This window comes from Talpa occidentalis, unplaced genomic scaffold (genome assembly GCF_014898055.3).
Source record: "Talpa occidentalis isolate TD23 unplaced genomic scaffold, MPIMG_talOcc4v2.1 talOcc4.5, whole genome shotgun sequence".
In the NCBI taxonomy this organism is placed as follows: Eukaryota; Metazoa; Chordata; class Mammalia; order Eulipotyphla; family Talpidae; genus Talpa; species Talpa occidentalis.
In genome coordinates, this window is record NW_023604861.1 from 129,882,505 (window position 1) to 130,000,377 (window position 117,873).

The 117,873-nt window shown below is 44.8% G+C and overlaps 3 protein-coding genes across 4 annotated transcripts; 1 reads left to right on the forward strand and 2 right to left on the reverse strand.

Moving 5' to 3' along the window:
- Positions 1 to 3,627: 3,627 nt before the first annotated feature.
- On the reverse strand, positions 3,628 to 3,781 carry LOC119258726 (thymosin beta-4-like). The gene has a single exon (XM_037526954.2). The coding sequence runs from the start codon at positions 3,764 to 3,766 to the stop codon at positions 3,632 to 3,634; it is 135 nt and encodes a 44-aa protein (XP_037382851.1). The 5' UTR covers positions 3,767 to 3,781; the 3' UTR covers positions 3,628 to 3,631.
- A 7,643-nt stretch (positions 3,782 to 11,424) lies between these two features.
- On the forward strand, positions 11,425 to 92,091 carry LDAH (lipid droplet associated hydrolase). Of its 2 annotated transcripts, XM_037528455.2 has the most exons (7): positions 11,425 to 11,472; positions 25,750 to 25,905; positions 28,041 to 28,184; positions 40,347 to 40,516; positions 70,212 to 70,446; positions 79,784 to 79,866; positions 89,605 to 92,091. In XM_037528455.2, exons 2-7 carry the CDS (start codon positions 25,752 to 25,754, stop codon positions 89,794 to 89,796), a joined length of 978 nt encoding a protein of 325 aa, XP_037384352.1. In that variant the 5' UTR covers positions 11,425 to 11,472; positions 25,750 to 25,751; the 3' UTR covers positions 89,797 to 92,091. The 2 variants fall into 2 exon arrangements, with proteins under 2 accessions (XP_037384352.1, XP_037384353.1); XM_037528456.1 differs by lacking the exon at positions 89,605 to 92,091 and having other exon boundaries at positions 70,212 to 70,303; positions 79,784 to 79,821.
- Positions 92,092 to 103,432: 11,341 nt separating this feature from the next.
- Positions 103,433 to 107,389, reverse strand: GDF7 (growth differentiation factor 7). Its single transcript, XM_037526956.1, has 2 exons — positions 107,047 to 107,389; positions 103,433 to 104,406 (listed from the first exon to the last, which is right to left on the reverse strand). Exons 1-2 carry the CDS (start codon positions 107,387 to 107,389, stop codon positions 103,433 to 103,435), a joined length of 1,317 nt encoding a protein of 438 aa, XP_037382853.1.
- Between the last annotated feature and the right edge of the window lie 10,484 nt (positions 107,390 to 117,873).

Sequence of the window (117,873 nt, forward strand, 5' to 3'; positions counted from 1 at the left end):
TTAAAGTTTAGGCTTGAGAGAGAAAGAACAAGTTATTTACTTCATTTAACAACTGATTTCCTCTTTACAGTTCTTCTGATCTTATCTGAAGACTTGATTCTTCTCTAGATAGAGACCAAGAAAGATCCTCTAGGAAACCCCAACCTTAGTCCCATCACCAGATCAAAAATTGTATCCTGACAGGATAAAGTATTACATTCACATTATATTAGAATACAACAAAGTAACCCCAATTCCCCTACTGAGAAATAGTATAGTGGAAAAGATATATATGGAAATAGAACAATATTATACACATTGGTAATTGCAAAAATGCAGAAGTATTAGTCAAGTTTACAGTTGGAGCACCTAAGAGAAAATCTAAATAAGAGATGGTTAACTATAATAAATAAACCTCTGTCTCTCATAAAAGAAACTCAGAGGTATATATCCAAGGCTGCTAAGGCAGCCTGAGTGCCAGTCTCAGAATTTTCCATCTTTGTGCCCCACCATCTCCAATATGTGGTATTCAACCTCAAGGGAACTTCATGGTCCAAGGTGGATGCTAGGGCTCCAGTCATTATGTCCATATTCCAGCAATATGTAAAGACAAAAAGACTAACATCAGCTTTCTGTTCTCTTTCCAAAATGATTTCTTGGAAATCTCACCCAGATCTATTTGTATTTCATTGATCAGAGATAGGTCGTTTGGCACAAGAATTTTGGGAATTGGGCAAACTACCACTGCAAATAAACTCAAGAAAACTTTCATGAGGAAAGAAGAGGAAAATAGACATTGGACTGGCAGAAAATTATCCGTCTCCGCCTCAGTCGGCTTCTACAAAGATCAGTGGGAGCTGTGGAGGATGTTTGGGGCTGGTAGGAAAAGTTTTTCCTGACAAGGTAGCGTTTGCACTAAAACAAAAGGAACTAAAGGAATTAATTTGCCTCCCCATTGGTGAAGAATATCCAGGCCACACACAGAGGATGTACAATGACAGATGGATCAGAATAAAGCTTGTATGGAAACTCTAGGTAGTTCAGACTCCTAGGGGAGGAAGATGAGGCCAGACAGAAGTTTAGGATCAGATCATTTTAAGCATGAGAGTGATACAATCTGATTTTCACAACCAAAAATCACTCATCACTATCATAGGATATGTCCATCAGTAAGTGCTGCAAAGGGAATTGTTACCCCAAATGTTTCACCCCAATGGAGAGTCGCTGACTGATGCTAAGAACATCTTTGGTGATGGAGAAAAAGGAAGGAAAAGCAAGGCAAATAACTGAGCTAAAAAAACCTTTCCAAGTCTTCCTTATAAAGACAAATGCACTCACACAATGTAGATTATAGATAAACCCAGTGTAAACACATTCTAAATCTGTGGAAGTTTACAGGGAATCTTGGGGCTCAGATAAAGATAAAGGAGGGGAATAAATTAAAGAATGGATAAAAAAAGTAACAGATTTAATTCTGATGTATTCTTTTGTTCTTTTACAAATAAGTCTCTCCTACCACCACTTAAATCCCATCTCACTCTTAACATAATGGAAAATCAATTTTTTAATCAAAAGCCATTTGGAGGATCAAAGAGAAACCTATTTCTAGGCGAGCAGTATGTTAGCTCTATCTTGTAACATTATCTGGGGAGGGCACTCAACTAAAATTACATATGATCTTCACTGAAATTCTCAAAAAATCAAATGCCTCCAAATCCGGGGGCGGGGGTGGGATTGAATGTTTTTTTCTTTCAAGATATTTTTCTCAAGTACTAGCGGAAGTGCTAATGAGAGACAGGCCTCCCTGCCATTCAGTGACAAATGTAATAGGTTACATGAAACCGCAGAAAATGAGTCTATTTAAAAATGTCAGATACAACACTAAAGGAAAACTCAGTCTTGTATTTTTTCCTCTTGATCATGGTCTAATAGAGACAATTCAGAAATGATTTCTTCTGAACTTGGTGATATTCATGATTGAAGTAGTGTTGCTAATGATAACAATGTGTAGAGTCATTACATGGAAAGTACTAATAATGCAAATCGTATGGCCTGTCATTGCGGTTCCCCTTCAGATTATTTTTTCCTAAGCATATTTGATTACTCAGAGATTAGCATACTAAAACTCAGATTTGTACTAACATGCAGAGCTTTGGAGTTTATAAGAACAAAATTAGACAATTTACTAAACGTTCACTTGGCCAGCTTTGCTTTGACAATGTAAGGCAGGCAATATTGAGCAAAAAATACTATTTTTCAAATATTTATGGGAAGCTTATATTTTTGCTTATCTCTTCCAAGAAATAGTATTCTAGAAGACATAAGATTAAAATAATCACTAAATTATATGAGCATTTGCTAAATCAAAGATACAAAATTCTTGACCTGTGGTTTCAAAATAAGATGCAAAGTTTGGAAACTTTAAATAATACCGCAGTTCTTGACTATACTTTCAAAGAAAAAATAGAATATTTTCTTGTCCTATTTTAGAAGAAATTTTATTAACTATTTCATATGTCACACTGTCTGTAAATCTATTGATTATAGGAGGTTTATATATATTTATATATATAATTATATATATTCATATATATATAATTATATATATAATATTTATATATAATTATATATATTTATATATTTAATTATATATATAAATATTTATATATAATTTTATATATTTATATATTTTTTTCTACTGTGATAACATTTATAAAGATAAATCGTGTCACAACAAATAATTTTGGCTGGTCTTAAGAATAAATAAATCAGAAATTACAAAAGTACAAGCACGAAGAGGAAGTGTCATTTTTCCATATTAGTGAATTTCTAGGACCACATCCCAAAGCTGATGGGTACAGAACAATGGCATTTTCTCAAAATAACAAATTTATAATGGGGGAATTTTTTGACTGAAGACTTGGCACTAAATAAATCATGACTATGACCACAAATGTGTCATAAATGGAAAGATACAATCATAATTTTGTATAATATTTTAATTAGTAAAGATTGCACTATATGTATTCATACATTATATATTATTTGTTCAAAAGATGTTACTGTGTAATACTTAGATGCACATTCTATATGCTTTATAGTTATATATTATATGTATTATCACATATAAATATACAAAAGAATATAGAATCTATACATGTGTATATAACAGAAACACCTATATATTCATATAAGCATTGAAATATAACACCTATGTATTCTACACATGTATCAAACAGTTTTGCTATTTTTTTTTCAGGTTTTAAAACTTTTTATTTGCATGTTAAAAAATTGTGCATTCCAATAATTAAAATCATTTGAACAAAAAAAATGGCACTCTGATTAAACTGCATTTGACAGCCTGCAGGACACCGTGGACCAACGGGGTGTTTACTCTAGATTTCACTGTCGTCCCACGAGCTTCTTCCTTTGCCAACATGCCAGCTCCTTCCCTTCCCCGCAGCCTGCCTGGCAGATGGGAGAGGCAGGCGCGCCTTCCTTGTCAGTAGTTCTCTTCGACGTGAAAAGGGGCAGCACAGTCATTCAAACTTGATCCAACTGCTTTCATGTTACAAAGTTAAACAGCTAAAAGAAGTAAAATAAGAGGCAATACCTGTGGAATGTACAGTGCACATTGGCTGCCCAGGCCTCACTACGATACGCCTGCTTGCTTCTCCTGTTCAATCGTTTCTTTCGAAGGCAGTGGGTTTTTCTCTTGCGTTTCTGTCTTCTTCAATTTCGACATGTCGAATTTCTTAATATTGGCCATATCGGGTTTGTCAGACATGGTTGCAGAGGAAGTGAGCGAGGCGCAGTCTGCGAGGAGCATCGGAGCCGAGGTCGCCGCGGAGTACAGTTTTGTTATTTTAAATGTGATAACAAACAATGCATAAATCTCAGTAATTTACCACAACAAAGATTTATTTCTAGTTCCTATCACATGTCCTTTTCTAGTTAGTTGTGTCTCTATTCCATGTTGCCTTTATTCTGGGACCCTGGACAAGGAACAGCCCCCATCTGGGACAAGCTAACATTGAGGCAAAGAGAGAAGAGAAGACAGAATTCCACAATGGCATGCTCCCACAGTGTTAACATTTAATCTTCCAGAACAAGCCAGATGGTCAAAGGTAATGTCAATGGGGTACAAGATACAATCTCTCATTGAGAAGAGAAGAAAATTAGTGAGAATAACTTTATTGTTTACAAGACTTCCTGAAAACATTTATCCAAATAATAGATCATTCAGCCATCTCCTTCATAGAAAAATAAATTATTCACTGGGAAAATCTGTTTGTTTATCAAATGATGTTACTCATAAGTACATCAAAAACATGGAATACAAGCAGAGCATAGCTCAGAAGAATCGTAGTTGGAAAAGTTATGTTTAAAGTAAGACTCAGCTTAGGAGAAAAGAATCCAAGGGAAACAGAAGGAATGAATCATAGATTTTAAAAACTTCAGTAGTGAATTTTAAAATACAAGCATGTAAAATTAAATAAGTTCAAGAACTACTTCTTTAAAAAAAATAAAACCATTAGATCATTTGATCAAGTGGAAAATTGGGAGATACCACAAACATTGAAAAGCTGAAAATGATAGTGGAGTAAACCATAAATACAGATGAAATTGGAAGATTCTTTAGTGACTCCGTTGTATAACCTTAAGCAAACAAATTTGAGAGCATGAATTAAAAGGCTAATCTTTATGAAAATATAATTTATCAATAGTTTAAATACTATTTAAATTGTTCAGAGCATGGAATATAAAATCAGGAAAACTTCGAATTCATTTTTATGAAGCTGGAGTAATACTGGTAATAAAAATCCTAAAAGAAAGCCACTAATGAATCCTACTTGTGAATATCAACATTTAATCTCATGTAAAATATTAGCTAATAGAATATAATATGACAACCTATTAGCATAATAGTTTATGATTGTTTGTATCTTTGAGGAGACCCCCAAAGTGGTACCCTTCATCCACATCTGGGTTCTGAAAAAATTGAGTGTGGTGAGGCTTACTTGTAAATCGAGGTATAGAGCTGTTTCCTGAAATTTTTATAGTCTTGTAAACTAGTAATACGTCAATAAAAAATATAAGCATGATAATATGATTCTAAAATTCACTTTTAAGTGTTCAAGCAAATTAAGCCAAACAAAAGTCAGTCATGTGTAGTCACTGTAGATGTAGCAAGTGTTAGGCTATAATAGATGTGGTAACTGCAGATGTAGTAAGTGTTAGGATATAGCTATGTTCAAGGTATTTTAAAAGCCCAGGAGCCTAATTCTGCCTGAGAAAGTTAGGGCCATACTGTTTCACTATTGAAAGTTGTTTAGGAATTTTCTGAGCTAAAAATTAATTCCCTGAGGTTGCCAGGAAAATGAACAGTATGTGAGGCAGAGGCATGGGAGACATAAGGGTATAGAATTCAGAAAAGGATGTTGAAGTAGACACGAAGGCTCTGGGGGCAATCCTCCAGAAGATGCTAGTACAAAACTAATGATGTTCCTGAGAACACTGTGCTAAGTCTTGATTGTGCAGAGTGGAGACCAGAGCCAACATTTTTCCACTGGAGTTTGCCATTTCAGACCACTTTGCATTTTTTGTTATATTAATCTTCTCATCCAGAATTCCATTTTCTCTCTCCTTTCTGCTAATATTAACCATCTCTCAAGGCAGCACTCAAGAAGTCCCACCAGTCAACAGCTCACCTTCCCTCATGCAGTTCAGTGGGTTCCCCCACCTTGCACAAGAGCACATTATTCAGTGTAGCTCCTAGTGATGAGCCCTGTCTATTGGATGAGAACAATGTGTGGGACTGCCTCTCCGAGACTAGAAGTGCTCTCACACCAGTCTCACCCAATGCTTAGGATGTCACAGCACCTACCACAGGCCATTATTCCCAACATAGGGAGAAGCCAGAGGCAGGCAGTCACAAGTCCACGCATCCACTCAGTCCCCACAGATGCTCTTTGGGATCAGTATTTCAGCTTTATCATCTGAGAGGAGTAGTCAAAAAAATAAAAAGGAAAAGAGAAAAAGGAACGTGTTTCTCTGAAATGTTGCAAAAAAGGATGATGCCAGAACTCAATGTTGAGATGCTGTAGATAGTAACATTGGAAATTCAACATTTCTTATAAATTTTGGTTGAACTCTGTTGATTTTAGTCAAACTTTCTTAAGAAAATGAATAAAAATGGATTTTAACTCTATTCTAGTGGGGAGACTACACTTTCACTTTCAGAAACCACACTACGAAAAGACAGTCAAGTGTGAGGCTCTTTTAAAGGTATCTAAATCCAAGAAAGCAAAAGTTTAACAGAGCATAGGAAACCAGAGAATAGTCTACAGTTTAGTTCTTCTGTTGTGTGTGGTGCCAGAATTGTGGAAAGCAATGTTGCTAATGAATAATTCAGGGAGAGCTAAATCATAAGCCTGGGCCTCATTAACCCTGCTAATGAGAATGCAAAACAAATGTTCCCCTGGTGGGTTTGAATTGAGAATGGGACACCTTTGCAAATTTATAAGGTCATAACATAATGCATTTTTAAACTATAAACTTTAAAAACTAACACACATGGCTAAGACCAAAGGAAGGTAAGCATTACAGGAAAACAAAAATTCATTGAGTCAATTAGCTTTCTCTCTGTCAAGACTAAATGTTTGTCAAAAGTCACGTTAAACAGGAATGTTCAGCCAACAGCAAAACAGAGATGCAATGAAGGGGAAACAAGCTTCTATTATGTTTGGTAAAAGCAAGAAAAGTTAGTGTTTGGTAACAGCTAGTGTACTCTGAAACTTGAAATCTACCTAGCTAATACTACCCTCTGGTTTACAAAACAGAATAATTTAAGTCCTTACTCAGTTGAAATATTATTTTCCTATTGTGACTGTAGCAAGTAACTACAAACTTAGGCATGAAACAAAACACACAATTCTAGAGGTCAGAATTTTAAAATTAGCTACTCTGGGCTAAAATCAAAGTGGTGGCAGGCCTCTGTTTCTTATGGAAGGTCTGGGGGGAAATATATTCCAAGGAAATATATTTCCTTGCTTTTTCCAATAGCAGGCTGCGTGCGTTCCTTGGCTGGTGACCCCTTCCTCCATCTTGAAACCAACAGCACAGCATCTTCTGAGTTCTCTCTCTGACTCTGACTGTTGCCTGCACCACATTCTCTCCCTGTTTCCATGATCACATATTTTCTCTGACTCTGCCCATCCTGCTTCCCTCATACATGGGACATTGGGCCCACCTAGAAAAGTCAGGATAATCTTCCCATCTCAAGATCCTTAACACATCTTAATCATCACATCTGCAAAGTCATCTTCACCATGTAATGGAGCACATCCAAATGTTTCAGGGATTAGGCCATGGAAGTCTTTGTAGGGACAGTATTCAGTCTTTTACAGATAGGTAAATGGATGATATGGAAAGACGTTTTCATTTATGAAAAATTCCAATCTTGTTTTACTGGGGAATAGAAAGTCTCCATTAAAAAAGTAAAAAAAAAAAAAAAGTAAAAAGGAATTATTTGTAAAAGTTCATTGCAGTATAATTAGCCTACAAAAACTTTGTTGAACAAAGCAAATAGTTTCCAAGGAATCCAATAAAATGGGGACATATTGTACTCTAAAGGGATAGTCATCTGTAGCTAGTCCCAATTCCTATTTTGTTTTTAATTTCTAAAGATAGTTGTTGACCTCTATCTGCCATATTTTCCTTATCCTCACAGATCCCTGGCCTGCCACTAAAATCTTTTTTGTGGGGGGTGAGAGGCAAGTCTACCCTGAATGCTTTTATGATGAGTTCCCAGATGCCCCTATAATAGGCCAGAAGGTATCCATTTGGAGGTTGTCTGATGAAAATAGTAAACCACAAATGAAACTGACTTAGACAACCATAGAATTTTCTTGGAACATGCAACTGGGAAGCTCAGAGTTTAATTGACTTCTCCATAGTGGATCAGGAATCTGCCCCCATTTCTCGGTGACCCTCTCAATGCCAGATGTTCATCATGGAGGCCAACATGTGCAGCAATCCTAGGCATCCTATTCACACATTGTCTGCAAGGACAAAAAGCACAGGTCCCCACAGCTTTCCAGACTTCACCCTGACAGAAGAAGTTCAGTTCACAGACCCATCCTGGAATCAATGTCTAAGGTCAGGCAAAGGCCTTGATTGAGCCCATCAGGGTCCATCTAGAAATCTCCTATAGACACATGAGCTTCTTGGGGAAGGAGAAATACTGTTTGAAAGGGAGGAGATAGTAACTAGACAACAGAAAAAATGCCATCCACTGGTTTTAACTTTTCATATCCAAAAACCATACTATCATCTAAAATTTTACTTCTATTCCATTTCTTAGATGGAACTACACTCAGTTTGTTATCCAACCAAATACGCCACAATAAAGTTTTACACATTCCTCTATATGCCTTCCACTAATAACTACATCCAATTTCAATAATCAGAGCTATTTACTATTGGAAAAGAAAATTATAAGCCAGTATTTTAAGTTGGATACAAATCAATTACTTGAAATGTCTTACTTTACCCCTAAAACTAGAAATATTTACTAAAATTTATAGTTTTAGAGATAAAAGTTAAAAGTTTTAAAATTCCCCTATAGGAATAAAATAACAGTTCAAAATAACACCACAGAGAGTATGTCAGGGAGCATATGATTGTTTTATGGCTGGTCAGAAAATGAGTTGGATTGGAGTCTTCTGCCAGAACTTTCTCATTAACATCATCCTGCATTTATTTCTTCTCTTCATGAAGATCTCTTCACAAATTTGTCTCCTAAGAGAGGATTGTTGCTGGTTTCATGATACAAAACAGTGCACCACTGTGGGTGGTTGCCAGTTTCCAAAACGGTCCCCAATAGCCCCTGCCTTCTAACACTGGACCCTCATGTGGCCTATGGACATTGCACAGCACACACAAGTGATAAAGCACACAGAGGTTGTTGGTACAACAGTCTTGAGACTCGACTGTAAAATACTGTGATGTCCTTCTTGAGTGTACCCCCTTGTCCTCCTCTCGCTCTCTCTCTGCTCCTCTGCTTTGCTTCCTGTTGCCAAGTCTCAGGAAGCTCTAGGGAGAGGCCACAGGGGGAGGAACTGAAGCCTCTGGCCAACAGCCAGTGAGGACCGTGGCCAGCCAACAATCACGTCAGTCCAGCTCCGTGGAACTTTGAGATATCTACACCACCCAGAAGCTTGACTACAACCTCACCAGTGAGCTAGAGCCTTCCAGCAAGGCTACTCTGGGATTCCTGACCTTAGAAACAGTATGAGGTAATAGATGTTCACTGTTTTAAGCTGCTGTGTTTTGGGATGATGTGTTAAACAAGAGTAGGTAACTGATGCTTCACCACCTTTCGGTTCCTCTTCCATTATTATCACATGTTAAAGTACTTAATTTTTTGTTTCTGTGGGAGGAAGGGTTTTTCTCTTTGGATTGCTTTTGTATCCTCAGTGTCTGGAAGAGTGTTTATTATGTAGTAGGTAGGTAGTCCATAAACATGGAATGAGTAATAAGTCTAAAAGTTTTATGTGAAAAGTAAAATGTTTCATTTTTATATACTGCTTTTAAATTATTGTGAGTGGTCTAATTTTACAGCCATACGTGCTTATAGTAGGCACTTTTGTGGGACATTTGCTTGCTCACTGTGACCCCCTTAAATGTAGCAGAGGGCCCTACTGTACAGGTACAATATGATTCCTAGCTCTTGTCACTGATAATTGAACCATTGCTAGAAAACAAATCCAAGCTGAGCCTGGGTAATTAGAATTGAAATCAAGAGAGTGAGAGGAAAGGGTCTCCCTGTATGTCACTCTGGAGAGGCTACACTGTACTGCAGTAACACCACCAAAAACTATCACAGAGGCTTATTTCTTTCTCTCAGGATGGTGGCAGGATGGTCAATAAGCTGATGTTAGCTCTACACATCTTATAGCAAGAGATGGAGAAAGAATTCTCTCTGGATTCACAACTAATTTTCAGATCCTATTTCCACTTTTATCTGGATGAATTCTTGCACTTGGAGGGGGATATCAATCCATGTGGGCTATGAATAGTGTATGCACAAGTTTGAAAGCTTTACTGAAGCAATCATGGCCATCGTGGGAACAGCAAGGATAGAGGGAAGGAATGGAAAACAATTAGGAGACTACTGGAAGTGTCTGGGTGTACAAGAATAAGTACTTCAACCACAGCAGTAGTGGTAACTCATCCAAGCAGAATGCAATCTATAGGGTAGCAAAGACTTGCTCTGCCAAGTGATCTTGAGCAAGTTCATTTCTCTGTTTCATTTTACCTGTGGGCAACATGGGGATAATAATCCAGAGTAGATAAATCTGGAAGATAGCTTTTTTTTTAAAGATTGGAACCCCTTGGTTAATATTTCTGACACAGGCTTATTTAATGAAATCAGAGACATAAATCATTTGACCAAGGCTCCAGAAGTGCACTTGCAAGGATTGAAAGTAATGCTGCATTAGTGGACCATACTGACTGGAATTTTGCACACACAATGAGCTGTGCATAAGTAATGAGGAACAACACCTTGACTATATCATGTAATGCCATTGTAGTGTAATCACTCATTAATCTTGTGTGTTTGTGTTTCCAGATTTTATGATCATATGTCAATACTGATTTAGTTGGGTTCCTGTGAGGATTAAACATGAGTTAATTCATGAAAGCTCTTAGTGCAGTGAGTTGCTTTTCTTAAACTCTTGTTAACATTTCATATTTAGGAAATAAAACTGCAAATCTGGAAAGTAATGAAGAACATGTATTAGTCTAATTTCCACAACTCATTGGATACTGACCACTGAGATGCTGCATACAAACAATCAAGGTTTCATTTCCCTGCAAGGGTGATTCACCAGTCTAGCCCCCCCCCCCACCCGGCTAAAAAACCATATCATATTCACTATTGCATTTTTGCAGTATACTAATATGAACTGAGCACTACTACGTGCCATTCGCTAAGGATCGACAATTCACAAGATGATTACTACCTTGGTCTTCATGGGGTTACGGTGGGGTCAGTTCGCAACAGTAAATATGTTCGTTATTTTGCTAGGTGCAGAGTAACAGAGGCTGGCCATCCTAATGCCAATAACCACCACCACTTGAAAAGCGACCTTTCTGTGTATACGGGGAATAGAAGAAAGAAGATGTATAACAGCGGAAGGGAAAATAGGAATAACGTGGGATAAACGGAGAAAGGAAAATCAGAAGTCTACCAAGGCGGACTTCACAGACGAAAGGGGAGAGAAAGTTCCAGAACAGCTACCCCCCGGGGTTTCACCTTGACCCGCTGGTCCCAGGCCAAGGTCAGGCACCTCCCAAGCCCGGGCGCCCGGAACCACCTTTGGGCGCCGGATCCCCGGCGCGGCGCTGTGACGTCAGGGGGCGGGACTTCCTGCCGGGGGCGCCTTTCTTGACCGTCACGAGATCCAGCTGCTTCGGGGCTGACAGGTGAGCGGGGCAGGCGAGTCCCGGCGACTTGGCGCGGGAGCCGGAGTCCTTCGCCCTGCGGGGCCTCGCGGGGCCGAGTCCCGGCTGCCCTGGGCCGGACGCCCGCGCGCGGCGACCGCTGGGCGTTCGGAGCCGCCGCCCGGAATCCCTGTGACGGTGCGGGCGGTCGGGGTCGGTCCCCGAGGCCGGGCTTCCGGGTCCAGCCGCCCGGGCGCGCGGGGGGCGTGCCGCTGCCGTGGGGCGCCGGGCCCAGGTCTTGGGGCGCCTTGCCCGGACGACGTGAGCAGGCGCCCCGACGGGCTCGCCAGAGATCGCCGTTCCTGCACCTGCTGAGCCGTCCGTGGCCGCGGGCGAGCCGTTTCCCACCCCCGAACCCCCGCACCCCCGAGCGGCCACCCGCGGGCCCCCAGAAGCCCGTCTGGGTGGGACTCAGTTTCTCTGCAGGATCAGCCGCTCCCAGGTGTGTCAGGACACGCAGGTCCTTCTGAGAATCGACTCCTAGCCCAGTCTCTAAATTCGACACTTCATCAACTTGATTCAATAGTTCTCTGCGGCCCCCAAGTGAAAACGGAATTTATTCCCCTGAATTTAGACGGAATACTTGTGGGGAAACCAGTGAGGTTTTCTGTTTTATCACTTGGCTTCGATTGTCCAGAAGCTAAATTTCTAACACATTTTAAAATTTGGGGTGTATTATTACAATAAAATGTGATGTAGTTGTTGGTATAAAAATAGTAAAGGAGTTATAAAAAAAAATCGAGGGCTTTTCAAATGAGAGCAATTCTGCAAGTTCATCATGAGTATGGAACATGTTTTGGTTTTGATGTTTCTAAAGAAGTGGCGATGGGTTTTTATGGTGATCATATAAGCTTGTTCTTCTGACCCAGTTGTGCACGCTAGAGAAGAATCTTACTGGATAGCATGGAGTCATTAAAACAACTATTAGGCAAAATGTAGAAGTCATTTAAAAAATTGTAAAATTGTACTTTCATGACCATTTATCAAGTAGGAGCAAGAGAGTCCTCCCAGGTGTAGACGGATGGTGCATCACACGCAGCCCCACTGCAACTTTCTCCTGCAATTGTATACTAGTTGTTGGTCATATTCTATATTATCACATAAAAATTGGGAGTAATAATGTGACTGGAAAATAGGAAGTAGGAGTCAGAGATAGAATTAATTTTATCACTTAAAAGCCCCATAATCTTTACAAATAACAAAGAATCTCCGGCTGTCAATTTCTTATTCCATTAATTCTGCTGCCTGCTTTGCAGAGGAGAGGATGAAAATGTACTTGGCAAATGAACCATCAAAAAAAAAAAGTGGTTTTTATTGCAGTTGGTGAGATTATTGTCAATTCAAGATACAAAAAAATGATTACTTCCTCTGATATTCTGGAGAAAGATGCAGTAGACATAAATCTTATAGCAGACTGTAAGGAAGATTTTGTCTGTGCATCTATATTTATGTTGATTCACACCTGTATGTTTTGAAGCTTAAGTGGGGTTATGAGGCAAGCTTCCTAGTCTTTTTCCTTTCACTCCACTCTACCACTTACAAGTAAAGACCTCGCTAACATTTTTTAAAATTGATACAAGTATATATTCACATGAAGTTGCAAAATAATGTACATCTCCACTCTTGCCCTCTTTTCTTGCTTAGCTTATTTTGATAATTTCCAAGATCACAAATCTTGTGGGGTTTTTGTCTTTCACAATTTCCCTAAAAGAACTACTTTAATCAAATCCCCAAAATCCCTTTAAAAACTGTCAGACTCTATGCCTCCAATATTTTCCCAAACTGTCCTGCAAAAGAAGAAAGGTTAATGCAATCATCTCTGACAAATTGGTTGAATCAGTTTTTTAAAGACTCTTTGTCCCTCTCTGAAAGGTTCAAAATACTTATCAGTGCTACTTGAAATATTCTGTAAAACTAAAACTTATGTACCTTTAACCTAATTTGACAAATTGTTTTCCAAAGTTGGCCACAACAATAACTCCCATAGCATGTCACTCTTCTTATAACGTGACTTTGACACTCCTATTGAATGAGGTCCATTTTTAATCCCCTTGAATATGAGTAGGCTTGTGGCTAACCTGGAAGTGATGCTTTGTGACTTCTGGGGCTAGCTCTTACAAGTGATACAGCTTCTGATCCTCTTATGACAATTGCTCTTGGAACCCATGTGTGGAAACCTGTATTCTGAACAATTCCAAAATAGTCCATGTGGAAAGAACACAGAGAGCATGCATTTCTGGGCAGCAACCTTTCTGAGAACAATGTCAATCATCAGACCTAAATAAGAACACTTCCAGGTGACTCCTGCCCTAGTGAATGTGTCACATTCGGCTAAAATTCAGCACTTTGTAGATTAGAAATAGAGCAACTTTTGGGCCTCCCCAGTGGCGCAGCAGTTGAGCGCTGGGTCGTGAAGCTGCCCACAGCCTCTGCAGCACCGCTTCGATCCCCAGCTGATTCCCTGCTGCTCCCCGACCACCGGAGGAGGGTCCCGCATGGAGCACAGACCTCTCCTGCCGCCCGCTGCTCCCCTCAGCAGTGTACTTCGGTCCTTCTGCCTGCTCTGCTCCCCGCTCTGGCTCTGGTGAATTCTCTCACCCTCCCGCACTTCTGACTGTACCCAGTGCTTGTATAAATAAATAAATAAATCTTTAAAAAAAAAAAGAAATAGATCAACTTTTCTCTGCCCTTTTCAATTCCTGACCCACAGAATCCATAAGTATAACAAAATGTCATAAAAGGATCAGACTTTTTTTCTTTTATCTAGTTAGCATAGTCTATTTTTAACTTGTCACTGATATAGTTGTGTTTAAATATATTCTTTTGCTTTTTGGAAGTTATACCTACTCCATATTCTCTGTTCATTTATATTTTCTATTTCTTTTCCATTTTATTTTTATTACACATTTTTGCACAGTTATCTTAGTGGCTGCTGGCATTTTTAGCAAAAGGCTTTTTTCTCTATATTTCCTCAGCTGAACTAATTGTTTTCACTGGAAAGTTGTTTAGAGACAAGTTAGTCTTTCCTTGTTAGAACACAAGCAAACATAATTGTAATGTACATTTTAAAATTTTAAAAAATCCCCTAACTTAAAATAACTCCTTGGCTCACCTCTGTTATGTACCAAACATTTACTGTAGAGAGATCACCACCAACATGTTAATATTTCTTATAAGCCTAATTTAAAATAATAGAACCTAAAGCTTCTGCTGTTTGTACTTATATTTTGATACCACTTACAAATTTTGTATCTCTTCTATGGGCCTTAAAAAATTTCACCACCACTTGTCCAGGCACTAAATATTTTATAAAGTGGTTTATTCCTAGTGACCAGAAATAGCACTAATTCATTGTCAGTCAAGACTCAGACTCATATCCAGCATATGCTCTACTCTGGGTATTTGTAGGACAATAACACACCCCACAGCTTCTATTTGATAATATGTACTTTTGTCGTTTTAGTTTTTGTCATTTGAGGAAGTTTCAAAGCTTCTATATAAATGATAAATAATACTAGTTATTGTTAGATATTTTTAATGCTTTAACTTTGAAAGGAAATTATCTCACTGCTTCCCTTTCAAGTATAATATAATTTAATTGAAGACCACCTGGATGTTGCAACAGCAGTTGCAAAGACAAAACTTGTCACTTGCAGTTCTTACCTGGATAAATAAAGCAAAATACTGAGTAGACAAAGTACAGACATTATTTGCATGCTATAACTACTTTCAAGTGGTTTTGTTCTACCTCATTGTTCTCATTGACTGATTTTATAATAAATAAATAAATCTGAATCTCTAAAAATTCATGCTGATCATATGTTCCCTTTCTGTCATATATATATTGTCTAGGTTTGTGTAAAATTTTATTAGAAAAAAATTTTCTTATTAAATAAAATATAATCTCACTAATATAAGCAGATGACTATCTCTATCTAGAAGTAAAACTTGCCTAAGTTGTATAGATTGTATCCACATTTGATTTTCTTCCAGCATAAATCTTGCAGCCTATCAAAACATTTAAGATTGCGTATAGCCTATGACTGTAGGTGGGGCTATATAATCTTACAACACATTGTTCCTCCTTAATCTGACAGTTGTTTGCAGATGAGAACTACCTTGGATTCTTAGGTAAGGAAGATTTTGAATGTGCATACCTTAAATTTTCCATTGCTTTTCTTACATAACTATGGGATTTCTAAATAAGTTTGAAGTAAAAGAAAAAGATGCTTTAGAAACACATATACTAAAACTCTGTTTCTCAATTGCATTTTGTCTGAAGTGCTTTAGAGTTGGAATTTTTTTTGTTTGATTTCCAGTTTTTACAGACTATGCTTGAGTTTCATATCTACTTGAATTGTCATTAATTACTGGCTAATCAAACTTCCAAGATGTCATTTACTTGACATTGGTGGTGTTTATGAATTGAATAAAGTTAATAACTTTGGTATCTTTTCTGATGAAAGTATTAAGTTTAGCCAGTGTCTGTCAGTGTTCTAATTTCATGTTGTGTATAATGTAATTATAATACATAAATGTAATATTCCTAACACCCTATTAATGTCATAAGGCCTTTATAAATATACTGCGTTTTGTGACAGTTTTGGAGATTGGGCTATGGTGACAATTATTAGTGAACTAAATATCCATAAGCATAGGTGGGATGGCACTTTTATTTATTTAGCCAACAAGTATATTTTGAATGGAGAGGAGTCTTTACCTGTTAAGTGAGAATTTTTCAGTTTTCACGGGGTTTTTATTTAAGAAAATTAGTTTTAGACTTTCAGTTACATGTAGAGTTTGGAATGTATATTTATATCTCCTCCCTTCTAAAATTCACTAAATGACAATAAAATCATAATGAAGAAAATGGAAGAGGCAACATAACATCAGATAAGAGAAGTAAAGTTTTAGAAATCTTAGAAAGTAGATGGATAAAGCATAGCCAGCTTGGCAGAGTTAAGCAGTTTCAGTGGGACATAACGGTCGTAAGAGTGAACGCCAGTTTATTTTATCATTACCATCATGTTGAGTGTGTGTGTGTGTATACATTTTTAATGGTTCAATAATTATATAATTTACTTAACCATTCTTAGGTCCCACATCTCTGCAGTTTTATAATTGGAGTTCTAAGTATTTTTTTAAAAATTTTAGAATTGATTCCTGAAAATTACCCAAAGTATATGCCTTATGAATATTGACTCATGCTGCCAGATTGCTTTCTACAGACATTTTTTTTTTTTTTTTTTTTTTTATAAATTTTATTGTTATATTCCCCATACAATTGCCGCCCCCCATTCTGACCCCAATCCCTCCCCTCCCGCCCCCGCCCCCCTAAAAGTGTCTCTGGTTCATAGTTTTTTGTTGATTTTGATTTTCACTTTCTTATAGTTTTTCATTTTCCTGGTCCCTTATTTAAGTTTTCTAGATTCCTGCTATGAGTGAGACCATCCGGTATTTTTCTTTTTCTTTTTGGCTTATTTCGCTGAGCATGATCCCTTCCAGCGCCATCCATGTTGCAGCAAATTGCATGTGTTTATCTTTTTTGAATGCTGAGTAATATTCCATGGTATATATGTACCACATCTTCTTGATCCAGTCATCTATTTTTGGGCATTTGGGTTGTTTCCAAAGCTTAGCTATTGTAAACAGTGCTGCTATAAACATAGGGGTGCAGGTGTTCTTTGGAATTGATGTTTCTGTGTCCTTTGGGTAAATACCTAGGAGTGGAATTGCTGGGTCATATGGAAGCTCTATGTTTAGTAGGTCCAGAAATCTCCACACAGCTTTCCACAGTGGTTGGACCAGTTTGCACTCCCACCAACAGTGCAGAAGAGTTCCTTTTTCTCCACACCCTCGCCAACATTTGTTGTTGCTAGTTTTTTAATATGTGCCATTCTCACTGGTGTAAGATGGTATCTCATGGTAGTTTTGATTTGCATTTCCCTGATGACAAGTGATGTTGAACATTTTTTCATATGCCTGTTGGCCATTTGCATTTCCTCTTCAGAGAAGTTTCTTTTAAGCTCTTCTGCCCATTTTTTGACTGGATTATTTTCTTTGTTGTTGTTGAGTCTCATCAGCTCTTTGCAGATTTTTGTGATCAATCAGTCCTTTATCATTAGTGTTGGGTGCAAAAATGTTCTCCCAGTTGGTGGGGTTTCTCTTTGTTTTTGTTATTGTCTCTTTTGCTGTGCAAAAGCTCTTTAATTTGATATAGTCCCAGCTGTTTATCTTTGCCTTCACTATCACTGCTTTGGGTGATGTGTCTGTAAAGATGTCTTTGATGTGCAAATCACGTAGTGTTTTGCCTATATTTCCTTCTATATATTTTATGGTTTCAGGTCTTATGTCTAGTTCTTTAATCCATTTTGAGTTGATTTTTGTGTATGGTGTGAGGTGGTGGTCAAGCTTCATTCTTTTGCATGTAGCGACCCAGTTTCCCAGCACCATTTATTGAACAAACTTTCTTTGCTCCAATGCATAGTCTTTGCTCCTTTGTCAAGGATTAGTTGACCATAAATCTGTGGGTTTATTTCTGGATTTTCTATTCGATTCCATTGGTCTGTATGTCTGTTCTTGTTCCAATACCATGCAGTTTTGATGATTATGGCTTTGTAGTATAGTTTGAAGTCTGGGAGTCTGATGCCTCCATTCCCTTCTTTTTTTTTCAGGAGAGCTTTGGCTATTCGGGGTTTTTGTGATTCCATATGAATTTCATCAATAATTTTTCTATTTCTTTGAAGAATGACATTGAAATTTGATTGGAATAGCATTGAATCTGTATATTGCTTTTGGAAGGATGGCCATTTTAATAATGTTTATTCTTCCAATCCATGAGCAGGGGATGTCTCTCCATTTCTTTGTGTCTTCTTCTATTTCTTTTAACAGTGTTTTATAGTTTTCTTTGTATAGGTCCTTTACCTCTTTTGTTAGATTTATTCCCAAATATTTGATTTTTTTTTTTTCAATAACAAAAGGGATGGTCTTTTCGATTTCTTCTTCTTCAGATTTATTGTTTGTGTATAGGAAGGCTACTGACTTTTGCGTGTTGATTTTGTATCCTGCCACTTTACTGAACTGATTGATGAGTTGAATTAGCTTTTCTGTGGAGTTTTTGGGGTTCTCTATGTATAATATCATATCGTCTGCAAATAGTGATAGTTTGACTTCTTCTTTTCCTATTTGGATTCCTTGGATGTCTTTCTCTTGTCTTATTGCCCTGGCTAGGACTTCCAGTATTATTTGAAAAGCAATGGTGAGAGTGGACATCCTTGTCTTGTTCCAGATCTTAATGGAATTGCTTTCAGCTTTTCACCATTGAGAATGATACTGGCTGTTGGCTTGTCATAGATGGCCTTTATGATGTTGAGGTATGTTCCTTGTATCCCAAGAACTTCAAGGGCTTTTATCATGAATGGGTGTTGTACTTTGTCGAAAGCTTTCTCAGCATCTATTGATATTATCATATGGTTTTTATATTTCTTTTTGTTGATGTGTTGGATAACGTTGATTGATTTTCGGATGTTAAACCATCCTTGTGCCCCTGGAATGAATCCAACTTGGTCGTGGTGAATTATCTTATGGATACATTGTTGGATTCTGATAGCTAAAATTTTATTGAGGATTTTTGCATCAGTGTTCATTAGGGAGATTGGCCTGTAGTTTTCCTTTTTTGTGTTGTCCTTGTTCGGTTTTGGTATTAGTGTAATGTTGGCTTCATAGAACGTGTTTGGTATTGTCCCTTCCTTCTCAATTTTTGGAAGAGTTTGTGAAGGATAGGCACTAATTCGTCTCTGAATGTTTGGTAGAATTCATTTGTAAATCCATCAGGTCCTGGGCTTTTGTTTTTGGGGAGGTTTTTGATTACCATTTCAATTTCGCTAATTGTAATTGGTCTGTTTAGGTGTTCTATTTCTTCTTTATCTAGCTTTGGGTGATTGTAGAGTTGTAGGAATTTGTCCATCTCCTCTAGATTGTTAAACTTGTTTCATATAACTGTTCATAGTAGTTACTGATTATTCTTTTTGATTTCTGCTGTGTCCGTTGTGATTTCTCCTCTTTCATTGATGATCCTGTTTATTTGTGCTTTCTCCCTTTTTTCCTTTGTGAGCCTGGCTAGGGGTTTGTCTATTTTATTGATTTTTTCAAAGAACCAGCTCTTGGTTTCATTGATCTTTTGGATTGTTTTTTTAGTTTCAATTTCATTTATTTCTGCTTTGGTTTTTATTATTTCTTTTCTTCTACTGGTTTTGGGGTTTTCTTGTTGTTTTTTTCTAGATCTTTGAGCTTCGAGATTAGGTTGTTTCTTTGCGTTCTTTCTTGTTTCTTGATGTGAGCTTCTATTGCTATATATTTTCCTCTTATTACTGCTTTTGCTGCATCCCATACATTTAGGATATTGGTGTCCTCCTTGTCGTTCAATTAAAAAAATTTTTTAATTTCTTCTTTGATCTCCTCATTAGTCCAATGGTCTTCCAGTAGTGTGGTTTTTAATCTCCATGAGGTAGGAAAGTTCCTTGCCTTCTTTTTATGGTTTATTTCTAGTTTGATGCCTTCATGGTCAGAAAAGATGGTTGATATGATTTCAATCTTGGTGTATCTGTTGATGTTTGTCTTGTGCCCCAGTATGTGATCGATCCTGGAGAATGATCCGTGTGCGCTTGAGAAAAATGTGTACTCCGTTTTTTTGGGGTTTAGTGTTCTATAGATGTCTGTTAAGCCCAATTGCTCTAGGTCTTTATTTAGAGCTTTGGTTTCTTTACTTATTTTTTGTCTTGTTGATCTATCCATTGTTGATAGTGGTGTGTTGAAGTCTCCCACTACGTATGTGTTTTCTCTGATGTCTGTTTTCAGAGAGGACAACAGTTGTCTGATATATTTTGGTGCTCCTTCGTTTGGTGAGTATATGTAATGAGTGTTATTTCTTCTTGAAGTATTGTCCCCTTGATCATAATGTAGTGACCATTGGGGTCTCTTTTTATCTTTTTGAGTTTGAAATCTGTTTTATCTGATATAAGTATAGCTGTTCCTGCTTTCTTTTTTGGTCCATTTGCTTGTAGGATTGTTTTCCATCCTTTAACTTTGAGCCTATTTTTATCTTTTGTAGCTAAATGTGTTTCCTGGAGACAGCAAAGGTTGGGTTTTGTTTCTTAATCCAGGCTGCAACTCTGTGTCTTTTTATTGAAGAGTTTAGTCCATTTACATTTAGAGTTAATATTGATATGTTAACATCTGTATTTGCCATTGTGTTTGTCTTTCCTTTGATTTTATTTATTTATTCTTTTAATAACTTTTTTTTTTTTTTTTGGCCTTCTTTCATTGTTATTCGTCGCTCTGAGGTTCTGGCTTTAGAACTCCTTGTAGTATTTTTTGGAGTGGGGGTTTAGTTGCAATGAAATTCCGGAGTTTCTGTTTGTCTGGGAGGTCCATATTCTTTCTTCAAAGAGGAAGGAGAGCTTTGCGGGATAGAGTATTCTTGGTTGGCATCTGTTTTCTTGGAGTCTGTTGACTATGTCCCTCCACTCTCTCCTTGCCCGTAGTGTTTCTTCGGAGAAGTCTGATGTCAGCCTGATTGGTTTTCCTTTGAATGTTATCTGTTTCTTCCCTCTTGCCAGCTTCATTATTTTTTCCTTGTCCTGGATTCTTGGGAGCTTTACTATTATGTGTCTTGCTGTATTTTTCCTTTCGTCGTGGAAGTTTGGTGTTCTTCTTGCTTCTTGTATATCAATTTCAGCTCCTTCTTCACATTTGGGAAGTTCTCTTCAATTATCTCTTTGAATATTTTCTCTGTTCCTACATCTCTCTCCTCTCCTTCTGGTATTCCTATAACTCTTATATTTCCTTTCCTCATGGAGTCCGATAGTTCCCGAAGTCTTTCTTCGTTCTTTTTCCTTCATACTTCTCTTTCCTTCTCTGTTTTGGTTCTTTTTATTCTGTGTCTTCAAGATTACTTATTCGTTCTTCCATTCATCTATTCTGCTTTCATTGCTTTTCCCAGAATTCTTTAGTTCTTCCATTAATTCTTTGATCTCCTGCATTTCTTTTACTTCCCTCTTTAGGGACTCAATTTCTTTCTTCTGACCATTGTTTTCCCTCTCTAGGGACTCAATTGCATTCTTCTGATCGTTGATTATTTTTCCCTTATCATTGTTTTCCTTTATGACTTCTGTCAGTTTTTTAATCACGGCAATTTTAAATTCTCTTTCTGGAAGGCTCAGAAATTCTTCCAAGTTATTGTCGTTGCAATCTGGGGGCTGGCTTTCTTTTTGTGGTGTGCTTTTTTCTGGAGAGTTGCTAGGTTGCGTGTGGTTCTTCTCCTCCCTACTGTCTGTTTTCTAATTTGCCGTATGCGTTGGGACACTGTGTTGTTGGGACTTGCCGGCATCTTGGGTGGGCTTCTCTGTTCCCCTCTGGTTCTTCCAGGAGTCATCTGTCAGTTTCAAGCAGCCTTTACTGGAGAAAGGTCCCTGTTCTAAAATGCCGATGTGGGGACACACTCCCCTGTGCGCCTGGTCTGCCCCGGCGGTGGGTTCCTGCTCCCCTCTGGGCTTGGACTGCAGGCCAGAGGGGGTCTGGCGTGGGCGAACTTCCCCCGCTCACCTCTGGCTCCTGAGGAAGCCTTCTGCAGGTAGTCTTTACTGAAGAAATGTCCCTGTTCTAAAATGGTGATGTGGGACACACTCCCTGCGCTTCTGGTCTCAGGCACACTATTCTGCGCGCCTGGTCTGCCCCGGCTGTGGGTGCTCACTCTCCCTGTGGGCTCAGACTACTTGTTCAGAAGGGGCCCGGTGTGGGCTAACTCCCCAGCTGGCCACTAGCTCCTTCAGTAGCCTGTGCTGGGGTCAAGTCGCTAGGTGGCACCAGAGATCTCTCCTAGAGCCCTTGGGGAGCTGATTTTCCACCCCGTGGGACAGGGAGCAGAGCGGGGATGGTAGGGTACACCTCAACGGCTTTGGGGTGCTGTGTCTGCCTTGTGCCCCACCGTCGTGGGGAACCCACGCCCCTAATTTCGTGCCCCGGGTCTCAGTTCCAAAGCCCTCAGTTCCAGGACGCGGGCTGTAGCCCAGATCAGTGGCGCGGGAATGGCGCCTTTTGAATCCCGCTCCCCTGCCTGGGCGCCTTGTTCCTGCTCACTCAGGGAGGGCCTCCGCCCGGGTCTCAGTTCCAAAGCCCTCAGTTCCAGGACGCGGGCTGTAGCCCAGATCAGTGGCGCGGGAATGGCGCCTTTGAATCCCGCTCCCCTGCCTGGCCGCCTTGTTCCTGCTCACTCAGGGAGGGCCTCCGCCCGGGTCTCAGTTCCAAAGCCCTCAGTTCCAGGACGCGGGCTATAGCCCAGATCAGTGGCGCGGGAATGGCGCCTTTTGAATCCCGCTCCCCTGCCTGGGCACCTTGTTCCTGCTCACTCAGGGAGGGCCTCCGCCGTCTCCCCGCAAGCCTAGGTCGCAGGCGCAGGGCCCTGGGCAGCTGCAATCCGAGCGCCACTTTCGCGCAAGCTTACCGGGCGGCGGGGCTGGGGCTGTGTGCTGGTGCTGGGCTCCTCCTGGTGGGCGGGGCTCTCTTTACTGGCGCCTGGAGCTCACCTCCGCGGCGGATCCTGCAGGGTTCGCCTCAGCTCCCGTTCACGGGGTGTGTGGTGGCTGAAATAGTTCCTTTCCACTCACAGTCCCACTTGCTGCATCCGTTTTTCTTGTTGGGCGTTTTGGTGTGTTGTTTCCTCCTCTCTGCCGGTCGGAGAGTGCCGCCTCTGTGGGCGGGGGGGGCAGGGTTCTGCGCTTCCCTCCCTTCTCGTCCTCTTTTATGGCAACTTTCTTCTTCGGGCAGTTTGCTGGAGTCGTCCGTTTATCTTCCCTGTCTCAGTTCTCACTGGGACCTGCCGCTTTTCCTCCCTATTAACTTTTTTTAATGGGAGATCTTACTCGCAGCGTCTCCTCGCCGCCATGTTGCTCCGCCTCTACAGACATTTTCATTATTACCATCAATGTGTGGAGTCTCCCATTCCTGTCCATCCAAGCCAGCATTACCTTTACCTCATGTTCACTTGGCATGGGGCAGGTGGTGTTTGCATTGAATTTCTTACTACTGTGGTGCTGTGAGAGAGTGTGATATGACACGAACAGTAGGCAAACAGGACTGGATGAGGTATACCTGGCTACCTATGCCATTGCAGGCTTACAATAACGACAGGTGCTATGGATTTAGAAGACGAGATTTCCCTTACTTGGACACTTGGGAAGGTCTCAAGTAGGACATAGGATTTGAGCTGAGTCTAAGGTAGAAAAGATTAGAAGAGAAAGTTGGATTGACACAGGAGGGATGTTATCAGTCCAGATCCAATCAGGAGACAGAAACCACCTGAGTGTAAATGGTTATTTTTAACAACAAAAAATTATTAAGGTATGGTAAGAGAGAAACTTTACATTACTGTATAAAAAGAACTCCAAACAGTGCCCTAGGGCAGAGGGAAAGTGCCCTAGGGAGGGCAAACTGGGAACAGAGTTTAGATCTCAGTGAAGAAGGGGTGGTCCAGTCCTTTCGGTGGTACAGGAATTTGCTGGGTTGCCTGGACTAAAGGTGGCCAGTAGTCACTGTCTCAACAGGTGAGCTAAGACTGTTGGGAGGGTCTGTAGGGCTAGTTGGGGTGCTGCCACAGACAGGAGGTATCAGTGTTGGGAGGGCCACAGTCACAACCCTCAGGACACAGGTGAGTTGAGGCTGGTGGGTACAGAGGAAGTCTGGGCACTGCTGAAATGGGGAGTTGGTGAGGCCTCCCTCAGCAAGCTTAAAGCTCCAGTGGGCAGGGTAGTTCCAGGCTGTTGTATGGGACAAAGGTCTGCTGCTGTTGACAGTGGCTCCACCCTGTGCATGGGCTGAGGAGGGCATTCAGGGAGCAGCTGCCTGATCTGGGGCACAAGTCTGTGTGCTCTAGGACTCTTGCTACATTGCTGCTTTGCCTGAATGGGCACCTGGAGAAAGTGAGCCCATGGCAGCCAGCCAAATGGTGTAGAGAGTAGACTCTGATGGCACCCAGAGCCAGAGCAGTTTTTCCACCTTAGCACTATTGACACACTAGTAGTACCCCCTCCCCCAACTGAGACTGTGAAAAGTCTCCAGTTAGTGACATATGTCTTCTGGGGATAGAATTGTCTCCAACTGGAATTCACTGCACTAGAGGGACCTTATGATTACCTGATAGCAGAGGAAAGAGGGAAAAAAGCATTCAAGGAACCTGCTGACAGAGTATATTGAAACCAGGAAAGAAAATCCTTTTCCTGCAGTGTCTCTTCAGAGCGCTCTGCTAAAGCTTACCATTAAGTCAACTGGCAGAGGAAAAATATTTCTCCAGAGGAGAAAATGAAGGATGGAATTTGGAGCTGAGGGGCTGAAAGTGGATGCGAATAAACATGCACAAAGGCCTGGTAGCAGAAAAGCCTCAGGACATTGGGGACATGGATAGATAAGACAGACTAGAGTGCTGGCCCTTACAAAGCAGGAGGAGGAGAAAGAGCTGTAAGGGTGCTGAGTATTTGGGCCCTGGAGGACTCTGAATGCATGGAGGACAGCAGAGAGGAGGACAAAGAGGCTCCAGAAGTCTGACATGGGCTTGTTGAGGGGCCTAAGGAAGGCAGAGACAGAGATGAGAGGGATAAAAATAATTTGGGACTGCATGTTTGCATATATCATGATTATTATCTCATATCCTTTCTCCCCTCCTGCCCATTTCATAATTTAATAGCATATAATCTGCAATGGCATACTGCTTTTATAATGTGTTAAATATCCTTGCAGAGTTTTGGATAAGCGGACTAATAAGAGGAAAAACATAGACCATAATGGAGCTCTTGTCCTTGCAGTTCTGCGTGGGAGAGGACAAGGGCAAGCCATGAACTTGGCACTCTCGCCACTCTCCACCAGGTGAAGGGAGACGCACTTGTCTCACCGGGAAAGCAGAAATTGGTTACTTCAGTTTAGACTAGAGAGAAGGGTTGTAGGAAAGGTTGGCCTGATCTTGATTCAGGCCCCTTTTCCAGTCTTTTATTTTGCCAAAGATGTGTGTCTGTTTCTCCTTACTCTTGTGGCTTGTTTTATTTTTGCAATCCTATAATTCAGAACAGCTAAATAGCCTCCTATCACCTGTATCTCCTTGTTGGTATTTCTGCATAGGTATATTAAATTTGCCCTTTTTTATTCTTGAATATTGTAATATTCTCAAGGTTTTACATTTTATTGACTCTCTATGTTGTTTTTCCCTATAATTAGAAATGGACTCAGAAGTAAAGGAAGAAATTCCTCTGCATGAAGAATTCATTCTATGTTGTGGAGTTGAAACCCAGGTTTTAAAATGTGGGCCCTGGACTGACCTCATCAATGACCAAAGTGCCACCAGGCCTAAGTTGCTGATTTTCATTATTACTGGTAAGTTCAAAAGTCAGGATAAGGAAACCACATACTTACAGCTATTTCTGATTTCAAAGTGCTATTATTATTGTGCTATTCAGTCTTGCTAAATTCATGTATAAGTGAGATGAAATTTCAACCAGAATTCCAAAGGGATTTTTAAGAAGTGAAACTGGTAAAAATAATTCTGATGGTTATGAAACCAGCCTAGAAAATTTAGTGGGGAAAAAAAGGGATTTGCCCTACCAGTGATTGAAGCATTAAAAAAAAAAAAAAAACCTAATATAATACAATATAGTAACAAAGATAATAAATACAGTGCTGGCAGAGGGTAAAAGGGAAAAATAAAGAATTATCTGTAATCAAAAGTAGCAGGCAAATGTCAGAATTTAGTATTAGAGGGAAGACATTTCAAATCAATGCAGAAAGAATGAATTGTATAATAAATCTTGGGACAGTTGACTAATAACTTGGAAAGTTAGATTGCTACTTTATACTCAATACTCAAAAATATTCCAAATTTATTGAAAATATACATATAAAATACAAAGCAGTGTCACCCACAGCTGCCACAGATGTTCTAACCCGGTGCTGATTCATTCCTCCTCCCTTGTCTCTAGTTGCACAGTGGCCAGTCCGCTGACCAAAGTACATCATACCACATTTGAGGACATTTTAATCCTATCAGCAAAATTAACACTAGCACCAGCACAAAAAGGAATTGGAACTTGCATCACTAAGTCATAAGACAACAGAAGCAAAAACACAGTGTGGAAGAAAGAAGGCTACCACATATTACCATCAGGGCTAGACATTGACGACAGGTTCCAATAGCTAACATTTATATGGCAGTGTTTAAGTACTTTATATAAATTAATTCACTTAGTTCTCAGGTACTATGTATTATCCCCATTTTATGGACAAGGAAGCCAAGGTCCAGGTAGGTTCACTAACTTCCAGAAATTACACACTTGATAAGTGACAAAGCCAAGATTCCAATCCAGGCAGTCTGGTTCCCTAACCACTTTGCTACATTACCTCTGTAGCAAATGGAGGGGTGAAGGAAAAGAAGAAAGCTGTGAAATTTGGCAAGGATGGCAGAGATGATATCAGTGCAACAAAACCATGTCATGTAATTGCAAAGAGGAGAAACGTTCCTAGCATGAAAAAATAGATAAATTGATTGGAGAAATAGCTGGAGGTGGAGAGAAACTGGTAGTTTTGAAGGCATGATCTGAGAATCCATTTCACTGTCTTTTCCCCTTAAAGACATATCAGATTGATTCTTTGAAAAAGAATTATGCATCCATTCTGCTTCTCTTCAGCAAACCCATGTCTACAATATTTTTTGTATATTAAGGATTGTGCATTCCTCAAATACGTAAGAAAAATCTCCATATAATAGTTGATGGTCTTTTCTCCAAAAGATCGAACTATACATGTTTATATAAATACTTGTGATAAATGATAAAGGCACTCTTAGTAGACTCCAGAAAGTTCTTTTTGTGAATGAGTCTCACACTGCTTCACTTTTGTGCAGCTTCATAATTGAGAGTCGTCAAATTTGGAGGGCCTTAAAAAAGCAGTTTTAAAGATTTTAGACTATTTGGATGAAAGTGGAAGCCCCCAAAGGAGTTTACAAAGGTGCTGCTATGATTTGATCTGAGGCATGAAGACATCTCTGGGTTCTCTGAAGAGTGGCTTCCAAGGGAACAAGAAAAGGTAGAAGGCTGTGGCAGAAAGTGGGAAGAGACAAACTAGTGAAGAATAGAGAACAGAACTGAAATGGATTTTGGGAGCGAAGTTAACAAGTTATTGGTGAATTGAACGTGAAGAACAGGGAGAATGCTCAAGAGAGACTTGAGTATTTGGTTTATGATTGGTGCTTCTATTCACTAAGTTGAGGGACAGACAAGAAGAATTTACTGGAAACAGCTGGAGAACAAAGCAAGAGCAGAGATTTTCTGCACATTCCTAGACTTAAAGTATGAAGGATATTAAAATTGACATATACCTGAAAATGTTACTAGATTTTTGGAGGAAAGTGTGAGGAGAAGGAGGCCCTTCTTTACCAGTCTACACATTGTCTTGGCTGATTTTATAGTCTTGGGTCTTTGTTTCTTTTAACCTTGGGTCTTTGTTTCTTTTCTTAGGTAACCCAGGTTTTTGTGCCTTCTATGTGCCATTCATCAAGGCCTTGTACTCTGTAACAAATAAACGCTTTCCAATTTGGGCCATCAGTCATGCTGGGCATGCCATGTTACCCAAAGACAAGAAGATTCTTCCAACCTCAGAGGGTATGTGTTTATTAACATCTGCTTTCCTTCAGAATGGTAGGTTTCTGGAAGGCCTAAGAGCTACAGCAGTGGAAATCTCTGCTTGTGACATTGGGCTAGCCCGTGGTGCCACAATTTGGTAATTTACGAACTTATAGAATCACTCAACTCTTCTGCAAGTAATTTTCTGTAAGTTTTGGGCAGACTGAACAATCTGTCTAGGACTTGTCTTCTCTGTTTACCAATGAGTAATCAACATCGATGTATTGATCATGTTCTGTATGTCCAGGATTGTACTAAGAGGAATGGTGGGGGGACGCATTGTAAGTCATGGTCCTTACGCTGGAGAATTTTCACTCATATTTACAGATTTAGTGAGTAACTCTGATCTACTGACCATGTGGCTACCTAGGAGTAAGGGGAGTGTGGGTTTGAAAAATTTTGTGGAGTAAATGGGTTTTGACAGTTGAGTAGATTTTGGTGGTATTTAGGGCTGTAGGGGAGCTGCAGAGTTGAGAATAGTCAGCAAGTATGCTACTGGTAGGCAGGGCCAGGTTGGGAGGAACCTTGAAAGCTGGAGAGGAAGTCAGGACTCCGTGTGGTGCCCTGCCAGAAGGAAGGCTTTTAGTGGAGAGAGTCGAACCATAGAAATACAGAATACCTGCTTTTAACTTATGGGTATTCTAGCATGTCCATTCTTCTAAGAAATGAAAAATGAGAGGAAACAGAAAAATATAGCTTAACTACTTCTGTAGACATCCCATTGAAGGGTCATTTGTACTGGAGGAAGGGGTTGCCCATTAGTTAATTTGCAGTTGGAAAGAAGTAGCTGCGGCTTCATTCCTAGTTTACTCCTGATTCTAGTGTGCCTCCTCCATGGCCTGAGCTTCCAAGGCTAGGGAAAACTATATGCAGGTAGGGAGGGAGAAAGGAGCAGATGATAGGGGAACTCTCTCTACTAATCTGTTCAAATTTTCTGTAAATCTATAACCATTCTAAACAATAAAAAATAAAAAGCAAATATTGATCTTTTTTAAAAATTAATATTTATATTTTACTTTTTATCATTGTATTAATAAAACATTACAAAAACAATAGACCAGGTGGCTTAAGTAACAAGAACTTATTTTCTCATGGTCTGGAGGCTCTGCCCAATATCAGGGGTTCACTAAGTCAGGAGGTAGGGAGAATCCTTTTCCTGGCTTGCAGACAGCCACCTTCTCTTTATGTCCTCACATGACAGAGAAAACAAGTCATTAAGCTTCCTGGTGTCTCTTCTTTAGAAGGGCTCTTATCTTGTCGTGAGGGGCCCTACCCTTGTGATTTCATCTAACCATAATTATCTGCCAAAGGCTTTGAAACAGTGTAAACCCAGGGGAACCAACGTTGACTCAGTTGGTGGGTGCTGGATCCTTGTCCACTCGCTATTGATTGCAGGACACTACCCAAAAACACACAGTGTGAAACAACAATAACAAGATCTGTTTGCACAGGAAGAGAGAGTCAGAGAGAGACAGCATTCACAGGCTGGCACATGGCCAGATGCACCCAGATGGCATCTGCTGTGCAGAGACCAAGGTCCAAACTGAACCTGCATGTGGCAAGCCAGCAGCTTCTCCACAGACACCCCCCCTTACCAGCAGTTTAACTCCCAAATGCCCTCACTGTACAGTGGCCCAAGTGCCAGCAGTTCAACTGCCGAAAGCCCGTTTCCTATCAGTCCCCACTCAGGGTGGAGTTTGAAAAGCTCTACCTTCTACGATCAGTTGTCTGGCTTGGAAGTTGCTCCTCACTGCTGCTCTGACAGCTCTGTCTCCACATACCATCACAGTGGGGGAAGGGAGGTGGGGTGGAGCTGGAGCTTCAACGTAAGCATTTTAGGGAACACAAACATTCAGTCCACAGCAATCGTGCTTTGAATTTTTTATTTGCAGAAATGTGTGTACTGACATTCCAAACTGATCACGAGTGTGGGTCAGCATGTGCACTTGGCATTGCACCTGAGCAATAGTGAAACATACAAGTTCAAAACATTTTTACTACATTTTGTTCCAATTTCAGTAGCTGCCTTTGGTCCATCCTCAGAATTGTTACCTGATGATTTTTAGACGGTATTCCTTTGAAGCCTTAATCCTATTGAATAGTGAAGGAGGGAGAGTTTCCATTGTGAGTAGAATTTCTTCCCATATTCATGAATATCCGTGGCTGTGTTAAATTTTTTATTCGAAGGAATAATTGATAGTTCAGAAGTGATGCCTATTTTTATCTATACCCTATTTTTCGTTGCTAACTGAAACATATGTTCAAGACACAATAAAGTTATTACAAAATTTCGGAAATAAATCACCTTCATGCACACACACACCAGGTACTCTTTGGCTGTCTAGTTAGTATGGAATTTGGTTCTCTTTGCTTTTCCCTCCTGAAGCCATAGCTCCAACTCTTTATATATCAACTCGCTGTGAACACATCCCTGGCTCTTGACCTCTTGTCTTAATTCTCACATACGGTCTGTAGATCAGCTTCTCAAAACTGTTCTGGTTCTAGTTCGAGAATCTTGTGTTATTTTAAATCGACTTTAACATCAGAGACCAACCTTAATGGAACTTGAGCCATTTTTCCCAATTTCACTTATTCAGTGATTTTTGAGGACTTGCTATGAATTGTCTCTTTGCCAGCACTTAGGTGAAAACACATCTGTGCTTGAAACGAATCTGTTGCACTTACATTGTTTATTGTTAGGTAATGTCGTCGTCATCAGACTTCCTATGTCTCCCTTTTTAAGACAGACACGTGTAAGATTGCCCTTGTCCCAGCAAACTCTCGAATTTGCTAAATAGTTTCCACTCTTAAGTACACAGGCGGTGGTAGTGAGCGAGTCCAGACCTTATTTCAGCCTTCAGTCACGCAGATTTCTTCTTCTTCCACTTCAATCTACCTTACGGTTTTTAACTTCTGTAATTATCTTCTATTTAGAATTATAGCTGTTGGATTCAGTGTAATCCCTATGCAAATCCTTAGTAAAATTCCAATGGCATCTTTTATAGAAATAGAAAAATCTAAAATTCATAGGGAACCACAAAAAATCCCAAAGACTATGTTGACTAGGAAGAATATCACACTTCCATTTCAAACTATATTATAATCAAAACAGTATGGTGCTGACATAAGAATAAACCAGTGGAACAAAATGGAGAGCCCCAAAATAAACCCATTTGTATATCGTCAACTGATATTTGACAAGGGTGTCAGAAATACACAGTGGGGAAAACATAATCTCTTCAATAAATGATGTCAGGAAAGCTGAGTATCCACATGCAAAAGAATGAAACTGGACCCTTATCCTAAACATTACACAAAAAATTAACTTGAAATGGTTTAAATACTTACATTTAAGACATGAAATCATAGAACCTTCAGAAGAAAACACAGGGAAAATCTTGACATTGGTCTTGGCAATGACTTTGGATATGACATCAAAACCACAGGTAACAAAAGCAAAAATAAACAGATGCAACTTGATCAGACTGAAAAGCTCTGCCCAGCAAAGGAGACAATAAAGAAGATCAATGGGAGAAAACATTGGCAAACCATTTGTCTGCTAAGGGGGTATTTTCTAAAATATACAAGGGACTCAGACAACTGAATAGCAAAAAGAGCCTTATTAAAAAAATGGGCAAAGCAGCTGAAAGGACATTTTTCCAAATAAGACCTAGAAATGGCCAACAGGATGTAAAAAGATACTCAACAGTACTAATCGTCAAGGAAGTGCATAGCAGTACTGCAATGAGATTCACCTCACACCTGTGAGGATGACTATTAGTAAAAAGGCAAGAGGTAACAAGTAGGTGAAGGTATGGAGAAAAGAGAACCCTTGTGCACTGTTGGTGGAAACATAACTGGGCACAACCATTATGAAAACATATGGAAGTTCCTAATAATGTTCAGAATAGAACTACCAATTCATCCAGCAACCCCATTTCTGGGTATATAGCTAAAAGCAGTAAAATCAATATGATGAAGAGATTTGCATCTGTGTTCACTGTGGCATTATTCAAAATATATGCTTAATTCTAAGAGAGAGGGGGGAAAAAAAAGTATTCATGAACAGATGAATAAAGAAAATGTGAGGATCTATATTAAGAGATTTAAGCCTGACACAGAAAGACAGATACTGTGTGATCTCACTTATATGTGGAATATTTAAAAAGTCAAACTTACAGAAGCAGAAAGCCGAACTGTTGTTGCCAGAAGTTCAAAGGTATGGGAATTGGGACGAAGTTGGTAAAAGGACACATTTTCAGCAGAAAGTTTGATTAAGTTCTGGGGATCTAATGTACAGCATAATGATTATAGTTAACAGTACTGTGTTGTGTGATAATGCTGTGTTGTATAATTGGAGTTTGCTAAAAGAGTAGATATAAAGTGTTTCCACCAGGTAACAAACAGGTAACTGTGTTTTCCCCAGGTCCCAAACCTGTTGATGGCAGTGTGCCCAGTTAGGAATGGGTACACATCACTAGTCGCAAGTTCCACACATATTTCCCCCCACAAGGGCCCCCATTTATGGCAGGGTTGGCTCTTGTGGTTCTTAATATGATTGCAAAATGCACTTGTGCAAGAAACCATCAGAGAGATGTGCAAGCACCCCTGGGGGTGACAGAGTTGAGGGGGCAGGAAAGAATAAGAACAGGTATCAAGTTTCAAGGGTTTACCTTCTATTGGCTAATTTAAAGCATATGAGCTGGAAGTAGGGCTTGGGAAAAGATAAACAGGGTCACTCAGGCAGGCAGTTATGTAGGTTACCCAAGTTTCTGAAAGTGACCTTCTTGGGTGGGTGGAGACGGCCTAGTTCCTTATCTGGTTGTCTTCCTACTGCCTGTGTCATGCAGCTGGCATGTTTACTCAGGATGGGTGGCTTGGAAATAGATGCTTGTCAGTCAAAAGCGTCATGCCAGGAACTTACATTCTACTGTGAGGTGACAGATGTCACCTGAAGTTAATTAAAACTTGATTGTGAAAATCATTTCGCAGTGTGTACATATATTAAATCATCACATTGCACTCCGTTTAAAAATCACATAGTGCAACCTAAATAGATACCATTTTTATTTGTCAATTCTGCTTCAGTAAAACTAGGGAGGAGACCTGAAGAAAAATAATGGGCACATGGGGTTTTATTATACTACTCTCTGTATTTTTGTGTATGTTTGAAAGTTTCTACCATTGAATAAAGAAGGTTTTAAAGAAAGAAAACAATTTGAGAATTTTAGAGGAAAAATGTATTCATCAAGTTCCATCTTGAACCCTTAATTTTCAAGGAAGGAAAGAAAGTGCAGTCCAGCTGGGCTCGGTGACCTCTGCTGGGGGCAGCAGGCCCTAGGTAGGAAGCCTGCATTCGGTGCTTTGGGAAGTCATCCCAGAAGGCGGGTAAAAATGCTAATGAAGCCTTGTTGTCAGGCTAACTTTAGCTACTAGATAAGCTGATTCTCAGATGAGCCCTTCCATGGTCACAGCTTAAACCCAGACTCTTTCCCTATTGTGACTTGTAAGGGAGCAGGATACATGGAATGTGGATGAAACGGGAACTCATGGCAAGTCCTTTCGTAAATACTCAGAGTCCCCATCCATTGTGTGGGGGTTGTGTGTGTGTGTGTGAGTGTGTGTGCATACAAACATGAGCACACATCCCTTTCTGACTGCAATTCACTGTGTACACTTGACCCTTGAACAGCACAAGGGTGAAGGGTGCCAACCCCACTGCAGTTGCAAATCCAACTGTAACTTCTGAAACAACTGAGAGCCTGCTGTTGACCAGAAGCCTCACCAGTAACATAAACAGTTAACCTGCAGTTTGTATGTTATACACATTCTTAGAATAAAGTAAGCTACAAAGGAGAAAGTGTTATTAAAATCATAAGGAAGAGGAAATGCACTTCTCGTACTGTAGTTTGTGTGGACCCGCACAGTTCTGGCCTGTGTTCAAGCTGGTCCTGGGATCACATTTTCAGAACCATAGCCATTGATCTTCACCATTAAACACTGGTCAGGAAGACCAGTAGAAGCTAACTGTTGTGTCTGAATTGCTAGAGAATGTCTTTAATTCTTGTTTCAAATTGACACCTTATGAGTTATAACTTTATCTTGAGAATGCTTATTGCTTAGTCTCTGTGTGTACTGTTGAGTTAATAACTTAGTAATTAGAGTCTGGGTCCTTTGCTCCCTAATGAGAACAGTGCCACCTAGAGGCATCAGTCCACAGGCCTGCCACAGGGCTGAAGGAAGCTGTGCTTTCAGAGGGGTGGAAGGGCAACTCATCCTCATCAAGGATTTATGACAGCCTCCTAGATTGTTAATGTGTGGTGCCGAAGGTTTACAAAGAAATGGAAATTCTAGTCTCCACCTTTGAAGTTAGCAACTTCCCATGTGTTTTCTGAGTAGCCCAAAAGTTTTGTGAAGGGTAGTAGTGCTCTGGGCCCACTATCCTGCCTCCCCACCCCATTCAACCAAAGAGTTCTGCTTTCATCTGTTTTACATATTGGAGGTTATGTTTGCAAACACATGCTACAGTAGATTGCTTTGGGTAGGCAGGATGGATATATTTTTCATCATCCAAGATTATTGTTCTGCAGTACAGGTTTTCTGACATGGAAAATACGGTGTGAGAAATATGTAATCACTGAGAGAAAGGATATAAGCTATAACCACACGTCAAATGTTAAAAGTATGTTTTGCTTCATATTAGCACATGTTAAAATTATGAACAGTTGGAAATAATATTCTAGTTGCACCACATTATCACAATCATAAATTGAGTATAATTGGGAGAACAGATGTCACCAGTGTCAGAAGGGAGTTACTCAAGGGGGGAAAGTGTGAAAAGAAAATTTGAGGAATTAGAAGTATAAACTCTCTCTGGCTTTAATTTACCAGAGTCAGCTTGCTTGATGGCAGATTCATTATCAACTGTTTCAAGTCATTTGTTCTAGAAGTAGAACATAAAAGCTAGAAATCACAGTGGTTTAGTTTCAGCTGATAAAACATTACCTTAAAAATTTACATGGTCTTTTAACTAATGATGCATTTGGGTCATGCTTACCCAAAGAAACAAGAAGCCACTTCTGTTATAAAACTGAAAGACAGAAAAACCAGGAGTGCTTTCTTGCCAGGTCTGTGACTAACAAGGAACACGGTGGTAAAATGGAAAGACTGGGAGAGTGGAGGGCAGGGACAATCAGAAAATCAAGTCTTCAGCTCACAGCCACTGGAAATAAACAATCAAGTCTCTAAGTAGGCGGGCAGAAGCAGAAAAGCAAAGGGCAGAGCAGAATAGAAGTTGGGATTCAAGCACGTTGTTAAGTGTCTCAGAGAAGACAGAAGTAAGAAGCCCAGCAGGATGATGGAGCACAGCTCTGTCGTTAACACCTTCTAGACAGGCTGATATCCCCCCTCCTGGCCTTGGCTAGCTTCTCCCTGCTCGCACATGGAGACCAGACTCCCTGAAGATGTTTAGCATCCTAACGATCTAGCATCAACCTTCCTTTCTAAACTTGTTCCGCCTCCCCTTATAACCACAAATAGCCACATAACTCCCAGCTGTGTCCAAAAAAACACCTCGCACTTTCATGCCTTTTGTTTTTGTCATTTGCTGTAACATTATGTTCTCCTTGTTGACCCCACCCCTCCTTCCCCTCCACCTCACTTCCCATGCTTCTCCCATTGAAATCCTTCATAGATTATTGGTTTTAGTCAAGTAGAAAGAATAACTTGACAGCTTTGGTTTTCACCATCTGTTTGGAGAAAAATCATTAAGAATTACTTTATAAAGCGTATGTTTAGGTTTATAGTTTTGTATTTAAGGAAGATGGAAGTTTTAAATAGAATCATAGAGTGCCCGCCTCCTGTCCCCTCACTGTTGGTTGCATACCTTGAAGGTTGCCAGAACTGCACCAGTGTTTAGCAAGAGGGAGTGTACAGAAATGCTCAGGGAGCTGAGGACAGGTGAGGCCTAAATTGAGTGTGCTTTCTCATCAGCTTAGTAAACCTGGACAGTTGTGAAAGGAAGTCCTTTGGATCGGTGACGTGGGTCTCATCTGCTGCTTTACTAATGTGTAACGTGAACCTGGCCAGAGTCCTTTGGGACTTTTGTATTCCGTGGGAGTAATGAAGAGGTGAATGGTGGTTGCCCCTGAAATATTGATTCTAGGAGCAGCATCTCAAAGCATTCCTCATTTTGAAAAAAAATATTTTAAAAAATGTTTCTAAATATGGCAAAGTTTGAACAATTGTGTAATAGTTCAAGATTCTCTGCATCCTCACAATGGGTAGTTAACACTTTGCCATAATGTGTTCAGTGTTTTTGTAAAATAAAACTATACAAAAAAAATTTCCATGTTCTTTGTATTCCCATCTTCAGTTCTGCTATCATGAATTAGAGGAAAGACTTTGTTTATGAAGTATTCTTATGTTTTTGGTTACATATTTAATGATGAAAAACATGATATTGTTTTGTATATTTTTAAATCTTAAGGAGTATACTGTATATTCATCTTGTTCAGAGCATTTTTTAAAATATGAAGTGCTGTTTTTAGCCTTTTAATCTCCACATGTAAGTTGTTTAATTGAAGTTATTAAGCTGTAGCTTTGAAGTAATGATAGGGACAGGATGGAAGAGTTTACTAGTTAAGAAACTTCTGATATGAGATTTCATTACTTTGTCAACTCACTGCTAGCAGAAGGCTTATGTGGCACTGTCCTCCAGCCTTTTTAGTTTGTGGTCATAGATGACTCATCAACTCTGCTTGTGTGAAAATATATGCTTAGATGTATTCCTTTATATTCAGCGTGTCACTGGTTAGACCCAGACATGTATGTGTTAGACTGTTACGCTTACGTTCAAATCCATTGTTACATTTATGCATTTATAGTAATGTCGTGAAGAATATTTTTCTAGATTACTAAGGTTACTTAGAGATGAGCACAGTTCTTTTATGAATCCAAAGGGACTTTACCTTTCTGTTGTAATCCATTAAACTCTTGTTCTTTTCTCAAAGAAATATTTGAAATATATTTTTGTGTTTTATAATTGTGGGTTTTTAAAAAATACGTTTCCTGTTTTTAGACTGAACAACTTGAAGACAAAGGGAGCAAATTGTATTTGCATCTATATTTTCACTGTCACGAGATAGTCACTGTTTTCTGTCAGAGTGCTGTCAACTTAGTTCTTATGAAATAGAAGAAAATTATAGTTCTCAGACTCACCCGTGTATTGAAGTTGTAAGGGCTACATAATATTTCAGTCCAAAAGTGTCAAAGTTCTAGTAAATGAATTGATCAATTTAAACAACTAGATAAAAAGTAAATGTGGAGCTCTGACATTATGCTTCCTCTGTGAGCTACTTAGGAGCAGATTATATGTACCTTTTGAAATCAACTAGAATCAATAAACGAGCTACAGTGTGTATTCCATAGTGACGGGTTTTTCTTTTTTGCCTTTTTTAAATTCCACAGAGATGGATCGAAGGAATAGGACAGTTTCTAAAGACATGTCAGTGTCATGTGCAGGACCATATATATTGGTAAAAATATGGTGATTTGGATTGCGATCTATCAACTCAGCAGTTCATAATTGAAAAACAGATCATGTCTAAATGCACTTAGTTAATTATAACTTGTAGAACATTTTTCCTGTAGAGAGAATGCTGGAAATCATTTCCATTTTATCATTCTTCTGATTTGGATACAATTGAATGCAATTTTTGCTATATCTTATGGATAGTAAGTTAATGATTCCTGGCATTATTTCAAAGTATATTTTTTTAAATAGCAATAAAAATATAGAGTCAAGTATATATAGTCTCTTATCCTCTAGGTTTTGCTGGTAAAATGTCCAAATAGACATGTAAATTTTCTCTATCATTGATTATTTATTTATGGAGGTACTTTACCCATTAATCTCATACTTCACTAAACTCTTAACATGTTGAGCATTGATCTTGAAAATCATCTGAGCAATTCCCAGAGGTTTAAAGCCAGATTTATCTCAAATATCCTTTTGGATATTCATTTGAATTACAATGGTCATTAAAGTTCATCTGAAACATAATGTTTTATTACCTTATTTCTAATGTTTTAAAAATGTTCATTACATCTAGCTATTTTTCTTTCTCTTTGCTCTCACTATTTAAATGTCCTTGGTATGTATGTATTTGTGAGGGCTTAAAAGACAGGAATTGAAATGGTACCAGTCATAGCTTTCATTTCTCAAACAGATCACACAAAACACTTTGTGCTGTGTTCTCTGAAGTGCTGCACAAACAACATCCCTAGGAGGCTAGCATTGTTATCTCTGTGTTATCTGAAGAAACTGAAGCCAGGTTAAAGGTCTTGCCCGAGTTACAAAGTGAGGTGCTAAGCTGAGATTTATACCCAGACGGATCTGTGTCCAACACCCAGGATCTTTGTACAATGCCACATTGTTTCGTGAACAGAGGAGTTCAACATTTTCACGTGTGTTTTGAGAAATAAAGAGCTTGGGTTGCAAATATTACAGATGGTTGTTTTTGAGTACCACAGAGCAATAGGAGCTCTTTAAGGTGGCGACATCAGAGAAGATATGTTGAGAGTTGCAGGATATAAACTGCACACACTTAACTATACTATTAATTTGGAGCCTCTGGAGCCCTACGGAAGGCTGATTTCCAGATCCTGTTTCCTCCCAGTTCCATGTATGCTTAATTTGTTAAAATGAAGAATGAGTCATAGGCCAAGGCAGAACATGACAAGCCTGGGACATCAGCAATGCCACAGAAATAGGGAACTAAGCCTCACTGGTCAGGAAAAAGCTCTGAGTAACTGTGTGCCAGCACTGGGGAGAGAGAGAAGCAAGAGAGAACTGTGTAGGAGTATGTTGGGAGCAGTGTGGTGGGATAAAAGTGGGTTGTTGTGGAAACTTTACCTACTGAGTCATGAAATGATGTCTCAGAGGAGATCACACTTGTCGAGAATTTGAAGGATGGAGAGGAATTAGCCAGACTGAGGAAAGGAGCTAACTATTGAAGAAAAAACAATTCCAGCACGAACTGACAAACTGAAGCGCAGTCCTTTGTGAGTTTTCCATGCCTTTGAAATGAGCCACATAGTTTGTATCAATACCATGCAGGTGTTTTGAAGGCAAGAAATTGAGTATTCCCGTGATTCAAATTTTAGGTAGTTAACCTTGTGATATTTTGAAGTACTCCGCCCACCCAGTCTTTGGGGTCGTGTATATATTTTCATAGGGAAAATCTGTTGAAGTTTCCTATAGTCGTAAAATGTTAGAGCTGGCAGCATCCTCAGAGATCATCTTGTTAGTCCATGTTTTCACTCAATGATAATACTTCCTGTGTGCTAACCACAGGGGACGTGGAGGTAAAAAGATGGACCTTGCCTTGGAGGTGCTTTCAGCCTAAGAGGAAACAGTTACTCAAGCGGGATCAAGTGTTACTGAGTTGAGTACTGGTTAAGCACAAAGGAAGGCTTATTCCTTTTTCTTGAAGATGAGCTCAAGTTATAATTAGATCTTAAAGAATCTAGAGGACAGTTCATTTGTGAAAGGAAGATAGGATATTTCAGGCCAGGACTGTGCTGGGTAAATAGAACAGTTCACAACATTTCTACTTAAGTCTTTCAGTCTGAGTTCTTTAAACAAACAAACAGATTATCCAAACAAGTGAAGCAGAGTAATGGATTTTCTTGACTGTCTTTCAAGGAATGTAACTTGGCCTACCTAGTGGTTCTTGATATGTAGGCCTGGGACCAGCAATACCATTTCCTACAAAGTTAGTGCGTGCTCAAATTTGAATACTATTGGCCTGAGCTAACACGGGGTAGTGGAAAGTTTATGGGTTTTGAGAATAGGGAGACCTGGATTTAAATAGCACTTGTCCCATTTACTACGTGACTCTGAGTCTATCACCTAAAGTCTGTGAGCTTTGTGGGTTTTATTGAGAGAACAAAGATAAAAATGCTGCTTTTTAGGGTTGTTGTGAAACCTGACTGATGCAGTTTAAATAAAGTGCATAACATCAGAGGTGGCACATTGTAGACTTCAAATAAATGGTGACTGTTATTATTGTTGCTATTCCTTTGGATATTTTCCCCAGTAATTACTGGGTGAAAACATGCTCATATTTTTGCTTTTAGATCCCAATGCTCAAGAAGTTAAAGACGTCTATGGACTCTGTGGTCAAGTAGAACATAAACTGGCTTTCCTGAGGACTCATGTGCCCAAGGACATGAAACTTGTGCTCATTGGTCATTCAATAGGCTGCTATATGAGCCTCCAGATTTTGAAGCTTGCCCCTGAACTTCCAGTAAGTATGCTCAGGGAGCGACGGCAGGGCCTTGCGTATGCACCTGTACAAATCCTCCACAGCTTTTCTTCCCTCTTTTTCTCTTGTTTAATTGATCAGTCAAACAGAGAGGGTATAGTTGGCGGCTGTTTTTATCCTCTCCATTTTACTTAGGTCTCCTTGTGTAGTCATGAAATTCCCATAATGTCAAAGAACGATGCTGAGGGAGATAGGAATCTTCTAGAGGAATGCCTTTTTTTTGGTGGGACCCTCGCCGGCAGCTGGGGAATGAACCGGTGCTGCAGAGGCTACAGGCAGCCTCGCAGCCCAGCGCTCAACCGCTGCGCCACCAAGGGAGGCCCTAGAGGAATGCCTTTTAATCTAAGGTTTTCTGGAGTACTGACGTTACATATAACTTGCTGCCTTTTATAAAGGAATACTTAAGGGCAGTCATCAGCTAAGACCTAGACAAGAAGCTGTCTTGGTTGGGAGAATATTTTGCAAATATTATCACCTCCTTTCAAAAGGAAGATTAATTGGCCTTATCATCAGTGATAGGCAAAAACTGTCTTTGTAGAAAACCAGATCTTTCATAAGTCTTAAGTCTCCATCCTTATCTGCTGTTCTGTGGCTGGGCAGCCTTATTGCAACATTCAGTCATTCACAAGTACTTACTGGGTGCCAAGGTGTGCCTTATAGTAGGCGAGATGCTGGAGAAGCAGAGACCTATTAAAAGTGCCCAGAAAGCTGGTGAACTGCGCTTGAAAACAAAGCAGAACCTCATACTGTCACTAACATACACCATCAAAAATGATCCATTGAATGGATGTGATTCACGATATAATGTTTCTTTATGCAACAAACATATGTTAAACACTTGCCATGTGTCAAGCCCTATGCTGTGCTTTGAGGACATTCCAGTGGATAAAATCATCTTTGAGGTAAGACAGCCAGGTCTCTAGAGGAGACGGAGCAACCCACAGGTGTGATATCTACTGTCTGATGTAAGCCCAGGGCATGGGGGAGTTGAGGGGGTGCTGGGTAGCCTGACCATCTGAATGTGGGATTGGAGGTGATTCCTCTATGGAATCTGTCTTAGTATTTGGGCTTTTCTCACTGTGTGATCAAATATCTCCGCTGGAGTCTTGGAGCTCACTAGGAATTTGCTCATTTCCCTACCAGCTTGTCACATGTACTTCTTACTCATAATTGCCCTTGGAAAAAGTACAACTATATCCTCCCTGGGTGTGGTTTTTAATACCAAATGGAGATCGTTAATTTCCTCCTATTGGATATAAGAAAATACATTTTTCATTTCTAAGCATGAATAAATTCAAGATGACATTCCATTCACTGTATTATTGCTTCTTCTCTCTCCCCAACCCTAGATAAAGTATCTTAATCCAAGAGTAGACTTTATTTTTGTTTTTAGCATTTTTCATGTCTTCTGATCATTTTTATGCCCCTAAATCTCCTGTGGCACTGTTTTAAGGTCACCATCTTTACGGTGTCCAGCTCTGCCACATGATGATTCTGTCAGCACAGACGCAGTGAACCCTAGTGCTGGTTCAAATACTTGCTGTCCTACTTTGCCTGTGTGACCTTGGACAAGTTACTGAGTCTGTACTTCAGTTTCCTCATCTGAAAATTGGGGATAGTGAGATATTTAGAAAAGATTTTTGTGAGAGGAATTATATGAAGAATTAAGAGTAGTGCATACAACTTAAAAGTTCCATGTAAGTGTTAGCTGTAATGGAAGGTAATTGTCACTGGCTCAATTATTAGTTAGCTATTATCTACTGCTGTGTAACACATTGCCCCAAAACTTAACAGTATACCCTAGTACCTTTTCTCTCACACTTACTGTGGGTCTGCAATCTGGTCATGATTTCTCTGGTCCTCTGCTTCAGGGTTCTCAAAAGACTGTAGTCACGGTGACTCAGGGCTGTGGTCGCCTCTGAAGATTTGAATGCGCAAGCTCACACCATAGATGTCGGCAGGACTCAGCTCCTCAAGGGTAGTTGGACTGAGGGTCTTGGTTCATCCCCAGCAGTGGGGTGGAGGCCACCCTCAGTTCCTGTCTAGGAGCCTAATCAGAGCAAGTGTGGGAGAAGAGCAAGAGAAGGAGTCTGTTGGCAAGACTTTTGTTTCTTAGCAGCAAATCAGTAGGTCCGATCCACACTTGGGGGAGTGAGTGACCCTGGAGCATGAATAGTAGAAGGCGAGGATCACTGGGGTCCATGTCAGAAGCTGCCTGTCCCCACCACCACCACAGTCAGGGTTTCACTTGGGTTGTATTACATCACGTATAAACATAAATATATAAATTAAACACCAATTTATATTCTGATATGGGAAGTGACTTGGCTCTGTCAAAAAATATAGGAAACTGATATGAAGTACAATTTTTGGCCTTTAGTTGTTCCAGGCGTTTTTAAAATATTTTTTTTAAAAAAAGCATCGGCCTACTGAAATAATAGCATTATTGTTTGTGATGGTTAATTTTATGTGTCAACTTGAATGGGCTAAGCCCTACCCAGATAGCTGGTGAAACGCTTCTGAGTGTGTCTGTGACGGTGGTTCCAGGGGAGATGAGCATTTGAATCAGCAGACGGTGTGAAAAAGATCCCCCCTCACCAAAGTGGTGGACACAGACAACAAAAATATAGAGGAAGGGCAAATTCTTTCTCTCTTCTTGAATTGGGTGACCCATCCTTTCCTGTGGCGGGGCCTAGGTACTCCTGATTCGTAGACTTTGCACTCTGGGCTTATACCAGCAGCACCCCCAGTTCTTAGGCCTTCAGCCTCAGACTGGGAATTACACCACCAACTCCCAGTTCTCAGGACGTCAAGCTCAGACTAAGTTAAACCACGGGCTCTCCTGGTCCTCCAGCTGGCAGACAGCATATTGTGGAACTTTTTGGCCTCCATAATCTCGTGAGCCAATTCCTATAAAAATCTCCCTCTATGTATCGAGATACAGACACAGAGATGTGCGTGTGTGTCAGTTTCTGTGAAGAAGTCTCATACCCTGTTCTGGAAACATAGGGAAGAAAATACCCAGTTCTGAACCCGTCACGGTTTATTAACTTAATCACACATCAGTCCTCTGGTTTTTTTGTTTGCTTCATGTCCACCCTGCATGTAATGTCTAGGGTCTCTGCACATCTTTGAAAGCAGTTGTTCACCACATTTTCTTTGAACCATCTCTTTTTTGGCTTGTGTCCACCGCGTCTATTGGGAAAGACAGACAGGCATCTTAGGTTATGTAACTTGTTATGGCGTCTTCAGCCTCATACCTTTCTGATCATTGCTCCACTTTCAGGTGTTCTTGCCCTTGCAGGAATAGTGGTGAAAATCGGGGGGAGATGAAATACAAACTTAACCTAGTCTGCTTATGGTGACATAATTCATACTGTGATTACAAAGTTTTCAGAGAAACATGTGAAACTGCATTTTCTTAAAAAGGGTGTATTCTAGAAAATAATGCACACAATAAATTGTCCATAAAGGTCACCCAGGGAGAAGGGTGACCATCTGTATGATTTTTTTTATCATCCAAAGGCTTTATCTGGTTTCAATTAACTACAGTGTTGAAGCCTCCCCCGCTTTAAACACCTGGCCCAGTTAATATTGGTGGTGTGATCCCCGCTGAAGTGTTGAAATTTCGGTGTCTCTGGGCTACTCAAAGGCTGCAGTGCCTGCATGCCTGAAGTCAGCATGACACGCTCCATTTAAGATGCATTTGACAATCAAATAAGTTTGTGTAAGCCAGAGTGTTGCAATCCCTAATCATTTTGCCAAAAATAAGTTAGCTGTTATGTTTTATAACATATGAAGTGTGATAATCAGAAACTTGTGTTTCCATCTCTTCTGTTATTTTTACTGGAATATTTGACTCCCATTAGATTTTGAGGACATATGTGTAGTTTAGTAGCTGATTTGTTTGGTTTTATTTTGGTTCAGTTCTTTGCAATATTTTTGTAACTAATTATAGGAAATTTTGTTCTTAAAATGATTTTGAGAAACTGATGGCGTGTTTTAGACTCATTATCTAACCTGCATTTAATATACTAAAAAAATTTATATGATTCCTTTAAAAATCTACCATTAAAACTTTTTTTGTTTAAGCAAATTTGGTACATAGCACTATAAAAATTCTTCCTATTTTGACAGTAATGTTCAGAATAAAGAATCTAAAAAGAACCTGAGAAAATAGGTGATTGTTGACTGTCACAAACTGTAATAATAAGCAGTTTCAAACTCCTAGGATCTTAGAACTGAAATGGGCTTTAGAAACAAGGTAGCCCCATCTTTCATTTTCTAGGTGAGGCCAGGGAGAGAAGTGCCTTGTCAGGATTCAGCCTCAGCTCAGTCTGAAGCCACAGGTAGGGCACAGTGATAGCAGCTGTGGGTGGAGAGTGGCCCTCAGAGATGCCCTGTGCTGCTTTCAACCTCTGTGTGACGGTGGCAGAGCCCTGGTGCTCAGCTGAATGCATGTGACTTATCATACTACATACAGCCTGAGGAGCAGGAGGCAGAGCACCCCACAGATGCTGTTCTAGCAATTCGGGTCGGGGGCACAAACTGAGAACAGAAAATAATAGTCTTGTCCCCACTATCTAGAATCTTCTTTCTCTCCACTTCAATCCTTTGTGTCTGCCGCCCAATTTTGCCAGTAGTTTGCAGAAAGTTCAGGGCTGTTAAAAGCCCTTCTTTTTTTTTTTTGTTTTGTTTGCTTTTTTATTCTTCTACTAGATGGTTTTGCTCCTTATGACATAGTTCTGCAGGGAAGGTGACAGCCTTCTTTATTTTTTTAATTTTATATATTTTTTACATCATTTTTCATTTTTGCACAATGTATGCATTTCCATCTTGGTTATAGTCCCCACACAATTCCCACCACCCTTGTTTTGATCCTACTCCCTTCTCCTCCCTGCCCCCGTAGTATGTCTCTGGTTTATAGTTGCTTGTTGATTTTGATTTTTACTTTATTATAATTAGTCTTTTTCCGGGCCCTTATTTAGGTTTTCTAAATTCCTGCTATGAGTGAGACCATCTGGTATTTTTCTTTTTCTTTCTGATTTATTTCACTGAGCATGATCCCTTCCAGCTCCATCCATGTTGCTGCAAGTTGCATGAGTTTATCTTTTTTGATTGCTGAGTAATATTCTATTGTGTGTATGTACCACATCTTCTTGGTCCAGTCATCTATTTTGGGGCATTTGAGTTGTTTCCATAGCTTACCTATTATAAATAGTGCTGCTATAAACATAGGGGTGCAGGTGCCCTTTTGAATTAATGTTTCTGTGTCCTCTGGGTAAATACCTAAGAGTGGAATTGCCAGATCATATGGAAGTTCCATCTTTAGCAGATTGAGGAACCTCCACACAGCTCTCCGTAGTGGTTGGACCAGTTTGCACTCCCACCAGAAAGCCCTTGATTCTTACCTGGGCTCTACCCTGAGTCATGAGGTGAAACTCAAGTAATTTAGCTTTTATTTTCCTCTAGGAATTTATGTGGCATTTAATTATAACACTTCCTCCCCTTCCAGAGATATCAGATCCTTCAAAACCTTAACTTTTTTTTTTTATTTGACCTTCCTTGAGGAAAATACACAGTAACATAGAGCTTCCTTTGTCTCTCTGGTTGGCAAAAATATCTTCTCTCTAAATGAAATTTCCAGATTACATAAACTCACTCCTTTAAGCACCAGACTATTTTATCCAGTTGGATAAAAGTTTGTTTAAAATAAATCACTTAATTTATCCTCCTCCTTCAATAATGAATACTGATAATGGAGGAATTCTTTGCTAGGGATTTGAGCACACCCTTTGACAGTGCCATTGTGCCACAGTGAAATAGAACCAAAGGGGGTTTGCTTATGTCCTGAAATCTCTCAGATGATAGTGGCTTTTATTTTAAAAGTACTCATACCTGTTTATCTTGTAGTTGTCCTCTCTTCTTCCTTAGTTGTTAGGTTCAACTTCTCTTCCCTACTTAATTTGTTGCTACTGATTTGCTGTGGGAAGAAAAAACATAAGCACGTAGAATTTAATCTCAAGGAAGAATAAACATGTCTTAAAGATACATGAGTAAAACTGATGAAATTAAATACTTGGACTCTGTTATAGTATAGAACTTTTTTTTCCTTTGGCATCCCCCATGATATTTTAGAGACTAAGAGCATACACCACACGCGTGGCTGAGAGGTTTGGAAAACTTGACGAATTAGATTAGCTTGTTAGGTCTTGTTGGTGTTGATTCAGAAATACATCTTATCTGTATTCTGGAAAAAATAAACTCATATATTCTGCAGTGAGGTGATTGAGACTGATGGTGCACTAACACCCTTCTGATGAACCGCATGTCTGCAGACAGAGTTAGACAGGCTTGTGGAAATCAGTCCTACAACATCACTGAGTTGCATTCAGCATAGAGATAATCTGGAGGGAGGAGGAAGAATAGGAGATAATTCACTGGTCACAGTTCATAGCTTAAGTGATAAGAAACAGAAGGTAGGATGAGGAAGTATGGTAGGTTTTAAAAGAGGAAGTGATTTCTGTGAAGATTAGAAAAACCTACCTGTTTAAGAATCAGTGTTCTGCAGTTTAAAAAAGAAAAAGATTCATGGGAGAACTAATATCTGAATAGGGGAAGAATGAGTATTTGATATTTGGGTGGGGTAGATGGTTGCTATGCATTCTAAGCAGTGTGAATAGTATGAAAAAAAGAAGTGGCTGAGCATATGAAGAGAATAGTAAGTGGTCTGATTTGAATGCAGAGTGGCTGCATGCAGGGAGCAGTTGGGTAGGGACCTAGACTGACAGAAATGGAAGTGCACATAAGCTGGCTTGTCGGGATTCGGACTCCATTTTCTGAACCACAAGGAGCCACTGAAGGATCTGTGGTGGTGACAGTCATACATCAGGTAGAGTAATCTCTCAGTGAAAAGAATAAAATGTGGCGAGGAAGTGTAGAATGAAAAGCAAACAACTAAGGGATAGCGTATTTGTAATGCAGGTGAGAAATAAGGAAGGTAGTATTTGGGACTTGCCAAGTTCAATTTACTAAGGGGAGAACAAAAGTCACAGATGTAATTAGGGGAATGACACTGTATAAAGAAAGAGGAATAGGAAGAAGCAGAGAAAGACTAAAAGGTATGATTTTTCCAAATTGTTGGCTGCCATTCATCATTAATGGGTCCTGAAATCACCTCGGTGGGTTGTAGTCAGTGGCTGAGTCCAGATGGGGTGACTGTGGACACGGTATCAGTGACTTACAACAACAAAAGTTTATGCTTATGATTCAGTCCTTTGAGGGTACACTGCCCCCGTGTAGTTTTCTCCATGGGCTCTTAATCCCAACTCCAGCTTGCTGGAGTAGCTTCTATCTGGAATGTCCCAGTCTCCTGGCAGAGGATAAAGGGAAATAATGAGCCACACCCTGCATTTAAAACCTCTCTCTGAGAGTGACATTTGCTGTTCCGCACACCGTGCTGGACAGAGCAGGCCCCTGGCTAAGTCGGCCATCAGGGAGGTTTCGAAGTGTGGTCCTGTTCAAGGAAGGGGGCAGTGTTTCCAGAAATGAATACAATAAGGTAAGATTAGAATAGAAAAATTAGAAACATGCATTTATGAAGAATGAAACAGTGTTGGTTAAAAAAGAATACACATATAATACAGTAAAATAGAATAGAAAATATTAGAAAATAGAATGTGAAAATAGAGAATTCACAAGTATGTCTTGTGAGACTTACTTTTGAGTGTGTGTTGATATCATACATAACAGTGTAGAATGTGTATCCCACTGTGGCTCGAGGTAAAAAATTTGAAAGCTGTTATACCACATAAGCGAAGACAAAGGAAAGTTGAGGAAGGTGTGGGCATCTGCTGGACTGGAGATGGTCACTGACTCTTTGCCATTCTGCTGCAAGAGGTGAAGTCTCTTTCCCTTCACCTGAGTTTGGGCAGCGCACATGACTTGCTGTTGCCAGTGGGGTACAGCAGAAGTGGCGTTCTGGTGCTTCCAGACTCAGACCTGAAGGAGTGGGAGCTTCTGCAGCCTCCCTTTTGGCAACCAGCTGCCACATAAGAAGACCAGCCAGAGATCACCCATTCTGAAAAAGTCCAAGATGGCCACACAGCCAGACATGAAACCTGGAACTTTCCAGGCTGCTGAATGCCACCAGGCATACAGAGCAGAAGTTGAGCTGTGCCCTATTTGAATCCGAACCCACAGAATCAAAAGGAATAGTCTTTGTGGACTGGAAGGAAGACAGTATATTAAAAAGCAATAGGTGACACAAAAAAAAGAGTGTAACAAAGGTTGAAGAGAATGAAGACTTACGGTTTCTGGTATCATTAACTGGATGGTCGTGAGCACCTCAAAGAGAACATTTTTAGTGAATAATGAGAATAATGCAGGAAGTTAGGTGATAATTGGATAGTGATTCAACAATTGGCCCAAGATGTGGCAAAGACCCGATGACAGCTCAAGGAAGAAGCAGGCCAAGGGAACAATGTTTGCCTGGAAGTCTGAGGGGAATGGCGCAGAGAGAAATGTTGAACGTGAAAGAGATACGGGAATGTTTTTTGGAGCAGGTTCCTTCTTGTCTTTAAGCCTGCACACTTGAAAGCCAGGGAAACTGAATTTTTTCTTCATCATAGCCTCCTTTTAAAAGCGTTTTCATAACTTAAACTTGACTCTTTGCATCCAGGAACCTAAAACTTTTTTTTTTAATTGATGTTATTGTCATTACTAACGGTTATACCCAACACTCATTTGAGATTTATAAAACTTTCTTTCCCATGTAACAAAATGTAACAAAGGTGCCATAGTGGCAAGCCTGCAGGCTGACGAGGCAGGCAAGCAAAGGGGGGCGGGGAAGGGATTCAGGGTATAAGACGGGGCTGTCTCACATTTTCTATACTCACTCGTCCTCTGTGGCCGACTTCCAGCAGCCATCTTCCATGTCTGAGTGACGCCGCCCTTATAGCCCTGCCCTCTAGGCGCAGGTGTGCACATTTATGCTGCGTGCCCACCCATGCTCCAGGTGTTCACACTCAGGCACATGTGCCCGCTCTCATGCTCCCAAATGCCTTCTGCATTAAGGTGATCAAGGCTGCAGATAATAGCCACAGAGGCTAGTGGCGAAAAAAGCCTGATCAATTCACTTACCCTGCAGTCATTTACCAACCTAATTTTTCACATTTTACAGATGAGACTAAAGTTCCAAGGAGTTATAAGTTTAACCCATATGCCAGGTAGCTAGTAGGTGGCAGGTTTAGGACTCTGCATTGTTTTCTGACTTTACCATGATCCCCTTCCAGGTGGATTAGGAAGGTCATGATTAGAGATGGTTAGAGTAATTGCTTTGACAAATCACCAAAGCTTATTTGACTTAAGCTTAAGATTTCAACTTTTGTTTCTTAAATACTTGAGTTTTTCAAATACCCAAGGAGTGTTTTAGTGGGAAGTGGGCAAATGCTTTCCAGGGCGTTTGGAGAGAATTGGGAGATAGGACACATGCGAATATTCAGGAGCATAGAGAGTTGGTTTTGTGACTTGGGCAGAATTTGAACTCAGAAGGCAGTGAACAAAATCCTAGAATTAAACAGGGAACAGGAGGGGAGGTTAGCATGTGAAGGGAATTGGAGGATTCTGCAGATACAGAGGATGGAAGATCCACAGTTGTGTCCACCTGGCCTGTCAGTGAGCCCTGCTGTGAGAGAACCACAGAGGTCAGGCAGCCCACTACTCTGATCTGTGAAAGACCCCATTTCAGAAAACACTGACCCCTACTCTAGGGAGGTTTGTATTGGGCATGATGAAATGCCGTTTCTCCAATCACTTATGCATTTATGTAAATATATATTTGTTTTATGTGCATGTATACAACGTTGTCTTTTCTGAATTACCCAGACTACCTTGTTGAAAACAAGACACATGGAAAGTTTCAACTTTTCAACTTCAGCTATTTTTTAGTTATCTGCATATTTTTTAAAAATCCCGAAATTGCTTTCAAAGTGGAAAAATTGTGTGGGTTTTTTTTTTTCGTCTTTTCATAACTCAAAAACTATTTAATATATTTTTCTCAAACTTTGAAAAAAAGAAAAAACACCTTTGGGCTGAAATCAAGCATGGAAAATTTCACCACAAAGGACTAATTTTTTGGAAAACTGCAAGAAAGTGAAAACAGGGGTTTTATAATAGAACATTCTTCATGCATGTTAATACTTAGTACTTTATCTAATGCATTTCATCTGAGAATTTCAGAACACTTTAGATTGAAATATTGAGCCATTTTAATATTTGTGTATCCATGACATCTGTCAGATATGGGAAATACCCCGTCTTCTCAAAGGTCCAGTAAATGGGAAGTTGGTGAAGTGTGTTTGAAGGGACAGGTTAGGCAAATGAAATTGAGTGGCTACTAGCCAGAGAAAGCTCTACACTTACTGCCTGAACACATTTTATCACCACCTCTTCTAGCCCAAGAGTAATTGTGAATAGATTATAATAGATGACACAAGGCACTGGTTCAAATGTCCAAGCCAGTAGTTCTCAAAGCAGCATCAGAATCAGCTGGGGTCTTGTTAGAGTATAAATGATTGGGCCCCCCCAGGCCTGCTGAATCCAGAGCTCTAGCCAACCCCACCCATCATTGTTTTAGCAGGTGCTACAGGTGGCTCTGATGCATGCTCAAGTTTAAGAACCACCAAGCTTGCCAAAACCTTGCAACACAAACTGTTTTGAAATGCTCTGGACAATGAAATCTGTTCTTGATCTTTCTATAACATGTCAACTCTGTCTTCTCTATCATCCCTTGGAAGCAGGAGGGACACTGAGCAAGTTCTGTAAAGGAAAGATCTTTTTGTATCTCCTTTGCCTCTGACCTTATTCATACCAGGGGACTCCTTGAGTAAAAGGTGCTAACATCCAACTTGCCCAGGAAACAGTACTAGTAGAATGTATTTTCTCATTTCCTTTAGTTATCAGGGTCACCCTGGGGTGGGGCCATATATTTAATTCTAATTTCTTTAAAGTCTTCAGTCTAAGATTAAAGCAACAAACTAGGAGAGGTCTGTCTGTAGAAACTAGAGTAAGCCCTCTTATTTGCGTGCAGTTCTCAGTCAAAGTTTTGCAGTAGCCCTCTGCAGTCCAGCAAGCTCCACTGTCTGTATGTTTGTGTCCTTGGGCACTCAAGGAACTATTTATGTGACATTGTGACGAATACTGAGAATAATTTACCTGTTGTCTCCCAGTCTGCTGTGTATGTCATAAACTAATCACCAGCTTGTTGTAAGAATAGTGAAGAATGAATATAGCAATCTAAGGAAACATAGATAGAAAGGAAAAAGAAGCCCCTTCTTAACTGACATCAAAATTTTTATTATGGAAAATTACAAACAGAAAATAAAAATAATTGTATCAAGAATCTCCAGATACTCATTATTCAATTAATATGGTCACTACTATTTTTTATCTTTACCTCATTAGTTTTTCTTTAATGCTTTCAGGTAAATAATAACCCAGATGATATTTCAATCCTAAATACATTATTGTGCATCACTTAAAAAGAATCTTTTTTTATACAAGTACCATCTCATAAAAATCAATGATAGTTTTCTGAGATCTAAAAAAGTCCATATTCAAATGTTCTTTGTCCTGAAAGTGTCTTTTTATAATTGGTTTGCAATATCTTCCTTTATATTAAAGGTTTTCCTTTCCGATTATAAAAGTTAATATATTTGTACATTTCAAGAAGGTGGGGAAAATGCTTAAGAAGTAAATGTGCCTTTGAAGATCAGTGTAGCATCCAGACAGACTTAACACACTAACTGTACCACAAATTGCTTTTGTGGTACAGGTAATACTACAGGTAGCGTCTTCAAACAGAATGTGAGGTTTTTTTGGTTTTTTTTTTTTTGGTGGGACCCTCACTGGCGGCCCCAGGAATGAACCTGCGCTGCAGAGGCTGCGGGCAGCCCAGCGCTTAATCACTGCGCCACTAGGGGAGGCCCCAGAATGTGAGATTTTTAAAGAAAGACATGGCTAGATCTGATTATAATTTGCTAGAGAGGAATTTGGTGTAAGAGTTTGTGATTTTTATATAGGTCTTTTTAAGACTCATTAACTTGACACTTGAGTGTTCATCGGACGATGAGTTTCATAATGGCCAAGTGGGACCGTGTAGGGCACAGAGATCCTCTGGGGTGCGTTCGTGACTAAGGCAGAGGGGTGTCTTTGTGAATACCCTGCAATCGGATGGCTATTGGTCTGAAAAGTACAGCTTGTACCTTGCTGCACTGCACTTTGGTGTGCTGAGGAGCAGAGTGTCCCCAGGAGAGCAGATTCGCAGGGCCTAGTGGATGGCGCATGGCAGTCAGAGAAGATACCATGGGAATAGGAACAAAATTCTGTGACACGGTTGGGTTTTGTATATGTGTGTGTGACTATTGTTCATTCCAGCCAGAAGATTCTGCTTAAGTCTGTTTGCAGTAATGAGAAATATGAATGTGATCTTTAAAGAAGGATAAGACTCTTTAATATTCAGTGTGCATGAGGCCATTTTACCACCCCTTCTTGCACATATGGAAAATCTGTGAACAATATGCAATGTAGGCCATAAAAAATTCCCTGATGTGGAAAAAGCCTAGCAGGCGCTCAGTGAAAGATGCTTCACCAGAGGAAAACGTGGTTGCTTTGAGATGTCACATTCCAAGTCACTTCAGACTAATTGTATGTGGTTGGAAGGAAGCCAGATTATTGGTTATCGGGAGGTATAGTGATGGGTGGATAAAACGAAAGGCAGTCAGCATCACTCTGGAAGCCTGTCCCCAGGAATCCAGACAGTGTATCATTTCCTGGTATCAGCTGTGCAGAGACCAGAGGGTGTGTGTGCATGAATCCGTAAACGATTCAAATAATTGTAATTTATCCGCACACCGGTGTAGTTATGGGGGCATCCGTAGTGGGCCAAATTGAGTGTTAAGTATTCAACCTTTCCCTCTCTCATAACCTCCCCTCTAGAAAATGCTGAGGAACTTCTTGTGTCCCATTGCAGAGGAGAAAGGCACGGAGGGCTTTAGTAATATTGTATGAGTGTTGACTGACACTAATACAGAGGCCATGTCACGGGAGTTTGGGTACAGATTCTGATTTCTCGGCTGCCAGGGGCTTTCCGGGTTTTCTGAGGAGGACCCCTGTGGCTGCCCTCTGCATACCTAGCACTGCCACCTTTTAAAACTGTTGCCCCGTGTCCTCTGCACTTTCCTCGGCATGCCTTTTTTGAACCACTTCCACTCTGTTTTTTCCTACCATTGCCTAACGGATACCGTCAATCCATCTTTTAAAATCATCTCAAATGCGGACTCCTCCACAAACTCTCCCCTGTCACTGTCCTTCCTTCATAACCCTTTGGCTCATAATTCTCATGTGTTCTACCTTTTGTGATAGGCATTGCATGTTTATTCGATTTTATTTTTGAACTTTTTAATAATTGAGTTGTAACTTACAAATAATTCCTTTTTCCTCTTCTATTTTGATCTAGGTATTTACCTCTAGCTTATTTTTCAGTTCATTAATCCTCTCTTTCGCTGTGTATAAACTTTAAAAACCCACCTGTTACAGTTCTCAATTTGTTATTTTGGTTTTTGCTTATGGAAGTTTCAGTCTATAATTTTATAATTCCCAGTTCCTGGAATTCTCCATCTTGTCACTTAATTTCTTGATTCTGTTAGTCAGATACCTCTAGCAATTCCCTTTTGTATTGTCCAGTTTTTTTAATGGACTCTTGGGACTAGCTGATTGCTTTTTTCAATTGAGGTAACTCATTTACAGCACTGAGGGTCTCAGGTATACAGTTTCTTACCTCAGTAACTCTATAGATCTGTCAACAACTTTTTAAAAGCGTAATTATTTTTATTCTTAAAAAATAAAAATTCAGGGATGACACATTTGAAGTCAGAATGAAGGTTGTCTGAGGACCGCAGCGCCTAAGTCTGACAGGACTGACAGGGCTGCGTTTCTTTTCTGCTTTTTCCCTTTGGTCATGTCACCTTGTCCTTCAGAAGTCTTGTGTCTTCATCAGGCTTCTCCAGAGAAGCAGCACCAGTTGGGGGGTGTGTGTATCTAGAAAGAGACTTCCGAGAAGGAATTGGCTTCCACGGTTATGGGAGGGGGCTGACAAATCCCAATATCTGCAGTCAGTGAGCTGGAGACCCAGGAGAGCTGATGGTGTAAGTTCTAGTCCAAAAGCAGGTGTCTTCCTTGACTATTTGGATTCCTTGTATGTCTTTCTCTTGTCTTATTGCTCTGGCTAGGACTTCCAGTATTATGTTGAAAAGCAGTGGTGAGAGTGGTCATCCTTGTCTTTTTCCAGATCTTAATGGGAATGCTTTCAGCTTTTTTCACCATTGAGAATGATATTGGCTGTGGGCTTGTCATATATGGCCTTTATGATGTTGAGGTATGTTCCTTGTATCCCGAGAATTTCAAGAGCCTTAATCATAAATGGGTGTTGTACTTTGTCAAATGCTTTCTCAGCATCTATTGATATTATCATACAACCTACTAAAGATAGAGCTTCCATATGATCCAGCAATTCTACTCCTAGGTATTTACCCAGAGGACACAGAAACGTTAATTCAAAAGGGCAGCTGCACCCCTATGTTTACAGCAGCACTATTTATAATAGCTAAGCTTTGGAAACAACCCAAATGCCCAAAAATAGATGACTGGATCAAGAAGATGTGGTACATATACACCATGGACTATTACTCAGCATTCAAAAAAGATAAACTCATGCAATTTGCAGCAACATGGATGGTGCTGGAAGGGGTCATGCTCAGCGAAATAAGCCAGAAAGAAAAAGAAAAATACCGGATGGTCTCACTCATAGCAGGAATCTAGAAAACCTAAATAAGGAACCATGAAAAAGAATAACTATAAGAAAGAAAAAATCAAAATCAACAAGCAACTATAAACCAGAGACAAATATGGGGGGGGAGGGATTGGGGTCAAAATAAGGGGGGTGCAATGTATGAGGAATATAAAAAAAAAAAAATCTTAAAAAATTAAAAAAAAAAAAAAAAGCAGGCAGACGCAAGATCCAGAAGAGCTGACGCGTCATTTTGAGTCTGAAGGCAAAAACAAAACAAAACAACCAGTGTCCCAGCTTTCTGTTCTGTTCAGGCCCTCAGCTGACTGGATGTGGCGCACTAACATTGGCGAGGGCAGTCTACTTTACTTGATCTGCCAATTTAGATTTAATAGCGTACCCATGGCCTGGTCAAGTTGACATGCAGACTTACCAACAGAAGTTGGAGAGATTTCTTTTGTTCAATACCTGACATTACATATCAAAAATTGTGCAAACAACATGAGGCTTTTATCTCCCTCCCAGAAGGGTTTACTTTTGCTTTTGACCAGCAGTTACAGTTGACAGTTCACTTTAATGCCATAAGTAATTAAGCTGAATCAAAAGCAGTTTTGTGAGGGTTGGTTTATTTCCAGTTCAACACTACTTCGAGGGGTAACTCATCAGTGGTTCCCACTGAGAGCCAAAGATGCCTTTTCTTTCATGGGTACAAACACCCAAGTTTTCACCCTCAGGCCCCTTAAGATTTCCAGAAACTCTTCAGTTTCTCAATCTCTCAAGCTTTTGCTCGCAAATCAGCAAATAACTGGAAGATTTTTTTTTCTGCATACCTCTCTGAGTTCTTTTTTCTCTAAGATTTTGGCTTTTTCCTATCCCTTCTGCCTTTGATACTTTCAAAGTCACTTTAAAAAAAAAAGTATTTTCCAGCTTTTCTGATTGTTCTTGGCAGGAAGATTCTCCACAGTAAGCTCATCTGCCACCACCATCTCCACCAGTACCAGCTGTTGCCTCACTTCAGGTTTTCAAGCTTTGCTCTTGAGAAGTACATCCTTTTGAGTTTTTGAGTCTTTATATAGCCTGTTTTTTCCTCTGGATAGTTTTAGAATCATCATTTTGTCCCCATTCTTTTATCTTAAGGTGATTTTAATATTCCTTGGCCCGTATAACCAGCCTTTTTAATATGGAAGCTGGCATCCTTACATACTGAAAATTTCCCCTCGTATTTCCCCCCATTTTCTCAGGTTAAACTGCCAAAAATGATTCTCTTCATTGATTTACTTTTTAAAATTCTATGTGATAAGAAATATGGGATTTTTTCCTAAACTTTATCTTCAATATCTAAATTTTTGTTTTCAGCTTTTATATAAATAATTTCTGACAGTAACTTCTTGTTCTTTATTCCTACTTTGTTATATTTTTATTTCATGGATCTTTCTCTTCCTCTGTAGAAAGCAATATGGGAATTTTTTGATACTCTTACATTTCTCTGCTCATTCGGTATTCCTTTATTTCATGTTTTGTTCTTGTTGATCTCGCTACTATAATTGAAGCTTTTCTCACATTCCTGATATTCCCTTGTTATCTATTCATATTTAAGAATGACACATTGAAAATCCTCAGAGGATTGTGTGGGAGCGCCCTGGTCAGTTAGGCAGTTTCCCTGCAGTGATTGGACCGCTATCCTGACATTTTTTGTGGCATTTCCTATCACTTATCTCCTATGTTTTCTTTTGTTTTTCTGTACAGTATTTAGTCCCTCCTGCCCCCGCCCCTAAAAAAAATCTTCAAATTTCCTGCCTGAAGACAGCATCATTGATGCAAACAGCGCAATGGCTGGTGTTTGCTTGTGAGTGTCGGCATCTAGTGTGTGAACTTTCACTGAATCCCCTTTCTCATAACAGCCTTTCCCCTAGCTTTTGCCACCCCAGCTACCCAGGAAGCTCTCTCCTTCCATTTCTACGCAAAGTAACCTCCAGTCCTGAACTGGGCTTGAGGAGGAGAAGTTGCTTGGGAAGAAGGGATGAGACGATGTCTTAGGGGACTGGCTGCCCTTCAGCCAAACTTTCAGTCATTCAGTCTGATCTGCGCCATGTGCTGTCGCTGGCGCTGGGTGCACCTGTGAACAAAGCCGATCAAAAGCTCAGCCTCTCTGAGTTCTCGGTCTGCTAAGGGGAGAGATTCATAAACATAAAAAGCCCCACAAATTAGTATGTTCAAAGGCAGTGCTCCCTTGATTAAAAGAATGGAGCAAGATAAAGGGGGTTGGAAGTGCCACAGCTGGGGATAGAGGGCAGTGGTTGACTGTACTTTATTTTTTTAACATTTTATTTAGAACTAATTTTAAAATTACAGGCAGGTTGCCAGAGTTAAGAACAGTATGAGGAACACCATATACACGTTACATAGATTTGCCTGTTAATATTTTCTTTGATTTGCTTTATTATTTGCTCTCACTCTCCCCCCATCCAATCTGTCTCTCTCCATATATGCAGACACAAGTACACACACACAATTTTTTTCTGAGCCATTTGACAGTAAGTTGAATGTATCATGGTTCCTTACCTCAAATCACCCTAAGGAGTGTAGTTCTTAAAAATACCTCCCTGGTGGCACAAGGGGTTAAGTGCCACACTATGAAGCAGTCCTCAGCCTCAGCAGCACGAGTTCCATCCCCTGAAGGCCAGGGAGCAACCCACATAGCGCAGTAGACCTCTCCTGACTCGTCTGCTGCTCCCCTCAGCAGTGTGTTTCAGTCAGTCTGCCTGTTCTGCTCCCCACTCTGTCGCTGGTGAATCCTCTTACCTCCCCTACACCTCTGGCCTATACCTCAGCTCTTGTGTGCATAAATAAATCTTTTTTAAAAAAGAATAGAAATATTCTCTTAACCACAGTAAAGTTACCAACTTTAATAAATTTAATATTAATATAATGCACTAATCTATTTTCCATGTTCCAATTTTGACATTTGACCCATTCATTTACCAGTTGAAGGATATTCAGGATTTTCCAAGTTGAGGTTATTATTTTTTTAAAGATTTATTTATTTATGCATACAAGAGCTTTATTGCATTTTTCTCCCTCTGTTATAGGGTCTAATCTGGGATCAGATATTCTTGTCTCTTTGTCCTATTCCTTTGATCTGGAAGTTCATAGCATCCCTTTTTCTTTTCATAAATTTGACATGTGAAATAATATGATTCTTTTACAATGAGCAGAATATTATTAATCTGGTGTGTGCTTCGTGTTTTCTTATGTAGCCTCTAAATTGAGTCTGCGGTATCCCATAGGTGGTGCCGTGCCCTTCTCAGAATGTCAGACCTGCAGGCACTTGCTGCTGCTGCTTGGTGGTAGTGTGCATTTTGTTCATCCAATCAGGGTGTCATCCAAAGTTCTCTGCATAATTACAGCTTTTGCCCTGGCAATTAATACATTTTGTATGTATATTCCACAGTTGTTCATTCATTTACCAGTTGAAGGATATTCAGGATTTTCCAAGTTGAGGTTATTATTTTTTTTAAGATTTATTTATTTATGCATACAAGAGCTGGGGTACAGGCCAGAGACGCGGGGGGTGAGAGGATCCACCAGAGACAGAGTGGGGAACAGCACAGGCAGATCGACCAAAAGCACTGCCGAGGGGAGCAGCGGGCGAGTCAGGAGAGGTCTGCTGCACCATGTGGGTTGCTCCCTGGCCGGCCAGGGATTGAACTCGTGCTACAGAGGCTGTGGACAGCTTCATAGTGTGGTGCTTAACCCCTTGCGCCACCAGGGAGACCCTAAGTTAAGGTTATTATTAAGCCACTATGAACATTCATATAATGTCTTTTTCATTCATACAAATATCTTTATATGCAAATATGTAAATAAATCTCATGTGTATATATCCCTCCCCACAAACACACTACACATTCCGCTTATTGGTTGCATTCCTCTAAAAAACCCTAATAACAGCCTATACGTACTATCAATCATTCTCCCATTTTTTTTTATACCTGTTGTGGAAAGGTTTTTAACCACAAACTTACTTTCTCTCACTTTATTCATTTTTCTCTCTGTCTCCAGTGTGAGTTTTCCTCTTTGTGAACTTCTTAAGTAAGCTTTGCCATTTTGTTTCTTTCAAAAAATTTATCCATTTCATCTCAGCTTCTAATTTATTGACACAAATAAATCTCCCATTTCTCCCCTTAGCATTTTCATGCTGTTCTCCACTCTCTTGAATATGTAAAGTACTTCTATAATTGCTGTTTTAAAGTCCTCATCTAATAATGGGCATATGATCCTGCTTTCTTAAGTATCTGGTAATTTTTGACTGGGTGGCAAGCATTGTGAATTTTATATTGTTACATATAAAAGTTACGGTATATCACTGTAATTTTTAAAATATTGTTGAGCTTTGTTTTGAAATATACTCAGGTTGTTTCAAAACTTTGATGTTTTCAGGGTGTGATTTAAGCTTTGTCTAAACAGCCTTTAGTCAAGGGTTAATTTGGTCTCACTATTGATGCAATACCTCCAGAGAACTTTTAATGTCCTAAGTGTTAGGAAGTTTCTCCACTCTGGCCTGGTAGGAACATATGATTCCCAGTCCTGTGGAAACTGTAGGGATTGTTCCCCTGCTTCTCTCTATTAGTTCTTTCCCTGTAATTTCTTCAAGAAATGCACTTGCCAGTTTCTCAGCCAAAGATTTAGGGTGGTGGGGCTGGGAACTGTGCGCAGATCTTGCAAGCGCCTTCTCTCTTCAGTCAGCTTTCTCTTCTCCAGCACCCTGCCCTGCCAATTTTAGCCACTTTGACCTCCCCAAAGCTCAACTTTGTCTCTCTACTCAGTTGATGGCCAGGCTCTGTTTGGTTTCCTTTCCATGTGCCAGGAAACTCTCTAGGCAGTGAAATGGGGCATTTGGGGAGGGTTCACCTCATTAATTTTTCTCTTTCAGGATTCATTGTCCTGAACTGCCTTTGTCCAGTGTCTGAAGACCATTAATTTCATATATCTTGTCTGGTTTTCTAAGTTGTTTAAGATGGGAGGGTGAATCTGCTTCCTATGACTTCACCATGGCTAGAAGTAGATATGTATAATACCATTTTGATTTCTCTTTATTTGTGTGGAATTTTTTTTTCTGGAAGCTTCTAAAATCTTTTATTTATTCCTGATATTTTGAATTTCACAATATTGTACCTTGGTTTGGAATTTATTAAAAAAAAATTGTTATCTATGGTAGGCTGAAAAATTTCCCCCAAATATATCAGGCCCTAATCCACAGAGCCTTATATGGTAAAAGTGTGGTTCCATTTAGGATAACATAAATGTCTGTTAATTTCAGCCATCCAGGCCAGGGGATATGTTAGAGCAGCTGCTAGGGGCTAGCACCTTGTCCTCAGCCTTTGGTGCCTCAGCATGAGCACCCATGTAGCCAGGTGCTATTTCTTCTTGATTTTTCTTTGTCTTTTCTTTCTGAAACTAGATTGAGTCTCTCATTTTCTTTCCTCCTACTCCTCTCTGTACTTTCAAGTGGATTTTCTTCCACTTTTATCTTCCAGTCTTTTCACTGATTTTTTTAATTGAAGAAACCATACTTTTAATTTTTAAGAATGTAATGTACTAAATGTTCTCTTTGTATCCCACTTTTCTTTAATGTACTGTTTTATCTTTAAGCAAACTACTGATTGTTTCTAATCCTTTCCTTGTCTTTTTATTTTTTTTTATTTCTTTTTATATTGGTTTTATTCTCTGCTTTCATATAGATGCTTTACTCAAATATCTGTGAGTCTGTTGTTTCTTATTTTCATAGTTAAGGTTTGTGTATTAAATTTGTTATTTGGAAGCTCTCTTTGTGTGGGCTGGGCTGACACACATGGACTCCTGGCTTTCACTGAAGGGTGATTAGATAAAAATCAGTTTTTGGTCAAGGCCCCAAAAGTCAATATGGTAAGCCACAGTCAGGTTTATTTTAGGAAGCAGATTTTGGAGATATTTAAGTCTGACGCAGCCAGAGATTCCAGTTATAGTAACAGGATGGACTGCTGATGTGGAAGTGTTGCCCATGACCCCTGTCAAAATAGGGCTGCAATCCAGCTGTGAGGATTATTAATCCCTGAAGAGGCTGTGTCTGTTTTAGTGGAATTTGGTCTCTTGGCAAACATATATGTTAATTTAGAGGTCCAAGGAGTCATTAAATATTTCCCCTGAAATAAATGATAATTACTTTTTTTTTAAAGTTACCGGAATATGCCCTGCGAGGGGCCTTCAGGAGTATTTACCCTCGTAGGCCTGAGGGAAATGGCATTGCCGCTTATTGAGATGTCTCCTAGACTTCCGATTCTCTAAATGCAGAAACTGCCTCAATCACAATTTGGTTTCCACTCGTCTCCCCATCTGGTATATTGTAGGTGCTGTATATCTTGAGAAAATCAATATATAAGTGAGTGAATGAATACACCAGAAAACAACCCGTAGTTGTAGTCAATGAGTCTTCCCTCTCAGTCATTCTTGACCTAAGCTTAAAGACTAGAGTTTCTAACTTGGAAAAGCTGCAACCCCATTGTCAAACAGTGGGGCTTTTTGCTCCCTGACCCGCATAGGGTAACTCCAGCTCTAAGTTCAAGGAATTACCAAATAGCGGTTTTTTTAGTCAGCAAAAACACTTTTTCAGATTCAGCGTAGCTTTGCCAGTGGAAAGCAAGAGAAAGCTGATAATGCCAGAAACCATAGTAGCCTTGTGAGAGACTTCTGTAAGGCTGAGGATGAGTGTGCTATTGTGACCATTCATGAATTCTGAGGCTACGTGAGAGTACTGTCCTATTCATTTTGGAATAATAGGCACTCTACAATAGGTACTGTATGCAGAGCAGTCTGTAAAGAAGAGTCTGGTGGAACCATAATTATCATTATTCTAACACTTTGCAATCCTGAATCTAAAAGACTCAAAAGGAAGTGGATGCCATGAGATTTTAAGCTGACAAGTAAAATAAAATAATTGTGTGTGAAATGACAAAAGCTTGAGAAAACAGGCTATAGGAAGATTTTGAAGCTATGTTTCAAATGTTGAAATGCAATAATAAGTTATATAATTATCTCGCAAATATATACATTCCCTGTAGTTAGCAACCCTGACAAGTGGACTAAAATCCAAGAAATGGCTTTTTTTTTTAACTACTCAGGTAAAGTATAGAAATAGCTCTGCCCCAAAGAAGTGAGGATATCACTCACAGGAAGGGAAAGTGGTGACAGTGGTCATTTTGGGGAATTCTGTCTATCTTAAATATATTGAAATGGTGTAATTTTTTCGTAACCAGTTGTTGCAGGATCTTGTGCTTTACTTTTTAAGATATGGAGTTAATTACTTCTAAATCTGAATGATTTAAAACACTTTTAAATATTGCTCTATCTCTACCAATCATAGTAGAGATTGGTTAGATCATAGGGAATTAAGTCACCAAATAACAGTGACGACTAGAAAGTTCTCTTGTGTGTAAGTATATAGTGGATATAATGGCTAATGGTGTGGCTTCTGAAGTGACCCTAGCTTTGCCACTTTGTAGCAAAACCTCAGTATTCTTGTCTATGGAATGAGAAAATTTACTGGAGAAGGTTGTTATGCATGTTAAATGAGATAATATATATGAAGTACTTTAGCATAGTTCCTACAAGATAGTAAGCTACCACTGCTACTGTTACTCTCAGCACTCCCCTGCTGAGCAACATATTCCTGTATTACAGGCATATGAAATTTTTAAGACAGAATAAGATCTTAGAAAGTAAGCTCTTGCTCATTAAAATAGAATGACCGTTGCAGTTTATAAATTATACACGTATGATTAAATAAGCTGAATGGTCTTATTCTAAGGAGAGGAAAATATGGGCTTATCGGGAGAGGAGATAAGCTGAAGTAGGTCTGTGCTTTGACTGCTAGCAACTTTATCTTTGAAGACGGTCTGGTTTGTATTGCATGTTCTCTAACATGTCTTAACAATGTTGGCAGTCATATAAAAGGAAAGCCATGTGCTACATTTCCTTGTTTTCAACATGTGCAGGGGAAGCTCCCAGCCCTCACTGCAGCAGATGAGCTCAGCTAATAAACAAATAGGGAAAGCAGCAGAGGTGCTGTCTTTTGAAGATGATGAAGTAACATTTATCATGGCTCCTTTTGGCCCTCTCATAAGGCATTATTGCTGCACCCCAGAAAAGTGGATACATCTGAACAGTAAAGTTGGTTGATGATTTTTTAGATTTTGCTCTGTTTAAAAAAAAAAGCCTTTTTACTGAAACAGATTACATAGAAACCCCAACTGAACATCATAGTCCTTAACTTATGACTGTCCTTCAAATTGTTTCCTAACTTCCTCTCTGAAAAATAATAATAATAAATTCAGGAAAAATAAACATCAAAATACCGTCTCTACCTGCAGCCAATTACACCCACCACGCATGCGCTTCCTGCCAGGGACCGAGGGCACAGTGGCTACAGACTGCCTCCCTGGGAGCGCATGTGCATGTGGCTTCTTACTTGCATGAGTTGCTCCAAGGCACTTTGGAGACAGCTCTTTAAAAAAAAAAAAAAAATTAATAAATAAAATACTGTCTCTCACCCCAGCAAATTACCTTGTGTAAAATGTCCCAGTGTGCATGTCTGCTTTCCTGTGATTCATTGTCAAATGCTGACTCTGATAGATTTCAGATGAGAATGTGAAATATATGAAAATGTGTCCTTAGAGTAGAATGAATTGGCCAACCTAGAAGTTCTTTCTTTAATGAGACAGTAACAGAAGAAAATATTTCGTCATGTATATAGATTTGGAAACCTTCTCTGCACAGCTGTGTTATAAAATTGGGTATATTTCCTTGACCTCAGTGATTTTTTGCCAATAGGTTTCTTTATGAATAAAAGGAACTTTTATTACTGTGACTTATTCTGTCAAATATGGACTATAAATTTCATTGAAATTATCATTATGATATAGGAAAAGTGTAAGTTTCACCCAACAGATAATAACTATAGTTCTCCAAAGGCAAAGGAGGAAACCAATCTCATCACCCCAGTGTTAGTTGTGATAAATAATCTTTGGTTTACTTATATTTTTGAGAGGCAATGATGCATTCAGAGGACATAATAGAACTTCCTTATTGTTTCAGTACATTCCCATGATTTCAGAGTGCACTTTAATTCTTAATTTGTTATTGATATAGATCAACTAAATGTAACCCTGTAGTTGCTCGTGTATTTTTAGAATTTCCCTTGCATGCAGTTTTGTTTAACACAGGTCACAGTAATGGATCATTTATAAAAAGTAATGGATTGCTTCCTCTCTCTGCCAGCTGATTTGATCAGTCTGAAGTGCCTTATGCACTGTGGACTACATAACTAGTATGGAATCTGTATGGTATGTTTTCTAGTATGACAGTAACCATATTAACCATTTATGGTCTCTAAATCCTTGTGGATATTTTAATAAACACAAGGAAACTATTTTGTAGTGAATAAACTTCAACTGAAAAGAGCAATGAGTTATCATAAAGGACTAAATTACCAGAGTTCTTGGAAAACAGATCATTTTCATTATTTGATTGTTCTGGTTAACAGTAGATTGACTAGGGGAAAAAGAAAAAACAAAGACATTTATTTCTAACTTTCCCATTAAAAATGTTTGTAATGTGTTTTAGCATTTTTTAACTTGTGTAGCAAAGTACAATAAAACATGAAAAAGTTTACTTTCCTAGTGAAGAATTTATAGCACCTGAGAGTACACTTTCTAAATACTTTATCATCTACCGTGGAAGTATAATGCAGTGGGGGTGTAAATGAGGTGGGAGTGTAAATACAAACATTTTAGGAGATTAGGAGTGAATGTACTTATCTCACAATATTCCCTGGCATTATTTTTAAAGCCAATTTCTTGATAGTAGTAGTTTGGTTAATTACCATTATGATTAAAAGTCCTCTGGAGGAGAAAATAAAATTGAGACCAGAATAGTTAAATTCCAGTTAGTGAATGTTCAGTGACATCTAATTTTCCAGGTATCCCATACAGGACATAGTGTAGGAACCTGAAAATAAGCAAAAACAACTTTGTGCTTTCACAATAAAAAAAGAAAAATCCAAAGAACATATGAACCCCAAGAGTCAGAATGTCTCCCTTGACACTTGCTAAGCCCCTTTTTTTCACACTTTGGTTTCAACAAGGAATCACTGTAACCCCTCATTGTCAGCACATGCAAACCCACCTGGTGCTTCATGGCAGCATAATATTCCTTGCATAAACAATGTGGCTGCTCCTGTTCTGGATACTCATCCCCAGTCTTTTGTCAGTCCAGATTATTCAGTTTTTCCTTTTCCCATCTGCATTTATTGAACAATTTTTTTCTCCACTGAAATCTTTATCATAAATTTAATTAATTCCCATATAAACTAAAATCTGTTTCTAGACTCTCTTGTTCCATTGAACCATGTGATCTTCGTCTGGTATCAGTTAAACCTGCTACAAATATTAAAAATATGAGTAATATTTAGGAGAGGTAATCTCCCTTCTTTTCCTTTTCAGAATTCCTTAATTACTTGCAGAATTCATTTTCCAAATGTTAACATAATATGCCAAATTTCAAAATAATCGTCACCTTTTAGTATTTCATTTGGAATTGAATGAATTTATAACTTAGTGAGGACTTCAACATCTCTTTTGCAATAGAACAAAGAAATGTCCCTTTGAAGTTTAAAAGTGTCTTTAGATAAGCACAGCGCTTTTTCCTTTTCATTTGTGTGTGGCTCTTATTTTTTTTCTTTTTTTTTTTTTTAAAGATTTATTTATTTATTTATACAAGCACTGGGTACAGTCAGAAGTGCGGGAGGGTGAGAGAGTGGCTCTTATTTTTATACATGTGATTTTTTAACATGTTAAATATAAGCCATAAATAACAGTTCCTTTGACTCCTCATTATTTAGAGCCTCATTTCTTAATCTTGTCTAATTTCATTGACTTAGCTCTACCAAGACAATGTTAACAATACAACGACCAGAGTAATCCTATTAAAGTGGAAGTGAGACACATCACTCCTGTTTTCAAACTCTTCAAAGGCTTCTCAGCTCACTCTGAGTAACAAAGTCCTGTTAGACCCTGTGTCCCGTCCCCCCTGCTGCCTGTGATCACAGCTGAGCTGCTCCGCTCTGCATCTGGGCCCCAGCAATACTCTTCTCCTTGCTTTTACTCAAAGCTTTTACTCAAATTAGGTTCTGTCTCATGGCCTTTGCACTTGCTGTTCTCTCTCTCAGAACAGCAGATCTCTCCCAGTTTACTCTCTAACTTCATTTGCACAAATGTTACCTTTTACTGAAGTCTACCCTAAACATCCATTTAAAGCTTCAGCACCACTTCCAGCGACTGCTAGTCTTCTGATATTACTTTATTTCTCCCCTTCCCCACCATACAACTTAAGGCTTACTAACATCATACATATTTTACTCATTATTTATTATTTTAAAGTGTCATATAATTTTCAATTATTAATCATTTATTGTGACTTGCTAACATATTTTACTCATTTTTATATCACTTATTTAATATTTATTATCAAGTATGTATTTACATCTTTCTCATCCAAAGGATGGTAAAAAAGGGAGAAAATATATGGAGGGGTACAAAAAATGAAAAGTACAAAATAAGATTTTTAGATTTAGGTCCAAAATGTTAGCAATTATTTAAATGAAAATATAAAGAATTAGTCATATTAATTAAAAGACAATGACTATTAGATTAGAACAAGAAAAATTTCCAGCTATACCCACTAACTATATGGGCACAGAAAATTAGAAAATACAAGAGTGGGAAAGTTTATACATTACTGAATATACCCAAAGAAGCTGGTGTGGCTGTGTTAATATTAAGCAAAAGAAGCCCTAAAGGGAAAGCATTACTAGAGCCGAAAAGAGTTTCTTCATAGTTAGAGAAGGTTTTGCTCTTTCAGGTACTAATAGCCAGTATTAGGAATGAAAGGTTCTGTCACTGCTAGTGGCTCAGAGATTGAAGCACACAGCAGGATATTATTAATAAATGTATGCCAATAAATTGGGAAGTTTACATAAAATGAACAAATCCCTACTAAAATATACCATCAAAACAGATTCAAGAAGAACTTGAAAGTTTGGATGGTCAGGAGCCATTAAAGAAATTGACTCAATTCGTAGTCAAAACTTTCTCAAAATAAAACTCCAAGCTTCACTGGTGAGTTCTAGGAAATATTCAAAGAAAAATAACTGTTATTTTACAAAATTTCCTACATAATAGAAAAGAAGCCACATTCTCCAACCCAGTTTTCTCAAACTAGCAAAACCTATATAGCCAAACCTGGAAAAAAATAATGTAAGAAAAGATTCATTCATCCACATGCAAAAGTCCTACACAAAATATCAGGAAACCAAAAATAGCAACATATGAAAAAGTGGGATCATCCGAAAATGGAAAGTTAGTTTCACATTAGAAAATCAAGTGATAGTTTATCCCATTAATAAATGAGAGGACGAAAACACATGATCACTGCAATAGAAACATGAAAGGTATTTGATAAAATTCAGAATCCATTTATGATTTTTAAAAAGCAATTAAACTAAGAATGAAGGAATTTTTTTTAATCTGCAGAGTCTATCTCTTGAAAACCCCTGCATACATCCTGCTTAATGGTGATTATATTGAAATGTTTTCCTTTGAGTTCGGGAGCAAGAATTATTTTCATTCAGCATTATATTAAGGTTACCTTTACTCAGTAGGAAACAAGATAGTCAGTCCATTGTGCTGCCTCCCTACATTGTTCTCTCTTCCCTCCACTCCCCCACTCCTACCCCACCCCAGCCTCAGTTGTATAGTCAGATCTCTCAGATCTGTGTGGACCATGGTGGGGACTAGGGTGTTTGGGTGGTGTGTGTGGTACAGTAACTACACCTGAAGGGGGGAGATCCTCTATCTTTAAAACGCAAAAACAGTATTTAAGCCAGTGTTACCTCGATTAAAAAAAAAGAAAAGAAAGAAAGGTATAATGATTTGAAAAGAATCAAAATTTACACTTCCATTATTTGTGGATGATTATGTACTCAGAAAACAAAAGAATCTACAGACACGTTGTTAGAACAATTAAGGGTGTTAGTGAGCTTGCTAGACACAAAATCAATGTGCAAAATATCATTTCTATATTGTGTATGTATAAGTAACAACCATTTAGAAAATGTAATTTTTTAATATCCCATTTACAATAGCATCAAAAATAAATACCTAAAAATCTGTCAAAATGTGCGAGATACAGTAGCTATGCGGGAAGTGTCAGCTCTGCTCATGCTTCCTGCAGCTGAAAATGACTGTAGTTCTGAGGCTTGTGCTGCATACTCTGCTTACCCCATATCCTCAGCATCTTAGTGGTCACTGCCTCATAAGGTGTGATCTGTCACCGTGCTAAGCCACGAGGAGAAGGAGATGACCAAACGTCAGCGTCCTGGGATGCCGAGCTGATCACATTCTTGCTATGTATAATGTGCAGAGTGGGAGCTCACACTCAAAGTGGAGACCAGCAAGGATTTCCTTAACTGACTTTTCTTGTCCCGTCAGACTCCACAGAGATCCCTTAAGCTTTGCATGAATCTTTACATTTAACTTTTGTGTAAGCTAATTGCAGTACAGGCAGCTGGCTCTGATTGGAGGATTCTGGGTCACTTCCGACATCCCAGCGCCCACAATGGTCTGCATCACAGGTGCCCATAGGCTTTTAGTAAGGCCTGTCCTCTGCTTTGTACTTCAGAAGATGCCAAGGCAGCAGAAACTCCCTTTTGGATTTTGGCTGAAACTCCTGCCTTTATTTGAAAACCATAGTCAGAGCATTTTGCAATGCGCATTTTTGCATATGGAGCATTTTAAAAATTGTATGAAAAGTCTGTGGCTTCCTGCTCACCAAGAATGTCTTTTATTCACCATTAAGGTTTTAGAGGTGTTCAGGGAACAGTACATCTTACTTACATGACAGAAAAGATCCAGTGGAGGTCAAATTATTGTAAGCAAAAAGAAACAGCTAACATATCTGTTATTGTTGAGAGAAAAGGAAAAATCTACAGGAAATGGCTGAACACTTAGCTGACAGATATGACCAAGGAAAAACAGAAAGCTATTCTGACTAGGAAGAAAAGAGTCCTGCACAGTTTTCACCCTCAAATCCATGTTCTCTATTAGCAAGACATGAAGGCAGAACTAAAGGTGATACCTGATCAACTTTAACCTTTGGGCAATGTCATCAAACAGACTTCTGTGGAAAGGGATGTTAATAGTAGAAGATATAAAAGAAACAAGGCCACAAAAACCCACTTTTCCTCTCAGAGCCTTCTGGGAAAAGTGCATTCAGTGTATCCAGAAAGAGGCGTGCAAAGGCGTACAAGAAAGGGCAAAGCAAACCACCAACACCTGAAATAGAGGGACAGACTCAGCTGAAGTTAAGCACAACCAAATGCTAGAAATAGTCACTTACTCTACTTTCTTCCAGCATCATCCGTCATTCAATTGGCATAACTACTAAGAAGGTACATTAATTCCTTCAGTCCTTCAAAGGGACTGAATTGCTGTCACAATTGAGGAGTTACCTAGGAGTGATTTTCTCCTGACCCCTGGAATTTCACCCCAACAACGCAGGACATTCATGTTTCCCACCTAGAGTGGCTGTGGACTGAGGGCAGCAGATGATCTTCTCATTCTCAACACATCATTAGTCACAGTCTAAAGCCCGGTCACTTGTCCATGCTATAAAGGAGCAATAACATAGCAGCCCTTAAGAAAAGTGCTCATCTAAGTGTGTTTGTTTTTTTTTTAATTGTAGATAATTCGCTCCATTCTGCTCTTTCCAACAATTGAGCGGATGTCGGAGTCCCGCAATGGCAGGATCGCCACTCCACTCCTGTGCTGGTTCCGGTATGTTCTCTATGCTACTGGCTACCTGTTACTTAAGCCTTGCCCTGAGAAAATCAAGTCCTTGCTGATAAATATGGGCCTTCGAATGCTGGACCTGGAGAATGAGTTTACGGTCCCGAGCTTATTGGAACCATTCTGCCTTGGTAAGCACATTTTAAGATGTGTATGCTTATCTGTGTATCACAAGGCTTAGATAATAATCTCAAGCAGTAGATAAATACCAAACAAGAATTATTTGTTGAGTTTTTTCTCCCACAAATTCAAAGCTAGAAATAAAATAAAAATAGAGGGGAGTTTATAAGACAAATAGAAAAACCTCACCAAGCTGCAATTTTAGACCCTATCCTTCTGATTCCCCACTCTAACAGCAGGATGGAGCAAGAATTCTTCTGTGCATCGTGTATATATGGAGCCTTGACAGGAGTCCAGGCGATGGTTGCCACAGTTGCCTTTGGCCCCAGTCAGTCAGAAAGGCCAAGCTCTGGGGTAAAGTCTGCCATAGAAGTGCCCCAGGTCCTGAGCATTGTGGATTCCTTTACAGTTGTGCACCTGCTGCTTGGGGATAGGCGGGTGGGAAGAAGTGTGGAAAGCGGCAGGGTGGGTATTCCCAAATATGTAGCAAGAGATAGTCATCACACAAAGTTCAATAAAGTTTCTGCGTTTGTCAGTTTTTCCCCTCCATACTTTATTACAACTTTCTCACCAAAGATAGAAAATCACCAAAGATTGAAATTGAAGTTGTCCCTCAAAGATATCTGAGTAAGTCCCTCATCCATCCCTCATATTCTAGAGAAGAAAGAAATGGCCAGGTTAGTGAAAGAGGCACTAAGTACAAATCAGGAAGCCTCCACTCTCATTTTGGCTTTGCCCCCCAACTCACTCTGTGGCTCGAATTAGTCCCTTTCCCTCTCTGGTTCTCAATCACTGTTCAGATCAAGCATTAGACTCGATGTCTAAGGGCCCATATACTTGGGAATTATTTGAGGACAAATGGAAATCAATTGAAATTCTGGCAAACATGTAAACTCATTCCAAGTATACTTCAAGAAGTCATTTTATTCCCTTTTATAGCCCTTTTTCTTCTTTGCTATTTTTTCTTTTTTGCCCTGTAGAAAGCATGTTGAAAAGCAGTCATCCTTTAGGGACATGATCTTCCTCCAAGGAAACCTACTTCCAGGAAGATGGAATAGAATGTACTCCTGTTTTTGATAGGCATTAGATAGGCAGCTATTATTCCTATTTAGAAATGTTTTCTAAACCCAAATCAGAACAAAGGCTATAAAAAATTTCATTTTTTTATGTTTAGTGACTGTATATTACATATAACATAATAAAGTATTTAATATCTTTAATAAAGCAGGTAATTTTGTGAGTTGTTTTCCAGTCTCTGCACCAGAGCTGTGAGTACCCTCTTGGAGAAGTAGGTCCTTGAACTGCACCCGAGAGAAAGGACTCTTCCTCCCAGGTGCAGTAATTGGCCTTCTGGGTCTTCCAGCAACCCCAAGTACAGGCATCAAGGAGGGAAACAGACACGTTCCCCTCCCTGACCCAAGGCAACCAGAAGCTTCCAGCCAGTGCTTGGGAACCTGGACTTCCTTTCCCACACCACGGTGGTGGAATTATACCATGCGCAAAAATAGACTCCAAGCCAGACCAAACACTCAGGCACATTGCTTCGTTTCTGTTCCACACAAACAACTCACACACTTGACATCCTTCTTTCTCTGATCTGTTCTCTTCGTTCTAGGTCTGGCCTTCTGATAAGCAAGTAGCCAGTACTGCAGCGGTCTGTTTTTCTCCCATTACCCGCCTAGTCTGTGTAACCTTGAACAAAGGGGGAAAAGGCAAGAATTAGCGGCCTTCTTTCTTCTTTGGGTTCTCAGTTGCTTCTCTATTTGGATGTTTTAAGTCTGGCTCCGAGTAATGACTAGGCTGACCCTTAACCCGGGCTTCTTGATCATCACAGTCAGCTTCTTCCCACCTGTCCCTTTGCATTCCCACTGTCACCCTTGTGTCCTCTTGGAACAACTACCACAGAAACTGCCTTGCCAAATTGGCCCCAGCTACCCTCTAGGTGATTCCTGTAACCTTGCTTCTTACAACTGAGAGAAAACATACTCATAGCAAAGACCCTGGTGGATGCAATGGTGAAGGTAACCACTACTCAAACCAGCCATTTGAATCAATGGCAAGATTTCAGGTTACACAGGAGAGACGGGCTGTCAGGGGAAGGAAGGCCAGACCCACGACCATCCTTAGTGTTATGTCTGCACCTTCTGCATGTTCTGCTCACAGACTTGCTTCTTGGTGGCTTGACTGTCATCCAGACAATGACCTTTCACATGCCAGCTTGACCTTTAGGAGGCCTTGCGGTGTTTACGCATTATGTAATGTCTGTGCTTCAGTGGAAATCTTTCGGGAACAAACGGAGGAAGTTTGCCAGTCCAAGTAGTGGATAATAAATCCTGCCCTATCTAGAGAGAAATTGATTTTCTGTATCCTTTAGTTTATACACATACTTTTTTTGTTGTTGTAGTAAGGTCTGAAAAATTCAAGGGACACAATACTCAAGTATTTCAAATGTGTTGCCCTTTTGGCAAAGATGGCACGTGCCTTTGTAAGGCTGGGATTCTATGGCATTAAATGCCTTCTTCACTGGTTGACTGAGAGAAACATCATTTCCTATGAAAGAGTAGCCCCACTTTGAACACTTTACCACCTTACTAGTTCTCCAGTTCAATTTATATAACTAGATTGATTTAATTGTTATTGTTAAGGAAATGTGTATAGGTTCTTTGACTTAATTCTGGAATGTTTGTTACTGTGTATTTTCTTTCAAATAGATGTTCTACCATTTCATGAGAAATAGACTGTTCATTGAAACAACAAAATTGGTTTTTCTGATCAAAGCTAAAAGCAAAAGTATTTTAGCTCAGCAGTCTCACAAGTCAAGATAATTAACTTCTAAAAATGTTCTAGGATCTTTTCCTTAGTTATAACTGGCCAAATTGATGTAATTTCTTATCATTATCTAACTAGAAAAATAACTTTCAGAAACATAGGTTCTTGATAGGTTCTGTTCTTTGTTGCATATGTTTTTATAAAAGAAACTTTCATCATCTTTCCTTAATGAATATGGAAATAACTTTTTAAAACCTACAATTAAATGAAGTGAGCTTCACTAAAGAATCATAAATTTCTTCTCAGAATATTTTTAACTCAATGCCAGAATAATTTTTTGAATAAGATAAAACTAGATCCCTATATTAGTTCTCTAGTTTGTGTGTATAGTTTAGAAAAATCCATTTATAAAGCCACCTGCCGCTTTTAATGGTTCATGGGAGGTTATCCTAAAATTCCGCAATGAAGGGGAAATTGCGTGTGGGGTTGGGGGTCAGTTTTAGGATTAAGGATCTGAGATAATCTGGCATGTGGATATTCATGTCTCCCGGACCATCCAGTTTCACCATCTTTCTGCAATCCTAAGAGTTCTGTCACCGTGCCTGGCTTACACCTCCCAACTCCCCCACATTAGCAACATCTCACCAGCCTCGGGAGCAGTCAGGAGACATGCTAGGAGCGCCTAGCCTTAGAAAGGCTCCTTTTCAGTCATCTCTACCTTTACCTCCTCTCAGGGAGGTCCTCCTATGTGTAACCAGGACGTGATGCCACCCTCTGCCTCCACTCAAGTACCAGAGGCTAACAGGAGGCTAAGGTTGACATCAATCCCTGTAGTATGACCAAAACACCTAGAAAATTTAAAGTCCTGTATTCATTTGCTTTTATCAGCTAGGATTAAGTTTAGCAGTAGATAGCAGAAACTAGGTTATGGTGGCCTAAACAGGGATCTGTTCTTCCCATGCACTGAGAGACCTAGAGGTAAATGGTCCAGGGGTAAATAATACCTGGTGCTGCTGTCAAGGATTGGGGTTCTCTCTAGATTTCACTCTTTCGTCCTTAGCACACAGACCTTTATTCTCATGTTTGACATCTCATGATCACGTGATGACTCCAGGCCTCATGTCAGACACTCGGGCAGAATGAAGGGAAAGAGGAAAAAAGCAAGGGTTTGTTCCTGATGAGACTATGGCTAACTTAGAAAGAAAAGTCCTGCCCGACAACTCCTGCCTTTGGGTGAATAGCCAGCACCACTGTGTCCCAGCTGCAAGGCACATGGAGAAGCCGTGTGTTTCCACTTTACTGTGTTTCAGAAGGAGAGGAAATGAGGGGTTTGTTGGCTTTGGGGTAGGAACACATTATCTACTACATCCCCACCCCAGCATGGTCTTGGGATTCATCTTCCAGGGACTTAATCACAGTATATCCCACCTTCCAAATACCCAGATGGTTAACTTAACCCATATTAACTGGTAACCGAGACAGTCAGCGCCTTCCTCTCTCCACCATAACTAAAATTCACCACAGCCTGTCCCTCCAAAATATCTTTGAGGTTTCAAACCCTGGCAAGACTGGAGTCTGTAGTTTATTTGTTTGGCAGGTCCTTCCTCGAAACCTTTCTGGGTGCACCTGTCTGGATGCACCTTTCCATCCCCTGGCAGAGGCCATCTCCAATTCCATGGTGATGATTACTGCACTTTTTGTTCTTTAAAGACTATTCAAAATTAAACTTTTTGCTATTTCACCCTGTATGCTTGCTAATGATTACTGTCCCCAGCCACCCTCCCATCATGGAGGTACATATCACAAATCGTTTTGTAGTTCAGCATATTGTGTAATGAACATTATTTTTATTGAAGTAGCGCTACATTATAACATTATGTCAGATGTGTGTCATTGTAAATCAACATCTGCATAAACTACATAAAGTTTACCACTGAACTCCTAATTCTGTCCTTCCTGTACAGTTCACCCCCTTTACCTCTGTCATCTACTACCCATTAACCTTTTTTTAGGAGATTGATTTTTTCCTTGTAAAAATTGTGGTATAGTTTGTACTTATAGACTTTATGTCCATTTTAAGAAAACCAAGATGATGAGAAGTAATGTTTTAGAAGAATAATCTCATTTTACATCGCTGTGTGCATACGCACATGAAATACCTACTTAGTTCACCTACTCTAATTAAACTATGCCCATCTCCAGTGATACCCTTTGCTGCAGCACCAAAAATCCATCCCCAGTATAGTTGTGAAGTCAGGTTAGGGCATGTCACTCTGGACCCTTCGCTGGCTCTAGACCGCAGGCCACCAACACAGGACAACTTGGCTTCCCACCCCAGATGTTACTATTGCCCTTCCAAATAGCCTATTTTATCATTAATTTTGGTTTGCTTCACTACTGGGACCAGTACTTTAGGTGGCCTCCTTTGGTGCCCGTCTCTTACACTTGCCCTCTTGTCCCAATTTTACACCAGTACCTGCCAGCTAGGCATCCCATTTTCGGTTCTGGCCTCCATTGTTGATATCAGCTCCTCCACCACTTAAAAGAGTCACAAGATTTTTCCTCCCAATTTCTCCCCCACCCCCCGTCAAAAAAAAAAAAAAAAAGACCTATCAACCAGACTACCTCCCCCCTTTATGTCATTAACATCCTTAGTGACTGATCCCTGCTGGACCAAGCACTCAGGTAAGCAGAGAGAATAATAAATGAAATATAGCCCCTGCCCTTATGTTACTTCCAGTGTGTCAGGAGAGGCAAAGTTGAAGAATTTTAATGTATCACAATAAAGTTAGCATATGGGCCGTGATTGGTACCAAGAAAAGGGAGATCAGTTTTACCTAAAGAAGTAAGGGAAGAGAAGATAAACAAATGGGGCTTAAGGATGAGTTGGGATTTTTCAGACAGACAAAAGGGCCTTGCTCCCGGCAAGGAGGCTGAGCAGGGCAGCCCTCTGTTGCAGATTGTGCTTGCAGAAGGCAGCCACATCATTTGACCTTTGAATTGAATAGCCATTTGATCTTCCAGCTGATCTTCCCTCACTCAGCTATTTCAAATCTTGAGCTACTTGAAGTCCTACAGTAACATTTGAATATTAAGCAGATTGCAGAAGTTGATGGTATCAGATAAAATAGAATATGAGACTCCTCGGTGAGTTTTTTTAATACCTGTATTTAGGTTTATAAAGAAACAAAAGTAAATAATTGACATTCTTCTAAATCATTCTCTTTTCTTAATGTTTTTGTTTCCATTACTCCTGCTACTAGATATTTCCTTCACTATGGTGCTTGAAACTCTGAATTCTGGTTTCCAGGAATGTTGACAGTCTTTGCCAAGGAAATGTGTTTTCTCCTTAGGAAATTACACTTCTATTTTGTGTTATTATTTCTGACCACTGTGTTGTATTGTGAACATTTCTGAGGAATGAAAAAGATGGCTTCCTTCAAGCAATTACTGGAAAGGAAACTGGTATTATACAAGTAAACTTAGATGGGAAATTACAAGAACAAAAAAAATGAGGAGTGTAGGTGGACTTAGATACACTCCCTGATAAAAATTTACTTTTAGAAATGTAAAATTCCTTACAAGTAATTTGAATTTTGCATTTTTTCTAATTTATGAATGATAGTATAATAATAATAGTACCAAAAAAGTTGTCCATATATATCTGGGTTTATAGGAATCTAGGGGAACCAAGTAAGGGATCAGGAAAAAAATAACAATAATAATAAAGAAAAAACAAAATTAGCAAACAACTATAAATCAGAGACATTCTGCAAAGGAGCAGGAGGCAGAGGGATCAAAACAGGGGAGGGAAAAGCACAAAGGACTGTGGTGACAGTGCACGGGTGAACTGGTGGTGGGAATTTCATGGGGACTACACCTGGGAGGAGAAAGCATACAGTGTACAAAAATGAACAGTGTGGGCCTCCCTGGTGGCGCAGGCGGTTAAGATACAACCTATGAAGCTATCCACAGCCTCTGCAGCACGACTTTGATCCCTGGCCAGGCAGCTACCCACACGACGCAGCACTCTCCTGTCTTGTCCATTGCTCCCCTCAGCAGTATATTTCAGTCAGTCTGCCTGTTCTGTTCCCCACTCTGCCTCTGGTGAATCCTCTCACCCTCCACACCTCTGGCCTGCATCCCAATTCTTGTATGCATAAATAAATAAATCTTTTTAAAAAATGAACAATGATGTAAAATATATATATAAATATTAAAAGAAGAAAACACACACAAAAGTTTACCTTGCTGAATTGTCACAAGGCAAACACCCATATCAACTGCCACCCAGCTCAAAAATCATCTTTGCCTGCTCTCAGCAGCCTCTCTTACACCCCTACAATATCCAGAAATCGACTTCTGAGCTCATGCGGGTTGTTGCCAATCCTTAGGCTTTATGACTAAGTTTATGTGGCTGTATGACGCAGGTCCCCATTTTGTTGCTACCTATCAACCATTGGTCCCTCTCAGCCCCTTGTAGCTGCTCTCAAGTCCTTTCCACAGGAGCTGCATTAGTGCTTTGAATCTCTGGCTTCCTCTTCTTCCATCAGCCAGAGAAAACTCAGACTTTGAAGGGCTCACGTGATTAGGCTAGGCCCACCAAGGTCATCTCCCTAAAGTCATCTCCCCTCTGTGTCATCATATTCACAGTTCTCCTTCAAAGTCGTTGCTCCACTATCTCCTAGTTATATTATTTCAACAAGAAATCGGCCATCATGTTTAATCTTGTTTCTGCTCTATATAATGTACCCTTTATCTGCTTTTAAGATTTTCTCTTTATCATTAATTTTAAGCAGCTTTATTATATACCTCAGTATAGTTTTAATATCTACTTTGACCTTTTTGAATCTATTGGTTTATGGGTTTTTAGAGACATTAGAAATTTCAGCTGTTCTTTCTTCAAATAATTTTTCTATGGCTCCCTCCTTCAAAGACTCCAACTACACAGTGTATGAGCCCACTTATATATTCACTCACAGTTCACTGGCTTTTTTTTATTTATTTATTTGTTTGTTTGTTTATTTATTTATACAAGCATTGTGTACAGTCAGAAGTGCAGGAGGGTGAGAGAATTCACCAGAGCCAGAGCAGGGAACAGAACAGGCAGACTGACAAAGTACACTGCTGAGGGGAGCAGCGGGCGTGGCAGGAGAGGTCTGCACGCCATGTGGGACCCTGGCTGGGGGCCGGGAATCGAACTGGCGCTGCAGAGGCTATGGGTAGCCTTGCAGCCCAGCACTCAATCGCTGCGCCACCTCACTGGCTTTCTATTCTCCCTCTTTCCCCCTATTTTCTTTTTCCCTGTGTTTCCTTTTGGACAGTTTCTATTACTGTCTTTAGTTCACTAATTTTCCTTCCATGATGTCTACTCTGTTATTTAGTCTTATCCAGTGTATTTTTCATCTATCTTCTGTGATTGATTCTATTTAACATGCTCAATATTTCTTCTTGAATATATAGAATATAGTTATAAAAACCTGTGTCCAAGAAACCAGAACCCAAACCATTAACCTCAGGCTGAAGGCAGGAGAAAGTGTGAGCATGTTCAGGGAGCCCACCCTGTTTGGATGGAGAAGCCACAGACACTGATTAGTTCCAGACAGCAATAGAAGAAATAGAAGTTTTACATTTTAACTACAGCTAGCCAATGAATGAATAAAAATGTGACATACGCCTTTAAAGTTATAAGTGAAAAGAAATTTTTAAGCGATATGGGGTAAAATCATTCACACTAAAGGGGTGGAAAGAAGAGTCATACGCAACCAGAGAGCAAAGTATATACAAAACAAGAAACTGGAGTCAGACCAAATATCTTATCAATATGTATGAGTATGTTAAGTTCCTTTATTCAAGAGAGAGATTTTCAAACGGCGTTTTTAAGATGCCCACTTATGATTTCAAGGGATTTATCTAAAATGAAATAACCAAAAAAAAAATGAAAATAAAGGAAACAATAAATATACCAGATGGATGCTGACAAAATAGAAAATAAAGGAATAGTAGTAATTCCAATCAAAATGGAATTCAAGACACAGAGTATTAAAATAGAAATTTTCTTGCTGGAACAGGAAAGCCACATAAGTCTATGTCTTGCTCTCTCTTTGCCAAGTAGTTAACATCTTGAAAGTGAGGGTCCCTTTGCTCATTTTGCAGTCTGTGTGATAGGACTAATAACCCAAATAAAAAACAATTAGAGATCTCTAAAACCTAACTTAAAGTTAAAATTCTTTTTACTTTTTTTTTTTTTAATTGCCAGGACAGTTTCCCTTTAGTAATGGCATGTGGTTCCTCAGTCTGCATGGTTTATCTGTAACAATTAGTGCTTCTAATTTTTAAATCATAAGATCTTTGATCTGGCACCTTTACACACACATCTTCTGCTGTGGTATCTGACATGCCACTGAAGGTTGTATTTATTGAGAAAGGCAGGTGAAGTTGAGAGGAGGGTCCACCAGGACATGCTCTTATTTCAAGAGACGCGTGTTGCCCAACTCATGTGCCAGAATTTACTACAGTTAATTTGACGTGTATTTGCTCTGTATATTCTAAGTCTCTGAATTCTTTTTTTAAACATAGCTAATGCTGCCTACCTTGGGGGCCAAGAAATGATGGAGGTGGTGGAGCGAGATAACGAAACCATAAAGAAACATTTACCTAAGGTAAGCACCTTAGTACTTCAAGGATGTAAGTAGGTGGGCTGAAATATTTGCGAAGAATGAAAGACTAGAGCTAGTTGGAATCTGTTAGACCTCAGGGGTTTGTAGATTTCTGATAGTTTTATTTATAGTTGAAATTATTGTAGTCCTTGATGGTGGCACAGAAAGTTAGTGAAGCTGATTCCACAGCTACTGAAATACATTTTACCACCTGTTTTGCTGGATTTATTTTTATAATCAATTCTTACCTATTTTGTCAAACAAGGCACTTCAGTTTCTCTGGAGTCTTGTACAAATAAGACTCTCCATAATATTTATATTATTGGAAATAATATTTAATGTAAATTGGAACATTCATATTATTGGAAATTTCCTTGTGTTATTTTTTGATGACTCTTTCCCTCTCTTCTGTCCTCTCTGTCTGGACCTCCCGGAGGATGGACCTCTGCTTGATTGATCCTCTTAGTCTTAGATTGATCCTCTAAGTCATATTTTCCTTCTTATAGCATTTCTCTTTTTCCTCTTTGTACTAATTTCTAGGACATTTCTTCAATTTCTCTCTTCCAGCACTTCCTTTTATCCAATTTTTATTTTGGCTTTCAAGTTGTTAATTTCCAAGAACATTTTTTTGTTCTTTGTTCCTTTTCATAGTATTCTGTTCTTCACTTTCTGGGATAAGTAAGTTAAAATGTGAATAAAACACTGCAAAAGAAGTCATGTTTCTGTGACCTGGTGACTCCATCAGCCTCTTTCTTGTTCTCCAATGTATTAGATCAGGAATGTCCAGCTCTGAACCAGTTTTCTATATAAGCAGGTGCAAAAGACAAAGATTGAATATTTAGCATCTGTGAGTTGCTGCTGCAAATGCTAACCTTTTGCACAAACACACTTGGAAACACCGTTCTCTGAAACTGGGGGGACCGTGGTTCAGAGCATATTCATTACAGCTCGGTGCCTTGGCACTCCCTGGTGCCACGGCCTGTGCTTCCTGGGCAGGAAGCATGCACCATCTACCGAGCTGTCCACTCACCACATGCGGCTTTTGGTGGCTAGTCTGAATGGGGATGTGCCAGATTGGATTTTGGAAATTCAGTACAGTTCTCACTGAAAAAGAATAAACATTTCATTTATGTTTTTGTATTACTCATGTGTTGAAATGATAGTATTTTTGATATATTGGGATAATAAAATATTTGATAATAAAATATTATCAAAAGTAGTTTTATCCATTCTTTTATAATCTTTTCATGTGGTACTAGAAATTTTTTATTACATGTAAGCCTTTATATGTTGGACTGTATAATCTAGATTCATAAGCTTTGACTTTCAGTATGACTGTCTTAAAGCAAATATATATTTTTTTTTCCTTAAAAAATTTTTTTCAGAGTATTGATCATAGTGGCTTCACCCAGAGAGGACTCTGGAAAATGCTAGTCTGTGCTTGTCTATGGCCATAGTGGTCATCATATTTCTAAAATAGCTACTGGCTGAAGATTAAAATTTGGAAGCCCTCACAAGCTGAGTGAGGAAGGCTGGAGCCTCAGAAAGGCCTTGTCTCCAGGGCTTCCAACTGTTTCCAATCACTGAGGGATGTGAAAATACAAGAAAAGCAGTATTTTATTTTCCAATTAAATTATAAATGAATTTGCTTCAAAAGTTCATTTAACTTCTCAAGACAAGAGGTTCATAAAAAGCAGCTCAACTCCTAGTCAGTAATCAGACCGTAGTTGCTCACTTCCAAAATTCACACTTGCTGAATGACCAGACCCGTCATGTGTCAAAGCCCATTTTACCACCTGTGGGAGCCAGCGACTGTAAAATAGTCCTCATTGTGGGTGAATATTGGATTCTGGATTCTGTTTGTATGTTATGCTCGAAAAGAGGTCAAAGGAAGGTGCTAACTTTCTCCTTCCTGAGTCAAACCATGTGCAAGTGCTGTCATTCCCGGAGGAAGGCCGCCTTGGGAGCTGTGTCGGGGACTGTGGGTAGATGGCGCTTCTAGGGAGCAACGTGGAGGCGCAGCGTCAGATGGCAGGCGTCTCGAGGTTCATGTTAACACACAGTTCAGTCATAAGCTTTTCCAGCAAAGGCTGGTTTTAACGGTAGCACTCAATGCGCTGGTCAACAAATGAGAGAGATTAGTTCGGGGAAAACATGGGGCAGAATATTTGAGGAAAATAGAATTTGAGGTGAGGAATCTATTTGGAAGACCTTTATGAGAACTAAGGCAGTAGGATTGGGGTGGAAGGGGGGTAGAATTTGGGAAAATTTAGGAAGTAGAATCAAAGGCACATAGTACTAATAGGACGTGAGGCTGTGGAGGTGAAGGAGCCTGAGGTGATTTTTCTGTATTTGAATTTGGTAATAAAATAGGGCCTATGGGGTGGGAAGCAGCATCAGCACGCTGAGGGAGGTGGTTAAGAAAGGTCGTTCACTTTGGAATTGCGTTTGTGATACCTGTGGGTCCCCCCCCCCCAGTCCAACAGGGGTGTGTAGGTAGGAAGCTCAGAAGAGTAGTCAAGGCTGAATTTTGGTTTGGGAGTGACAAGGATGTGGTTACAGCTGTGAGCATGGGGAATGATAACCGAAGGAAGAACGTAGTCAATGGAGAGAAGGCATCTGAAGTTCAGTCCTCGGGAAGTAGAGCTTAAAGGCTGGAGGAAGACGAGAGCTGCCGAGTTAAACAGGAGTGGGTAGGGAGGACGGGAATGAAATGAGGTTGGCATAAACCACAGTAAGCGCGTCAGCTGTCCACTTTGCTAGCCCGATCCCCTGGGGCCCTCTGGAGTGTGCTCTGCTTTGTGAGGCACCGGGTGTCTGAGGCAAATAGAAGGTCAGATCCCCTTGTTCTGTCAGTTCTGAACTAGACGGGGGTGGGGGGGGTGTTTCATTCATAGAAAAATGAATTTGTATTTGGTTTAGAAACTTAAAGTTTTCATTTAAAGCTCACTTAGGAGGGAAATTCTAAACTGCCGTGACCATCTTTGGCCTAGGTGCTTGGAAACAGCTGGTGTGTGCTATTGCCAGAGAAACCTGAACACTGATATCAGTGGAGAGTCTGAAACTGTTCCCAGCGAGATCACGAGGGGCGTGGCTTGCTGAGGAAGGTGGGCAGCAGTGGAGGGGCTGCCCCTGCACCCAGAGGGCTGGCTCTGGTGACTGTGTGTTCTGGGAGAAGGGCAAAGGGTGCTCAGGAGCAGGAGCCCCCCACTCTGCCTCTGTCCCCATCCTGCTTTGCCCGCCGGAGCCCCGAGTGCATGTTGCCTTTGGGAACAAACCATGTGCAGTTGTTTGCAGATTCGGGCATGCAAATCCTTCAGACATGCACATGTCCTGCTCGGCGGAGCATAGGAGCGCTCCCTGGACCAGCGACCCAGGGCTGCCTTTCCGCCCAGCTCGATCTGAAACCGATTGTGTTAGTTCTGCCTGTTTAATGTGAAGCCCATTCAGAATGTCATAGCCATCCCGGAATAGATAGGTTTGTTTTTATCTCAATCATTCTGACCTTGAGAGCTTCCTTTTAGGCACTGTGTTAGCATACCCTTGAGTCCTCTAGTGGAATGTGATTGAAAGGAGAGAGGTGTGTTGGGAAACACAGTCTTCAGAGTCACAACTTGAGCTTCAGATGTTAGTTCTGCTGTTTCTTGCTTGTATGACCTTGATTAAGTGCCTTGACCTCACTGTGTCTCCTTCCATCAATACGATGCTTTAGTAATAGTATTTATTCTCTGCCAGTTGTTCCAAAAATACAATGCTATGATTCATATCAAGGTCTTGCAAGAGTAGTACGTAACATAAAGTTAGCATTCAATAAATGTTGTTTATTATTAGGTTAGTTATATTCTATATGTGCCTCTTAGTATTTAATAAGATTATTCGCCTAACAGGGGTATTGTGTAAGTACAGGACACAGTCACACCTGATCCTCCCCAGACTTGGGCCCAGCACCCGAGTGCAGTTTTCTGACGAGCTAGACTTGGGTTTCTTCTCTGTGTAAATGAATCAAGACCCTCCTAGCCCATCTGCCAGTTTCCTGAGGCATCTAACAAGGGAGAAACCCAAATGCAGAAGGAAGCATTGGTTGCTCACTACAGGAAAATCATCCCCTCGGGTCAGCATCTCCAGGTGAGGATGACGAAGCTAATCGGCAGGTGGCCAGTGACTTCCAGTTGGGATGAGTCCTGCAGAAGGAGAGAGCCACCTTGGCAAGCTTGGGGGCCACTGGGAGCCTCCCTTCCCATCTGCCACAGGGCCCCTCCCTTCCCCTAGATGCCTCCGAGGCGAGCAGGATGTGGAGGTCGTGTTGTGTTTTCACCTTCATGCTTTGTCACTTTTGTTACTTTGGGGATTTTAATTTTCATTTTATTAAGAAAAGTAATGGCTGTGCATTGGCGGGCTTAACGGTGCGTGCCCTGAGCCTGGGAAAGCTCTACTAAGGGGGTGAAACAGGACATGGGGGCAGGACAGGGAAATCTAGCTAAGAGGGAGACCTCACTGTGGGGGACTCATTCGACCACGGGGTCAACTGGCCACTTTCCATCGGACCTTTTGCTGCTTTGATCAGGTGGGAGTTATTTCAGAGAACAAAAAAAAAAGAGGAGCAATCAGGAGCCATAACATTTTTCTTGAATTCGCAAAGTAGGACAGAGAAGGCGTGCCTCCTCCCCGGGCATCGGCATCGCCCCTCTCCCTGCACGCCGACCCTCTCCTTGCCGAGCAGGGAGCTGTGATGCATTTATTCTACTAAACACAAAATTTAATTTTCGTATGTGTATGTTTTGGTTGTCTATATATGCGCCAGCCCGGGCACGCTTTCCTGCCTGTCTTTTTTTTTTTTTTTTTTTTGGCCATTTCAGCTCGCCCCACCACGTGAGGAGTGGCGGGAGGAGCAGCCCTCCAACCTCCCTCGAGCAGGGACACTGATACGGAAAGATGACAGAAAAGGAAGCCCAAAACGGCCACAGAGCAGTCAGGAACCCACCCCAGGCCTGGAGTACTGAGGACCCTGCGCCCCAGAGCAACAGCCAGGCAGTGGCTTGAACTGCTGCCAGGGTTCGGAGGGAGCCGGCCTGTTAAGGGGGCGATGCTGTTGTGGTCAGGGTGGCCTTTTCCTGGCAACTTCACCCTGAGCAACTCCCAGTGACTGAGGAAATACTGATACGCTAGAGGAGGACACCCTCAAGAAATCAACGCATAACCCGAGCCGGAAGCCTGGTCATCTGGCACCCAAGTGCTACCGCTCCTCGTGACATGCTCACCAAGGCAGCTTCGCAGGGCCCAGGGGCTCTGTGGAGTTGCTGCTGCCAGAGCCCGGGGGCTCACATTGAGCAGAACCAGAAAGGGAAATGTGTCCCAGAACACTGGCGCCTGCTTCCATTTTGGAGCAGCTCAACCAGAAAACCACGTGGGACAGTGCAGAGGAAACTCCAGGGCTGGTTCGTAAGAGCAGGTGGCCCTGCACCCGGGAAACTGGTCTGTGCTGGCTTGAGGACCATGCACTTCCCAATGGCTTCTCCCATCCCATGGCTTTCTGCATGGTAATTTCAGAGGAATAAAGAATATATGGAATAAAATACTCTGCTTTAGGCTTAACAAAATGTTTAATACTTATATGTTTTCCAAGCCAGACATAGCAAAAGCAGCTATCAGAAGAAAATATATTTTCTCAAAAAATAATTTAGGTCATAATTTCTTCCTCTGGCCTGGGCACAGCTTCACTGTGGGGCCGAATCTAGATTTTGCCTCCACCACTGCCTAGACTAGACTCTGGGATCGCTTTGTCCTCATCAGCGTCCCCCTGGTCATGGCAACCACCCTTGAAGAGTGTCTTCTCTCTGTCAAATACTGGATGTGTTTGTTTCCGCACCCTCGGCATCGGCGCAGAAGGTGGCTGTTCCCGTGCCCACTCTGCAGAGAAGGGAACAGGCGCAGAGAGGCTCAGGCATCCTCTCCAAGGTAACGACACTCGAGGTGGGAGAGCCGAGATCAGCCCAGGTGGCTCAGGCTCAATCTCTCACCGCCCCAGCCACCGCACCTGGCTCGCTCTAACTAATTGTCACAGATTATTTTACCACAGCGGAGTATAAGAGCTTTATGGGGACAGCTTTCACCTTATACACCATGGCCCCAGAAACACCATTTCCCATTCTGCTCAGGTCAACCCTATAGCATGGAATAGACTCCCCAAGACCACCTGAAGGAATAAAATTCAATTTGGATACTACTGGCTGACCAAACTTGGCTTCAGGTTGAATTAGAGTCTAAGGAGCTTCTAAAATTCACTTAGCCATAAGGTAACAAAAGAAAAATAATAAATTAATAAAATTCTAAAACTATGAAAAACTTTAGTAGGCCCACAAGTCCTTTAATGCCTACAGTCCTGCTGGACTGTTGAATAGGGAGAAGCAATTCAAACTGCGGGTTCTGCGGTGCTGCCCCCGCACAACTCTCTGTCTGCTATGACTCAGGGCCAGTCTCTACATGCCCGTGTGTTCCTCAGTCTGGGAGCTTCTCCTGGGTAGAACTATCTTTCTTTTGAATTTCAACCATTTAGCCAGTGCCAGATGGGAAAGAGATTTAAAGTAATTTTTGCGGGGACTGTTGTGAATCTGCCAGTCTCCGCAGCAAAAAGTGAAAGAAAAGGAAAAAAAAAGAAAAACACTGGCAAAAGACAGCTGTGTCTCATGTGTGGCAGCGCACCGCAGCAGGGACCTGTCCCGGGCCATGTTCCTGGGGGGCGCGCTGAAGAGCAAAAGGGACCTATGTCAAGTACGCAGAGACTGGTAGCCGTGTTCCACCTTGCCGCAAAAATACACACAGGGCGAAACTAAAGCACAGTCCCGGGAAACCAAAATACAGACAGAAGAAAATTAAATTTTGTGTTTAGTAGAATAAATGGATCACTGAACGTGACAACAGTTCGAAAATGCAGAATAATCTCCATCTCAAGCATGCGTACTTCTTATCAGCTCTCACGCGTATCAAAGCAAGTGCCAAGGAGAAATAAACTACAGGAAATAATTCATTTTCTTATAAACATTCGAATTTAAACATCCTGCTGATAGCCTGAGATGCTTAGTTAAAAATTCCAGTACTTTCACAGCAATTATCAAGCCCCTCGAACCCATAGCCCCACCCCCAGAGGAACCCCATCAACTCTGAGAAAGGCTGTAAGTAAAGGCAGTTAGATTTGGCCTGTGGTTGATTGTCTCGCTCAGCTGTCAGTCTTCATTTAAATCCTTCCAGGCTTCAGGCCTTGTGTTTTAATTTCATGAGTCAGTTCACTGTTAATTATAAATAATAGTAAAAGGTACCGATTAGGAATGTTGCTCTGGATCTGTAACCACGCTTTACAACACACTAATTGCTTGAACTTAAGCAAATGAATCTAAGTCTCAGTTTCCTTTTCTGTAAAATTAGGATAAATCGCCTTCCGCTCATGTTGCTGTAAGGACTCAGCACCGCGCTTCGCACATTATTCTTGGTTTTCACCAGTTCCCTTTCATTCACTGTTTGTGTTTACGTGTTGATATAATGACAGTGTGTGCTCCAGACCACTGTGGTTCGGTGTCCAGTTATTTCTTTCCTCCTGCTTCACCTGTCCCCCCCACCCCCCACCACCACCTCCACACACCCCATACTTTTTCAGTTTCCTGCTTAGGGTTACAGGTGCAGAGTCCTCTGTTTGGATCTATTGCCTGTGATTTATAATCTGTAGGGAACTGGATGTATCTTGAGCCAGTGTATGTAAAGGCATTTAGAATAACCACGTGTTACTTGTGAGCCAAGATTTTCATAGACAGCCCTTCCATGATTGTAGCCTGAAGAAATTTTAAAAATAAGTCCAAAACAAAAGGCCTTTCCCCCATCACTTAGAGATTTAACCAGTACAGCCCACTTTAAACGGCAGCTGGACGCGGCAGCTCAAGAAATGCCGTGCGCTGAGCACGCGGGCAGTCTCAAAAGCTCGCTGCTCCCCAGCTTGAGCCCCAGGGTCACGCTGTGTTGCACTCCTAGGCCTGGGCATCGTGTGCCCTGTCACTGCTCAGGCACCACCTGCCTTGATAGACGAAGGTAGGTGTCTGGTCCCTGTGACCCACCTTTAATGATTCCTGCTCAAGTGACTGATGCCTTCATGCATCAGCAGGGCAGGGGGGCGTCTCCCCAGTGCTGACGCGCATCAAGCTGTACTTCTCACTGCACATTTCAAGTTGCAACTGCCTCACTGAAAAGAAAATGCTAAGCTCTCCCCAGAAACAGTCCCTGCTATGTTAGGCAGGAAGCAGCAGCAGGTGCCTGCAGCCATGTTGTCGTGTTAGAGGCTGGCTTCATCGGGGCAGGCCTTCCCCACCTGGCAATTCTGCCACGGACCCAGGTGCATGAAGGTCTTACATGTCTTCACCACCAGAGCTTGTGCTGCCATGAGGGCTCCCAGGGTCTCTTTCTTATTCCAACACCTCCAGGACACGGGCACAGCCCTAACAGACACCACAGGCTTCTTGCTCTGCAGAACCACTGCACCTGGTGCAAGTGACAGTCCAGCAGCTATTTCCCACATGTAATTATCAGGAGTGTCGCTGGTAGAGGGGGGAGTGGTGGGAGACAAGTAAGGCCACTAGCCTGTTGGTAGATAACGCCTGCAGACAGCTCATACTCCCAACTCTAGCGGGCGGCTGCTGAGGATCCTGGCAAACTGATCTTCTTGCGACTGGCTGAGAGGTCTCGCGCCGGGGACAGATTGTGAAGCTACAGGGAGACTGACACCAGGCGGAAAGAACCAGCATCTGCCAGGCTCTCCTGTTCCCCAGGAAGCAACTAGAACCTCACACTTCCAGGGCCATGCAAAATGAATCAAGGGCTGTGGAGTGTCCAGAAATGATTGTAGTGAGCAAAAACAGAAGGAGGGGAGACTAAATTAAGTGAAAAATGTCTCAGGTTCTTAAACTTAATCTTATTTTATATACAAAGCCTTTTCTGAATAAAATTTCATTTCTCTAGAAATGCAGAAAGACTAGAACATAGTTCTAGGGCTGTTTCTCAGTGAAGAACAGCAGCCTAGACCTAGACATAGATGTGTTTATATGTGATACACATGTGTTTATAAATGGGTGTACATATGCATAAACATGCATGCAAATATGATGTTTACATACACGTGTGTCCACATGTGCACAGGTATGGGTGTACGTTGTGTGTGTGCATGTGTGTACATGTGTGCATGTGCATATGTGGTGGGCAGGTGCAGGTCAGCGTCCAGGGAGGGTCTTAGAAATGTCCTAGACACGTAGGGCTCTGCTCACATTTCATGTGCTCCCTTTGGAATCCTGGACTATCTGGTCATCTTTATGTGTATTCAGCCAGCGTTTTCCTGTCATGCCTGCCACGTGGCCACAGACACGTGCACTGATGGTCTCAGTGACTATGGTCACTGTGATGCACTAGTGACTATGTCTCAGTAACTGCCTCGTCCTCACCCACCATCTCCTCAGTGTCCACCCCAGCCTCGACACGCACAGCTCTGCCAATGGGTCTTTTCAGCGAGTCCGGGGGCTCTTCACTCAGGCCCTCCTGTGTGGATCTCCTTCCCTCGGGTGCCCTTCATTCACCGCCATAAGCTGCGCCCTATAGGGAGCCTTGGGACCAGCTGGGAGCCTCGAGCAGGGGCTGTTTTCAAAGCATTGCAGATTGCTGGTGTTGGGAGGGGCAAGTGTTGTGTAGTAAAAGGCTGTCTTTGTCTTTCAGCTTACATTTTACTATGGAACTATAGATCCTTGGTGTCCCCTCCAGTTCTATGAAGACATAAAGAAAGATTTTCCTGAAGGAGATATTCGACTCTGTGAGAAAAAAATACCCCATTCTTTTGTCCTCTATAATTCCCAGGAAATGGCTGATATGACAGGTGACTGGCTGAAGGAGGACCTGTCCAAAATATAAACATTGACACAGTGAAGCGAACACAGGTAATACAGAGGTAGCGCCTGCCTCTTAGTAGTAAGTAGCATATTTAGTAGGTAATCGTTTAACTTTGATATTTGATTTGAGAAGAGAAAAGAACAGTAAGAACCTCTTGGCTCAAAAACTACCAGCTCTTCTGAAACTTGTATGATTTGTGTCGATCATGCCTCTAAAAAAAAAGCTACTGGCTCGGAGGCCTCCCATATGCTTCAGGCTAAAGTTAACCCCTCGATGAAATACTCCACAGGTTCAATGACACATTTTCAAGACTCAGGGAACACAGTGATCTAAACAAGGTCTCTTCCGTTTGCACAAGATGCCCAATGGGGCCCAACTGTCCGTCTTGGTCGGCAGGATCCTTGCAGGCAAAATGTAACTAATGTAGTTGAGTTACATTATAGACTAGGATCTCCTAGAGGAAATGAGGAAAGACCCACTGGAAGATGTGGGAGCTCGATTGGTGGGTTTTAAGTCCGTGGCCAAGAGCATGAAACCAGGAGAAGGACACGCTCGCGTTCCAGCGGCAGGAGGTGATGAGCTGTGGATCTTGGCAGTGGACTCAGCTCTCCCTTGGGACAAGCTGAAGGGGAGACCAGGCTGACTCTGCGCAGGTCCTGGCTGAGATCATCAGTGCCAGACGGGGCACCGAGACAGCCTGCAGGCCCACCCGCTGTGCCTTGCTGCATGTCAGCCTTTCCTCTGGCCACCCGTGCCGCAGGCCCTGGCAGAGACGACGTCAGGGGAGGCACTGCCTGTCTCCATCTCTGAGACTCCTCCCTGGGGTGTGCGACTCCCTGATCTACCTGCAGGAGACTGGGTAAGGCTTGCCAGATGTTACTCTGGTCAACTAAGCAGACAGGAGTTGTTGGAGGATCCTGCCTACCCCTGCCACCCTGAGACTGAGCTGCAACCCATGAGTGTGAGTGATGAACTCCCCACAGGCTCCTCTCCAGCCCAGGATGGGGAGGCACTGGGCTGCCCCACATCAAACCTGTACCTGCCACATGCAGCTGCCCTTCTGTGACTTTTTCAGGAAAACTCCACTGCAGACCATCCATGAGCCAGGAGCTGTGCTGGGCTTCGAGGACAGAGTTCTTAGCGATGTTATGATTCTCTTCTGAAAGTCTCCTAGTCAGTTTTGAAAGGGCATCTTTAACTGCTGAACAGAGAATTACCACAAATGAGCTCTCCATTTCTGATAAACTTTGTTAGTTGGAAAGAAATTGTTTTATTAGCTAACTAAGCAAACCATTCGATTATATGCATTCGTCCTCTCTGGACACCTCGAAGGCCACAGGAAGCGCTTGCTGTGCTCTGGAGCCACTAATAATACTGCTGCCGTGGGCTCAGCCCTGGCACCTGCCTGTGCCTCTCCCTAGCTGCAGACTCAGCCTTGGCCCAGATGCATCCTCCCTTCTCCTAGAACCCCCTCAAGGTCTTATTGTTCCCTGACAACAAGGGCACCCTGTCCTTCCTCTCAAAACCCAAAGCCCCTGAGGAAGGACTCAGCTTTGAGATGTGTCAGCCCCAGAGCGAGTCCGACGAGAGTGCTGCAGCGAGGAGCAGGCCCAGCTCGGGCAGGGGACGCAGATGCTCAGCCAGTGCCAGGGCTGCATCTAGAAACCTGCTGTTCGTACGAGGGCCTGTGGCTCTGAAGCCGCACTGGGGAGATGCTCGAGACACCGGCCGGCAGCACGGCAGTAGTTCCACCTACTGGAGCAAAGAGCAAGCACCCCAGTTTTTCTTTAAATATTATTTTCCATTTTCCATTTTTTGAGTCTGCAGTTGTAACATTGTACTATGTTGGTTTTTCAGAGCCTCAAAAAATGATGAAAAGTAAAATGATTATATATACTGTCCCTAATTTCCTGTTTATTATCTAAGCATTAAGTGCATTTTCAAAATAAATGTTTTAGCAGCACTTCTGCCCTCGCCCAGCCTGATCTCTGGGTGTTGGGGGAAGAAGGCTCTCTGAGCAATTCTGAGTTCACTCGGATGCAAGTCTCCCTCTTAGATTGAAAAGCCACTTTCTCGGTGCTTTTTGGGAAGAAAGAATCCGATTTCATCACACTGAAGTTCATTTTATGTCATTAGAAATGAAAAGAGTCAATGTTTCCACGCGCATGTGTGAAGTGATCAAGTATGTTGACTGCTGGAGCCCTCACCATCGGCGATTTTAGGTGCCTTCCTCTCCATGCCTCCGTGTCCTAGTCGATAAGATTGGACTAGCAGTAAAGCGCCCCTCACGTTGCTGGAAGGATTAAATGGACTGATAGAATTATTTTTTTTTTATTTTTTTTTTTTTATTTTTTTTTTATTTTTTTTTATTTATTTTTTTTTTTAATAGAGGCATTTAATTTATTTATTTATTTGTTTGTTTGTTTGTTTTGTTTATACATGCACTGGGTACAGTCAGAAGCGCGGGAGGGTGAGAGAATTCACCAGAGCCAGAGCGGGGAGCAGAGCAGGCAGAAGGACCGAAGCACACTGCTGAGGGAGCAGCGGGCGGCAGGAGAGGTCTGCGCGCCATGTGGGACCCTCCTCAGGTGGCCGGGGAGCAGCCGGGGATCGAACCGGCGCCGCAGAGGCCGCGGGCAGCTTCGCAACCCAGCACTCAACCGCTGCGCCACCGGGGAGGCCCTGGACTGATAGAATTAAAGCCATTATTAGAATACCTGGCCAAGAGTGTCTTCTCAATAAAGATTGGCTATAATAATATTTACTCTTAAACATCATCATCAGAAGAAAAAATAAAACTTAAATTGATAAACAGTTAAAATTCATTTTCCAGAAGCATTTTGCCCTGAGTACTAGTCGGGTGCGCGGGCGATCCTTGGCAGAGACTGCGCTTGGTTTGGGGTTTTTGGTGCTGAGTGAAAAGCCGGCAGTAGAGCCGTGGTCTGTATGGGCCAGGGCAGAGACCCTGCAGGTGCAGCCGTGACCCTCGGGCCTCATGTCCACAGTGACAGGGGCCCTCACTCCACCCACTTGTCCACTCAAGCCTTGGAGAGCCGGCGACCTTGATGTTCTTTCATCCCGCGCTACATTCAAATTGAATGTACGTGCAGATTTGGACGTACATTGGACCCCCGGAGACATGACAGCTGACACAGCGCCTGGTCTGGATTCCATGTTTGTCTGTTTGTTTTTTCTAACATTTTCAGGACAAATCGGGCAACTTGAACGGGGCCTGACAGTGAGTTTGGGAGAAGGAGAGGGGTGGTGACTTTCTGATTCCTGGGTGGAGAGGTGGAGAACGCCCTACTGCGGAAAAACTGACATGTCTGAGGGCTGAGGTATCATGTCATTTTACTTCCAAGTGGTTCACAGAAAAATCTGTTCTTTGTGCTGTACTGCGAACTCTTTTGTAATTTGGAGGTGATTTTGAAATTTGTAAAAATAATTATTAAAAAACAAGCATCATGCTCTCTCCTTCTGCACCTCTCTCTTCTTGCTGTTTTTCCAGAAAGTGGATTTATTGTCATTTCAGTCCACGGAGACCGGGCATCAAATCTGCCATTTGTCAGGTTTGGGGTGTTACAAAGGCTCAACTCTCTCTCCTCCCTCCCCACCATCACCCCGTGTCCTCATCTGTGAATGTGCTTGCTTCAGTTCTGGGAGGTTTTGTGTTCGTTTTTAATGGGGTCGGATGAAGTCATGCGCACACGTCCAGCTCATGGTAGATGAGCTCCTAAAGCAAAGTGCGCGAACGTGATTTTCTTTTCATCTCTCGCTGTGGTGCAGCGGGCACCCATGATAGCATCAGTGCACTGTTTCTCCCGCCTGGAGCCCGATTCTTGCAGTCCTAGCAGTTCTGGTTCATGATGGGGGGACGGAGGAGGCAAGCTCACCTGGCTCACTTTCCAGCCTCAGGCCACGCAGGACACACACACACACTCACACACACACCTGGATACTGGAGAACATCACCTTGAGGTGCTTACAGTCAATTTAGAAAAGATGCAGGAAGCACAGCATCTCTTAAATAGTGTGAGACGGCACCTTTGTCCCTGGCCTTCCCTTGCAGGAACAAGAAGATGCTCGGGGTCACCTTCCCCCGGAGAGTGGCATTTGAGGAGAGGCGAGTTACTGGGTCTGTGTGCTCTGTGAACAAATGTATCCATGATGCCTAATAGGCAAGCTCTCAAGAAACACAATTCACTTGGTGCATCAGATTATCAGGAATCACTCCTCAGGGACTGTCTCTCCCTCGGTAGGGGTGTGAAATGGACCTGCTCTTTGATCTGGGTAGCATTTCCCCAGCAGAGCTGTGACACAGGGTCAGCGAGATTCGAGGACCTCGATAGTGCTCCTCTGACCCTGGGGACTCTGAGAAAGCAGGCACCAGCTCCTGCCCATTCTTGCCCCGTCCGGCTGCAACTGTTGCTTCTTTCTCTGATTAGAAAACCTCTGCAGTTTGGGTATTAGCAGCTCCCAAATATGTGGTTATTGTTTGCTGAGCACAAACCCCGTGCAGCACCCCAAGTGGGAATTACAGCAACAATACAGGAGACCGTGTCCTGGGATAGCAGAGCGTTTTCATTTTTAATTGCATTCCTCAGACATTCTGGCAAAGGGGCCCACGCTGACCTCCCCACATTGGGACAGGCTTCCTTCTGGGTAAGTCTATGGGAAAATTCCTCTTTCCTGGGAGGGAATGTGACCCTGTGACTGGGCGTCCATTACAGCCAGGGGGTGTGGGTGCACCTGCGGGGCCGCCCTCCCTCACGGAGGGACTCGAGTCAGCCTCTGCAAATCCACCCGCACGGGCTCTGCAGAACATCTGGGCCTCCTCCCACCGCCCCGCTGAAGGCTGCGCACCTGCATGTGATTAGCACAGGCGGACCCCCCAGCCTCGCGTCAGTGGCTACACGCTGGTGACACGTTGCAACACACCCGTTTCTCCCCAGGTCACGTTCCTTCCGGGCAGATGGGTATAGGGTTCCCAGGGTCACGGGAGCACTGGCCACAGCGGGGCAGCAGTGGTAGCCGCAGGCCTGGCTGCCTCGCCTACCTGGAGATGAGCAGGCACCGGCACACCAGGCGCTGCTGGCCGGGGATGGTGGCCAGTCGTCAAGCCCTTAACATCAGTGATTGTGGGCCCTTCCGCTTCCTCTCCTCAGGTTTGGGGAGTAGGAAGCAGTTTCAAATGCCACCCCTGACCTGCCTTTCTCCCTGTCACTGCCCCTTCTCTACTGAATGCGGGACCCTCTCCCACAGACCGCCAAGGTATGTCACGTGTAGACTGAAAGGTGAGAAAACAGGCCAGAGAGGGTTATAAATAAAGCGTGCTTCGACGGCAGGGTCATGGACCTTGCACATTTTGTCAGACCAACCAAACAAGTTCACTGGCGAACAATTTTTCTTCCTAAGAGACACTTTGCCTGAGTAAAGATTAAATTAAGGGCCAAAAAGGAAGCAGACTTTCTTCATCTACCTTTCACTTGAGAAAGACACACCTGGCCACAGGCCTGGCATTAGCACCTGCAGGAGGCCCGTGGGCCAGAGTGGGCCTGTGCTGCCCTTGTTCTCTGCAAAGGCAGGTCACACTGGCCGGTCTATGGCCCAGAGGACGTGACCCTGGCAGGAAGCCAGCAGTGAGAGCAAGTCCCTGCCACCCTCCCACACGGCCTGCTCAGTCACTAGTCTTCTCCCAGAGGCCTTCCCAGAGCAGAGTCCAGTCTCCTTCGCCGTGTGTGAGCCAGGGCCGCTGCAGGGCATCTGTGGCTGCTGCAAAGATGTGACAGGTGGGGTGGGGCGCTCGACATAGGTCTGCACGTGGTCCGGAAGGGGACCCCGCAAAAGTTCCCATCCAGTTCGTTCTAGGTTTTTCTTTGTTTCTCGAAAATACGCAAGTGGCCTTGCAGAGGACACTGCTGCAGCCGCCTGCCGAGCCATGGCTCCCGGGACAAGCCGTGCAGGCCACGCCTGCTTTCTGAAGTGAGAGGTCCTGCAGCAGCCCAGGGCTCAGGAAGCCAGAAAACCTTCTCGCCCTCTGGGTTTGGAGTGACGATCCTCACTCATTACAGGACACAACGCTCATTTTCCAAAGAAAAAATACTTTCCACTGCCTTTTGGCCTCTTCTCCCCGGAACCAAGCCTGATTCTTCTGCCTTCCCGTCCAGAAGGGGCGTCATGCGGGGGTTGAGGGGCTGTGCCTGGTGTCTACACAGTGCCGGGGGGGGGGTCACACAGACCGGGGAGCCACAGCCTAACCCTAGCACCGCACCCCCCACCCCCGAAGTGGGGGGTGGGGGGGTCAGCATAAAGCCCCGCGGGCCTGAGAGCCCACCCTGGAGTGGCTGACTCCTGCTCCTGGGGTTGAGGGCGGGAGTAATAGCACAGAAGAGCTTCGTGGCAAGTCACAAAACAGGTCCCTAGAGGAGCGGTTCTATCAATAAAATATTTAATCAACTTATCTGTACAAAATATTAAAAATGGTTAATGCAGAGTACACAAGGACGTTTAACAAATATATACTGCTATAAAATTGTCAAGAAAAATAGAGATTGTTTTACAGTTCATTTACATTTCAATATGTACAGTCTATTTAAACTTGAGCTCACATGTACACAGTGGGTTTGTACTGCCCTTCGAGAGCTCCCTGCGCGCTGGCCGGCCTGGCAGGGTTCACGACATCAGCTCTTGCTGCCCAAGTGGCCCGGCCAGGCAGCAGGGTGCCCCAGCCCCAGGCCCACGCCCCAGGCCGCGGAGTTCTGCTCCCGCCAAACCAGAGCTGGAATCGCCCGCCAAGGAAATCTCAGCTCGCATTAAACAAACTCGAAATACTCACCCCTCTCCCCGTTCGTCCTGAGCCCGGCTGAGGAACAGTGAGTGTCACCGCAAGATGAAAGTGACTTCCACCCCCCAAAAAAGAATGCAGTTTGCCCTCAGCTGCTGAGGGAACAGTCCCTGTTGCTGAGCCATGATGGCATTACCATCACTCCAAATTTTGCACATTTCCTTAAAATCCCGGTCGTGGAGCCGGGGTAAGCGTGCTAGTGGAGGCGGGTGGCCGTCAGGCCAGGGCTGCTCAGACAGCACCGGCCCTGACTGGCGTGGTTACTTTACAGAACATTTCAGGATGAGAGCAATTGCCTCTTTATATTGAAGAAGAAGGAAAAAAGTTTTTTAAACTTTCCAGAACCGCCTCCTGCCATCCGCTGAAGGGCAAGTGGCAGCCCGCATGTTAAACCCTGTATCAAGTTCATTGGCCCTTCATTTGGGGTGAAATACTCGCAGCTAATAGACCTAAAGTGACTGCATTATGATTCTTTGTCATAGAAAACATGGAAGCTGCTTGCACTACAGTATAAAGTGATATAAAAAAATCATTCGGGGTGTGTGACCCGTGATGTGGCTGAGGTGGAGAATGCCAGGGAAATGCCCCTTTCAAAAGTCTGTTCCTGGCTTGGAGCACCTGAGTATTTCCCAGTCAGAAAGCACGTCTTCCCCAGAGCGTGCTTTCTCGCCCAACGGCACCACCATCTCGCAACCAGAATGCTGAGTGGCTGACTTTGCTCTGACTCTGGCAGGTCCTGACCCAGAAATGTAAGTTGCAAAGAAATAAGCTCTGCTTGTGGGTGCCCCCTTCCCACGCCATGCTGCTGCCCTGCAGGGAAATAGGACCCACGAGTCTTCCCTCGCCCCTTGGTGCCCTCACGCGCGCCAAGATAAGCGGGAAGTGGGGAGAGGCCTGCAGCGCATCTGTCAAGCTTTCAGACTCTCCTGCTGAAAGTCCAGGCAGGGCTGTCTGGGCTGGAGCGGCCAAGGGCAGCCCGGCAGGTGGGGCCCCCGCGGCGTGTGCAGGGCCGCCTCTCACTGGCCTCCAGCCGCCCTTCCCCGTCCCACCGCCCCGGAGCGTCGGGTGTGTGGTGGTGGGCTCCCCATGGGCTTGTGGGTTACGTCTAATTCAGCAGGACTCTGATGACTAAGCCTTCGAGCAAGTCTTGTTTTTAATCACCCTGGAAGCTTCCGCCATGGTTCTGGGCTCCAGCGGCCCAGGGGCTGGGAGCAGCGTCTCGGCAGGTCTCAGATGCAGTGGTGGGCGTGGTGGCCTCGCTGGTCAGCCAGCATGGGCGCTTTGGGAGAGAACACCGGCCCGGGCCCCTCCTGCCAGGCCATCTCCAGCCACGGCCACCCTGTTCGCCAACAGCTCAGCGGGCAGTGAAATAGAAAGGCAAAGGCAAAACAGCCTGCCAGGGGCTGCAGTCTCCCCCCGCGACTCCCTACGATGCCCAGGGCTTGACTATCAAAGTTTTTCCTTTTTCCTTTTCTAGACAACTTATTTCTGCATCCCCTAACTGACTCAGCAAAAGGGTAAAAGGTGTCTAGAGGCGCCCCTCCCTAGAGCGAGGTTTCTAAACTAGCAGACAAAGTTCATCAGGCAACAAAGAGCCACAGCCCTGCTTGGCACAGCAGCACATGGCAGCGCCCTGCCGGGTCTTCGCCGGCTGCAGAACCCTCGGGAAGTGGCCCTCAATGCCAGCCCTACTGCTTTGCCCCAGGCCTGTGACAGAGTCAAACCTTCCCTCCGCCAGCACAGACGCACACGCTGGCAGGCACGGGTGTCTGCAGGGCTGCCGGGCAGTTCCCTCCCCAAGGCCTGAGCAGGCAGAGGGGGCTGCTGGCTGGGCCACTGAGGATGGACTTGTGCTTTCAAACAACCACAAGCGTACCCCGAAAGGAAGACTTGTTTTGCAGTGACCACGCAGTCGACTCCACCGCCCTGGGTTGCTCTGCTGTAACTTCTGGGTTGCCACGAAGCACCAGCCCAAACTCTGCTCAGCCAGCCAAGGCCACAGCCACTGTGGGCCCCTGGGGCACACTCTGCAGGGAGGCAGAAGCAGCAAGCACCTTGCAGTGGAGCTGGATATCCTGAGCACAGAGCCTCCCTGAGCGAAGCTCAGACCCAAATGGCAAATTTCAAGTCCTCAGTGACCCCCCTGATTTACTAAGCCACAGCCAACCCTCACCCCCAGCCCAGGGCAGGTGACTGCACAGACAGGAAATGTCCTCCCGAAAACTGCCTGGCAGGGAGGTAACTGTGCACAGCTCTAAACTTGGGGGCAGGTGAAAGCCCAAAGGGCACAGAGAGGAAGGTGACTGCTCCAGCCTAAATGGCCAGAAGGCTCTGGGAACCAAAGGCCTCCAAAGTACCTGAAACATGACAAACAACATCTTTTTTGACTCCTGCCTTCTAGTGCTTCTTAATGTTAAATCTGCCACCATTTTCCAGGCCACAAAAAAAGAAGAGATAGAGAAGGGTTCTGGCACCTACCCCTGGGCCAGCCCCCAGGCAGGACACCAGACATGAGCTTGGCAGGGCGGTGGCCAGGAGAGGGTGGGACCTGCCGGAGCAGTCCACCTGCCACCTGTCCTCATCCAGGGGCAGCCCAGGGTCCTGCCTGGGCTGCCAACCAGCCTTTTCTCTCCCCTGCTGCTTCCACAGAGCACCAGCAGAGCGGGAGTCTCGCAGACCTGGTCACAGAAGCACGTCAGCCCAGGGAGGCTCTTCCCACCTGTGTGGGCCCGGGGGGGCTGACGCTGCTGGGAGTGCTCCTCCTCCAGGGACGCAGGACAGGGCTTGGCTTTGGTGAGCTGAGTCCTTCCCCCTAGGTCCAGGCACCCCTGCACTTGCCTTGCCCTGGGTGGAAATCAAAGCAGCATCAGGAAGCAGCAAGGAAGGCAAGGAGCATCATGGACACGGGTGCAGGCACACAAGAGCGGCAATGCTCATGCAACATGGCGCTGGGGCCGGGACCTGCGTGGAGGGGGCCTTTCCTGGGACCAGATACATTCGCTCTGCCTTTGAACCATGTGAGTGACCTGGACCAGGTAGAATCCCAGAGCCGGGAGCTGCAGAGCTCCTTATTTTACATGGGCAGAAGTTGAAGCTCTGGGTGGGAGGTGACAGCCGGGATTCCCAGAGGGGATGGAGGCTGGTGAGGGGCTGCCCTGCAGGCAGGCAGACGTGTGGGAATCCACACAGACCCACACCTAGCACAGACACTCAGGAGCCCATGACGCCCCACTCCATCAGTCACACTGGACTCACCCATGTGCTGACTCTCTCCTTCCCAGTCCAGACACCTTCAAGGAGACAAAGGCAGGTCCTTCCCTCCCCCGACACTGCTGCTTCCCCCAGCCTTGGTCTGCGCAGCCCATCTGCTGGTCCCACGTCCCCTCTGAGAGGCTCTCTCGAGAGCTGGCCAGGCCCCGATGACATCTGTGCCCCAGAGACGGCTGTAGCGCTTTCTCTTCCTCTCCCGGGGTTTCTGGACCGCAGATGCAAGCACGGGGAGACTGACTTGGTCTGTGCACAAGCTGCTCTTGGAAAGCATTCAAATTCCCCCCACTTTTAGAACAAAATCAGGCTGTAGTCCCCAGTTGCTTTCTGCTCCGAGTTTGAATGAAATCGCAAACAGGATAAAAGACTTGTTAAATTTGACTCACACTCCAATGCCACCCACAGGGCGGTCAGTACTCTCTGGAGCACTGACAGGGAGGCTCCACGACGCTGTCAGGAGAGAGGGAGATCACTGGCCTGGGTCTGATGGCGTGGACTCCGCTGTCCTCTGCCCCCAGCGATCACATGCAGGGCAGCACCATGGGTGACAGCTCTGCTCAAGCCCACTTCCCAAGGTGAGATGACCACCTCTCCAGAGGACCCAGCCCTGCTGCATGGGAAGTCAAGCGACTGGGCATCAGCAGACATGCCGGCAGGCCAGGATTGGGGTCTCCTTTAGGACAGAAGTCTGGCTTCAAGCAGCAGTGACCAGGCCTTCTTGGTGTTTTAGCAGGCCCAGCACCAGCCCCCTGAGGTCCCAGCAGGCCTGCCCTATGCTCCCCGAGCAGGGAGGCCAAACCGTACTCTCTAGCAGAAAGACAGTTCAAATGCTCTCCACTGGCAGTGCAAGATTCTCCCCTAACAAAATGGAAAATTCCATTTTTTTTTTAGGAGGAACAGTAGGGGAGGGGCTGCCTTCACTCACAGCCTGCTCTCCCAGGTGGGGGCTGCAGATTGCCGCTAAGTGACCACCTAGAAAACAGACAGACTGGGCCGGCTGGAGCCTTTTCTCCACAGAGCTGCTCTAACCACATCAGAGCAGCAAGGCCTGTCTGCCTGCACATGGGGGGGCCCTCCACTGTCATTTCCAGAAAGTGAGACACATCCTTTCCAGTCACCTACTTTTAAATCTGAGATGTCCCAGGGCTGGTGGAGTGGCATGGGCACACATGGCCCCTGCTGGTTCCATGCAGCTCCAGAGGAAACACAGAAGTTCCTCTGTTTCAGTAAACAGAGAGCACACTGAGGACATTGGGGCCACGGAAGGAACTGTCACCCCTGGGTGCGGCCTGGGCTCAAGATGCAGGGAGATGCCTACTTCCTGCATCACTCGGACACATTTGGTTTCAGGAGGAGCTAATCAGGGGAAACAAAGAAAGGGGATTTTTTTTTTTCATGCCAGGTTGAATCAATACATCCCCCCCCCCAATTTGTTTCTCCTAGTCACTAAAAAAAAGTATCAAAATATTTGCTTTTGTCCAAAGATAGGAAATACTGTAAAATGTCTTCAAAATAATAATGGGTTGTCATTTTTCATTAACTCCTTTTCTAAATAAAACTACAACTTGTTAACACTTTAGTGCCACTTAACGGCAGGCATCAGGGCAACCAGCACGCGGGCATTATCACAGCACAGGTTAGCAAAGCAGAGTGAGGCGTCTCTGGCGAAATCCACACACGTAACGGGACCATCCTGCCCAGCGACTGGAACCGCCTGGGAGTCAACCAGAGCAGTCACTTCTGGATTTTTTGTCTTAACCCAAGAGATGGCTGCACTTTCTGGTTATTTATAGCTACTCGCGTAGCCAGCATATAAATTCACACTGTAAATGTGTTTTCTTTTCCTTTGGGGGAATTTTAAGGATAGAAAGGACTCAGGTGGGGTCAATCTCTAGTATCTCTCTCGCACTCAAGAGTGGGATCACTGAGAATCTTGCATAACTCATCCTGGACCTTTGCACCCAAGACTAGAAGGGAACCCTCTGAGGCCCTAGAGGAGAAAGCCCAGCGCAGCCTCAAAGAGGGGTGCCCAGGGGGGCTGCAGGGCTTTTCAGAGAAGCCCTCAGAGCCCAGACAGGTAGAATCCTAGGTGCTCCTCCTGCCCTCCCAGCCATGTACACAGGCCCACACGGGAGTCCAGGCAGGAACATCCAGGTGCCGCCTGGAAGCCTGGTATAGGAGTGAGCTCCTTTTTTACATGGAGAGAAAGTCCTTTTGCCCACAGACTCTATGGACCAAAATACTGAGCCTGGGGGTGGGAGGCTAGACTTCCATGCCCCTCCACTCAGGCCTTCTGGAGGGGCCAGTGCCCTTCTACAGAGCCAGGCCGGGAGGGGGCTGGCCTTGCTCCCTGGGCTCTGAACTGCTGGGTTGTGGGGAGTTGAAATCTCACAAAAGCACTTTTGTGTGGCTTCATTTCCCGTTACAATCACACTGCCAAAAACTACAACAACACCACGGCGAATGCGTGTAAAAGCCGATACAGACTTGATAACTAAGCCTAGAGCACATGTTGCCCACTCGGAGTCCACCATTTGGAGGGGACTTTGCCTAGCTGGCAGACTGGCCCAGTCCTCTGAGGGAGCCACCCCACAAAGCCTCCTGGCCTCTTTCAAGCCCTAGTGGCATCCTCCCCAGCTCCTTAGGAGGCCTCCTGGCAGGTCAAGGAAAAGCCACAGTTGCCCCCTCCCCTGACTCCCAGCTTTTGGTGCCCCCAAGCGCAGCAACCACCTGGGGCTGCCCGGTTCAGGAGGTCAGAACCTGGTGGATGCCACCCACCCCCAACTTCAGGTCAGACCAGACTCCGGGTTCCCAACCTCTTCCCCATGTCACCCCATCTTCCAAATTACATTTATTCTTTCTGCTTTCAAGTTCACTCCCAATTGGACCTGATGGAAAGAGGAGGAGCGGCTCTCCCTCCCGGTGCATTCTTTCCAACAAACATTCCCTTTCGAAATTGAGGAGAGGCAGTTAGACCTTAGCCGTTAAATGAAAAAGAGAAGGCCTTTTGCAGGGGCTCCTTCCCAGAGACAATGGCCCAGTCTTCACATAAACTTTCAGTGAAGGCCTGACACCCTCAGCGGGTCCCAGAGGGCAACCCCGGGGCTGCCCCACACTCAGCAGAAACAAAAAGGGGTAAGAGAAAACCGACTCCAGTGCCCCTCCAGCTCACCCACTCTGGAGCCCCCAACCCCAGCCTGTTTACCCGACTTAGCGCCCGTCACTGTAACGCTGACACGCCACCTCCTCCCCAAAAGACAGCAGGGGCCGCCGGTGATGCGCTTCCAAAGTACACGTGGCTGTGACTTGCGGTGGCCTCGGGTCATCTCTTCCCAGGGCTGCCACGCGCTGTCCACGGTGCACGTGTGCACGGCTGAATGAGTGTGCGGGTGTGAGTGCTGCTGTGAGTGTGAGCGCGCGCCCCCTCTCCTCGCACAGCGCAGGGCCGGGTCCGCTCGTGCTCCGTGACACGCCCCGCCCGCGGCAGCTCCTCGCCGGGGTCCTGGGCGGCGCGGCTGCCGCTTCCAGGCTGGCCGGGCCGGCGTGCTACCTGCAGCCACAGGCCTCCACCACCATGTCCTCGTACTGCTTGTAGACCACGTTGTTGGCGGCGTCGATGTAGAGGATGCTGATGGGGCTGAGGCGCGCGGGCACGCAGCAGGAGGCGGGCGCCGCGTCGGGCGCCATGGAGTTGAGCAGCGTCTGGATGATGGCGTGGTTGGTGGGCTCGAGGTGCGAGCGCAGCGGGAAGTCGCAGACGCCCTCGCAGTGGTACGCCTCGTAGTCCAGCGGCGCGATGATCCAGTCGTCCCAGCCCAGCTCCTTGAAGTCCACGTGCAGCGGCTTGCGGCTGCAGCGACTGCGGCCCCTGCGCGCGTGGCCCCGGCCCGCGCCCCCGCCGCTGCCCGGCGCAGCCCGCGCCCCGGCCAGAGCCGTCCGCCGCCGCCGGCGGCCGCCGAGGCCCGCGGCCGGCGACCCGATGACGGGTCCCGGGTCCGGCGGCGGCTCGGCGGCCAGGGCGGCCCGCAGCGCGCGGGCCTGGGCGCGGATCTCCCTGAAGAGGCTCTCCTTCCTCTGCGTGCGCGAGGACACGACCAGCAGCGCGCGCTCCTCCGCCGCCTCGCCGCCCCCGGCCCCCGAGCCGAAGCCCAGCGGCCTCAGCGCCAGCGGGCTCCGCGCGGGGTCCGCCACCGCGCGCAGGCGGAGGCAGAAGGCCCCGGGCGCGCGCGGCTCCAGGCGGTGGCGCCGCACGGCGTCCGCCACGTCGAACACCTCCCAGCGGGCGCCGTCCAGGGGCTCCGCGGCCCGCGAGAGCTGCAGGCGGGGCGCGCGGGCCGCGCCGGGGCACGTGGACAGCAGCAGCAGCGGCGGGGGAGCCGCGCCGCCGGGGCCGGGGCCGGGGGCCAGGGACGCGCGGCGCAGCACGCGCAGCTCGGCGCCCACCACCTCGTCGGCGTCGGGAAGGCTGGACAAGTCGAACTGGAAGCTCAGGCCGGTCTCCGCCGCCGCTGCCGACTCGTCTGCAGGGGACGGGCAGAGACAGAGAGAGCGCGGTGAGCGCGAGGCCGCAGCCCCGGCCGCCCGCCCGCCCGCCCGCCGCGGAGTCGCCGACCTGCGCGCAGCCCCCGCCGCGGGCGCGGAGCGGGGCGACGGGCGCGGGCGCAGCCCCTGGCCCTGCATCGGAGCCGGGGCCCCGGCCGGCCCGCAGCGGAGGCGGCTTCTCCCACCCATCCCGACCAGGCTTTAGTTCAAGGAGCTGAAAGTCTCTCGCCACCGCAGGGCCCCGCGCACCGCTGAGCCGCCAGGACAAGAACGCACCCCCACCCCACCCCAAGACCGAGACCTAAAGACTCTGGGGTTTGGCTGCCGACCCCCAGAGCCCGAGCTTCCCAGAACTAGGTCGAGGCCAGACCACGGCCGGGGGGCGCTGCAGAAGCCGCGCCGTCCGAGGTCGGGAGCCAGGCCCACTGCCCGCCGGTGCGCTCTGCCCGGGAACTGCCCTGGCGGCTCTGCCGAACCCCCAAGGGCGGCGGGGTCCCGGCTGTGCGCAAATGGAACATTCGCGTTGCCTGTAACTGCTCCTGCGGCTGCCACCCTTCCCCAGCCGGCCTGGACATCCCTGCCAGGGGGGTCTCCCACGCAGACTGCGACCCTAAGAGCCGTCCGGAAGGGGAACGGGTCAGCGGGGCTGCCAAGGAGCTCCGCGAATCTGGCCTTGGAGCTGTGCGGGAGGCGAGCTGCGGCCGCCACCCGGCGGGCTCAGCCCCAGGCCTCCCGCGGACCAGCGCTGCCAACGCGAAACCCCAGGCCCCGCAGCAACTCCAGCTCCCGAGACCTCCGATGGGGAGGGGGAGCGAAAGGGGGACACAGCAGTGGAGCACAGGGAATCTTCTGGAAGGTTTGGGAAGGCCAGGGACTGTCTTGCTGCAGCCAGGGCAGCGGCCCCAGGAGATCTTGTCTCCAGGACCCTCTGGTCCCTTCTCAGCCTAATTCTTTCCCTCGTTATGACTTATCTCCAGCTTTGGAGTTTTATTTCTGGTCGTGCGCACTTTTTTTTTCCTTTTTGGTCTTCAGGAAAAAAAAGTTAAATTCCACCAAGGAGCAGATAAGGAGCTTTCTTTGAAGAGGGTCATATGGTTTCGTTTTGCCCCAAACTCTGAGAGACTGAGCAGACTCCCCCCACCATCGGAAGTCAAGCCCTCCGCTTCTGAGGTGGAAGGCTGGGTGCTGCCAGTGATTTCTGGGGACCTCCAGTTGCTCTACACTAAGGCTTAAGGTGGGAGGGAGGCAGGAGAAGTGTCAGCAAATGCTCCCCACTCCCCCATGTGTCCCTCTCCAGGCTTGCCACTGGAACACTTCCTCTGAGCCACCCCGGAGCCTCTCCCAGCTTCAGGGCACTGCTGCTGTATGCCCCCACCCACCCCTGGGAGGAAGGTGAGGTGGCCTTACCTTTGCCAGCCAAGCAGAGCTCCCCAGGAAAGGATTTTTCTCAGGCTGAGGTTGTGGCAAGCCTACATGCACCCATGAGAACAGGCTCCTGGTGCCTCTGCTGGCTTGGGTCCCTGCGCACCCCACCTCCTGCGCACCCCACCTCTCCCATCACCTGGGAACAGCTTTAGAACTGGGCCTGCTCTGGCCTTGCACCCCAGTATTCCAGCGTCCTATGAGCAGGCAGGAGGGCATGCCAAGCCCTCAGAGACTGCTTGAAAGCCCCCACCAGACTAGAGGGCCATTTGGGCCTTGGGTGTCCAGAATAAATCGGCTTTTGGCGTGTGAGCCAGTGGGCAATGCCGGGTCCCTGCAGGGCCTCTACCTGCTGTCCCAGGCCAGGGCCGCACAGCCGCTCCGGCTCCCAGGCAGCCTGGGCCCGCTGCGGCGCCCGCTCAGCCTGCAAACTCCACTTTCCCTCCTGCCTTCTGTGTCATATCTCTGGCTGGATAGAATTAAGGCCCAAATTACTTGCATTTCCGCCTGAAATTAGTTAAATTTTCCCTATCTGTCTGCTCTAATGACTTCAATAGAGATTAATAAACTCCAGATGACACAGCAACCACCGAGACCTCACCCAAGTCCTACCTTTGGAGGGTTCAGGGCAGAGTAAGGTGGGCGCGTGGTCAGAGACAGGCCACATTCCTCCACGGCCGCCCTCGTCACCCTCCCGCGCACGCAGCGAGTGCTCGCCTCTGAGTCTCCCGGGGCCCAGCGCAGGGCCCGGCACCCAGGGCTGCACCCTCCGCCGAGCCCAGGCAGCCGGCTGAGAGGGGCCTCCCGTACCTGGAGATCCCACCGGCTTCTCTCGGAACATCGTCCGCCTCTGTCCGAGTCCCGGAGTCCCCCCCATGTGCGCGGCCCCCGAGGGACCGGGAGCTGCAGCGGTGGCTGCACCGAAGTCGCGGCCGCCCCCACCGCGAAGGCCGCGGAGGCCCCCAGGGCCGGAGCCCCGCCCGGCTGCTCCAGGGCTGGGACGAACCTGCCTCCTCGAGGGCAGCGCCCGGCCTCCCCGGGGCCGGCCCGCCCGCTGCCACGGCCTCGCCAGTCGCGGCGAGGTTTCCTTCCAGCACCTGAGGCCGGGCGGGCCGCGCCCACGGAGGGGAGAGCGCCCGGCCCCCCGCGGCCCCGCGCGGGGCGCGCCCGGCCGACGGCGCGGGAGGCGCGCGTACCTGGGGTCGCCTGGTCCGCGAAGCCGGTGATGGTGTCCGCGCGGCCGCGGCGGCCGGAGCCCGCGGGGGAGGCGTCGGCGGCCCCGGCCAGGCCGCGGTACAGCGACACCATGAACTGGTGCGGCACCACCGAGCCGTTCCTGAAGCCCGCGCCCGCGCCGCGCCGCGCCGCGCGGGCCCCGGGCGCCGCGGCCGGGCCGAGGGTCCGCCCGCCGCCGCCCCCCGGCCCCCGCGCGGGCCCGGCCCCCGCCGCCCGCAGCACCGCGGCCGCCTCGAGCCCGTCGCGGGGGCGGCAGGCGCTCAGCAGCCACAGGCACAGCGCGGCGGCCGCGCTCAGGTCCATGGGCTCCGCGGGCCGGGCGGGCGCGCGGCGCGGGCTCCGAGGCTCCGGGAAGTCCCCCGGCGCCTCCTGAACATGGTGTTTAATAACGGGGAAGCGTGCGCGGCCGGCCGCGGCCCCCCGCTCCCCCACCCCGCCCAGCGCCGCGAGCAGCGCCCCCTGCCGAACGCTCGAGCGCCGGCGCCGCGCCCCCCACTTCGGCCGAAAGCGGCGCCCCGCGGAGCCTCCGCCCCCCGCCCCGGAGCCGCGGCCCCCGCTCGCCCGCCAGGGCTCCCCGCGGCGTCTCCCCCAGCCCCCCAACCCCGCCCCGGGCCGCCGACCCTCCTCCACCCTCCCGCGCCCGAGCCCAGCGCGCCCCCCTGAGTCGGGGACTCGGGGGTACGAGGGGACCCACCCCTCCGCCTCCCCGCGGCTCGCGGAGCAGCGCCCGCCCCGCCCGCCCGCCCGCCGGGTGCCCGGACGCCGAGGTGGGGCGGGAGGCTCGGCCCCGCCCGTCGAGCCGCAGCCCCGCGGCCGGCGCGCTACCCGGGCGTGCGGAGCTGCCGGAGGCGCGTGTCTGATCCCCGGTTCTGGGACTCCCCGGCCTGCCCCGAGCCCCCCAAGATCGGAGCTGGGGAAGGGGCGCAGGGCAGGGCCGGAGGCCCGCAGGGCAGGGAGGACAGGGCGGGTCGGGGCCGGCCGTGGACAGCAAAGGCTCGTTCGGGCGCCCGGGACAGAGACGCGCGGGCAGCCGCGGAGCGGCGGGGGCCTCGCGGGAGCGGCGCCCCGAGTCCCTCTGCGCCTCGCAGTGACGCCCTTGCCCGCCTGCCGGGCGCGCCGTGGGAACCGGCGCCGGGTATGTCGGGGCGCAGCCGCAGCCGGGCGGGCCGCGGGGAGCCGGGGCGGGGGCGCCGACGGGTCCTTCTCGCCGAGTCGCTCTGGTCACCTCGCGGGGCGGAGACGGTCGTGGGGGCGCCCGGCCGCGCGGCAGCAGGAGGGCGGGTGCGGGCTCGGCCCTGCGGGCGGGCGGGACGCCCCGGGCGCGGGCACCTCCCGGCCGAGCAGCCTGGCCCGGGCACCCGCGGCTTTGCCTTCGAGACTGAACTTGCCGCGAACGGGACAGCCCGGCGGAGCGGGTGTCGCGGCCTCGTGCGTGGGTGCCGGCGACCGGCCTGGCTCGGATGTCAGGGACCCCAGTCCCGCGAGCCCGACCCTCGGGGGCGCCGCCGCGCTCGGGCGGGGAGAGGCCGGGCGGGCAGAGGCGGGAGCTCCGGCTGCGGCTGGGTCCGGGCGCCCTGGTTTCGCGGCACCGGCTGCTTCGTCCCAAACGAACTCCCGGGCCGTCCCCACCCCAGGGAGGGCGCAGACGCGGCGCGGGCTGGGCTTGGGACCTGCCGCCGCTCGGGGAATGTGGGGGTGAGAGGAGCTGGGCAGGCAGATGGGGTGGGCTGAGGAGCGGGGGGCTAGGGCGGCCAGAGCGGCGAGAACACGAATCCCCCTGCCTTCGAGGCCAGGAGGAGAGCGGCCCGCGCGGTGCCTGCAGGTCTTCCTCTGCGTGCGCTTGGGCCGAGCCTGAGCCCGCAGCGGCCTGACAGGACGAGCCAGGAGACCCTGGTCAGTGTCGCAGCCGCGCCAGGTGCTCGGTCCCTGCTGGTTTTCCGCTTCCTTAGCCCTTGGCAGCCACTTACTAACTTGTTCGCGCACCTTAGGAACCCTGGGCAGGATCACTGGTCCTGGTTCTAGGCGCACTTTAACCCTAAAGGCAAGCCCCTTGCATGGTCTGGGCTTTCTGCATCTGTGTGGAGAGCCCCTCTGCCCTCATTTCCAGCAGACTGCCAGTGCTCTGCCCCAGGCGGTGGACGGCGCTTTGGCTTGGGGGGGTGGGCAGGGGGTGGAGACAGCAAACATGGAGCACACAGCCGTGCAGGGTGCAGGTGGGCGTTCAGGGGGACGGCTGCAGCGTTTCCATCTGCAGTGGACACTTGGGAGCTGAGCCCGGAGGAGGGAGGTCGAGGGACACTTGGGTCATCGCTGGCTCCCTGTCCTTCCCCTGAGCGGCAGTGACCATTTGTTCTCTGAATACCAGCCATCGTGCTAAATGCTTAACACATCTCCTGTCGCTTGGTTCTCACCTCCGCTCTGTCCTGGGAGGCAGGTGTTAGTACTTGTACTTTATACGCAAAGAAAGTTGAGTCACAAAAGATGTCCACACCTTGCCCAGAGTCACCCAGAGCCTGGAATCACCAAATGTCTTTGCCCAACCTTTGGTTGCACACAGTTAGGGGCCAGTGAGGGGCTTGGTCTGCAATCCCTTCCCCAACCCCAGTGGAGAAGCAGCGCTCCTGCCTTCCCTGTCTAGCTCTCTGGAAAATTCTTGGCAGAGAAAGGAACTCTCAGGTCCAGGTGAAGACAAAGGATGACCCAGGAGACTCCTTCCTGCTGCTGCTGCTGGAGCTCAAGCACTTGTCATTGGCAATCAAACATCCCAGCGGGGGGCCTACCCAAGGCTCCAGAAGCCACTGAGCTGAACAGGCCAGCCCCACCGGAGCAGGTGGCCCAGCTGCTTGGTGACATGATGTGACCTGGTGGCCTGGCCAGTCAAAGCCCGCAGCCAGGTCCCTGGGGCCCATGAATGACATAGGGCCACATGGAGATGCCCTTCCTGAATCAAGAACCAAGAGACCAAAAGGAGTTCTCAGGCCTGGGCAGTGACTTCCTGAAGCCGAGGCCCCTGGGTGAGCAGATGACATGAGGACACCCAGGGGCCAGGCCAGCCCTTGCAGGATGCTTCCTCTGGGGGGCTGCCTGAAGCTTGGGGCAGGTGGACCAGGCAGGAGGGAGCCAGTGGACCACCTGGTTGCCCCCGGCTCACCACCAGGAAGCTGTTGATAGGCTGCAGGAAGCTGCAGCGGCTCAGAGAAACTGGGGGAATTGGGGTTGGAAAATCGAGCTTTCCTTCTTCATCAGTTTATCACCATCCCGCACTTCCAGAACTCCAAACCCCCACCATCACCATCTCAGGAAGAAGTGAGGTGGGCTCCAAAGGGGGAGTGTTCAGGGGGAGGATAAATGCAGCCTGGTTGAGTGGGGTGGTGTTTCTTGACCCGGATGAGGAGAGGTGGGTCCCCTCTTCCACCCCAAGATCCTTCCCTTGGAGAGCTCTTTGCTGACCACTCCCCCCACCTTGTGGGAGCTCTTGACTTCCTCTGAGTGCCTGGTCTCTGATTCAGGTCGCAGAATCTGAATGAAGCCAACTTGCTGGTGTTCCACGCCTTACTCGTGACAGATTGCTACCCAGCCTGTGCTTGCTTCCCTGCAGGGATGGGGCGCTCCCCATCCCTGGGCAGTCCTGAATGTGGGGACGGTTCCCCATGTGGCAGCTGCCCTGGGGAGCCAACACATCATCTGGAACTGAGCCTGGACACTGGGTTGATGCCACTTAGGAAGTGAAGCTTGGACTCTACCTGTTAGAGCTCCCTGGAGCTTGGGCAGGCCCCGGCTGCACAGTCCAGCCACACTCAGACCCCAGGGCATGAGCAACAGGAGCCCCTGCGCAATGGCCTGCTCTCCAGCTTGCAGGGTCCCCAGGAGGGGCCAAGTGCCCAGGAAGGGGACGTGGTCATCACCTGGCTAGCTGGCATCAGAACACCTGGGCTGGGGACCCCTCTGTGATCTGACATGCAGCTTTCTTCCTTCTAACTCAGGGCACCCTGAGGTGAGGAATGATGGACAGTCTCTGCCCTGTGCACCACTGGGAGTTCTGGGTCCCTGCAGCCAAGTGATATTTGGGAATAAAATAGATGCCCCCCGCTGTGCTTGGTTGGTGCTCCTGAGAAAGAAGAGACTAGAATTCAAATCTAGCCTTGAACCCTGGGCAGCAATCCTCCGGACCCTTCCTGTCTTTAGATTCCTAAATGCAATTGAGGGTGACACCGGCAAAGGTTCACACTCAAGATGTGAGAGAAGGCTACTCAGGGACCTAGCCAGGAGCCTGTCCTTGGTTGGACCCACCATGGCCCCTGGCCTTTGCCTCAGAGCTGAAGAGAGGGTTGGAAGAAGGCAGGACCCCAGGTTGGCCTGGGGTTCACCCCTGAGGATGGCCTTCCTGGCAAGGTATTAACAACACTGGTAGGAGGCCGGAGCTGCCTGCTGTCACTGCATCTGGTGATGCTGGTCTGCACACAGCTGGGTGTGTGCTAGGAGCATCTCCCCCAGAAAGACCTGGGATGGGGCTGCTGGGCCACTGCTGTGGGGAGATGACTGCAGGGATGTGCTCAGCCCTGGGTCTGATGCCCCAGGCTGGGCTACTTTGGGTTCTCAGGAATTTCCCATGCTCAACCCAGGGCTGCCTCTCCCCAGTAACTAGGGCAACAGCTCTGGCATCCACACTGGGAATGGCTGCAGCCCTGGCCACTGGCTAGACCTGCCCTGGGGCTGGGGCTGGGGCTGCTGAGTGGGGGAGGGAGGTAAAGAAGAAGGGAGCTGGGTGGCTTCCTTCCCAGAAGTTCCCCGGGGGACTAGCTCTCAGGCCTGGCGGGCGGGACAAATAGCAGGACTCTGGTGGACACTGCCATCTGCTGGCCACTGGTTCTAACAGCACCGCCACCGGGGCTGAATTTTCAGTCAGTGGGAGAAGACTGGCAGGTCCGCAGGTGAACAAGCTTACCTGGGAGCTAACTGTAAGGTGTCCTGAGAGGAGGCAACAAGGGTCACCTGTCGCCACCGAGGTCAGTGCGGGGTCATGGCAAGCCTGACCAAACCACCTTTGCTGGGCACCAGCTTTGGGACCATTATAAAGTTCATCAACCTGTCATCTCCCGTGTCCTGGTCTTTAGATGGGGACAGGGACTCCTGCCTGTCAGGGTGAGCCCCAGGGCACAGGAAACAGAGTAGGCGAAGTCCTTCCCACAGCGCCTGGCTCGGCAGAGGCCACTTCTGCTATTTTCGGGGTAAGTCCTGGTGTAGGTGGAAGTCGAGCTGGTCCTCTGTGGCCACCGTCTCTGAGCCCCCCCCCCCCCCCGGTGATTTGCCATCGTGCCAGTACTTGGAGTGTTCTAGCGTTGTGTCTCCATTAGATTTGTTGGATGTCTTTGTGTCCACATACACGTTTAAAAAAAAAAGCTCCTTTTGGAATAAAAGCTGGTGACTTGTATCTGCGATCACTTGGAACGCCAGCCCCAGCGTGTGCTTAAAGCAGAAGCTCAGGTCTCTCCGTGAAACACAATGAATAGGAGGCTAGATTGTGTCTGGCATGGCAAGAGAGCGGCTAACAGGGCAGGAGCAGAACTGAGGTGCCAGAGGCCTGTCCCTCAGTCCAGGAGGTGAGACCATCCACTCCTGCGGACAGCAGGGCCCAACAGTCCCCTGGTTCCCGCAGAAGCGTCAGCAGGAGCAACCCTGGCTGAGCCCAGGGACCTGGTATCATGGAGTTCAGTGGCCGCTCAGCCTGCTGGCCCGTGCAGCACAGGCCTCCAGGAGATGTGGGCAGTCCATGAAGCTGCTCTGCTGAAGACGAGGGCACCTACAAAACTGAGGAAACCCTCAAGGCTCCCCACTTTCCTAGGAAGCTCCTCCAGTTCCAAGTGATAGCATAATTGAGGGCAGCTGGGCTCCATCCCCCCCCTCAGACTTCCTTTCTGTCGTGGATGAAGACTTGGAGGATGGGAGTCCAATGCTGACCTGCTTTCGGGGGCTCAGAGTAAGACATTGGGTGACAGAGTCAAGTGCCAGCAGCAGATCACTGCAAATTAAAAGGACCTTTGTTTTTTTTAACCTCTACATTTAGTAAAACCTAAGAAGTTAAGTTGCATTACCCGTGCGAGGCGAGGCCAGTGGGCATCCTGTATAGCCTTGGCAGGGATGTAAGTTCATAGATTTTCCAAGAGCACCGTGACAACACTGAGATTTTAAAGAGGGAAATTCTTTGACAAACAATTTCACTTGTAAAAGTTTAACTTGTTATCGGTGTGCTCGCATGGCGAAGATTATACAAGGATTTTAAAAATTGAGGCCATAGCAAAACTGGAAATGACCAGAATGGCACCTAGTAGGGTAATGACAACCCCACAGGGCAGATCGTTCTTCCCCTGGCATGGGCTTGAATTAGATGTTGGCACCTGACCCGGGAAGATGCCACCAACAGGTGACACTGAGGCAGGTGGGCAGCGTGGGGGGAGGGGCCAACTCAGCCAGCACAGCCGGGGAAGCGGGGCTGTTGGGCACGGGGTGGCCCACCTGTCCTTCTGCCCCGGCTCTGTACCCAGCCCTCTTAGCATCTCGCAGCCCGCCCCCCATAACTCTGTCTAAAATTGATTCACATTTTTATATCACGGAACAGTAAGTCCTCCTTAGAGAGCTTCACTCTCAGGTCTCAATATGAAGGAATTCCCTCGAAATTCCCACTGGAAACAGAACTGGCAGGTCAAGGCGACAGGACAGAGCACCCAGGAGCAAACAGAATAGTTGCAGGTGTTTGGAATAACGATGACAACTGCAGCAGGGAAAAGGCGACTTGTGCAGTGAAGTTGCTGACGATGGGGGCTGCCGCTTGGGGAAGCAGGGCCGAAACCCACCTCTCTCTCATCACCGGGAGCCAAAGGGGACTCAGAGAGAATCAAACCATTGGTTACAGAAAATATAATTGGAGGAAGCTCCTGAGTTATTGATACTGTATTAGTAAGAGGGATATTTTTTGAAGTATAATTTCATTGCATTGCAAGAAAACAACATCTGTGGTCAGAACTACTTAAAAATCTTAAACATATTAAACATTTCAAACAGCACTGACTTTCCCCAGACATCCAACTTAGCCTCCAGAGTCCTGGGGGACACTGGCTTTGTGTGCCCTGAGGCCCTGAGGCCCTGTGCACGTGACTGCCCTGAGGCCCTCCCGCGAGAGAAGTCGCCTGCGGGGAACCCCAGAAATGAGCACATCCCAGGCAAGAGCAGCCCGCACAGCCTGGGAATGTCCGAGTCTGGGAGAGACGAAGGTGCCTGGGGACTGGAGGAGACCGGGGGCTGCCACAATTAAATGTTGGGGTCCACTGGGCTCTTGGTTGTGGGCAGGGGCAGGGTGGGGGCAGCCTTGAAGGGAAATGCTCCGGCTTCTAAGGACTCACCAAGTATTGCCTCAAGCCGTCCACAAATAACTCTCAGCCGTTTCAGGGGAAAGGGAGAGAGGCCGCGGAGAAGGCCCACCTTGGGGCTGTGCCAGGGGACCCCAGGCCTTGGGAGGACTGAAGGGGAGTCCCCTGAGCCTGCAGCACCTCCCCTCCTCTCCCTGCAGTCCTCTGGGGAGGCGCCTCGGCTGCAGAGGCCTCTCCTGGGGTGTCCCACAGCCAATGCCTGGTCACTGTGGGGGACACAAAGTTCTGCCCCCTGCTTCAGATTCAGGAGGTGGAAGAGCACCCCAGCTCCCCAACAGGCTGGCGGTGGCCAGGTCAGTGCCCTCTCCCGACTTTCTCCACCGCCGAGCCTGGAAGGTGTACCAGGGGCGCAGCAGCCCTTCTGCTTCTCTGTGACTTTGAAACTTTTTCAAAATAAAAACAGAAAAATAAGACATGAGATAATAATAAACACCGAGCCTTAGTATTCCTAACTGAGAGAGCGTTCTCACGAATTAAGAAAAAGACAAGCAGCCTAATTTTTTACATGTGCAAAGGACGCACACAGGAGAGTTACAGAGAAACTTGTGAGACTCACAAACAGGTGCCCGCCCGCAGCTGTCCTGTTACAGGGCGGCCCCGATGTTGAGCGGGTTCCTGGCTGTGGGGCCTCACCCGCGCGCTTACTAGGGACTTATGAATACTCCACTGCAGGCACCCACAAAAGGTTCATACAAGGTTTATTGACAAGGGAAAAGGAAATAAGGAAAATGGACAACTCAGAGAGAAAATAGGGAAATAAAGTCTTTAATGCGTCCTCCCCGATCCGCCGAGCTGGAAACCCAAAGTCACTCTCAGAGCTGGCCGGACACTGCGAGCTGGCGGAGAGCCAAAATGGGGGACCCCTCCAAAGCCCACGTGTCTGGCTTTATACCAACCTGGCTGCTGAACCCCACCCTCAGGTCCCAGCCCCCTTCCCTTGGGTGGTGATGGGATGTGGAGTTCCCAGTGTCTTTGGCTTTGGCCTGGGGTGGGGGTGGGGTCCACAAAGCCTGTGTGGAATCAGCTCTAGGACAGCCTTTTCCCCCTAACAGCCCCTCTCCACAGGGGGGATCCTTCAGGGACGTGTCCTCCGGCCACCTCGGGTGTCACAGGAGTGATGCAGCCGCCGCCTTACTCCTTCCTCGCCTGGGCTCTGGGCAGGGACATGGTGGACGTGGGGCCCAACATCACTGAGAACACAACTGGGGCAAACAAATTCCTTCTGAAGAAACTCCTTGCCCACCTAACACATTGGAGAGGATTTAAGGAAGTGGCTCCAGGGCTGCTGCGGTGGGGAAGGTGCCCTATTCAGCCCTCCTGGGGGCAGAGGGTAGGTCACCCACAGAAGGGGACACTACCCTGTGCGCCCCTTTCCCCCACCATGGGCAGCCGCCCAGCCCTTCGCCTTCCCCCCTGAAGAGAGGCTGGCTAGGCCAGCCCGGGCAGCAGGGATTCCGAGGATCCCCTGGAGCCCTTGAACCCACCCCCTTCTGTCTCTTCTGTCCCTCCTGCTCCTCCTGCTCCCCCTCCCCCCTCCTCCCTCATGTCTGTGGCTCTGGACTGGCTCTGGGAGCGGCCCCCAGGGCGCCTAATTCTTCCTTAGGTAGAAGGCCATTTGCCTAAGACCAGCACCTAGTGCCCAGGGAGGATGTGGGGGTGGGGGGGGCGTCGTGGAGGGGGGCTTTGCAGAGCAGCAGGCTGCGATCCAGCCAGGGGCCTTCCCCACAGCAGGCAGCTCCTCCAAAATTTCCTTTACTTTATAGTGCAAAGATCAGTCTCACAGCTCTTTCCTGGGGTCCTGGCCCGACTTACCCAACAATGAAATGCACAGGAGCAGCTGAAAGACCACCCACCCTGGGCCCCAAACATCTGCCTCCCGGTGTGTGAATGAGCCTAGGTGATGCCATCGTGTCGGGTTCTCGGTCCTGGTCTCCCGGCCAGGAAAGGGCCCCAGGCTGGGGGGCAGCGCTGAGCCCCAGCCACAAGACCACCACAGGTTGGCGTCTCACGAAGCCGCAGCAGGAACTTCCGCTGACGCTCAGGGGAGTGAGCGAAGAGGCAGATGTGTTTAGACAAAGTTTATTGAGGAGAAAAGGGACAGAAATCAAGCGGGACTCCCAGTTCGGTGGAACCAGGCCAGGGAGAGGCAAGGAAGCCTCAGTGGAGTGGGCCTCAGGGAATATGCACCTTCCCTCCCTAATGATTCTAAAGCCCCACCAGTCTCTGTGGATTGGTAGGTGGGCTCACTCCCCGCCTTCTTGTCTCTGTGCCCAGCCTTTAGCATACTTTTATCAGCCTTATTCAGCAATGTCCTGTTGCCCCTAGTCCTGGGGTGTTTGATCAGTCCCTTTGGAATTTGTTGCCCTTATCTCTGGAGCCCTTCTTATTCCTCCAGGCTTTTCCCATTCTATCCTGACCCTAAGGGCTCCCCGCCTGCCCTGTGCCCCTTTAGGCCTGGACACAGCAAGGAAGCACTACAAGGACAGCCTGGGGAGCAATATAACCCAGCTGATGTTCCAAACGGTGAATGAGAAGACATGTCATAAAATAGCATGTCCAGTGGTGGGCCTCCCCTGGTGGCGCAGCGGTTGAGCGCTGGGCTGCAAAGCTGCCTGCAGCCTCTGCAGCGCCAGTTCGATCCCCAGCCGCTGGCGAGGGTCCCACATGGTGCGCAGACCTCTCCTGCCATGCCCACTGCTCTCCTTAGCAGTGTACTTCAGTCCTGCCTGTTCTGCTCCCTGCTCTGGTTCTGGTGAATTCTCTCACCCTCCCGCGCTTCTGACTGTACCCAGTGCTTGTACTAAATCGGCATTGGGCCTCCCCGGTGGCGCAGTGGTTGAGCGCTGGGTTGCGAAGCTGCCCGCGGCCTCTGCAGCGACGGTTTGATCCCCGGCTGCTCCCCGGCCACCAGAGGAGGGTCCCACATGGCGCGCAGACCTCTCCTGCCGCCCGCTGCTCTCAGCAGTGTACTTCGGTCCTTCTGCCTGCTCTGCTCCCCGCTCTGGCTCTGGTGAATTCTCTCACCCTCCCGCGCTTCTACCCAGTGCATGTATATAAATAACATCTTTTTTAAAAAATGGTTAAAAAAAATAGCATGTCCAGTGGGATTCTGCATTAAAAGAAAAGCTGTGTGTTACATAGAGTTGCAGAAAAAATGCCAGGTAGCCATTTTCTAGTTTTTCTGCAATGAATAAAAGATTTCTAAGTAATCTAGAACACCACCTGCTTGTGTCCTCTGCTTCAGGGTCAAGCTTCTGGAGAGATCGCCACTCTCACCTTCCACATTTTCTCATCTCTGGTCTCTGCCCACCCCCTCCCCACCCCCATCACCCCACACACACCCTCCACTCCCCCCTCCCCAAG

Coding starts and splice junctions, on each gene's coding strand:
- LDAH (XM_037528455.2), top strand. CDS start 25,752: ATGGACTCAGAAGTAAAGGAAGAAATTCCTCTGCATGAAGAATTCATT. Junction 25,906..28,040: donor GCTGATTTTCATTATTACTG/GTAAGTTCAAAA, acceptor TTCTTTTCTTAG/GTAACCCAGGTTTTTGTGCC. Junction 70,447..79,783: donor ATTGGAACCATTCTGCCTTG/GTAAGCACATTT, acceptor TTTTAAACATAG/CTAATGCTGCCTACCTTGGG.
- GDF7 (XM_037526956.1), bottom strand. CDS start 107,389: ATGGACCTGAGCGCGGCCGCCGCGCTGTGCCTGTGGCTGCTGAGCGCC. Junction 104,407..107,046: donor CGCGGACCAGGCGACCCCAG/GTACGCGCGCCT, acceptor CGTCCCCTGCAG/ACGAGTCGGCAGCGGCGGCG.
- LOC119258726 (XM_037526954.2), bottom strand. CDS start 3,766: ATGTCTGACAAACCCGATATGGCCAATATTAAGAAATTCGACATGTCG.